Below are 132221 nucleotides of genomic sequence, written 5' to 3'. Positions count from 1 at the left end.
AAAAATATCTTAACTTTGACCGGATTTTCAGTTGAGCATACTGAACTTTGCGGGGGTCCTATTACCCCTTAGACTTTTTAAAGTGGATTTAATTCCCTCCCTCCCCCGAAACTCTATACCCATTTTCGACGCTAGCGCGTGTAATACATGCGCCAAATCTCATTTTTACACGTGTATTGACACGTGTAATACACACACCAACCTCATATTTACACGTGTCCAAGTGGGAAGATATGTGCAATTAAAATATGAAAAAAAAAAAAAGTTTAGGGGGTAATAGGACACCCCCCACCCCCCCACCCCCGCCGCAAAATTCAGTATGATCAACTGAAAATTCGGTCAAAGTTCATAATATAATTGAATTATATAAATAATTGAAATACAAAAATACTAATTTTTAAGGAATCAAATATGTTTGATGAAGATGATGTGGCGGTGTTGAACACGCCATAAGTGTCATGATAGTGTTTTTTGAGGAATTCATTTTCACTTTTTATGGATTAAATATTGATTTTTTTTTCTATGTTTTATAGTGATCTGTTGAAACAAAATTAAGTTAATATTGCTATTTAACTAGTTATATTATTACTCATTAATTGTTTAGTTTGTTTATCAACATCTCTGTTTGGTTTGAATTTGGTGTCAAAAGTTATTTAATTTCATATATTATTAGAATTGTTTTTGTAAATTTGAGACTTGATAAACAAGTACTAACTTCATGTAATATTATATTGTAAATATTTATGAAATTAACATTTTAAAATTTAAATTAAGATTATAAAAATAATATATTTTTAAAAGTAAGCTGACTCGTGGGAGGACCGCAATCCATAAAGTGGATTGAACTTGTTGTTTTTTGACCTATCATCTTGATGGATCTGCCTAGCCTGACCCATCAAACTCCAAATTTCATGTGGACTAGCTCAGATAAGTTAGATCAATCCGTATTGACAGCTCCACTCAAAAATTTGATTAAACACGTTACTTTTTGAAAATAAGCACTTTCAGAAATAAAAAGCTTGATCAAATAGGTAAGTTACAAAGTCGACTATCATTTTTTTCTTTTATGGAATAGGTACTTTTTTAAGATGCAAATCTACACGTGGTTACATATAGCATTAATTATGTTCAACAGTCCTGCATGATAACATGATAGTATTTATGATATCCTATGATGATATTATGGAGTCAGAATACATAAACAACATTTTTAACTTGATATCAAATTATAACTATAATTTTAACTTTGTCAGTGCATAAGTAGGCCTTAAAAAATACTCTAATCCTATCTGGTAAAACGCGTGTATACACTCAAAACCACGCGCGTCAGAGTTAAAATTTGAGCCTCCCAACGGTGTAAAAAAAAAGGCTTAAATAACTATTATGTCCTTAATAAATCTTTTTTATATACATTCCCTTTCTACAAATCAAATTTTCACTTTATTCTCTTTTTTATTCCAACAACTCTTCCCTATTATTTTTCACTATTTTCAGCTCATTGATAGATGAAAAAGACATCGAATTTCTTTTGTCATTTTAGAAAGAACAATATTGAAGATTTCTTGGTCTGTAAACAACCCAGGTTATTGGTTTCTTGGATGTGAAGATGGTCGGGTAAGGCTGCATTTTAGATGAGTTTTTCTTTGTCTAAAAGCTACTACTATTCAAAATTTAATTTTTATGATTTTTTTGTTCTTCTTAAACAAGTTGGATGCAAGTTTTTAGATGATATGAAGTGGATTATCCTAAACATGCTAGAATTACTATTTCAAAGTTACAAAAATGGATAAAAAGCATAATGAAGAAAAGGAGAAAATTAGGAGAAAGTATCAAGTTTTATTGACCATTGTGATACTATCTTAGATTTAGAGAGAGTTGTTTATGTAGTAGCTATTATATAATGGGTTATTTTTTACGACTTTTTTTTATAAATGGGTTCATATTAAATCCGCCAACTTGTGTCAAGAAAGACTTTTGGATATTTGTGCAAATGGGTTCAAATCCATTTTTTGTACATCTTTTGAGTGCAAAAGGTGTTAACAGGGAAGTTCCAATTCATTGGCATGTCCATTTCGATATCTAACTTAAATTAGCACGGCATGAGGAAAACGTAATGTAATGAATAGAAGATCAATAGAAGGGGTTAAGTAAATCAAAGTAGTTGTTAATAACATTCTCATTGAAAAACTAGTGCCACTTAGTTACCTCAAATGCACAATTAGAAAAACAACAGTATCACTTTCTTATATCTTCAAAAATCGATACGTTAAGGGAGATATAAGAGGACGATTGCAAGGTGAAACTGGTGCGTATCACCTTCTCGAGAAATTAATTCTGAAAGAGTGTGTTAAACTGGTTCATGTTGATGAATCTATCGGTTACTTCCAAGAAATCTCCTTACTGGATCTGAAATACTGCAAGAGCATCAGAAAAATGTCAAAAGATATTGGTAAATGTAAAAAATATTAATACACTTGATATATCCTTCTGCTCAACCCTGGATTCGCTACTAGAGGAACTCAACATGATAGATTCTTCGAAAGTTCTAAGAGCTGATGGAATCGGTTTAAACAAAATACTTTATACCACCAATGAGTAAAAATCATTACAAGTACTAATTTCAACTTGAATATCAAAGCTAAGAATCTCTCTTGAAATATCATAGGCCTTTTTACTAAGCTCTTTGGTGAGCTTGAGTCTTGTGAATTACAGGATGTCGATGTATCTTTCTCTGAGAAGTTTAGCAATCTTCTGCTGCTTGAATAACTTATTCTAAGTCAAAACTCAATATGTTGCCTCCGAAAATGGGTCAAGAGTCTCCCTCAGCTCCAAAGCCTTAGTGTCAAGTCTTGTAAAATGCTCAAATCACTTACTAAGATGTGAAATAACATTTCAGAATTTTCCATAGATAGTTGCTCATCCTTGAAGGTGATGACATACCAATCCTTGCAATTGAAATATCCAAACCTGTGCCACGATTACAATTATGTCAGTCTAGTTATGACATAGCTGGTACGAGTTTGTACGAGCTATGACTAGACCCCAGGGCTTGTACGAGCAAGGCATCTACAGTATATTTCTTCCTGGAAACAAGATACCTAGCTGGTTCATAAAGTTAGAGAATGTGAATGCAGTAAGTTTTACGATATCTAAGCGTCTCAACAACATCCAAGGCCTATCCATATTCCATAGCGATTGAGTATACAAGTTCTGAAAGTCAAGAGAATGAGTTTTCAATAGCCTCCTGGTGCAAACAGGAGAATGTTGTGCACAATACAACTAAAGATTTGATGTGGATGCACCACCTAAGAGCTTTCGGTATGCCAGAAGGTAATGAAGAAATAACATGATTAAGTCACTAGAAATTTGGAGAACTTCTACAAGATAGAGATGAAATAAACTTTCTATTTTACTTAAACCCACTGTGTGATATGAGATAAGATACAAAAGACGAAAACATGAGAAAACAAAGAAAATGAGACAATAAAATAAAAGATACCTGCGTTGACATAAAATGATAAAGAGAGGACAATCTAAGGGTATATTAAACCCGAAGATCTTCCTATTGAAATATCATAAGCACCAACCCCCTACGAGGACCTCACGGGGATGGACCCGAGCAACCCACATTTTACACAATCAATAAACTCCTAATAAGTTTTCATTAAAACACTCTCAAGTGTATTCAAAATATCATCATTCATTAACTATCTAAAAAATGAAGGAAAACTAGCAATTTATGGTCATGGGCTATTTATTATACAATGGGCCCAAAAGTGACCCTAAAAGCCATTGGGCCCAAAAGTGACTCAAGAGCCCAAACAATGCAAAGGGTGCCCATATTCTTTCGAGGCCCATGTTATCATCCAAATGTGGTGTTGCTCAACGCTCCTTTGGATGACATCTTCAAGTATACCTTCTCCCGCATTTCAAGCTATTATCCACACGTGATATGATTCTCTTGGGAGCTTAACAAGGGTACTCCAAACATGTCTTAGCTGGTCATGGCTTGAAATACCTTATGTTGGCCTCGAATTATATGCTCAAAGACATTATGCTAATTTGGATTGTATTATCCTCCCCTTCTTAAAGAGGGTTTGACCTCGAAACCAAATCTTTTGATGATGTTCCATCACACTTCTCAAGTTTGGAAACCTTTGATAAGAACTCCTTGTGATCTTCAAGCATATGTTTGCCAGGCACTCTCCTTGTCTTCTTCTTTGAAAGTGATGTTTCATGATCCTACACAAGAGGAGAAATGATACTATGCAAAATGCTAGTATCTTGGTTAGTGAGTAACAAAGGCTCAATATTTGAATTGTCTTTGTCACATTGGATTAGGAGTGGCCTTTAGAGCTCGGGGTAGTTTGACACTTGATTTTAGGGAGCTTAGGGAAGGTTTTGGGGTGTTTATTGGTAGAATTGTAGTGGTCGGGATACATGTGGTGGGCTTGGAGGAGTAGGATTTGAAGAATTATGGTTTCCTTCCCTCACTCACCATTCTTCCGTCTAGATTCATCATTTTCCCTTCCACTTTAGTCAACTTCTCGTCCATACTTGTTATATCTTGCCGCAAACCCATGAGGGCTTCCCAAAGAGTATCAAATTAGGACCATCTTAGGATAGGTTGAACCATGGTAATGGATGACTCAACAAAGAAATAAGAACTTGAATTCAAGAATCAAAATAAGGAAGGAGCAAATCAAAATGACAAAACGAACAAGAAATATAACACAGAAAGACTTGAATTCAAGAGTTAAACTAAGAAAACAAAAGATAAAAGAAGGAAAAGACACAAGAAATTAAGACACAAGAAAGAATGAAGCAAGAATGACGTTTAAGAATGAATAAAATGAAACTAGAATTCAAACCTTAAGCAACAGAGAAATTAAGGTGTTGAGATATGCTTAAGAGCTTTAATTGATGTTGGAGAAGTGTTGATATGTATTTGGGAACTTGAATTGGAGTTATTGGGGCTTCAATTGATTTTTCAAGCGCAAGAAACTTTGAATTTCTTGTGGTCCCCTCCTTTGTACTCTCATTTGTCTTCTTCGTTTGGAATATTTCCTTTTGATGCCTTTTGATTCTTTTCTCTTTGGAAGAATGGAATATTCTTTGGAATAAACAAGTACAACACCTTCTCTCACCTCCTTTTTGGATCAAACACCCACTTTTTAAATGTTCTTCTTCAATAATATATGAATAACATGAAGAACACTAAGAACATTCAAAAATTGACCCTCAAGCAATTGACCTCGGAATTCGATAAAATTCGAAATCCAAGATGACTTCAACTTCCCGAACACAATCCACATGATTTAAGCTCAAAATTCTCGACAACACCAATCAAAATTGAGACTCCACCTCAAAATTTCTTCAAACTCAAGCTCGAATAATGGTAGTTACTCAAATCAACATTGATTAAGCTCAATTTTTGGAGTTCGACTCAAATAATGTTAGATAACAAGAATCTAACACCAAAAACACAAGAAAAACATAAAATCAAAAACTCAAAAATTTGACCTAGGGGTAAAACGGAAATAAAAAAAAATTTTGTGGTTTTTAATTTTTCAAAACAATGAGACCCAAGATTGACTTTGTGGGAACGAAATCAAGCTTGAATCTGATACTAAATGATACGAGATAAGATACGGAAGACGTAAACACAAGAAAACAAAAGAAACGAGACAATAAAGTAAATGATATATGGATTGACACAAAATGATAAAGAGAGGAAAACCTAAGGGTATATTAAACCCAGAGACCTTTCTATCGAAATATCACAAGCACAAACCCTCTACGAGGACCTCACAGGGATGGACCCGAGCAACCACATTTCACATAGTCAATGAAACTCCCAACAAGTTTCCATTAAAACACTCTCAAGTGTATTCAAAATATCATCATTCATTAACTATCTACAAATTAAGAAAAACTGGCTATTTATAGCCTTGGGCTATTTATTACACAATGGGCCAAAAAATGATCCTAACAGCTATTGGGCCCAAAAGTTACCCAAGGGTACAAACAATGCAAAAAGCGTTCATACTCTCTCAAGGCCCATGCTATCATCCAAATGCGGTGTCATTCAATGCTCCTTTGGATGACATCTTAAAGTATAGCTTCTCGCATATTTCAAGCTATCATCCACACATGATATGATTCTTATGGGAGCTTAACAAGGGTACTCCAAACATGTTTTAGCATCCTTGAGATGGTCATGGCTTGATATCCGCTTGTGTTGGCCTCGAATTATATGCTCAAAGGCGTTGATGGCAATTTGGATTATATCACTGTAAAAGCAGAATATCAGCAGAATACCCAGTTTGACACAAGTAACTATTTTGAAATAGCCACTTTAAATAGCCAAAATCATCTTCAATACTAGATCACTTTAATTATCCAAAAGACCAGCCAACCAAAAAACTTGTCTAAAAACAAACAAACATACATCAAAATAACCAACATTTGAATTGTTTGACAAATCTAAATGTCAGTAGTACTGTTGAACTTGAAATTATTATTCACAAACTGTCCAATCTAACACGATGACTTTGGGATTTGATTTTTAACTTTTTATGTTGTTGCATTTGTTGAAGTTAATTTCCAATCATAGCGTCTTTTTCTTTTCATTTCAAATGAGGTGGCTTGAATTCTAAATCAATATTTGTTAGTGATACATTCTTTAGTATCATCCCACTTGAAATAACTTTTTCACTTGATCTTTCAGGCTGTATTATTCAAAAAACATTACACACAATTCATAAATAAAGATGCAAGGAATTTAAATTATAAATTACATACATTAATGACTTGTCTTCCAGATTATGTGTCTATGTAAACACCAAATTCCACATCTATTATTCTTTTTCTTCTAACTGAAGAAGATGTTTCCCTCGTAGTTGAAGAGTTTGCTACCTGCTTTTTACTTTCTTTAACTCTTGAAGTTTCAGGACATAGAAATGAAAAATTTTGAGTGTTAGGCTGACTCATTGGTCTTGATTGTGAAAACTACTGAGAGGGTTGTTTAGAAGGTTATTGAGGAGCCTGTTGAGAGAGCTATACATTAAGAAAAGGTTAGAAAAGTAAGAATAATTAATTTGATAAAGAAACACCAAAGTACTTCACACTAATTTACAGCCTCTTCTGTTGTGTACAACTTGATGACATTTGGAACATGTCATTTTTACTCCATTTTAATGTTTTCCCTCATTTTTTCTTTCTTGGTTCATCTTTATCTTTTTTTCTACATCTAGGAGGTCTTTCCGGCATTAGCTTAACTTCAGGTAGCTCAATTGATGGATTGTTACTTTTAGGCCACATTATCATGTTAGATATAGGTTGTATGACGTATTTGTAAGAATGTAGGAATGTATATTTTCTATACCAATGCTCTACATAATTTTCGGTTCATGCCCAATGTGATACAAGGCACAAACTACATGTTTGCAAGTTATACCCCTCAATTGCCATTACCTACAGATACATGTTTTCTTAACAATATCAATATGTGCCTAAAGTTTCTCTCTTAAATCTCAAATCCAGCGTTATGATTCCGATTCACCTTCAGTTTTCTATCAATCTCTTTATTATCTTCTAAAATTAGTCTTGCCATGAGTAAAATATCGTTGATTCAAGTATTAGTAAACTTGATCATATCTCCATGCCTATCCATTATTTTATGCCTAATATCTTCAAGAAGACTAATCATAGACTTGTGTTTAGGACTAACAATCCAAGAATTAAACGTTTCACACATATTATTTTCTACCACATCACACTTGATTCTTTCACTAAAATAAATCCTAAACCATTATTCTTTATCAAATATGAGTGACTTACATATTTTCTTATTACCAAATTTTCTCAAATACTGAAAGTCTTCTATCAATTTTACCTCTAAACTAGCCTTGACACACCTCCAAAATACTTTTCTCCTTTCTTCACCTTGTCAAATCTTTTATCAATTTGCCCAAATATGTCTTGCACACATTCTCCTTTCAACTTTAGAAAGTAATTCTTTAATAGCCGATTTCAAGCTCAAACAACATAAAAATGACAAACAACTTAAAATGACTGAAATAGAAAAAAAAACTGACTAAAAATGAAGTTGCTACAAATAACATAAAATATTGACAGCTTAAAAATTAGCGTGATGCCAGTCCAGCACAAATTATATTTTCGCTTTTTGTATAAGACAACAGGATACCTTCAATATAATAGTAAGAAAGAAGAGCTAACAACAGAAAGTAACATCCTGAACTAGAATAAGTAAGTATACAACCTAAGAGAGTATACTACATTACAATTCAACAGCTATTGTTCGTAGGAAATACATGACTTTTTTTCTTTTTTGGATAAGTAGGTGCAGTATATAGACTTCAAGGACCAACGTCTTTTTCATTCACTGCTATTTCTTCAAATATCAATATAGGCTTATATGCTGCTAGTTGTGGCTAATACTTAATTTGTTGAGATGCAAAGAGGTGCAAAATGAAGATGATATTTAATGTATTTCTTTAGCCCTATTAATCAATTGTTTCGAGTATTGGTTTGATTAGGTATTGATAGTGAAATGAAGTAGCAAAAGAAAAAGAAGACAAAATATTGACAAAAACAACTTTAAAATTATTGTAAATAACACAAAAAATTGACAACTTAAAAACAGCTTAAAAACTGACCAAAAACAACTTTAAAATTGTTGCAAATAACACAAAATATTAACATCTTAAAAATAGCTTAAAAACTGACAAAAATAGCTTAAAAATGACTGAAACAACTTAAAACTCAACATAAAAACTGATACAAGTAACATAAAAATGATAAATACAACATAAAAATAACTGAAAAAACTTAGACACTTATAAAATCATTTTAAAAATTGCTAAAAAATAGCATATGCAAATAAAATCAAAGTTTTAAAAAATAAAATTAATAGAGCAAGACTAAAAAACATCATACCTTCTGCATGTCCAATATGATTGCTATTCCATCTTCATCACCAAGCTGTAAATCTTAAATGAGATAACTTAAGAATCAACTTCAATAGTGTTTAGTTTCTTGATCAACCACTGTCCAAGATATTGGATACATTTGTTGGTTTCCTTTTTTTCAACTGTCACTAACAATTCTCCTCTACAAGCATCCTTTAGAAAGCATCCATCCAATCTATGATATTCCTATAACCTTTCTAGCCATCCATTCTTTAATAAGACAAAACAAACATAAAAGTATTTGAACAAGTGTTTGATCAGGATAGTTTCATTATCAGTTCCCACCTAATAATAATAAGTCTCTGAATATGTACTCTTAATCATATTTGCATAGTCTAATAGCTTTGAAAACTTAAGCTTTAAGTCACCCATGAACCTGCTAATAACATTAAGTTTTGCCTTATAACATATTGATCTCCCCATATGTAATCTTCATTCTTTTTTAGTATCTCTTGAAGCTTATAGACTCGAATATTGGGATGAGATGTTATTTTGTCCCTTAATTATCTTTTCACATAATTAGCTGAGCACAACTTATTCTTGTTCTTTGTAATATATTTGTGAATAGGATAATACTTTTTTACATAAAAAATTCCCGTTCTTTTATCCAAACTAGCAAAAATTTATCAATCACACTTTCGTACACATCTTACCCTTATTCTTTCAAGTTCATTGGACTTTATCTTTAATTAAACCTTCTCTTCGACAACATAATCAACTATAGCTTTTCTAAACTCCCTTGCAATGTCAAATATCATACCCAATGCAAAAAAGTAATGACAGTAAAATCATCATACCTTAGTTTTCTGCATTTTCTTCCTGAAGGTAAATCGACACCTGATTGTGCTAAAACGTCTAGCACTTCATCACTACCATTGTACCTGGCTATCTTGTTCTTAAAAATATCTTCAAACTCTTTATCTATTCTAGCTTCTCTAAGCATAACCTCTTAAAACTTAAAGATTTTTTATCTCTTCTGGGGCTTTGTAGCTTCACTTTTCTTTTGTTGTCTTAGATTTTTCTTAAAACTTCTTAACTCTTCATCAATTTCACTATCATTTTCATCAGGAATGCAATCCAAGTTTTCGTCTCCAAACTTATTAAAGTCATTATTTTCTTCTAGAGGTACTTGTTCAGAACCAGTTGACTCATTTAAGGTCTCATTTATAAATTTTTTAGATGTGAAGCCCTAGAACAATCCCCCAATTCTTCATTATTTTTTTCACCAACAAATGATCCCAAAACAGTGCTAGCAGTGGACCCCCATCCTTCAATAGTCACATGCTTTAAAACTAACTTAAAAATTGAACCACTTTTTAATTCTTTAACACAGTTATATAGTTGGTTGTCTCTTTTCTATAGGACAAATTTATAGGTCCCAGGGTCTTTAACATAAAATGATTTTGCTTCCTCATACCCAATGTATTTTGCATAAGACTTCAGTTCAGTCAAAGATAAGTGGTCCTTGTTGACACCTAATTTTTGTCTTCCACAATTAAGTTTAATTTTGAATTTTTTTTAAATTTTAAATAAAACTATAGCATTTACTTTATTCGGATAAAGGCTATTAAAAGTTTTATCTAGGTAATTTTCCATTTTAAATAACGATTATATATTTTTGTATTCGCATATACAAAATCATATAATTTTGTTATTTAAATAATTATTTTAAGAAAAATTAAATTTTAAATAAAGGGTTATCTTGAAAATTAATTCAAATGTTTAAAATCTTGATTTAAATATAATTTAGTCCCACAAATAATTTATTTAGAAAATATTTGTTTGATTTTATTGAATCAAGAAACTCAAAATTAAATCGGTTTATAATTCATTTCAAATTTTTTAATTCAATTTAGTCGATTCATTGAATTTAGTCATAATTGAAATTATATAGGACAAAATTGCAATGCAAATTGGTCGATTAATTGTCAATATGATAAAAATCTAAATGAATTGATTAAATTCCTATTTAATTCGGCTATATTTTAAATAACCCAAGAATTGGCCAAAAATAATCTTTTCTTATTCTAAAAATTGGGCCACAATTAGCAGCCCAATAAAGCAACAACAACAATTCCAACCCAACCCTCTCAAATCCCTCATTTCCCTGACCAAATTACAACAGCCCAACAACTATACTGCTAGCAGCCTAACAAAAATAATTAGACCCGGCCCACACCCCTCATTTCCTTCTTATCCACAGGCCACAGCAAACAACCACCAACATAACGCAAAACAACAACATTCAACGGCAAAACTCAACCTCTAAACATATGCGTAACAGCAACAACAACAATCCAGCAATATCACGCGTAATGGCGACAACAACTATCCAGCAATATCACGGGTGAAAAAGCAACAACAGCGACCCGCCGATATCTATTTCTGCAAATCCAACCCGGATTCACGCGTACAATTGACAACACAGCAAAACCATCAAAAGCAAAACTAACCGTTCCCCTCCATTTACCCTTTTACCCCTCCTCGTACAGCCAAAGATGGCTAAAAGCTTCATCTACTTTTGCTGTCAGATGGTGTTCATCCATTTTCGATTAAACACCAATGGATACAAGAAATTCGGATTTGAAATTCAATATTTGGAATTCGAAAACCCTAATTCTTTCCCTCCAATTTCACTTAAAAATAGATAGTGAGGGCTAGAAGAAGAGGGGTCTTTTCTTGGGGAAAAATTGAGGGTTCTGAAGGTGGGCACCTCTAACCCTACGTAACCAAGAAATCCTCGGAGCACTATCAAAACCCCATCCAAATCCTTGGAATTTCAATAGCAAATCAAAACTGTGGTGGGAGTTGGTCCAACGAAATTTCAAAGTCCTAGTTCCTGCACTCTAAAAGGTAAAGCCTTCATCCCGTTGAGATTTTGGTCATGAACATCTAAGTATTTTTTTGAGTTATTTGTTCGTGTTTTCTTATTCATGGTATGACTTTTGAAGGCTGATTAATTTGGTACAGGCGTTGCTATTTCCTAGTGAATTGCTTTCTTTATGTAATGTCTGTTGTTGTATTGAGCATAACACACACTAATTGCTTTTTGTATCATGTTTTGGATTTTTCTTTGAATATAGTTTTTTGGGGATGGAAATTCACTGCTCAATTGCGTATGACCTGTTATCATGTCGAATTCGTATGGTTTTAGGAATTGTATTGGCAATTTAGGATCAAGATCCCATGTTCGATGAACACATTTAATTATTTTAATTCACTTTCAAGGAAAATGAGCATACCATGAATAATGTTGAAGAAGAAAGTAAAAAGAAAGAAAACTTTTGATTAAATTCATAAATTGAAACCATGCACGAGCACTTTACTAACATCACAACAACAACAACATACCCAGTGTATTCCCACAAGAATGGGATTTGGGGAGGGTAAAATGTACGCAGTCCATACCACTACCTCCGAAGAAGTAGAAAGGCTGTTTCCGATACCCCGGCTCAAAGTAGAGAATAGTAAATAAAGGGATGAAAAACATAATAGAAAATCAGGAATAAAAAATAATAAAATAGACATCAGAGAAAATGGAAATACGAGACATGAGGGCGATACGGAATAAGAAAATAGGTACTAAGACATGAGACCTAATGTACCCACCTAGTAATAACCTACACTCTCATAACAAAGACCCTATGAACACGGACCTAGGCTTACTAACCCGGCTACACAAGACTCTCCAGACTGCAAGCTACAACCCACACACCCGCATTAGCCTTCTACCCTTATCCTACTCTCCAGACTGCAAGCTACAACCCACTTTACTAACATCATCACGTTAAATGTCTTAATGGCTACAAACAAACACAATTTATGCTTCAGTTTCAATTTACTACCACATTTAACTGTAGTTAATGACATTTTTCTTTCATACTTTTTATGCTAAAAAGTTCTTTTTTTTTTTGTGTGTGTGTAAGTGGGTATGCGTTTATAGCCTGTCTACGTAGAAGGCTGAAACACTTAATGATGAAGTTGATTTTCCTTAAGTGGCTCTTTAAACTTCAATAGGCAGAGCATTTGTTTTCCTAGTGTTTGGATTCATGATCTACAAAGTTGGCTCAAGCAGGGCATTTGTTTTCCTAGGGTTTGGATTCATGATCTACTAACTTGGCTCAAATAGGCTAGGAAGAAAATTATTTAAGTCTTTCAAAAGGATATTGTTAGTACACTTGGAATTCATGTGCCTGCTATGGATGACCTTGTTGGGTTTCAAATCTAAAAATCATTAGGTTGCCTATGAAGTGGGTATAGTATGTGTCGTTAGATGTATCGATCATTGGCCTTTATTTAACACTTTGATGGGATTCTTGATTTCAATAATAATCTATGTCTATGATGTGCCAACCAGATTTGCTAATTTCTTCTAGAACGAATTTGTGATCATGAAATGTTCTTTAGAGTTATGCATGTGGTGATTTAATACTTATACTAATCTTTATCCTTTTTATATGCATGAACTCCTCTGTTGAGTCCCTCAGACTCTCCTCCCTCGCATTCTGTTGGGATAAACCCAACTTGCATCGAGTCAAGATCCACACCTAAGTCCAAAATGGACTAATGCATGAAGAAATTGGAACAATGCGGTGCTGGTATACACAATATATACGTGAATATACAGCTGCAGAAAAAGAGAAATGAAAAAGAAAGCTATACAGGGGGAGGACTGAATTTGTGTGTGTGAGACTAAAATTCGGTCATATATACACTGTATATACACCAAAATGCAGGAAAAATAGCTGTAATATACATCTGATATACATGTGAAAATGAATTGAAAATCCATGGAATTCTGGCCCAAAGGCTGGGCAGCCCATTAATGGGCCGAAAGGGCCCAATCTTTAGCTCTTCTTTTATTTCCTATTCTTATTTATTTGTATATTTACTTGAACACTCTAACTAATAAATCTAGATAAATCCCTTAAGGCGTTATAATTTTACTTTATCACGGCTTTTAGTTAATTCATAATTTCCTCATCTAATTTATCTCGTTTAGTTGGATTAAAGTGTCTCTTCTTATTTTTCTTTCTAAAACTAGTTTTATAAGAAAATTGTTAAGTATTTCATTTTAAGATGACATTTGTTTCATTCATATGACTAATAGACTACTTGGAGTAAAATAATTTTTCTTCAAATTCAAGAAACTAACTTCTCTCGCAAATTCTAATTTCTCATAATTGATAAAATACCTTTAACATGAATTCCTTTGACATTTTTCAAGGATGTTATTTAGAACAAATTGACCTTTTCTAATAACTCAAAAAAAAAAAAAATAGAAGAAGAAGAAGAATTACGTAATCCCTTTTTCCATAAGAAATTTAAACTTATTTTCTTCTTAAATTCAAGTGTGCCACCTAGTTTAAATAGGTTTTTCCTGAATTCAAGCAGAAATAATATTTCATAACTATTTTCTTGAGAAATAATCATGAAATAAGTGAAATTCTCTCAATTAAAATATCTCTAAGTTTTTTTCCTCAAATTCTAACTTTTTGGTGATTAACTAGGAATTAAGTAGAAAATAATATATATAATCATGAGTTAAATGGAGTATTTCGTAATTTCTCACAAAATTAATATTGACTTAAGTAGAATATATTGTAGTTTTCTCTCCCTAATTCATGTAGACTATTTTTCATTTGAATAAACAAATGTCATTTTTAGATGTGTGGATAAATAATTTTTAATATTTAAAAATTAACCATTTCGTAAAGTTAGTCACCCTTTTTAAGTTAGTCAGAGAAATGATCTTTTGGTCAACCGTTTTAAACGGACACTCCCAAGTGCCTTAAAACCGTTCTTAGGGCGTTAATTGAACTCTTACTCAGTTTCTCTAATTTCGAAGATTTATTATTGTTTTAAATTTTTTGAAATTTCTCTTCAAGTTTTCTTGATATTTTCTATAAAAATCAAGTGGTGACTCTATAAATTTAAAGTTATTTTAAAATTGTCTTGAATTTTTTAAATCATTTAGAAGGGTCAAACCTGTTTTCTTTTAAGTAAAATTCGAAAAGGTATAAAACAGAAATGGCGACTCTGTTGGAAATTTAACTAGGTTCTAACCGAATGTTTGGACTAACTTCTTTGACTAACTATTCGGGTTTGTAATATAAATTTTTTGTTTGCCTTTGTATTTAAATTTCTGTAAAATTTAAACTGTTGCATTTCATGACATACTTCCACATTCAAAATATATAAATTATTTGGGGTTTCGTGGATGTCCCGGCCCCTATTGTTCAATTCCAAATCAAGTATTGAAAATACGATGGTTTATTGGCACATTAGGCATCCGATGGCTGTTCGTATTTTCAAACCCAAGTCGTCCGCTTAGGAACCTAGTCCAAGCCCACTCTAGACACCTAGGATAGAGCGAAACCAAAAACTTTTTTAGGCATGAGCCTAGGATGACCCAATAATTGAAGGGGTATTAGGCCCATTAGAAAATCTGTCCTGCATCTATTGGTCACAATCCAATTACAGACGAATCATGTTTATGTGTTGAAGAAGTATATGTTTGTTTAATCCAATCCATTATCCTTTGGGATAGGAGGAGGTTTATTTTTGTTTGTTTCGCATTGCATGGCTTAATCATACTCCTGCAAAAGATTTAAAATAGTTACCAATCACGTTGAGTGCCTTAAAGTTTGGTGAACCCACATGACTTCGGAAGACAAAGAGATTGTTAGGACACATAGCGAGAACCTAAGATATCACTAGTGTTTTCTTCTTTTATCCCCTGCATGGGACCTTGTTCGTTGTCTCATGTTATTTTTTTTTTCCCCAAAGATTGTATCCTTTTTCATGCAACTTTGTAGGTTTTTATGCCCTTTTTATATATTTGTGAAAATTTGGGGATAATGAATTGGCTTTAAAAAAACATATACCTCCTTCAAATCCTCTAGGCCAACCCTTGGCTCAAAAGGGTCACCTAATTAAGATGCGCTTATTATCTATTATTGTGTAATATAACTGTCTTACATGATATAACTGTTTTAAGTGCTTATGTGCGTTGTTTGAATAAAAGGTAAAATTGAAATATCTAACTTAGACCTAAAAAATAAAATACATATATATATATTAAACACTAAAAATGACGTAAAACATTAGGTTTTGGTCAAAAATTAGGTGTTTACAACTGTAAGAATCAAAATTCACTTGAGAAAATCACATCTCTAAATTTTATTCCAATAGTTAACTTGGTGCTCCATTTTAATGTAGTAAAATGAAGTTTCAAGCTTTGCTCTTTCCGTTTTAGATTTATAAAAAAAATCATAAACCTATTTACAATTGAAACAAGCAGGGGGTGGGTGGGTGTTGTAGAAGACAAATTTGGGGGTGTTGAAGAAGACAATTATAGAGGATGGTGTTGGAGAAGACAATTGGGGGGTGGGGGGTGGGGAGGGGAGGGGGGTTGCCAAATGTCATCGATTTATTGACTTTTTTTTTACTCAAAGTAATTATTTAAAAATTATTTTAGAGAGGAATGACAAATATCCTCATTTAATTTGTCGCTTTACATATTATCACACGAGTGAAAAGTACACATATTATATATTTTTGCTAATTATGAAAAAGATGTTAAAATGATATAACAAAAAATTAGTTTAGGTATTTAAAGTGAATAGCGTCCACCTTAAATGATAAAGAGAAAAGATATCTCCCCCTCCTTCTCCGGAACTTGTCCTCCAAACTCACTTTACCACTTAAACTTAACTTCCGTTTATTTACCCCCCTTAACATCTTTAAAGTGCATTATTTTCACCCCTCAAGACCGAATACCATTCTCACAACAGAGAGTGTGTTACACTCGCCTACACATCAACGCCATGTCAACGCCACGTCATTGCCACGTAAAAAATTTAATTTTTCTAAAAAAAGATTAATCCCCCACACTTTATTTTTATATATATATATATATATATTTTAAAATAAAAAATATATATTTACTATATATATATATATATATTAAATAAAAAAGGCACCCCCCACCCCCATTTTCTTTCTTCTTCACACCCCCCCACCTACCTCGCCCACCCCATCCACTACCTGGCAACGCAACCCCCTCCCCCCTTTCTATCTTCTTCAAACTTAAAGCATATTACCAATTCAAGAAACAACCAATTCAAGAAACACTAATTATTCCTTCATCAAATCACCAATTCAAGAAACTCAAATTTCAGGCACAACATTACAACATCGTCAGAAAACTCTAATAATCAATTTAGACATCAATCATGAATTCAACGAACTCATTTTTTTTTTTTTCAAGCTTTTTCAAGCTTCAATAATGACGAATACAAAATTAAACTAGCAAAATTCATACCAATCAAACTCAAAATTCAAGTACAACTTCACTTCATCATCAGAAAACCCCGATAATCAATTTGAACATCAACCACAAATTCGACAAACTCATTTTTTTTTGTCTTCAAGCTTTTTCAAAGTTCAATAATGGTGGATACAAATGGCAATCTCATAAATCCAACAACAGTTTTCTAGAAAAATCACAACCACTTAATAAAAATTCTTGTAGTTTGAGGCATGATGGACACTGTTCTTAAGAATATTTTACCCATGAATAAATCTCCCAAATTTCAACAAGTTTTTCTAGTTCTAAGCGAGAACTCAGAATCTCGCAAGAATCTCGCAAAAATTAAATAGAGAAGAAAATTCAGCATCATAAAATATGGAGGAAGAAACATTTTTAAACCATCCCTCTTCGGAAAGAATAGAAGTTCACATTCCATCTTCTTGGAATGGTTATAAAACTTCCAACATTAATAATAATAATAATAATTAATAGCAACAATTAAGAGTAATCAATGCCATTAAGGCAATGAATGACAATTGATGAAAATAAGAATTGCAACATTATTGGGCAACAACTTTTGACCACAAATGAATGTTGGACAACAACAATTTACCAAATTTAACTTGTTTAATCTAAATCTTAATATTATCATAAAATATTTTTTTAAAAAAATATCCAATAATCCTCCATATATTATAAAAAGAATAATAAAAAAATACAATAAAATACGACATTTTGTTGGGTTTTCACATGAGTATAATGCGTTGAATCTTGTGTCTCTTAGCCTAGGAATCAGATCTAGATAAAATAAAATAAAATTTGCAGAATAATTGGTGAAGTTGAAAATTTCTATGAACCAAGAATTTTTTTTTGTAAGTATAAGGTGTTATTCTATCATATCATAATCACACAAATCTTTATCGTTGTCACGATTTTACATTAGGAGGCCATGTGTTAAGGTTTTTGCCCTGATTTTCTTACTATATTTAAGTTTTATTTTTTCTTATAAGAAAAATAAAAGTTACCATAATTACTTTTACTTTTCCTGAAAGAAAAAAATATAATTCTTTTCCATATTTGGCTAACCTCTTTTTGGAGGAAAGGTTTTGGACATCTATAAATAGAAGACCCCCTTCTCATACCATAACATAGTAGCATCCACAATGTAGTCATTTAAAGAGTCTCGTTTAGGGGGAGATTTTCTCCCAATAGTTTTTAATATTTTTTTATATTAGTTTTCAATATGTAGGTCACTTGACCAAATTACATCAATAATATATTTTTTAGTATGTTTTTCTTTGTTGTCTGAATTATCACTATGATAGTTTGCAACTAATAGCTTCCGCATGACGCCCTCTCGGTTTCAAACCCAATAAATGGTATCAGAGCTCACGGTTCAATGGTCCAATGGTGTGGTGAGACGAGATTAAACAAGTTCAAAGCAGTTTCAAAATCAAGCTGCAACAATTTTGGGAATAATGAAGATTTTTGTCTAACTACATGTGGAGAACAAGTTTCAACCATATTTTCAACACTCCTACTGCTGCATCTTTAAAAATAAAAATAAAATATTATTTTTAAACTAATTTTTAACCATGATATTTTAAACCTTATTTTTAACCATGACAAACAGTAGTTATGAAGATTATATCAAGAGCAAAGTTCATGCACGTGATATGAAGAGAAGACGGATCAAGTGAAGAAAATCAAGTCAAAAAGGGGAGATTTGTTAGTGTTTTTGTCCTGATTTTCTTACTATATTTAAGTTTTATTTTTTCTTAGAAGGAAAATAAAAGTTACCATAATTACTTTTACTTTTTCTGAAAGAAAAAATATAATTCTTTTCCATATTTGGCTAACCACTTTTTGGAGGAAAGGTTTTGGACATCTATAAATAGAAGACCCCTTCTCATACCATAATATAGTAGCATCCACAGTGTAGTCGTTTAAAGAGTTTCGTTTAGGGGGATATTTTCTCCCAATAATTTTTAATGTTTTTTATGTTAGTTTTCAATATGTAGGTCACTTGACCAAATTACATCAATAATATGTTTTTTAGTATGTTTTTCTTTATCGTCTGAATTATCACTACGATAGTTTGCAGCTAATAGCTTCCGCATGACGCGCTCTCAGTTTCGAACCCAACACCATGCACGTATTCAGATATTAATGAATGCTCTAGAAATTTATCATAATTTCATAGGATTGACACTGCTCCACACTCATATAGGTCCAATTATCAAGTGTATTCTACAGAGCAATATAATACATCATCTATAAAGGATATAAATTGGATTAAGAGTTTTAACTCAACTCTCACTTTACCTTGCAACACTGTACTAAATTCGCACATCATTGGAGGGACATAATTTTATAGTACTTACTTTGATCAACTAATGACTTTTTATTACCCATATAAATCTAATTCATGAGATCTCCAGTCACATATGAATTATCATCATTGTTAATCTTCAGAAATTACAAAAGTCTCACTCCTCTCAATATTTCTTTTAGTCTTTGAATTAATTAGATTCAGCTTAGCCTACGCATAATTTACATATGTAATTTAACATAGCAGTTGCTTTATCACATTCTATCTCAAATGAATATCGCTACTTTTGACAATAAAACATTATTTTTCACCATAAATTGTTGCTTGGCAACAATATATAACCAGAAAAGTAATTTTATTCCAACTGGAATACACACTATTTTTCTTAACCAACCCCATTTCTAGCCAACTCCAAATAACATATTTTGTTTGGCCAATTTTCGTGTCATGACACTCCTAAGGATGACACATAACCACCAAATAAATTTTGAGATCCACTACCAGTGTACGCCTTTAGTACAAAAAATACATAATAAAATTTATTTAGCATCGTATTCTGGTGCCTCTTAAATATAATATTATCCTCTTTAAAAATACACACACTCAAAAACAAAAATAAAAATTTTAAGCTCAAGTAGCATAACATTAGCTAGATACCCCCATAATTTTAAAATATATCAAAATCTTCATCTTTATTTATTTCTCAACAAAGATATATTTATGTATCTAGAGAATTCATTCTAAATATCAATACAAAGTAAAAAATCACTTTTAAAGAATTGTGTTGACATAACTCCAATAAGATATCATAACTCCATATTTTCAAAAATTTTAAACTAAAAGAATAATTCGTGGTCTTTAATGAACTTAAATCCAAATAATGTTTTGACCATTAAGTCCATATAATATAGGTCAAACCCATCGATAACTCCTCAAACTTATTCCTAAAATTCACTTAGACTCCTAAACTAAGGTCTGTACCTATTAAATCCCTAACCCCCCTCCCCCCCAATTTGGTTCCAATTGGACATTTTTTGCCCACATAGCACTGCGCGTGCAGTGCACTGCAGCGTGTAAGGTGTTTTTTTTAATTAAATTAGGAATAGAAATGTGCCAAGTGGCACTGAGAGCCCCAAAAAATATTAATTAAAAAATTTATATTTAAATTATTTTATTAATATAATTTTTAATTACTATAATTTCTTAATTCTTTTTTATAAAAAGCACCCCACCCCCCATGTCATCTTCTTCAGAGAACCCCACCCCCACCTCCACCCCGCGTCTTCGTTGTCACCCCCTCCCCCCACATCTTCACATGAACACATTTTTTTTAATCCACCATAATTATTCCCATTTCTTGAAAATTTTCAACAAGATTCACTTTTTTTCCTCCACTAGTATCACCATTTCTTGAAAAATTACAACAAATTTCAATAAAGATCACTTTTTTCTCCAAGAAAGATCACTTTTATCACCATTTCTTTTTTTTCCTCCACAAGAAAGATCACTTTTTTTTTTTCCATTAATATCCACCATTTTATGAAAAATTTCAATAAAAATGACTTTTTTTTAGACCCCTTTTGAATTCTTGAAGTAGATTAATTTTGTGTGTGTGTATTTTTGAGGTTCATGGAGAAGCAAGATTCACTTTAATGGAGAAGAAGAGGAACATGGGGGGTGGGGGGTGGGGATTAACGCTGGGGAGCGGGGGCTGGGGAAGGTGGGGAGTTTTTTATTTTTATTTTCTAAAAAATTTTAAAATTTCTTTTTAATAATTAGTTTTTAATTTTTATTTGATAAATAAATTTATAATTATTTTTTAATAATTTGAATCCTCAATGCCATTTTTATAATCTAGTTTTAATAATCAGTTTTTTATTTTTATTTTTTAAATAATTTTACAATCTATTTTTAATAATCAGTTTTTTATTTTTATTTTTAAAATAATTTTATAATTATTTTTTAATAATTGAAATCCTCAATGCAATTTTTTATTTTTTTTAAAAATTTTATAATTTCTTTTAAATAATCAGTTTTTTTTATTTTTATTAATCAGTTTTTTAAATAATTTTATAATTATTTTTTAATAATTGGAATCCTTAATGAAATTTTTTCTTTTTATTTTTATTTTTTAAATAATTTTATAATTATTTTTTAATAATTTGGATCCTCAATAATATTTTTTATTTTTATTTTTTTAAAATTTTATAATTTTTTTAATAATTGTTTTTTATTTTTATTTTAAAAATAATTTTATAATTTTTTTTTAATAATTTGGATCTTCAATGAAATTTTTTATTTTTTTTAAAATTTTATAATTTCTTTTTATAATTATTTTTTTACTTTTATATTTTTTTAAAAAATTTATAATTATTTTTAATAATTTTTTTTAATTTTTTAATTTCTTTTTAATAATCAGTTTTTTATTTTTATTTTTTAAATAAATTTATAATTAATTTTTAATAATTATCGGACCCACAATGCCACGTGACAGCTTTCAATTAGCCCTTTTTGCCATATCAGCGCGTGTGCAACACACACTTTGAGCTTTTAGCTGATTGGGCAAAAAATGCCCAATTGAAACCAAATTGGGAGGGTTTAGGGGTTTAATAGGTACAGACCTTAGTTTAGGAGCCTAAGTGAATTTTAGGGACAAGTTTGAGTCCTAGCGATGAGTTTATGTATAGGCAAAGATCCAACAACATGAATAAAATTCCTTAGCATTATGTATATCAGAGTAAAGACATTCAATGTCATTCAAGACTGCCCAATTACAATTGAATTGAATGAACATTAAATTCTTTGTTATATGGTTTCACAAGGTACGGTTAGAACTGGCAAGGAACAATTATCATAGAAACTCACATACAATATTAAAATAGCAAGTAAACTTAAACTTTAATTTTTGAGATAAACATTTTTTCACATAAGAATTTTTCTTTCTGTAAATCGGCATTATTTTTTTTTGAAAAAAAATATAAGATGAACTAAATCATACGAATCAATCAAATAAACATAAGTATTAACATTTTCATCTCAAATATATTAGCAACAGATAAATCATGCTTACAATACTCATCACTCACAATAATGTGTATTTTCTAACATCCTATCAAATTCAAATAGAATTGTAACCAAACTTTTTCAACTGATTTCATAAACATCAAATTGGTTCAAATTTTAAGAACATACACCACCTCAATTTAACAAGAAGAACTTGGGTGTAAGATACAATTAATTGTGTTAGCAAAAATATGCTTAGTAGCACCAACCAAAGTCTAACACCTAATCTTTCACATATTAGCCAAAAGATTCGCTTAAACATATTAGTCAAAAGATAATAATAATAATAATAATAATAATAATAATAATAATAATAATAATAATAAGATAACGATGATAAACAGATAATAGTAACAAAGTAAACTAAACAGGTAATAATAAACAAAGTAAACTAGTGAAATAATAATAGTGGTAGATAATAATACACCGATAATAATATTAATCTGATATAGTCTAATAATACAATATAATAAATGATGATAATAATAATAATAGACAGATAGTAATAACAATAATATGTCTTATTTTCTAATATAGAATAATAATATTATAAGACAGATGTATAATAATAATAAAAACGTATATATAATATATAAACAAAACAAATAATTAACAAGCAGGTTTTAGTAAATGTTATAAGCAAAGTAAATAAACAAGTCATTAAAGCAGGTAAGTAGTTATGAGAAAATAAAGCAGAGTTAATGTGGATATGTTTTTTATATGGTGTAAAATCCTGCTCATTACTCTCTCCTTCGTTGTACTTAGTCCAGTGTAAGCGTCCAAGTCATAAAGATCCAAGTATATTTTCTCCAAAAAATAAAATATTTTTGCATTTTTTAATTTTTTGATTTTTTTTAATTTATACCCTGTTCATCTCTTTCTCTTCAGTTTTAGGTATTCTAGCAATATCTTCTTTAATCACACCCAAAGAGAATAACAACAGTCCTTTTTTAATCTTCTGCGGACTTTTCAAATCCCTAGAAATTTACAGATTAATCCATTGTTATTGCTAAAACACTGAGAGAATAACCATATACTTGGGGTATGTTTATAAGTAATTTACTAATTTTACACGACCAAAAAACTGGTGGTGAACCGCCGGGCGCTCTAGATCTTATGATATTAAAGACACATCTACTAATAATTAAATATGTACTAATAAGTAATGAATTTTACAAGATCGAAAAACCACCAGCTATCCAGATCTTATAATATTAAAAACACAACTGAAATAAAAAATGAACTTGATTAATTCAAACATAGTTTACAAACTTGGGAGAAAAATACAAAGATCTATGTAACAACTACTTACATGTTTTAAGGAAGAAGTGAGGTTTCCCTTTCGAGAGTCCCCTGAAAACTTGATAGCTACCGAAAATGAAGAAATGTCTTAAAGAAGAAGTGAGGTTTCCCTTTCGGGAGTTCCTTGAAAACTTGACAGCTATTGGAAATGAAGAACTAAGAAACTAATATAGACTGTTTACTTTCTCTTTTTTTTTTTTAGAAATTGAACTACCTTACAAACTTTGGAAACTAAGAACTTTATGAAAAAACTAAGAACTTTCTCGCTCTTGATTTTTTCTCTCTAGCTACTTATGTTTAAGTCTTCCAAAGGGGGTATTTATAGGCATTTGTGGACTTCAAATATACTTTATGGATTTCAAATCCTTCTATATTTGATAAGACTTTAGCAAGACTTTTGACAACTTGGGTGGGGCCCACGATCACATGGTTATGTCTTTACTTTATCCGTCTATTTATTTATTTGTTACATCATTGCATACGTCTATAATTTTATCTTTCGTGGATATCGTCATTGCTTACGTATTCAGATTGTGTAATGCTTCTGAATCAAACTCCATTCCTGAATCTTATCGGCGTTTGGGTCTTGTGCAAATTGATCCATTGCTGAGTTGTAGTCTCGTTCATATTCGTCATTGTCTCCGTCTGATAGTTCCAGTCTTGTTCCTGTTCTGGGTGATCTTGTCTCTTCTCTTGGAATTAAGAAAATTCGGGGTCTTGGCACTGGCGGTTCTGGATTCATTACTATTTCTTTGGGCAGTTATTATGCTAACAATTTTTTTTTATAGATTCTACTACTATTTTTTCTATATTTGTTTTTTTATTTTTCTTTTTCTTAAGAAGAGACCTTTCTTAGTCTGAGAAGGACTTCTTTCATCTGTGGTCTGAGTACCTATGGTCTTGAAACTAGCTGGGAGTATTCTCCTTACACTTTTTGGCAAAGTGTTAGCTGTCAACGGATTTGATGAGTCTATACTAGCCACCATTTGAGCTGGACTAGCTGTATCATTACCCGATACAGTAGGTCTTTCTACATTTATTAGGGAATGCACACCCATTAACGAATTTGATAAGTCTTTACTAGACCGTTTGAGCTGGACTAGCTGTATCTTTACCCGATACAGTGGGTTTTTCTATTTTTAAAGAAGATGGAGAATTCTTTAAAATTTTTTGAGTCTCATAAATTGGCTGAGTCTGTTGTGAAAGTTCAGAATAAAGAATCTTTATACGGTCTTATAAAATACTTATATGTTCTAACATTTGTCCTTTTTCATTTATAAGGTTCTCATTATCTTGTCTTAAAACCTCATTGGTGTGATTTAGTCTTTTAAAAGCTTCAGTCATAGAGGAACAATGATCACAAAATATAATTTTATCTGTGTCTTTTTGAATATTATATTGAGGAATTTTTTGCATTTCTAGTCTTAAAGCAGGAGTAATAAAATAATTTAGCCCTAAATTTATACGGACATAATCTAAAGCCTCTGTTAAATCATCAAAACCTTTATTGAAAGGGGTTGTATAGTCTTTTACAGAATTCATTACCTCTGTCCATGTCTGAAATACTCCCTGTGTCTTTCCCCTAAGAACAACATAAAACTTAAATTTGTTAGTGCTATTTTTCTCAATAAAATAATAACTTAAAGCATTCAGGACTGAAAAATTATCTAATGTCATTTGGTGTCTTGTTGTAGGAGATCCATAAATTTTCGATCAGGCAAATCTGTCGTTTGTCCACCCTTACATCTGGTTTCAATTTGAAAGTTAGATTGGATGGCTCATAACTGGCAAGATTATGGGGTCTGAAAATCAGTCTTTCTAATTTTGAATGTCCAACATTGTTAGTGGCCTGTAACGAGTGTTGCTTAGTAATTTGTTGAAGTAGTCTTGAGAGGAGGAGGCTTCCGCTTTTTCTTTGTTTTTGCCTGTATACATACTGAAATAAAAATTGTTAGTTGTCATCTTTTATTAGTCTACTTAGCTGATCTGCTAGGTTATTACCTTTACCTTTAATATGTTCTAGAATAATATTATAAATTAAAGTGGCATCTAGAAAATTTAACCACCTCCTTTTACTACTATTCTTCTCTTTTATTTTCTGATAGAATTTTACTATAGTCTCGCAGTCTGTTCTTACTAATATTTCTGGCTTATTTAATATATAAAGTTTAAAACTATTCAAACCGTAAATTACTGCTAGTGTCTCCGCATCTGTGTTATTTAATTTACCCTTTTCTTTATATTTTCCACTTGAATAAGCACATATTTTTTTATCCTTTTTGTCACTATATTTGTTGGGCTTTGATTTTAATACTGCTCCCCATCCTTGAAGACTTTCGTCTGTCTCAACTATTAAATAATCCGTTTCTAATGGTAACGTTAAGTGTGGGATGTCTTGTATCATGCTTTTAAGTTTTTGGACTAAATTTATGTCTTCAGTATTAAAGGTTTTTTGTCCTGTTGATCTTATTTTAGAATATAACGGCCCTGCTACTTTACCTAAGTCTTTAATAAAAGCTTTAACATAATTTTAAAGTCCTAAAACTTTTGTGAATTTTTAGTCTTATCTAATCTATCTAGCATTTCTAAGACATTTTTAGCTATGTGTGGTTGTAATTTTACTCTACCATCTCCAATAATTACTCCTAAAAAATTAATACTACTTTTACATAATTTCATTTTCTTTCTACTTATTATTATTTCACTATCTACAAATAATTTAAAAACTTGTTGTAAATGTCCTAAATGTTCTCTCATATTATTACTAAAAACTAGAATATCATCTACATAAACCAATACAAAATTTTTATAGTCACTAAAAATACTATCCATTTTTTTTGAAAAATTGGAGGAGCCATTTTTAATCCGAATGGCATGACCAGCCATTCAAAATGTCCTTCTGGACATGTGAAAGCTGTCCATTCTATACTATTTTCATGCATTTTAATCTGCCAATATCCAGATTTATAATAAAATTTACTAAATACTTTTCTTCATTGTATTCTATTTATTAATTCTGTTTTGTCTGGTAACATATACCTATCCATTACAGTATTATCATTTAGTCTTTTGTAATTTATTACCATTCTAGATTTTCCTCTTACTATTTCACTATGGTTTTTTACTATAAAAGTTGTTGACCTATGTCTTGATGTAGATCTTCTAATTATTCCTAATTATAATAGCTCTTTTATTTGTATTTCAAAGTCTTTAATGTCTTCATTTGTAGCCTCTATAGATGCTGTTTTTATAGTATATTCTGAATTAATTATTTCTAATTTGCAGATAATTTGATTGGAGTCCCAATGTTGAAAGGGTTTTTCTCTGATTATCTCTAGCTTATCTAGGATTTGTATTATTTTTTCTAAGTTTTTTTGATCTTTTATTACTCCTATCTGTTGTATACCCTTCTTAAAATTGTATAATTCTGTATCCATTTCTATTAAAGTATAGTCTTTTCCTATTTCTTCTACTACTAATAAATCGTGTAATTCTTCATACATTGTTGCCTTTTATTATCATTACATGTACAATTTTCTCCTTTATCACATTCTAGTGGCATTTCGGGTTTTATTGATCATTTGAGATTTCGATTCTTTCTTCTGTCTTGTCTTTAAGAAAACAATATTTAGTTAGCAGGGGTTGTGTCTACACTGGTAAGTGAGTGATATTACTAGCGAAAAATTTGGTAATATTCGAATTAAAAACGGCTCCTCCAATTTTTCAAAGAAAAATGGATGGTAATTTTGTATTGATTTATGTAGATGATATTCTAGTTTTTAGTAAAATATAAGAGAACATTTAGGACATTTACAACAAGTTTTTAAATTATTTGTAGATAATGGAATAATAATAAGTAGGAAGAAAATGAAATTATGTAAAAATAGTATTAATTTTTTAGGAGTAGTTATTGAAGATGGTAGAATAAAATTATAACCACACATAGCAAAAAAAGCCTTAGAAATGCCAGATAGATTAGACAAGACTAAAGATTTACAAAAATTATTAGGACTTTTAAATTATGCTAGAGATTTTATTAAAGATTTAGGTAAAGTAGCAGGACCGTTATATTCTAAAATAGGATCAACAGGTCAAAAAACCTTTAATACTGAAGACATAAAATTAGTCCAAAAACAAAAAGCATGGTAAAGACATCCCAGACTTAACGTTATCATTAGAAATGGATTATTTAATAGTTGAAAAAGATGAAAGCCTTCAAGGATGGGGAGCAGTATTAAAAGCAAAGCCCAACAAATATAGTGACAAAAAGGATGAAAAAATATGTGCTTATTCAAGTGGAAAATATAAAGAAAAGGATAAATTAAAAAGCATAGTATGGAGACACTAGTAGTAATTTACGGTTTGAATAGTTTTAAACTTCATATATTAAATAAGCAAGAAATATTAGTAAGAACAGACTGTAAGACTATAGTAAAATTCTATCAGAAAATAAAAGAGAAGAATAGTAGTAAAAGGAGGTGATTAAAATTTCCTAGATGCCACTTCAATTTATAATATTATTCTAGAACATATTAAAGGTAAAGATAATAACCTAGAAGATTAGCTAAGTAGACTAATAAAAGAAGACAACTAACAATTTTTGTTTTAGTATGTATACAGGCAAAAACAAAGGAAAAGTGGAAGCCTCCCCCTCTCAGGACTACTTAAACAAATTACTAAGGAGCACTCGTTACAGGCCACTCACAATGTTGGAACATCCAAAATTAGAAAGACTAATCTTCGCACCTCATAATCACGCCAGTTATGAGCCATCAAATCTGACTTTCAAATTGAACCAGATGTAAGGGTAGACAAACGACAAATTTGCCTGATCGATAATTTATGGATCTCCTACAACAAGACACCAAAGGACATTAGATACTTTATTTCAGTCCTGAATGCTTTAAGTTATTATTTTACTGAGAAAAATAGCACTAACAAAATTTAAGTTTTATGTTGTTCTTAGGGAAAAGACACAGGGAGTTTTTTAGACTAGTGAAATAAAAATATTGGTAGGTAATAATACACCGATAATAATAATAATCTGATATAGTTTGATAATACAATATAATAAATTATGATAATAATAATAGACAGATGGTAATAACAATAATATATATTATTTTATAATACAAAATAATAATATTATAAGACAGATGTATCATAATAATAAAGTGTATATATAATATATAAACAAAGCAAATAATAAACAGATAATGATGTTATAATGATGATGAACAGATAATAGTAACAAAGTAAACTAAACAGGTAATAATAAACAAAGTAAACTAGTGAAATAATAATATTGGTAGATAATAATATACCGATAATAATAATAATCTGATATAGTCTAATAATACAATATAATAAAGGATGATAATAATAATAGACAAATAGTAATAACAATAATGTATATTATTTTATAATACAGAATAATAATATTATAAGACAGATGTATAATAATAATAAAGCGTATATATAATATATAAACAAAGCAAATAATTAAATAACAGGTCTTAGTATACGTTATAAGCAAAGTAAATAAATAAGTTATTAAAGCAGGAAAGTAGTTATGATAAAATAAAGCAAAGTTAATGTGGATATGTATTTTATATGGTGTAAAATACTACTCAATACTCCCTCTTTCGTTGTCCTCAGTCCAATGTAAGTGTCCAAGTCATAGAGATCAAAGTATATTTTCTCCCAAAAATAAAATATTTTTGCATTTTTTATTTTTTTTTAAGTGTATACCCTGTGCATCTCTTTCTCTTCAATCTTAGGTATTCTAGCAATATCTTCTTTATTCACACCCCGGGAGAATAATAACTGTCCTTTTTAATCTTCTATGGACTTTTTAAATCCCTAGAAATTTACAGATTAATCCATCATTATTGCTAAAACACTGAGAGAATAACCATATACTGGAGGTATGTTTATAAGTAATTTACTAATTTTATAAGACCAGAAAACTGGCGGTGAACCGTCGTCGATCCAGATCTTATAATATTAAAGACACATCTACTAATAATTAAATATGTACTAATAAGTAATGAATTTTACAAGATCGAAAAACTGGTGGTAAACCGCCGGCGATCCAGATCTAATAATATTAAAAAGACAACTGAAATAAAATATGAACTTGATTAATTCAAACATAATTTACAAACTTGTGAGAAAAATACAAAGATCTATGTAACGACTACTTACATGTCTTAAGGAAGAAGTGAGGTTTCTCTTTCGGGAGTCCCCTGAAAACTTGACAGCTACCAGAAATGAAGAACTAAGAAACTAATATAGACTATTTACTTTCTCTTTTTTTTTTTTTTGAAATTAAACTAACTTACAAACTTTGAAAACTAAAACTTTATAAAAAACTAAGAACTTTCTCACTCTTGATTTTTTCTCTCTAGCTACTTATGTTTAAGTCTTCCAAAGGGGGGTATTTATAGGCATTTGTGGACTTCAAATATACTTTATGGATTTTAAATCCTTTTATATTTGATAAGACTTTAGCAAGACTTTTGACAACTTGGGTGGGGACCATGATCACATGGCTATGTATTTACTTTATCCATCTATTTATTTATCTGTTACATCATTGCATAAGTCTGTAATTTTGTCTTTCGTGGATATCGTCATTACTTATGTATCCAAATTGTGTAGTGCTTCTGAATCAAGCTCTATTTCTGAATCTTCATCGGCGTTTAGGTTTTGTGCAAATTGATCCATGGTTAAGTTGTAGTATCGTTCCTATTCATCACTGTTTCCATCTGATAGTCCCAGTCTTGTTCCTGTTCTGGGTGATCTTGTCTCTTCTCTTGGAATTAAGAAAATTTTGGGTCTTGGCTTTAGCAGTTCTGGATTCATTGCTATTTCTTTGGGCAGTTGTTCTGCTAATATTTTTTTTATAGAGTCTACTACCATTTTTCTATATTTCTTTTTTTATTTTTTTTTCTCAAAAAGAAACCTTTCTTAGTCATAGATGGACTTCTTTCATCTGTGGTCTGAGTACTTGTGGTCTTGAAACTAGCTGGGAATATTCTCCCTACACTTTTTGGTAAAGTATCAGCCGTCAACGGATTTGATAAGTTTTTACCAGCCACCATTTGAGCTGGGACTAGCTGTATCATTACCCGATATAGTAGGTCTTTCTACATTCATTGGGGAGTGCTCACCCATTAATGAATTTGATAAGTCTTTACTAGCTACCGTTTGAGCTAGACTAGCTATATCTTTACCCGATACAGTGGGGTTTTCCATTTTTGAAGAAGATGGAGAATTCTTTAAAATTTTTTGAGTCTCATAAATTGGCTGAGTCTATTGTGAAAGTTCAAAATGAAGAATCCTTATACAGTCTTGTAAAATACTTATATGTTCTAACATTTGTCCTTTTTCATTTACAATGTTCTCATTATCTTGTCTTAAGACCTCATTGGTGTGATTTAGTCTTTTAAAAGCTTCAGTCATAGAGGAACAATGATCACAAAATATAATTTTTTTCTGTGTCCTTTTAAATATTATATTGAGGAATTTTTTACATTTCTAGTCTTAAAGTAGGGGTAATAAAATAATTTAGCCCTAAATTTATACGGGCATAATCTAAAGCCTCTGTTAAATCATCAAAGCCTTTATAAAGAGGGGGTTGTATAGTCTTTTACAGAATTCATTACCTCTGTCCATGTCTGAAATACTCCCTGTGTCTTTCCCCTAAGAACGGCATAAAACTTAAATTTGTTAGTGCTATTTTTCTCAATAAAATAATAACTTAAAGCATTCAGGACTGAAATAAAAGGTAATACCCTGTATTTCTATCAAGCTTGGATTCGTCCCTAGAACATCAAAGTTCTTTATTCATAGATGAATGCCTTTTATTCTCTGTGGTATTTTTAAGATTATGACTATTTATCATATTAAAAATTGAATAAACTTTCCATCGACACCAAATTCGCCCAAATCCAACACTCGGGCAAAGAGTTAGAGCCATTTTAGTAAGAGAGTGTACCAGCTGGTACTTTAGCGTATCGTGGAGTCAGACAAAATGGAAATCGTCAAAATCTAGTGAGCCTCCGCGATTATGGCACGTCACACCAAGGCTCAGTTTCAGAGTTATCAATTTTCAGTGCACCAACATGATTCCACCGCATCGCGGTGCCTTTACAGTTTGAAACCAAGGTGGCAATGCAATTTCCACCATGTCGCACCACCAACCAGTTTCCCAATTGTCCTATTTCCAGTGAGCTGGCGCGATTTCACCGCATCGCGCCAGCATGCAAAATCTAAATTTTCAGATTCTGTTATTTAATTCCAAGGACCAATTGGTTATTTTCTAAAGCCCCTAATCATCCTATATATGAGATTTAAACCCTTAATAGCCAAAATTGCTTATTTATTTTCACTATTCCTCAAGAACAAAATCATTCTCTCTCAAAAATGGAAAACCCTAGCCCCCAAGTTTCAAAAGAAATCTCAAGAATCCCTCCAAGAGTCTTGAAGAACTTCAATAATCTAGATTTCCAGGTATGTTAGATGTTGATTCTTGGGTTCCTTTGTAAAACCCCGTAAAATCCTAAAGCTTAACTTTAGTCCTTTAAGCTTGTCAAGGGGTCCCAGATTTAGAAAATTCTAGCTAGGTTCCCAGACTTAGCCTATTATTAGCCTTTGAAAGTTGGCAATCTCATTTCGCCACCTTAACATCCTTTAATGGTCCATATTTTTATTAGTTCATGATCAGGAAGATCAATAGGTGTTCCCGGATAAGTTTTAAATTTTTTGGAACACGTTTAAATCATGTTCTGTGTCCTAAAATAGTGGACCAACGCGATCATGGTGTGCCGCATCGCCAATCACGTTGGTCAACATTTGTGCAGGTTACCAGAGCCAAAACTTCTGAGGCTCGATGCAATCGTCGAGTATTGCATCATATCCATCAACGCGCCGTATCGCTTGCAGCGTTCAGTACCCAGTTTTTAGTCTTAAATGTCCATATTTTAAGGGCAAAAGGTTCAATTTCCCATCCTTAGATAAACCCAATAACACGTGATTCAGCCATAGTTCTCCTAAAATATAGAGTTTCTCTCATGTTTCTCTCAAGAAAAAGTTAGGATTTTCAATTAAGGATTCAAATTCAAGAATCTCTCCGTCAATCTTTGTGAAATCAGGAACTAAGATATGTCAAGTGTTGATTTATAGATTCCTTTTATCCATGAAGTCCAAGAACCCTCTTTCAAATTATAAAACATGATATTTATGTTGTTGGTTGTTTGTAACCATGTTTATCTTGTTGTATGATTCCCAAGTTGGAATCTGTGTGTGTTTTCATGAAACTACGTTAGCATGCAAGATAAAATCCATGAATTGAGTTATTTATGATGTGTAATTTGATGATTTCACCTATGCCCTAAGTTGTGCATGTAGAGTGTTTGACAAAATGGCTAGGAGGATAGAAATTGGGTATTATAGCTCAATTGTGACTTAAATAATAAATGCATGCTTTACCCTTATGACCAAGACTGACTTCCATGATATTGTGTGCATTATGAGTATTTGATGGAATGTTCATGAGATTAGGTTGATGAAAGTATGCCATGTCTATATGCAATTCCATCCATGTACAACATTATGACAACCATGTGTTTCATGAAATCCCTAACTTATTGTATTATGAATTGTTGATATTGGTTATGTGTTCATGAAGTGTCAAGTCTTGTCATTTTTATGCTATCGAGTCCTGGGCGTACTTGTACCCGACAATTTAGTTGTGTCCCTAGAGCCAGCATCAGTTTTCATGATACTCCCATTCAAGCCATGATCATTAGAATTCAGTCAGTTACATGACTCAGGAAAACTCAGTAATCTCAGTCAGTTATTTGATCTCAGTAGTATTCTATCAGTCAACAAAATTTAGTGAACTCTGTTCAAACTAGCTAAAACATACTATCAGTAATAGTTCAGTTCAGTTTAAATTAGTTCAGTGTCTCTTCAGTTGGGAGTAGAATTCAGCACCGAATGAACCCAAGGATGGGGACTCACTGTTAGTCAGTAGAGGGTGTGATCCTTAGAAGAAATTCTTGCGTTTCAGAACTATGTAGCCAGCGTAGGTTGAGATGTACCCTATGATTTTAGGGATTACACACCTCTTTTGAGTTTTTTCTACTAGAAGGGGTTGACGGAAGAGGTCCCTGTCAAAGAGGGTTTACTCACAGTTTGTCTTTACCCGTGGCATGGTACTGACACCCTTCCAGCTGGGGTTGCAGGTTGGACCCCAATACTTCAGTTTCGAGGCATGTCGGTTAGATGATTACCTCCTACAGTCTCAGTTTTGGATCCAGTCTCAGTAATAGAACTCAATTCAGCTCTACAGTTTTAGGACTGTCAGATATAGTCGCTCAGCTCAGTATGAAACTCAGCTAGTTCCATCAGAATTAGGACTGTCAGACACAGTCACCCAGTTAATAGTATATTAATTATATGAAATTTATGTTACCAGTATTTAAATTTTAGAACTGTCAGATACAGTCAATCAGACCAGTTCTTCATAATCAGAATTGGCAAAAATAGTCTTTTCTTTATCAGTAATATGACATCAGTTCCTCAGTACTTAATAGACTTAGTCTTTCAGTATCCCAGTATTAGTACCCAGATATCAGTAAATCCACGTTATCAGAATTCATGATTCAGTGTTATCACGATCTCAGATACAGTTACATATTCATGTATGTATTCTCACATTCATGTTATTCAGTCAGTTAGTATTGTTTATCCATATGAACCATTGTATTTAGCCTACCTCACTTGCATATCAGTACATTCAATCGTACTGACGCATTTGAGCTATGGTATTTTATACCATAGGTTCAGAAGCACGCGCTCCAGAATATCAGTAGCATTCTAGTTTCAGTAGTCAGAGTCAGCAATGAGTCCTCATCATTTGAGGACGTTATTATTTGATTATTTCATTCTTTTAGTACTTATTTTATTTTAGCAAATGGGGTTAGTTGGGGGATTGTCCCATCAACTATTTATTCAGACAATTCAGTTTTAGAGGTTTTAAGACTACATCATGTTCAGACAATTATTTCAGTTATTTTGGTATTGTTATACCATATTTTCAGTTATGTATCAGTATTGAACCTTATGGCCTTTCAGTTCATGTTTTTGAATTTATAATAATACTATTATTATTTGGGGTTCAATTACAGATATCAGTCATGAGTTAGCTTGTGGTCCTTCGAGATTATGAGCACCGTGTAGCATTTCAGGTACCAGCTTCGGGGCGATACATCCTTCCACCCAAGAAGTCCAAGAATCCTTTTCAAAATTATAAATTTTATGTATTTATGAGATTTCATGATTTATGTATATTGAAGTTCATGATTATGTGTTGTTGAGTTTTAATTCATGATTTAGGCTACAAGTTTTAGGAATTAATTCTAGGATGTGATGAATTGTGTGATGTTTATGATAAACTCCTTTCAAGTTGCATGTTAGTTGATCAAATCATGATACTTAGGTGTAGTATTTATTGTATAACTAAAGGATTCTATCCATATGTTTGATAAAATACTTGTGTGAAGGAAGTAGGGTCATTATAGAATGTTGACAGGAATTTCCCAATTATGTATAAGTTCATGCATGCCAAGTGTTTGTTGAAAAGCCTTAGTAAATGAGTTGTGACATGTTAGCATGAAATCCCCAATTACGTACACTTTAATGTATGTTAAGTGTTTGATGCAAGACCTTGTTAGATGAATTATGAGATATTGGTATACATACCCTATGCAACCACATGTTAATATTTCCAAGTGCTTGAAGAGATGCTTTATTGAGTGTATGGTGAATGATAATCTATTGTTATGTTGTTCAAGAGTGGTCAGGTCTTGTATTATTTATGTTATCGAGTCCTGAGGGTATTTATGCCCAACAAATTAGTTGATTGTCTAGAGTCAGTGTCAGTTTTCAAGATAATCTCAGTCGTGCCATGATCAACAGAACTCAGTACTCTCAGATAGTTACAGAACGTAGGAAATTTTAGTATCATTAGCATTCCAGCTTCTATTCAGTACTAAGCTCAAATCTTAGTAGTATTCAAGTATTCAATTCAGAACTTAGTAATATTCAGTCAGATAAAGAAATCTAGTAGTATTCCGTTAGTCTTTAGAACCAAGTGAACTCAGCTAGACCAGTCAAGTAACATGATTAATAACCGATTCAGCTTAGTCTAGTACATTCTATGAAAAAGAATCAGTCAATATCTTTCAGTTGGGAGTAGGATTCAGCACCGAGCAAACCTAGGGATGGGGGCTTACCTGTTAGGTGTAATATTTGTTGTATAACCAAAGCATACTTCCCATATGTGTTTGATAAAATACTTGTGTGAAGGAAATAGGGTCATTACAGCATGTTGACAAGAATTTCTCAATTATGTATAAGTTCATGCATGCCAAGTGTTTGTTAAAAAGTCTTAGTGAATGCATTGTGACATGTTAGCATGAAATACCCAATTATGTACACTTTAATGCATGTTAAGTGTTTGATGCAAGACCTTGTTGGATGAATTATGATATATTGGTATGCATTCCCTATGCAACCACATGTTAATATTTCCAAGTGCTTGAAGAGATGCTTTATTAAGTGTATGGTGAATGATGGTCTACTGTTATATTGTTTAAGAGTGGTTAGGTCTTGTATTATTTATGTTATCGAGTCCTGGGTGTATTTATACCCCACAAATTAGCTGATTGTATAGAGCCAATGTCAGTTTTCAAAATAATCTCAGTCGTACCATGATCAACAGAACTCAGTACTCTCAGACAGTTACAGAACATAGGAAATCTCAGTAGCATTAGTATTCTAGCTTCTTTTTAGTACTCAACTCAGATCTTAGTAGTATTCAAGTATTCAATTTAGAACTTGGTAGCATTCAGCCAGAAAAAGAAATCCAGTAGTATTCCGTTAGTCTTTGGAACCAAGTGAACTCAGCTAGACTAGTCAAGTAACATGATCAGTAACAAATTTAGCTCATTCTAGTACAGTCTAAGAAAAAGAATTTGTCAGTACCTTTCAATTGGGAGTAGGATTCAGCATCGAGCAAACCTAGGGATGGGGGCTTACCCGTTAGAGAGGACTGGGATCCTTAGAAGCAATCCCTAAGTTCCAGAACTACGTAGCCAGTGTAGGTATGAGATGTCACCCTCTAGATATGACTGACATACTCAGGGGTCAACCGTTAGTATAGGAATGATCTCAGGGCTCACCCATTAGATAGGACTGACTCCACAATAGTAGTGTCTTTACCTGTGATGCGGTACTGACACCCTTCCAACTGGGGTTACAGGTTTGACCCCAAAGTAGCTAGAAGGGGCATGTCGGTTAGATGATTACTTCCCATAGTCTCATCTTTAGAATCAGTCTCAATAAAAGAACTCAGCTCAGTAGTACAGATTCAGGACTGTTAGAAACAGTCACTCAATAGTATTATCAATGGATTTAGAGATCACCTGCTAGATAGGACTAATCTCAGATTTAGTCAAGAAGTATCAGTATTAGTACCAACAGATTCAGAGATCACCCATTCAATAGGACTGATCTAAAATATAGTTAATTAATAACAAGTACCATTAGATTTAAAGATCACCCGCTAGATAGGACTGATCTAAGATTCAATTAATCATCTTTATTATCAGTATATTCAGAGATCACCTACTAGATAGGATCAATCTCAACCTCAGTCAATTAGATATCAGTATCATTATACTCAGTAATCAAAAATCCAGTTATTAGAATTTAGTATTCAGTATTTAGTGTTACTATGATTTCAGTTATAGTTTATGCATTCATGCATATATCCTCATTCAATATACTCGTGTATTCAGTCAGTATTGTTCATGCATACGAACCCTTGCATTTAGCCTTACCTCATCTAGTGTACCAGTATATTCAAAGTACTGATGCATACTTTTCTCTTGTGCTATGGTGTCTTATACCATAGGTTCAGAAGCACGAGCTCCAGAGCATCCTTAGCAGTTTAGACTCATCCAGCAGCAGTAGACTTAGCAGTGAGTCCTCACTATTCGAAGATGTTCATTATTTTAGTATTGTATTAGATTCAGTATTTCAGTAGACGGAGTTAGTGGCGGTTTGTCCCATCAACTCTTTGTTCAGACAGTTTAGAGACTTTTAGACTAAATATTTAGACAATTGTTTTAGTTATGGTATTGATATATTTTATACAGTTGTAATTTAGTTTGAACTTTATGGCAAGTTTTCCACTAGTTTTCCGTATTATTATAGTATATTATTTAGTTATTGCAGCAGGTACCAGAAAAGGGTTCGCTTATGGTCCTTCGGGATTATGAGCACCGTGTAGCATCTGGAGTACCAGACTCAAGGCGTTACAAATTTGGTATCAGATCCTAAGGTTCAATAGTGTCCTAGGAAGTCTGAAAGTCGCATCTAGTAGAGTCTTATGCATGGGTCTGTTGAGCGCTACATTTATGTACAAGAGGCTATAAGATGTTTTAGGAACAGTTTTTCTTCTTCCAGTATTCATGTCATACTAGTGAGCATTAGCTCAAGTTGCTTCTCAGTCTATTCCATCTCTTTCTTTCATTTATCGAATATGCCTCCCCACAAAGCCAATGCCTGTAGGTATAATAACCAGCCACCTCAGCCCGTGGATCTTGAGAATGAGATTGTATCACATTCAGAGTTTTGGGTAGCTTTTCAGGCACTAGTCCAAGATATGACAACTAATGTCAGGGTAACTGTCAAGCTGCATCCTCACCTTAGCAAGATGGGGATTCAGTCGGAACTAGGATCAGAAATTTCTTGAAGATGAACCCGTTAGAGTTCTTTTGGCCAGTAGCAGGTGAGGACCCACAACTTTATCTTAAGGAGCTGAAGAAGATCACCCAGATTATGCATGTGTCTGAGAAAGAGAGTGTAGAATTAGCATCCTATAGGTTGAAGGATATTTCTCATAATTTAGTTGTAGCGTGGGACAAGAGTAGGGGGAGGATGCAACTCCCATGACTTGGTAGGTATTTTAGGATGCTTTTCTAGATAAGTTTTTCCCATTCGAGATGAGAGAAACTAAGGTAGAAGAGTTCATAAACCTAAGGCAAGGCTCCATAACCGTGAAAGAGTATTTTCTTAAGTTCAACCAGTTAGCTAAGTATGCTTCTAATTTGATGGCTAACCCTAGATTTAGCATGAGTAAGTTTGTGACTGGTGTGTTCGGGTTGGTGTTAATGGAGTGTAGGACTGCTATGATCAATAGAGATATGGACCTTGCTAGACTAATGATGCATGCTCAGCAGATTGAGGCAGATAGGACGAAGGATAGGGAAATAGCGAATAAGAAAGCCAAAATAGGTACTTATAGTTTTTCTCAGCCAGGGTCCCAGGGTGGTAACCGTTCTTAGCATAGTAAGAAGTTTTCTATCCCAGTTCCATCCTCATCTAGTGCACCAGGCTCCAAAGCCCAGAGTAGTGTGAGAAGTGAGCGTACTTATTCGCTTTGTGAAGAATGAAGCAGGAATCACCTAGTGTGTGCAGAGCAGGCAGCGAGGTATGTTTTGGATATGGTAAGCCAGGCCACAGGATGCGAGAGTGTAAAGTGCTAGCATAAACGGGTAAAGATTTGCATTAACAGGGCGCCAATAGTGGTCAGCATCAGAATAGATTTTATGCACTCCAGACCCATTATGATCCAGAAAATTTCTCTAATATAGATTCGGGTACGTTATAATTCCTTCATATTCATGATATGAATTGTTAGATCCCTTACTCTCATTTGAGCTTATGTTTTAGCATGAATTAGTTAGTAAACACAGCAAGTCAGTTTAGCAGTCAGACAGTCAGATTTGTATAGTTTGTTCTCTCATCTTTTCATCTAATTATTCTATCCGAAATCTAAGAAAAAAATGCAACTATTCCAAGAATATCCTAGTAGTTGAGAGTTCAGTTAGTTCATAAGCCATGCATTAGTTTTAGACTCCTGAGGTTCAGTTATGATTCAGTCCGTAGATGCCTCGTGCATCGCCTCAGTTTTCCCAGTATCTCAGTAAAGTAAGCATTCTTAGAGGGACATAGAGTCCTATGGAGGAGATACCCCATAAATTCCTCGATGCTTTTTTTTCTTAAACCTATTCAGTCTCATGTACATATGTTCCTTACAAAGTTAGTATCAGTTATCTTTGCATATTCGGTCATGCATTCAAGAGTCAGTTCAGTCAGATATCCATGCATTAGATATGCATGTTCAGTATGAAGTCTCAGTATATCAGTAGTTCCAGTCATATACTCATGTTTCAGATGCTCATGTCCAGTAAGTAAGTTTAGTCTACTAGATTCTCAGTTTTATCAGTTTCATTCGAGGACGAATATTCCCAAGGGGGAAATATTGTAATACCCCGTATTTCTATCTAGATTTGATTCATACGTAGAACACTAAAGATCTTGGTTCATAGATGAATGCCTTTTATTCCCTATGGTATTTTCAAGATTATGACTATTTATCATGTGAAAAATTGAATAAGCTTTCCATTAACACCAAATTAACACAAATCTGACACTCGAACAAAGAGTTAGATCCATTTTAGTAAGACAGTGTACCATCTGGTACTTTAGCGTATCGCGGAGTCAGTGAAAATGGCAATCGTCAAAATCCAATGAGCCTCCGTGATTATGGCATATTATTCTAAGGCTCAATTTCAGAGTTGTCAATTTTCAGTGCACCAATGCTATTCCATCTCGTCGCGATGCCTTTCCAGTTCGCAACCAAGGTGGCAACGTGATTTCCACCGCGTCACGCCACCAACCAGTTTCCCAATTGTCCAGTTTCCAGTGAGCTGGCGCGATTTCACCGCGTTGTGCCAGCATGAATAATTGGGATTTTCAGATTCCATTATTTAATTCCAAGGACCAATTGGTAATTTTCTAAAGCCCCTAATCAGCCTAAATACGAGATTTAAACCCTAAATAGCCAAAATTGCTCATTTATTTTCACTATTCCTCAAGAACAAAAGCATTCTCTCTCAAAAATAGAAAACCCTAGCCCCCAAGTTTCAAAATCAATCTCAAGAATCCCTCCAAGAGTCTTCAAGAACTTCTAGAATTTAGATTTCCAGGTATGTTAGATGTTGATTCTTGGGTTCCTTCCACCCAAGAAGTCCAAGAATCCATTTCAAAATTATAAAGCTTATGTATTTATGAGATTTCATGATTTATGTGTATTGAAGTTCATGATTATGTGTTGTTGAGTTTTAATTCATGATTTAGGCTACAAGTTTTAAGAATTAATTCTAGCATGTGATGAATTGTATGATATTCATGATAAACTCCCTTCAAGTTGCATGTTGGTTGATGAAATCATGATACTTAGGTGTAATATTTGTTGTATAACCAAAGCATGCTCCCCATATGTGTTTGATAAAATGCTTGTGTGAAGGAAATAGGGTCATTACAGCATGTTGACAAGAATTTCTCAATTATGTATAAGTTCATGCATGCCAAGTGTTTGTTAAAAAGTCTTAGTGAATGCATTGTGACATGTTAGCATGAAATACCCAATTATGTACACTTTAATGCATGTTAAGTGTTTGATGCAAGACCTTGTTGGATGAATTATGAGATATTGGTATGCATTCCCTATGCAACCACATGTTAATATTTCCAAGTGCTTGAAGAGATGATTTATTAAGTGTATGGTGAATGATGGTCTACTGTTATATTGTTCAAGAGTGGTTAGGTCTTGTATTATTTATGTTATCGAGTCCTGGGTGTATTTATACCCCACAAATTAGCTGATTGTATAGAGCCAATGTCAGTTTTCAAAATAATCTCAGTCGTACCATGATCAACAGAACTCAGTACTCTCAGACAGTTACAGAACATAGGAAATCTCAGTAGCATTAGTATTCTAGCTTCTTTTTAGTACTCAACTCAGATCTTAGTAGTATTCAAGTATTCAATTTAGAACTTAGTAGCATTCAGCCAGAAAAAGAAATCCAGTAGTATTCCGTTAGTCTTTGGAACCAAGTGAACTCAGCTAGACTAGTCAAGTAACATGATCAGTAACAAATTTAGCTCAGTCTAGTACAGTCTAAGAAAAAGAATTTGTCAGTACCTTTCAATTGGGAGTAGGATTCAACACCGAGTGAACCTAGGGATGGGGGCTTACCCATTAGAGAGGACTGAGATCCCTAGAAACAATCCTTAAGTTCCAAAACTATGTAGCCAACATAGGTATGAAATGTCACCCTCTAGATAGGACTGGCATACTTGAGGGTCACCCGTTAGTATAGGACTGATCCCAGGGGGCACTCATTAGATAGGACTGACTCTACAGCAGTAGTGTCTTTACCCGTGGTGCGGTACTGATACCCTTCCAACTGGGGTTACAGGTTGTAACCCAAAGTAGCTAGAAGGGGCATGTCAGTTAGATTATTACTTTCCACAGTCTCAGCTTTAGAATCAGTCTCAATAAAAGAACTCAGCTCAGTAGCACAAATTTAGAACTGTTAGATACAGTCACTCAATAGTATTATCAATGGATTTAGAGATCACCCGCTAGATAGGACTGATCTCAGATTTAGTCAAGAAGTATCAGTATCAGTACCAACAGATTTAGAGATCACTCATTAGATAGGACTGATCTCAAATACAGTTAATTAGTATCAAGTACCATTAGATTCAGAGATCACCAGCTAGAAGGACTGATCTCAGATTCAGTTAATTATCTTCATTATCCGTATATTCAGAGATCACCTGCTAGATAAGATCGATATCAACCATAGTCAATCTAATATCAGTATCAGTAGACTCAGTAATCAGAATTCCAGTTATTAGAATTCAGTATTCAGTATTCAGTGTTACTATGATTTCAGTTATAGTTTATGCATTCATGCATGTATCCTCATTCAGCATACTTGTGTATTTAGTCAGTATTGTTCATGCATACAAATCCTTGCATTTAGCCTTACCTCATCTAGCATACGAGTACATTCAAATTACTGATGCATACTTTTATCTTATGCTATGATGTCTTATACCATAGGTTCATGAGCTCCAGAGCATCCTTAGCAGTTTAGACTCATCCAACAGCAGTAGACTTAGCAGTGAGTCCTCATCACTCAAGGATGTTCCTTATTTTAGTATTGCAGTAGATTCAGTACTTCAGTAGACGGAGTTAATTGGGGGTTTGTCCCATGAACTCCAAGTTCAGACAGTTTAGAGGCTTTCAGACTAAAAGTTCAGAAAGTTGTTTTAGTTATGGTATTGATATATTTTATACAGTTGTAATTCAGTTTGAACCTTATGGAAATTTTTTCGCTAGTTTTCCGCATTATTGCAGTATATTATTCAGTTATTACAGCAGGTATCAGAAAAGGGTTAACTTATGGTCCTTAGAGATTATGAGCATCGTGTAGCGTCCGGGGTACCAGACTCGGGGTGTTACATAAAGTATCTAATGTCCTTTGGTGTTTTGTTGTAGGAGATCCATAATTTTCCAATCAGGCAAATCTGTCGTTTGTCCACCCTTACATCTGGTTTCAATTTGAAAGTCAGATTGGATGGCTCATAACTGGTGAGATTATGAGATCCGAAGATTAGTCTTTCTAATTTCGGATGTTCCAACATTGTTAGTGGCCTGTAACGAGTGTGGCTTAGTAATTTGTTTAAGTATTATTTAGAGGAGAAGGGTTTCACCTTTCCTTTGTTTTTGTTTGTATACATACTGAAACAAAATTTGTTAGTTGTCTTCTTTTATTAGTCTACTTAACTGATCTACTAGGTTATTATGTTTAACTTTAATATGTTCTAGAATAATATTATAAATTGAAGTGGCATCTAGAAAATTTAACCATCTTCTTTTACTACTATTCTTCTCTTTTATTTTATGAAAGAATTTTACTATAGCCTCGCAATCTGTTCTTACTAATATTTATGGCTTATTTAATATATAAAGTTTAAAACTATTCAAACCATAAATTACTGTTGGTGTCTCTGCATCTATACTATTTAATTGACCATTTTCTTTATATTTTCCACTTGAATAAGCACATATTTTTTCATCCTTTTTGTCACTATATTTGTTGGGCTTTACTTTTAATACTCAACATAAAACTTAAATTTGTTAGTGCTATTTTTCTTATTAAAATAATAACTTAAATCATTCAGGACTGAAATAAAGTATCTAATGTCCTTTGGTGTCTTGTTGTAGAAGATCCATAAATTGTCGATCAGGCTAATCTGTTGTTTGTCCACCCTTACATATGGTTTCAATTTGAAAGTCAGATTAGATGGCTCATAACTGACGAGATTATGAGGTAACCTCACTTCTTCCTTAAGACATGTAAGTAGTCGTTACATAGATCTTTATATTTTTCTCCCAAGTTAGTAAATTATGTTTGAATTAATCAAGTTCATATTTTATTTCAGTTGTGTTTTTAATATTATAAGATCTGGATCGCCAGCGGTTTACCGACGAAATAAAAAAGAGGGCAGACAAAGTAGCAGAAGAAATAGTTTTGAGTAACTATCTAGACTTATTAGCAACTCTAAAAACATCACAATTAGAATTTTTCAATGGATATTTAAGTGAAATAACATGGGATTTACTTGGACTTAGAATCGACATAACATCTTACAATAGAACGATAAGTTATCTAAAGAAACGCTGTGACCTAGTAGATATTCTTTTAGGATAAAATTAAGTAAAAATATATGAAAACGCATCCTTTTGCGAGACAAATACAAGGAGAATATAATCGATTATATAAAGAAATAAGACTAAGAAACGAAATTTTAGAAAAAAAATAAATATTAATAAATCAAACAAAAATATTAGAAGTTATAGAATTATCAGAAGCCATTATAATCCCAGACCTTATAACATTAGTAAACTGTGTATACCGTATAAATTTGCTTAAGTATAAATTAGAAAGTATTAGATACTATATAGACTACAGAAATTATAGAATAAAGACCATTAGAAACAACTGCATTAGGAAAATACCTTTAGGATAAAAAGTACTTGTATAAAAATTGATAATTTAAAGAAACATCTTGTTCTGCTTGAACGTCTGGGTTTGTTCTGAATACTCTATATCTTCTCCCTTTGGAAGACTTAAACATAAGTTGCTAGAGAGAAAAAATCAAGAGTGATATATATATATATATCATCCACTTAATCACTTCAGTGAGACTATCATTCCTCCATATCTTCTTCTCTATTAAGGGGTATATTGGCCAAATTTGTTAAACACACGCCCTTTAAAATTATAAACATATAATATTATCACATACCTTATTAGCCTTTTCAAGACTTGCACATATAAAATTCTCAACCTTTTCTTAATATTCTTCTTCAACACTGGTGCATGCTTACCAAAATATCCTTGAGATAATTTAGAATGGTATCCATTTTCCAAATTTAATTCACTCTATACTCACTTAATTTTTTATTTATTTATTTTCTAAGATTAGGGTTTTGGAAAAGCAAAAAGTGGGGTAGGGTTGTAGGGTCATGGACCTCTTTGATATTTTATAAATTTGGGTATAAAATGCAAGTTCATAAAAATACAACAAGTTCTTTTGTATATTTATTAACACTCTGTTTGGATGGTGGTTTTCCATAGTATAGGATGGTATGGTTACTAAGAGAACCATGTCTATTTTAATTTTTTCTTAAAATATATGGTGTGGTATTATTTAATTTCATGTTTTGACAACCATGAAAACCCTTACTTCATGTAAATATCGATTTGGTGGTATCCCATAGTTTGCTTATAATTATTTTTTTTAAAATTATGCCCTTACTTAATATTATATAATTCTATTTCACCATTTACCTTCCCCTAACCCCCTCATCCCCATTTTTTTTTAAAAATTTCTTTTTTAGAAAATTTCAAACTTTTTTCTTATCCCACCTTGCCCCACCCTCCCCTTCCTCCATCACCTACCAGCCCCCCTTCTCCACTATTTTTTTTTTTTAAAAAGTTACAAAAATTTTTTTTACCCCACCCCCACCCCCACCCCCGCCACCCCCTTCCCTCCATACAAAAAAATAAATATTTTAATTTTTTTCTTACCCCAGCCCCTAACTCTACCCCTCTAATAATCTAAATCTGTCTTTGTCATCGGATACCATGGTTGTGGAGGCCGTTGTCCAACCTCCACAACTAGAGATAGGGCTGACAATGAATATTATTAATAGCAAGAACAACCATCTACTGTCACCTTTGCAAATACCATAAAATCTAGTATCCTAAAACATAAACCTATCCCTCTGAAACAGATATCATACCTTTATAGTGAGCCTAGAATCGTTGGGAAGAGGAAGAAGTAGCATAAATGATCATTAACGAAGATCTTCAATATGCAGTGATGGAAAATTTTTCTATGGTTGGCCGGAGATACAAGATGTGAAAAAACTAATTCCAAAACAATGTGAACTTAAAGGGGAGGTGAACATTGATTTACTAAGTAATAGATATGTCTTGATAAGACCAGTGCATTGGAGGATTATGTTCTATTACTTGAAGCCACAATTTTATATTACGCACAAATATTGATTCTATCCAATGTGTACCCATAAATAGGACCTTATGTTTAATTTGGATGAAGAAACTTCTATAGCTATAGCATGGGTATCTTTTCTATTGCTTCCTCCAAACTTTTTTGGTAAAAAGGCTATTTTCTCACTAGCAGTAGCAGGAAAACCCCTACAAGTTGATATGGCCATATTGAATAAGACAAGACCAAGCTGTGTGAGAGTCAAGGTAGAGGTAGATCTTTTAGGAGAATTTCCTACAAGAATTAATGTGGGAAAGAGGAAGAAAATAGGAGAAATCTAGGAGAAGTGGGTCACCATCAAATACGATTATGTACACAAATATTACAAAACGTGTAAACTGCAAGAACATAATAAAAAGGATTTTTTCATCATTAATCCGAAACTGTACCCTAAGAATGAATAAAAAGCTGAAAAAGAAACAAAATAATGTAGAGAGCGAAGAGCAATAGAAAGGAACAAAGAGCAACAAGACCGAAGAAATTAAAAGAAAGAAAATTAGAGAGGCTTCAACAAATGATAGCAAAGAAAAAGGATAACAAGGTAACAACAATGATTTCAAAGAACAATGAAAAAAAAATGGGTATAGAACACAATATCAAATGGGAGATAGAATGGAACAAGTTTGGAACCCAAGGTACGGTAAGATCAATAAACAAAATACTGACACAAAAAATAAATATCAAGATTTTGAGAATGGCAACAAAGCGGAAATGTCACGGCCCGAACCAAGGCCTGGCCGTGACGGGCATCTCAAGTCCCATGTGGACCAGAGACACCCCTTCGTACCCAACCAAACAACACAATATTCCCAATGTCGGATGAATTCTGAACATATAAAAAGATAAATTCAAAGAAAGTTCAAAATATGTCTATCAACAACGACAGGCGATCGGCCAAAAAACTGACCAACATCACCCAATATCCACAGTAATCTAAGCAAAGGCTTCTAACACAGAACCAAAACTTAATATCCATAAAGTGTAGGGACATGCCCCCGACTATAGCCAAAAATAAGTCTAAATAGTCTAAGACATAAGAGACCACAACATGAAATGTAGACATCTGAAGTATGGAAGATTACCACTTCAATGTCAACTCACGAGTTGATCCCAAATCTTAGTCACTGAGTAGAAAAAGTAGAAGTAGGGCCAATTCCTGCATCACATGGGGATACAACGTCCATAGACGGTTAGGGGGGTGAACACTAGCATGTAACTCAGGAATAAGGATAACATAATGCCATTTTCAACAGCTCAAAATCATTCAAATCCAATGCACATAATCATATGCATATAGATACATACATACATACATACATATACATATATATATATATATATATATATAGATCACATATCGGGATAGGAAAAAAGGCTTAATATACACTTTAGAACTTTAGCCTAAATTGTGTAGCTCAACTGTCATAACATACAAAGGCACCCACGGGCTATACGGGCCCAGCTGTCCCCTAGCTGGTAGGGCCCCAGTGCATATGGCTGCACTAATTTGAGGGTATATATGCACTATAAGGGCTCAAACCTCCCTGCATATCAAGGTGACACAAGCACTAAATCATATGATAAGACGTGGGGGACTCGAACCTCCCAATCATATGATAATAGTAAAAAGGGGGATTCAAACCACTCAATCATATAGACCCCTGCATCAGCAATTGTGGTTTCCAATATGGGTCCCTTGGGACCACCACTTTCACGACTCAGCTACACAACCCTTATTAGAGCCCAATTAAAATATTTATCACTCATTTCCGTTCATTGAACCATATTTCACATCAAGGCATATATTTTTGGTATTGTCATAATAACTACACTTGCAAGGTAACAACAACATTCCAAAACAATTACATCACTTGGGTGAATTCACAACCTCTTTGGTTCAATTATGCAATAGCTAGTGAAAACACAAAACCTATAAGGTTAATTCAAAATCATAATGCATTAGTTCAAGCACAATTCAAATTCTCACATTTCTCATAACTAAAATCAATTTCATAATATGGGGTTGGGGTCGTAGCCACTTCATAAGTCACATATTTTGGAAAATCAGAATTCCCTAGTTCATTTACCAAATCCATGCACCCATAAGTTCAAAACCATAATTAAAGCATGAATAATCATATAAAAACCATGGGAAAACATTGATCAACAATAAGCATTCAAGAACCCTCAACCGTTATTTCAAATCAACATAAATATCTCATGAACAATACTTTAAAACACATACTCTTTACAGATTACAATGAGAGAAGAGTAAGATGCTTGAGATACCCAAGATTACAGAAGGAATTGAGCCCTTGAGCCCTTGGATGACTTACTTTTTAAAAACCTTAAGTATGGTTGATTGAGAGAAATTGAGAGAGAGAAGAGTGTAATTATGTTAAGTTATGGTTGAGAATAAGGTCCCAAATAAGATTATAAGTCGTGGGTTGTTAGTGGTATAAGAGGGAATGCCAAAACTACCCTAGTTAAAAGTTGAAAAAATAACCCGTTAGTCGCCACGGGTGGCCTTACGACTCGTAGAGTCACCTTACGACTCAAACCATCCACTCATAACCAAACCAGACCCCCCCGGGCTCTTCACTATGGACCTTACGATTGGCACCTTATGTCTTGTAATGAGACACTATGACTCATAGGGTCAAGTCATAGTCTTAACAGTTTTAATAGAGTCACTATACTGGACACATTACGAAATACCCTCCTTAGGAGTATATACAACTCGTTAAGTCTAGCCGTTATCAAGTCAGTGACTTAGGCAAATCTTTCTAGGCTCATTACGACTGGGTCCTATAACCCATAAAGACACATTACGACTTGACAAGTGAGTCGTTGTCAGGGCAAAAAGCTTAGAACTCAGAAAATTTTCAAGGACCAAAAACTCGGGTTATTATATACTCCCTCCTTAGGATCATTCATCCTCGAGTGATAGGACACTGCATTTATTAGCACGATTTGAATCCACATACCCCCACTCTTACCTTTAACAAAGATAAGAAACCAAGATGCCAAGAAAATCACCATTTTTTTTAACAAAGTCATAAAATAAAGATGTTAAGGAATACACATACCCCAAGTATAATTACCTAGGACGGGAAACAAGAATGAATACTTGGACTTCATGTCCCCCTAGGCTTCCCAAGTAGCTTCCTCAACCTTTTGGTTCCTCCAAAGAACCTTTATCGAGGCCACGTCCTTAGTCCGCAACCAGCAAACTTACCGATCCAAAATCTCAACCAAGACCTCCTCATAGGACAAGAAATCTAAAATACCACCTCCTACAAAGGAACAACCATCGAAGGATCACCCACATATTTCCTCAATATCAAAACACGAAACACTGGATGAATGGAGCTAAAACTAGAAGGCAACTCAAATTCATATGCAACATTACCAACCTTCTTCAAACCAAGTACGGACTGATATAACGGGGACTGAGCTTTTTTTTTTTGCCAAACCGCATCACTTCCTTCATGGAGGGCACCTTTAAGAACACCCAATCACCAACACTGAAGTCCAACTCCCTTCACCTCACATTCATACCAAATTAAGGCTAAACAACTTATTCTCACCAACCTCAAACCACCTAATAGGAAACATACACCTCCTACCATATAAGGCCTCGAACAAAGCCATACCAATGCTAGAGTGATAACTATTATTGTAGGCGAATTGTATGAGAGGTAAGTGATTAACCCAATTACCACAAAAATCAAATACACAAGCTCAAAGCATATCTTCCAATACCTAAATTTTCCTTTTTGTTTGCCCATCCATTATGGATGGAAAGCGGTACTAAGGGTCACCTTAGTCCCCAAACCTCGCTGGAACGACCTCCAAAAGTGAGATGAGAACTGAGTACCTCGATCAGACATGATGGAGACTGGAGTACTATGCAACTTCATGATATCCTCAAGATTATGATACATTTTTGTCAAACCAGGATGAATAGTATAATACAACTCATAAGCTTCAACCAAAATTCTCCCTCACAACATATCAACATCGGGACACATATAATCTGCCTTAGTACCTCAAGATGCCATCACTACCAATCTCGAAAATCATCACTTAGTGTTTACCTATATCCTTTTTGATTTGTATCAAAACAGGATCCAACATTTGCTTCTCCTTCACTTCAGCACAAGAGATGAACTTGTCACCTCTTAAACAATCACACCATCATTTTCAGAATCTAGGAGACGAATTTCTAGATTTTCCAAATGGTGAATATCCTTCACCAAATCCCACTTCTCCTCATCCATATGAGACAAGATTCCCATGGACAACCTGATAAGAGCACTAGTAACTACGTTAGCTTTATCGAGATGATAGCGAAGACTCATGTCATTGTCATTGAGCAACTCAAGCCATCTTCTTTGATTGAGATTCAATTCTTTATGGGTGAACACATATTACAAACTCTTATGATCAGAATAAATATCAACATGGACCCCATACAAATAATGTAACCAGATCTTTAATGCAACACCACAACTAATATTTCCAAATCATGGGTCAAACTATTCTTTTCATGAACATTCAACTGTCTAGAAGCATAAGCAATCACCTTGTCTTGCTGTATCAACACACAACCCAGTACTACTTGGGATACATCACAATAGACAACAAAACTGTCAGTGCCCTCAGGCATAGTCAAGACCAGAGCCAAAGTCAACTTATCCTTCAGCTTCTCAAAACTACCTTTACAAGTATCAGACCACAAGAATTTCACATTCTTCTGAGTCAACTTAGTCAAAGGGAAACGATAGAAGAGAAACTCTCCACAAACCTTCTATAATAACTGGCTAAACCCAATAAGCTCCGAATATCGATTGGATTCATGGGTCTATGCCACTTCTTAACCATCGTGACCTTTTGTGGACCACCATGATCCTTTTACTAGAAACAACATATCCCAGATAAGTCACAATATTTAGCTAGAACTCACACTTAAAGTCGATAAAACTGACATGACATTAATTACTCCAAACTATAGGGGTTTCAAATACATACATTAGCTTGACTTACAAAATCAAAGTGGGACAAACCTGAAATTCAAGGGGGGTGAATTAAAATTTTTCTATGAGTCGACTACTGACTCCTCACAGTCGACTCGCCTATAGATCAGTGCACTTCACAAAAAAATATAGATTTAAAATAATTAAGCAAATAAACAACAGAGCATAAAGTAACAACACAAAGATTTATCCTAATTCGAAACACCAATGCGGTGCCTACTTCTAGTCTCCTTGGGTTTCAAAGTTTTCTTAGATAGTTCAATGTCGAGCTCGTGTACAATGATAGGAAACAACTCGAGTACAATGATAGGAAACAAGTTCTGAAGAGTTATTTTGCTCTTCAGATCTTGTGACACAGCTTCAGTTTATGTTACAAAGTTGACTCGATCATACTCTTCATATAACAATTGTAAAGTAAAAGTTACAAAGCCTCGTAAGACTAAGATTGAGACAGTTTTATTTTTCTCCTTGAAGTTATGTGACCCGTGTTCATCTTTAGTCTTCCTCTTTTATAGTCTTTTGCCACAATTTTCATAAGAAAACCCAAGATATTTCTTCCCAATCAAGGGTTTGAATTGATTTCTTGAAAGAGGCATGACACCATAATGTATGTCCATATCAGATATGTCCATACGTGGCATAATTTCCACAATTATACATGTCCATATTAGATATATCCATGTAATGATTGTGGCATTCCTTTCTTTATGTCCTGATTGATTTGGTCTACCATGATTCTGAGATTGTGATCCTTCTTCTATTTCCTAGATACTTGATTGATTTTCTTGCCATACTTGTTTGAATATTGTAATCTTTCTTTTCATGATTGAATGTTCTTCCATTTATGGATGTCGTGGTTCCCTTGCTTGCTTCCATGTTGAGATAGTCTTTTTGATCCTTCATATATTTGGATGAGATACCCTTCCATCTTCGATCTTTCAATATCCTTTTTCTTCTTTTACTTGTTCGTGGTGATTTCCATGATTTGTGGGACTGAGATTCCCCTTCATGTATTCTCATTGTGACTGATTTATTTAGATGTCATGGATTGTGAATTGATGTCTTTCCAACATTAGCAGTACTTAATATCCTGCAAAGATACACTTGTTAGTTTGTCATTATTAAAACAGACTTAGAAAGCTAACAAAACCTATCTAGGATTTGTTGTTATTACGTGTGGTTCTCTTGTGTTCGGGTCTCTTGTACAGGGAACACTTGTTCATACTCTTGGTCTTGGAAGTCTCGTCGATGTTCTTAAAATATTTTCTTTTCTTTATTTTGATCTTGTTATCGACAAGGGGTAAAATAATATTCACATCTAACAAATCCTGTTGCACACTCCATTCGGACTCTAGAGGGACAACATTAATTGATTTCGAGTATGCAAGGAGGCACATTTTAACTTTTTACATAATTGAAGAGTTCTCATAGATGCTCAAACCATAATCATCAACGTACTTTAATCATAAAGAGGTTGTTGTGTGAGTGCACGGTATTTCGACCAAGTCATGCTTTCTACAAGAACATGACTTTTTCGATAGGTTCACTTTGGCAGTAGAACTCGGGCCGAACATAGTTAATTAGTTGCTACCCTATTTACATTCTCCACATAGAAGGAGTTGCCCTCGCTCATATTGTCCCTTGTATTTTTTTCAATAGCAGACACCATTTTATTCTCCTTATAGTTTCGGACATATGCATGCCTCTTTCTATGCTTCTCACCAAACCTCATAGTAATCAAATGGAATATAGATGCCACAGTGTACTCTGTGACATCTATTAGTAGAGCATTGGGCGAATTGACAATATTTGTAGTCATAACATCATACCTATTGACGGAGAAATGTTCCCTGTTTCACTTCTCAAAATCAAGTTCATGCTCGAGGACAAAGGCTACCTCAGGACAATAGTTCTTGAAATTCACAAAATGATTGCTAAACTCTTCCAAAGAATATGCTCTTGCCCTATGGTAGAATAAATAAAGATAATCTTCAAATCGGTGATTTATCCAGATATTTTCACCAAAGTGTCTCATGCAAAAAATATGATGAGCATAGTTGTAAACCTTGGTAATGTCGTTGGCAATGCTTTTATGTATATTAGAGATAAAACACAAATCTGGTACACGACCGCTATAGATTTAAGTTTCTCAAAGAAGAACATCCAAGTTGAATTTTTTTCTTTGTCAATAACACAAAAGGCAACTAAAAAAACATGATTCTCTGTATCCTATGAAACCATTGTACTTACTATGTAAGTGAGTGCCATTGAATCCAATAACCTTTCGTATGTGGCAGAATCCCCTAATGCAAGCTCCTATTGCTAAAAAGTAGTACATGAACTTGCAATTATCTATGTTTAACTTGATGGAGTAGGTAGAATCAAAATTAAGAGTGTCGATCAGATAGAAAAAAGTTGGCAAGCAGGAATACCTGCACTCCAGTGTCCCTCAAATCATTTTCTTGGCAATCACACCTGCCATCCAATATTTTCAATAAATTAGACTACTGTGGAAGTCCTTGAAAACAATTCTCTAAATCTCTATAGTGTCTGGACCTTTGCCATTGTGATACAAATTAACACAAAGCGATACAATGACTTTTATCAAGATTTTCTTATGGCTGTGCGTGACATGTTCGATGCCACAAGTGTAATTGCCCCATATTTTTAGATATGAAATCTGCATTCATACTTCCTCACTTACAACATTGACGTACAATAAGGAGATATATATATATTTCACCTTGAAGTATTTACTACAACTCTTCAATGTAGCCTAATCAAAAGACTTCCTCGCTGACGCTTTGTTCAATAACATTTTTAGCTCATTCTTGCTGCTAAATATTTGTTCTATTTGGAAATTAGTTTCATAGGCGAAGGTGTAGTTACATTCTGATCTTGATCCGTACTCCCCTTGCTCTTCTTAAAATAATTCAGGATCTTTTAGTTTCATTGGATGATATTTCATATCCATTGGATAATCTTCCAAATTCATTGAATGATCACCTAAACTCTCATCTTCAATTAAATCATCATTATTGATTGTAGGGTGTGATGGCACAGGAATCAGGGACCTCAGATGATATTTATCCTCAATTTTAGTCTAGATTAATTGTCAACGACATCCAACATGAACAAAGACACCTGCCTATCATTCTTTATGAATGTGAGATGTATTTCCTCCCTCCCACATTAGATAACTAATCACAATGTTGCCTGGCTCGCATTCTAATTCTTCTCTTTTAATTGCGCTTCAAACCATGCTGTCGTATGAACCACTGCGACATAACAGATGTATAATGTCACCTTACTAGATGATTTCTAATTCCAACATTTGGGAGTCTCCTCCCACAACCTTATAATCACGACTGGCAATAATTACTTCAGCTACTACCATTATAGACCAGACTGATCTATCCTTGATTATGGTATCAGTTTATAATTGGTCGATGATTGGTATAAAAACCTCCATATAAAAATGTGAATAAATGAGATTGGGTATAATCGATGCTCTGCTAGCTCTGGTATAGAAAAATGTATTTGTAGGGCTTCTAAACTACTAGAATCTATCTACTAACAAGGTATTGAGTGGATTTTGAAGGCTTTTCAAGCTAGTAAAAATTGTGAAAAAGTATTTTTTTTTATATTTTTTATAAAAATAGAATAACCACGGAGGAAATGAGCAAGAATAGAGATTTTTAGTTGTGAGGAGGAAGAGTTAGCCGAAATAGTCGTTGGAATTGGGAAAAGTAGATGAAAATGGGAAATTTTTTGGTTGCTTCTTGGATAAATTTTTTAAAAATAAAAGTAAAAATTTTAAAAATGATGGAAAATAGTATATGTTCATTGGATGAGGTGGGGGACTAAAGTATAATGTTAAAGACTTGTATCCTAGTTTTGGATTGTTAGGAAGTCAAATGAATGACATCATAAATGATGTCTAAACACTACATTTTTCCAAACCCGTTTCTAAATATTACATTATGTTTTGAAAGTGGATATTGGGACAAATCTTAGCATCAAGATTCTAGACAAAAAATTAGACATCTCAACCAAACATAAGTCCTAGCATTTTTCTTCGATTCTTAATCTTTCTCATACGCCTTAGAGTACAATTTCTAGTACAAAACTCCAAGTTCTACCTAATGCTTTGCAGACACAAACTCTAGTGGGATTTTTTGGTCAATTGACCTCTAATCTACTGAAATTTCATCCATGAACCATGGTTCAATTGCCACTACTGCTGCTAATTACTCGCGAAAAAATATCCTTAAGATTATTGTAACTTACGGAACATACTCTATCACGAACACTTGTTGGGAATTCTCGTAGCTTGAGGCATGGTGCACACTTTCCTTAAGATATTTCACCTGGTCCAGGTGTATCACTTAGGTTACAAAAAATCTCTTTTAATTCTAAACTAGGAACCAAAATTTGACAAAGATTTAATAAAGAAGAAAGCCCATCATAAAATATGGGGGAAGAAACATGTTAAATGGGGAAGAAACATTTTAAACCACACCTCTTTCGAAAGAACAGGAGTTCAAAGTAGAATAGGTGAAAGACTATATCCTTGAAATGGTTATAGAACTTTCAATGTTAATAATAATAATTGATAAGATTAATAGCAAGAATTAAGAGTAATCAATGAAATTAAGGCAATGGATGTCAATTGATGAAAATAAGAATTAAACGTTATTGGGCAACAACTTTTGACCAAAAATAAATGTTGGGCAATAATAATTTACTGAAAAGATTTAACTTGTTTAATATAAATCTTAATATCATCACAAAATGAAAAATTATTCAAGAAATAATGATATTCTTTTTAAAATATCCAATGCTAATAAGTAAGCCGATAATGATATTCTAGGATGAGGACCTTGAACCTTAAGACATTTATATCGTCTGTTAATGAAAAACCAAAAAACTCAAGCCACAAATAAAAGTAACAACATTCAAGAGTATTTCATTTTATTCCAACAATGGTCTCTCAACAATGACTCTCTCTTCCTCTTACTTTGTCGGAAACGCAGTGAAACTCTCACTATCTTCCTCTAAAATCACTGGAAATGGAAAGGTCACTATGTGTTGGAAACCTTATTCATGGCTAAATAGGGCAATATACATCAGTTTTATTTATTCAATGATTCAATAAATATGTTCTAATAATGCTATATTTTCTTCATTAGACCAGAGTGGTTCACCCGTTCCATTCACCTGTTTCACTGAACTCATCTGCTGCAACCTCAAAATTATTCCCTGATGGACTACATAGCTTGGGAATGATTTAATGATGATGATTTCATCCAGATTCAGCATATCATTATACATATTATTTTTTGCACATATTTTTTTATTCCTTTTGTACACCCTAAGGTAAATCTTTTGTTTCCTACCTTATTTAGAAGTCTTTTGTTTCCTACTTTATTTAGAAGATTATTCCTTAGTTTCCTACCTTATTTAGAAGTGTATCCCTTAGTTATTTTGCATCTTATTTTGGAGTCTTTAATTTGATTCTTTACTTGTATATATAGGATATTGTACAAAGTTAAAAAATCAATCAATAAAAGGAGAAAAAATTTCCGCAAATTCTTTCTTTCTTTTCCACAATTTATTTAATTTTTTTTCAATTTTACATGATATCAGAGCAAGGTTGATTCAATCATCTTGTATCAAGTTCTCATCATCTCTAATTCTCATTCTTTCTTATTCAATCCTCTTGTCTCAAATTTTTCATCATGTTCAATATCCAAAATAATGTAATTTGTGCTTACAGTAAGAAATTAAGCCATACAGTGAATAAATGTTATAAAATTTATGGGTTTCTTGCTAATTTCAAATTTACAAAGCAGAGAAAATCTTAAGAAAAAATTCAAGTCAACAACAATTTCGAAACTATTAAGGAATAGGTTGGCAGAAGTGTTCCAAACACCAGGTTCTTGACTCAAAATGTTGTAGAACGACTGTTGGGGCTTCTTCAGCAATTGAATATTATAAAATAAGGTAAAAATACTCAAGTTTATACTAACGTGAAGGTTACAGGTAAAGCTAAGTTTTTCAATTCTTATGCATACCTACTGAACATTGACAATAATTCTTGGATATTAGATAGTGGAGCTGCTCAACATCTGACTCATGATAAATCAATTCTTTCAAAGGCTTTACCTAGTGCATTCATGGTGAATCTTCCTAATTTATACAATGTAAGGGTAAATCATTCAAGAACAGTTTGTGCATTACAAAATCTTGTTTTAGAGAATGTTTTATATATACCTTCTTTCAAGTACAATCTCTTGTCTGCATAAAAATTATGTAGACAACTCAATAATTATGTGCTATTCACTCCTACTTCTTGTTTTATATTTCAGGGCTCTTCTCTGAAGGGCCCATTGGAAATTGATAGAGAAAAAAGAGGACTTTACATACTTAAGTCAACCTAATCAGATAATCTTCCAAATGCTCAATTTAATAAAACCTTAAGCCCTAGTTTAGGTTCTAATTCAGTTTTTCATTCATGTTTTGCCTTGTTTGATTCCAAAATATAGGAAAAATTATGGCATATGCCATTGAATAATATGAAAAATGTTCCTTTTTATTCAATCTTTTCTTGTTAAAATTTTGACACTCCATGTGTGATTTTTTCAATGTCAAGAAAAACCAAACTACCTTTTTCAACAAGCAACATCTCAACAAAAAATATTTTTGAGTTGATATATACTGACACTTGGGGACCATATAAATAACCAACTCATGATGGGTATAAATTATTTCTTACCATTGTTGATGATTTTAGTAAAGAAACATAGACTTTTCTACTAAGCAATAAATCAAATGCTTTCACAGTCCTCAAATCTTCCTTAGCTATGGTTGAAAGACAATTTCAAACCAAGGTCAAAATAGTAAGATCTGACAATGCACTTGAGTTAGGAAGTGACACAACACAGTCAAAATATTTTATTTCTAAAGGGATTTAACATCAAACCTCATGTGTGTCTACTCCACAACAAAACAGTGTGGTTGAAAGAAAACATAAGCATTTGCTAGAAACATCTAGGTCTTTTTTGTATCAATCACATCTACCCATTCAATGATAGGGTGAATATCTTTTGAATGCAACATGTCTAATCAATAGACTTCCTTCCAAAATCCTTAATGGTAAAACTCTTTTTGAAGTCCTTTTCAAGACCATACCTAACTATTCGAATCTCAAATGTTTTGGATGTTTATGTTTTGTTTCTACTCTATCCTCTCAAAGGTCTAAGTTGACACTAAGGACCACTTCTTGTGTTTTTTTAGGATATCCATTTGGAAAGAAAGGTTATAAAATTTGGTTCTTAATACTAAGAAAATCATAGTTTCTAGAGATGTTGTGTTTCATGAAAATATCTTTCCTTTTGCTTCTTCTAAATCTAATGATTCCTACTTTATTGTTCATGAATCAATCCTAACTGTTGATCCTGATAATAATGTAAATGATAATAAAAGAATCCCATCTCCCTCAGTTATCACTTATATTTTACCTCTTGCATCTACCGCTGTGGACCAGGTCTAACCTCCTGTTCCTTCTACTGTCACAAACCAAGTACAATCGCATATTCCTTTGCTGTTATGGACCAGGTACATCCTCCTGCCTCTTCTGCTGCCATGGATCAGGTACATCCTCCTGTTCCTTCCACCAATAATATTTTCTCACTTAGAAGATCAACTCAAGAACACAAAATTCAAAATTAATAATGATCTAGAAGATTGTATTTACAATTCTGTACACCTAGCTAATGTTATCTCTTCTTATTTTTCATCTCCTATTTGTCCAACCTCTCTTTCTGTCATAAATCTATCTTCCAATAATCAACATAGGCTAAATTACTTATCTAACATTCTAGAACCTGTCAATTATAATCAAGATTTATTGCATAAGGGTTGGAAAAAATCTATGGAAAAATAACTTCAAGCTCTTAAGTGGAGCAACACTTAGGATGTGGTCCAACTTCCCCTAGGTAAAATGGCTTTACCTTATAAGTGGGTTTAAAAAGTCAAACAACATAGATAGTGAAGGCAACATTTAAAGGTTAAAAGCTATGTGAGCAGAGGAGACATTCAAAGGGAAGGTATTGATTTTAATGAGACTATTTCTCTTGTTGTCAAAATAACTACTATTTGATGTCTTCTAGCTACAACTTTCAAAAAAGGTTGGGGGATCTATCAATTGTATGTTAATAATGCAATGTTACATGGAGATATCCATGAGAAATTCTATATGAAGTTCCCTGATAGAGCAGTACCACCATCACCATCATATGTTTGCAAGCGTAAGAAGTCCATATAAGGACTTCGTCAGGCCTCTAGGAAATGGTATTCAAAGATCATGGCTGCTCTTAATTTTAAAGAATTCACTCATTCTCTTAATTATTATTCTCTAGTTGTGAAGAAATTTGACTCACCTATTTCAATAGTAGCAGCATATATGGATGACATTCTTTTAACAAGTAATGGCAATGCAGAGTTGCATGCATTGAAATTATTATACATGAGGAGTTTAGAATAAAGGATTTGGGAGATTTATATTTTTTCATAGTTATGAAGGTATTGAGAGAATCTCATGGTCTCATACTTTCACAACGAAAGTTCACAGTTGATCTCCTAAAGGAATTTGATGTCACATATATGTCACCTATTTCATCTCCTATTGATCCAACAGTAAAGCTAAGTTTAAATGATGGATATGCTATTATGAATCCCATTGTATATAAATACCTCCTTAGTAAGTTGAATTATCTTACTCATACAAGACCAAATCATGCCTTCACAGTTCAACACCTTAGCCAATTCATGCACGATCCTTGTCTGCTCATCTCACTGCCGCATTACGTGTTCTTCATTACTTGTCCAAGGATCCAGGTTTAGGACTCTTTCTCAATGCCTTTTCTTCTTTAGAGTTTCTTGACTTTTATGATTCGGATTGGGGAATATGTCCAAATTCAAGAAAATCCATTAGTGGATTTTATATATCACTTGGGGGCTCTCAAATCTCTTAGAATCCAAAGAAGCAAACATCTATTTATCTTAGCTCCGCCGAGGTTGAGTATCATTCTATGAGGCGCGTGGTTGCCGAGCTCACGTGGTTAGTTCTTCTCTTCTAAGATCTCTCTATTCGAATATCATTACACGTGCCTCTTCATTTGGATAGTCAGGCAGCAATACAGTGCTAAGAATATCGTGTTTTATGAAAGAATGAAGCATGTTAAGATTGATTGTCATTTTTTCGGCAAAAGTTTTTAGATGGATTTATTTCACTTTTATTTGTTCCATCTTCCTCTCAATTAGATGATCTATTCACAAAGTCACTCACTGGTCCTCTTCATTACAGTGTTTTGGGCAAGTTGGGTATTCGTTCGTCCCCTCCAACTTGAGGAGGGGGTGTTGGAATAATGCTGTATTTTCTTTATTGGATCGGGTTAGTTCATCTGTTCCATTCACCTATTTCACTGCACTCGTCTGCTGCAGCCTCAACATTATTCAGTGATGGACTATATGGATTGGGAATGATTTAATGATGATGATTTTGTCCGAATTCAGCATATCATTGTACATATTATTTTACGCACCTATTATTTTATTCCTTTTGTACACCCTAGGGTAAATCTTTTGTTTGCTACCTTATTTAGAAGTCTTTTGTTTCCTACTTTATTTAGAATATTATCCACTTAGTTTCCTACTTTATTTAGAAGTGTATCCCTTAGTTATTTTATACTTTATTTAGGAGTCTTTAATTTGATTCTTTACTTGTATATATAGGATATTGTACAAAGTTAAATGATCAATCAAGAAAAGGAGAAGAAATTTTCTGCAAATTCTTTGTCTTTGTTTTCTGCAATTTATTCAATTTCTTTCAATTCTTATATATTAGAATATTGTTGTATCTATTCATTGGACAAGGTTAATTCACCTGTTTAACTCACTATATATTCATCTATTACAGTGCAAAGCTTGATTCACCTATTTCAAAATATTTTGTTTTTAAAGGGATTCAACATCAAACCTCATGTGTGTCTATTCCACAATAAAATAGTGTGGTTGATAAAAAACATAGGCATTTACTGAAAACATCCAGGACTCTTTTGTACCAATCACATCTACCCATTAGTATTGGGGTGAATATCTTTTGACTGCAACGTATCTCATCAAGAGATTTTCTTCAAAAAATCTTAATGGTATCAGAGCAAGGTTTCGATCCTTTTATCATTTTATGTCAATTTTCATGTTTTTCTTAATTTTAAAAATATTTTTCAACTTTTTGATTCACAATATTTGGAACATGTCTACTGACATGATTCATTCATGGCGACTGCACTCGCTAACCCCATCAATTATCAAAATCATCAATCCTTTCTCCTTTCAATTTTTTTAATATGGGGTTTGATTCATTGTGGTTATATTTTCTACTTTTACAATCTCATTTTTTTGGGATTTTCTTTTGTTAGATTGCGTTTTTAATCATTTTATTTTTTTTGGCGTCTGAAGTTTTCTTAAGGATCCTAGTAAAAATCCCTAATCCTATTGATGTTCACTCACCAATTAATCTTCTTAAGGGTCCTGGTAAAAATCCCTGATCCCGTTCATCTTTACTCATCAATTCATAAAAAAAAACATAATCCTTCTTTATTTTTCTATTGTTTCTCAAAATATCTCATTTTTAATTATTGGTGGTATTTTTTTAAAGAATCAAAATCATCAATCACCAAAACCACCAGTATCAAAATCATCAACCAAAATCAAGATTTTTTTTTTAAAAAAAAAAAATCTTATTTTGGTGTCACTCTCAAATTAACTAATTTTATCCTTCATTGGACCTTTCATTCAAATAATACTTTTTACTCTCAATTATGTCAATGACTTAATCCTTTAATTTTCTATACCCGTTGTGACATTTTTTTATTTTTTCAAGATTTTCATCATCAAGAATCACTCCTTTTGACATCATTTTTCAATTATTTATATCAAATCACATCAGTAGACTTACCTAATGATACCATTGGACCAACTGCTTCACTCATTCATATGCATGGTTGATATTAAATTTTTTTTTTTTTGTTTGGCTGTATTCATCACAAAGTTCAACTCTTTTCTTACCGGTCCTTTTTATCATAATATACTATGCAAGTTGGGGGTTCTTTTCTTTCGTACCCTCCAACTTGAGGGGGGATATTGGAATATTGTTGTATCTGTTAATTGGATTAGGTTGGTTCACCTGTTTCATCTAATTGATATTCATCTGCTGTAGTGAATTACTTGTGTCAGCCTCAATATTATCAACCTCAACATATTAATTTCATCCCATATTCAGAAAATCTTTGTACATATTATTTATTTCCTTTTGTATACTTTAGGTAAATCTTTTGTATCCTTATTTAGGAGTGTATCGCTTTATTATTTTGTACCTTGTTTAGGAGTGTATCCTACCTTATTTAGGAGTGTATCACTTCTTTATTTTGTATCTTATTTAGAATTCTACCTTATTTAGATGATTAACTACTTGTATAAGTAGGACATTGTATCTCAATTATATCGATCAATTGAATACATTTATTTCACTCATCCAAATTCAATTGTTCATTCAATTTTCAACATTTTTTACAATCTTCTTAAATTTTTCAACATGGCTATTGAAAAACTTCTTTTAATTATCCTAATATTTATTTAATTCAATTATTCTTTCAATTCTCGTTCACTTTTTCCGCATTCTCTCTTCAAAACTTCTTTTAAATTTTCTATATGGTATCAGAACAAGGTTTCGATCCTTGCATTATTTTGTGTCAATTTTCATGTTTTTTGTTTGAAAAACACTTCTCAACTTTTTGATTTATTATGTTTGGAACATGTCAACTGACATGGTTTTGTTTATGGCGACTGTACTCATCACTCTCTCTCATTATTATCATCATCATCATCTTGGTAGAATTCAAGATGAAACAAATATGCTACCAAATCGTTCATCTTGGTAGTGTTCACAATGTATGGAACAAGTATATTGACTTGGTCCTTTCACTGCACTTATGAATCTCATAAATTACCAAAATAATCATCAATCCCATCTTTTATAATCTGAGATTTTATTCATTGTGGTTATATTTTCTCCTTTTACAATCCCATTTTTAATAATTTTTGAGATTTTCTTTTATTAGATTGTGTTTTAGGCGTCTGAAGTTTTCTTAAGGGTCCTGGTAACCATCCCTGATCCTATTCATCTTCACTCACTAATTCATCTCTTTAAGGGTCCTGGTAAACATCCCTGATCCTATTCATCTTTACTTATCAATTCATCACAAAAATGACACTATCCTTATTTCTCTTTCTATTATTTCCCAAAATATCCATTTTGTTGAATTATTGGTGGTATTTCTTTTAAAGGATCAAAATCGTCAATCACCATCACCATCACTATCTAAATCATCAACCATAATCAATATTATTTTTAGAAAAGATCCTTATTTGGTGTCACTCTTAAATTAATTATTCATTGGAACTCTCATTCAAATGATATTTCCCCCCTATAGATCACGTCAAGATCGTAATCCTTCAATCTTATATACCCGTTATGGTATCATTTATTTTTTCAAAATCTTCATCATCAATAATCACTCTTTTTGATAGCATTCTTCAATCATAAATATATATATATATATATATATATATATATATATATATGTATGTATGTATGTATGTATGTATCAATTCACATGAGTAAATTTAACTGATAATATCATTGGACCAATTGCTTCACTCATACTATAAGCATGATTGATATTAAATTCAATTTATATTTTTTTTGTCTGTTTGGTCATATTCATCACAAAGTTCAATTCTCTGCTCATCGGTCCTCTTCATCACATTATATTTGCAAGTTGGGGGTTCTTTCGTACCTTTCAACTCATGAGGGATATTGGAATATTGATGTATTTATTCATTGGACCGGATAGATTCACCTATTGTATATTTGTCTGTTGCAGTACAAAGCTTGGGTCAGCCTTGATTTCAGCCACCTCAACATATTTATTTCATCCCAAATTCAGAAAATCCTTATATATTATTTTATTCCTTTTGTATGCCTAGGTAAATCTTTAGTATATATCTCCAATATATGGTAAATCTTTAGTATATATCTCTAATATTTTGTACCTTATTTAGAAGTGTGTCCTACCCTATTTAGGAGTGTATCTTTTTATTATTTTGTACCTTAATTAGACTTCTACCTTATTTAGAATATTGAAGTCGGCTTAGTATTACTTCTATTTAGATTAATTTCATTCTTTTATTGTACAAATAGGGCATTGTACATCAGTTGTATTCATTCAATGATTCAATAACATTCAATAATATTTCAGTTATTCAATAAATATTCAATATTCATTCAGTTTTATTATTGAATCAATCAAGGTTCAATATTGTAAGACCCAACAAAAATCTTAGATCATTTCAGTCTTATGCTGTATACTAAAGGGGTTCAAGACGTAGAAAATTTAGCTAAGTGTTAAAGACTTAGCCTTATTTTGGTCACTTAACTTTGATGTATTTTGTTTTGATCTTTCCAACCTTAGATTGTCGATTTTTAAACTGAATCATGATCAAGGATGTCTATAGGTCATCTAAGGTGACTTTTGGAATTTCCAGACATTGTTTGAGACATGTTTGGATGACCAAAATAGTGAGCCAACGCGATTAGGAGGCATCACGTTGGCTATTGCATCGTCACCATCGACGCACCGCATTAGTAATCACATCAGGTTTATCGATGCGGCGCGTCTCCTATCACGTCATTGGGCATATTTTAGTTTATTAAATTAGGGGTTTGTGGGGGGAAAAGGAGTTATTTTCCACCCATATTAACCCACTATAACACAAAATTAAGCCTTCCACAAGGCAAATTCACTCATCCTTTCATACAATTCTCTCAAGAGCAAACCCTAGTTCATCAAGTCTAAGATCAAGTTCTAAGAAATCACCGACAATTCTCACAAATTCAGAAACCAAGGTATGTTAAATGTTCATCCATGGGTCCCTTCCAACCATGGAGTCCAAGAATCAAATTTTAAATTTAAAATTATGATTTTTACAAGTTATTGTGATTTTTAACCATGAATCCCCATGAATCTTGATTCTATACCATTTTTACATGAAATTGTTGTTGTTATTAAGTCCCACAAGTTTGAATAATGTTGTTTACTGATTTAAATCATAATTAGTGCTGTTGATGTTGAAAACATGTCATTAATACAAGACTTAAACTATTCCCATGCTTAGCTTAAACTATGAATATTAAGTGTTTGATGAAATGCCTACAAGAATGAATTTTGAATAAATACTTTCACATTATATCCTCAAAGTCTTAGTACTATTTTGGTATTATTGTTATCGAGTCTTGGGGTTTATGAATGCCTGAAAACATAGTTGTTTACTTAGTCTCAGTATCTTCAGAATAGTTTCAGATATGTTATGAGCATTATCAGTTCAGTCAGTTATCATTATCAATTAAACATAAAACCGTTCAGTATCCTGAGTCAGTTCAGTTAGGAGTAGGATTTAGCACTGAGCGAGTATAGGGATGACAGTTTCCTCATTAGTGAGACAGATCCATTAGTATCAGTCCCTGTACTCCTGAATTACGTATCCAACATAGGATATGAGGATTTACCCATCAGTTCAAGCTTGACTACCACTCAAGGGTCACCCATCAGTTTAGGCTTGACACCCTTAGTCGTTCGAGATATCATTTTATGGATTCACATAGCTAATGTTAGTCCCATGGAATGGTACTGACACCCTTTCTACTGAGGTCACAGGTTGGACCCTAATTTGCTCATTGGGGCATGTTAATTAGATGATAGCTCCCATAGTCTCAGTCCAGTAATCTACTCATTAATTCAGTTTTAGTTTTACTTGACCATAGCATACAGATATAAGTTATTCACTTATCAGTATTCAGTATCTCAGTTTACAGATTATATTCATAACATGTTTTATGCTTGGTCATGCATTCTTTGTCTTTACAGATTTCATGCATTCTATTCAGTACTTTATGCTTTACATTCAGTCAGTTATTACTCATGCACATGAACCCATGTGTATCAGCCTAACCTCACTTAGCATACCAGTACATTCAAAGTACTGATTACATACCCATCTCTGCACTATGATATCTAATATCATAGGTTTGGATGCTCAGTTCCCTTATCACGCATGACATACCAGATTATCAGACACTTAGTTCCCTTATCGCGTATAGATATACCAGATTATCAATTATAGCAGTGGTGAGTCCTCATACTTCGAGGACATGATTTATTTACCTCAACTTACTTTATCAATTTCAGTATTTACTATTCAGTCAGAGTTAGTTGGGGGTTTGTTCCATTATCTCTACAGTAAGTCAGTAGAGGCTTTTCCGACTAGTATAGACAATTAGTTAGACTTCAGATTTTTAGTTGTTATTGTCAGTTGTTTTATCAGTATTTTTAGTATTGTTTTACAGACATTATCAGAACTATGATTTAAAACCTTATGGCATTCCTCAGTTAAATTTCGCATATGATCTTTTGTTATCAGTTTTACTCAGTGCTCACAGTAGGTACTAGCTCATGGGTTAGCTTGTGGTCTCTTAGGACCGTAATCACTGTGTGTCACCCAGGGTGTAATCTCGGGGTGTTACAAACTTGGTATTAAAGCCTAAGGTTCTAAAGAATCCTAGGGAGTCTGAAAGCCGCATCAAGTAGAGTTTTGTGCATGGGTGTGAAGTGTGCCACACTTATGGACAAAAGGGTACAAGACATTTTTAGAAAAAGTTTCCCTTCTTTCTGTGTTTATATTGTGCGAGTAAGCATGAGATCAATCTAAAATTCTTGTATAATTCAACTCTTCCTTCTATTTACAGAAATGCCTCCCAGAAAGAACAACGGAAGGAGAAACGGGAATCAGTCCGTACCTCCGCCTGTTCAGGAAGATCCCCTGAATGAGCATGTCTCTTATGCTGAATTCAGAGCTGCCTCCACTACCTTATCTTATTCATTAGTTTCTCAGAACAATCAGCAGGCTGTTTTCCTATCTAGTCTTATGGATTATACTTAGCAGAGTGAAGGGGGAAGCGTAGAAAGAAAAGGAGAAAGAATAAGAGGGACAAAACAAGTAGTTTTAAACCAAAATCAGAGATTGGTAACCATTCTCAATTCAGTCAAAAGTATTCAGCCCCAATTTCAATTTCAGCTAGTATGCCAGTTCCAGAGTTTAGGAGTAATAGTCGAGATGGGATGCCAGGCTCCAAGACCTAGAGTAGTATGAGCAGTGGTCGTACCCACCCACTTTGTAGAGAATATAGTAAGAATCATAAGGGTGTGTGTAGAGCGGGAAGTGATGTGTGTTTTAGATGTAGCAAGTCAAGCCATAGAGTCAAATAATGTCCTAAGTCTGGTCTGCAGAGTCAGCACAGTCATCTTCTCAGTAGGGCGCCACCTTCAGTGCCACCAGTGGTCAACGTCAGAATAAACTTTATGCACTCTAGTCCTGACATGATTAGGAAAGTTCTCCTGATGCGGTTACAGGTATGTTATAGGCCTTTCTTATTTTGTATATGTTTTACTAGACCACGGAGCTTCACTTTCTCTTGTAACCCCATAGAGCTGTCAACTTCGATGTCAGGCTTGAAATATTAGTATAGCCCTTCTCAGTGTCTACCTTAGTGGGCAAACCCATTATAGCTAGGCGAGTATACAGAAATTGCCCGATTACAGTATCCCAGCAAACTACTTCAATTGATTTCAGAAATAAAGTCGTTCAATTTTAGTATCTCGATAAACCAGTCATTGAATGAAAGGGTTGTACCTCCTCAGTACTTAGGAGTTATATGTTTTTTCAGTTTTTTTCTCAGAATCCTATGACAGAATATGACCTAGAGTTAGAAGCATGAACCCAGGAGTTTAGCAGTAGTAGAGTGGGGGTCGTGTTATCTGAATTCAGTAGATTTGCCATTCATGGGTCTGGTTGTGTGAAAGGTGAATCAGTAGGCTTGAAACAGTGTATGCAAGAATTTAATTTTGGTAATTTGGAATTATATGTATTGTTGATGTTAGTGTAGTGGTAATTCTCATGGTGGGGGGGGGGGGAATAAAAGTTTAGAGATATTGATTAAGTGTTTCACAGACTTAGAATAATGGCCTTAAGCTAAGGAGGAGATGATAGAATAAGCAACCAAGTCAGGCTCTCAGATCTTACTAATGATGCCAGTATGAGTAGAAAAGTGGTAGGAAAGGATGATGCCCAACCCGTTCTTATCTCAGCGAAAGATTTCTCAGTCATCATGATATCTACTCATTCCTTACATATCAGCCCTATAATAACAGCTCATGTTCATGCAATTTATAGAAAATCATGTACGCTTTCAGTCCCTAGTAAGAAGAGTTCTAGTTCACCCAGTAGTCCGAATCATATTCCAAGAATTTATGAACTCCAAACTTAGGTCATATAGCTCATGACTATGTATTCATGCTTTACAGTATGTTCAGTTCCAGTACTCATGCTACACTCCTAATGATCAGCGAAATTCAGAATATGTAACACCCCAAAATATCATCCTGAGACGTCACACAGTGCTTAAGGTTACAAGTAGGCCTAAGCTAACCCTTTGAGCCTGCTACTTCTTCTAACACTTACGTTAAGATAGACTAGCCAAGAATAAATATTCTGTCATATCAAAACTAAAATGAATAAATGATAGATACTGTTTGGAAAACAAATACTAATAGTCTTTAAACAAAGTCGTAGTCCGACAAGCCTCTACTACCAACAAAGAACTAGAGAGACATTGGGACAGACCCCCAACTGACTCGAACTAAACTGATAATGATAGTCCGTATACTAAAAAAAAGCTAAAAATCTGAGGAAGTAGGCCCTCGAATTATGAGGACTCACCACTGTGGGAGCATAGACAAAGATGCTCGGACTACTCATGCTACGGATACTGAGTACCTGAATCTATATTATGGGACAATGTAGCACACAGACGTATATGCGGATCAGTACTTTAAGGATGTACTGAGCATATGGGGGTGCAATACAAGAAGTAAACAATATCATCAACTTTGTAGAAAACATGCATACTAATATAAATGACTCACATAGCTTGAGGAAAAACTGAAATTCGAATCTCATAAATCATGTATAATAAAGCACATAGTACAAATCTCGTGAGTCATTATATTTACTTCTAAAATCCTTATTCTCCATCTTGTTCTCAAAACTTTGTAAGAAAGAGGAATCTTAAAACAATAGCTTTCAAAACTTATACTTTTATCTTATAGAGAATAAGGGACTTCTTTGAAACTTAGAGATTATAGGACTTTGGGACTTAGGGACTTTGGTCTTGGGAGTTTCTTCTAACCAACATAAACCATGCGAGCTGACATGGAGTCCAACGTCTTTCCCACATTGGGGAGAGCTGCTCTATCCCTGCTATCGGAATAGAACCTTTAACTTTAGTGATCACTATCTTAACCCACTTAGGGAAATTTAGAAACCTACGGTGGCTCATAGTTCTGGGGCATGATACCTCGGAATCATACCCTCTTGGTGCTAAATACTACTCCCATACTTATTGCTCAGAACTTTAGGAAATCCACCTCAAAATAGCATAAAGGTTTACAGTTAAAACTAATTATGCTTATCTTCGCCTTAAATTATAACTTGAATGAATAGTGTGGATTCCTATCTTTGCTTGGTTCAAATGATCAACTTTCTTCATCAAAAATGGAAAATAGCTATTCATGGGATACTTAAATCATGATCATTCTTGAAGTTCAACATACATACTAGGGCTTAGTGGCGCATGCTTCAATTTCATATCAAACACCATAAAAATTCATACTTTATAACACAATTATTCATAATTCAACTTAAAATGTGGAAAATTCATCAATAGGCATAGAAATATAAACAAAATCATGTAATTCAAATCTCAATCCATGGGAGATCTTATAATCTTGAAAATAATGATAATGGGTATAAACCCTAACTTGATTTTCATAGAAATCATAGTAAAATTCAGAAATTTATAACTTAAAGAAAGTTTTTTGGATACAAGAACGCAAGGATTGTTCTTCTTCAAACCCCACATACCTTAGATTGATAAACTTGGATGAACAACTTGCGTTCGAGATGTTATTAGAACTCTTGAATGAGGGTTCTTAGAATTCTTGCACTAAGAACTTGGAATCTTGACTCAATTTGGAGAATTGATGGAGAAATCTAGAGTTTCTTGGAGGAGAAGTATGATGAACTAGGGTTTTTTTTTTTGAAGAGAATAAGGATTAGGGCATAAAGTGCTTTGTTATGTAATTGATTTTATGTTTTTGGACGGATTAGGAGTAGGTTAATTGACCAAAATACCCCCCTTTAACTCTTGACAAACTGGATAAACGAAATATTTGGGAACTGAGTGGCCACCACGACCTACCACTATCGCGGTGGCTCACTGGAAATCGACCACTGTGAACTGGGCAGACTCCACGATGCGGAGCCATCACGGTACCCCTTTGGAAATGCCATTTTGGCACCTGGCGCGACGCGCCATTATCTCGCTGAGCTTCTAGAAAGTGACAACTGGGAAATTGGGGTCCTCCGTGATACGCCACCATTGTCGAGTCCCACTAGAATTTAAAAAATGTTAAATAAACCCTCTCCGCGACGCGCTAAACATCAGAATGACGGTGTTTTACAACTAGAACTTAAATTAGCCATAACTTCTTTCTCGGTTATCAGATTTTGGCAAATCTTATATCGTTGGGAAGATAATTCAATTTTTCACACGATAAAAAGTCAAAAATAGGAAAATTCTATATGATTTACACATTACTTACTTTATAATCATCCCTTAATCTTCTAGAGACAAAATCAGGCTTGAAGAAAGTTTGGGGTATCACAATATCTCTCCCTTGGGAACATTCGTCCTCGAATGTGGATGACAAAATTGAAATGCTGAAAAATGAGGCTATAACTAGTGTGTGCTACTAAGAGTATGACTATACTGATTTGCAAGTGCATGAGCTATCGCATAATTGTCTATATAAAGTTTGAAACATGGAATGAAAGAGATGGGTTGAGGTAACTTGTTACCTTAAACTAAATCTGATTCTGCAGCGAAAATTTGAGGGCACTTGGTTTGAATATCAGTTTCCGTCTCCCAAGTAGCGCCCTCAACTGACTGGTTCCTCCAAAAAACTTTGATCAAGGGAACTTCTTCGTTCCTTAGTCTACGTATCTGGTGGTCTAGAATCTCAACTGGAATCTGTTCAAATGAAAGATTAGTCTAAATATCTGAGCTCTCTGAAGGATCCACTACAACGGAATCACCAATATGTCTCTTAAGCATGGAGATATGAAAGGTGGGATGAACAACTGATAGATCTGCGGGCAACTCAATTTCATAAGCCACTTTCCCAAAATGACACAAAATTCTATAAGGGCCAACATAACGGGGACTAAACTTCCCCTTTTTCCCAAACCTTTTTACCCATTTCATGGGTAAAATTTTCAAGTACACCAAATCACCCACCTCAAATTCAAGATCTGTTCTCCTCACATCAGCGTATGACTTCTAATGACTCTAACCTGTCTTCAATCTCTCTCTAATTATCTTGACTTTCTCCATTGCATCAGGTTCAATCAAAGCAGCCTCACCCACTGTAAACCAACCTATGAGTGATCTGTTTCTCCTCTCATACAAAGCCTCAAACAGGGCCATCTGGATGCTAGAGTGATAACTATTGTTATATGCAAACTCAATTAGTGGCAAATTCTCATCCCAACTACCCTTGAAAACAAGAGCACATGCTCTCAACATATCTTTCAAAGTTTGGATGGTCCTCTCAACTTGACCATCTATCTGCGGATGAAAAGCGAAACTCAAATGAACTTGGGTACGAAGATCCTTCTGAATAGCTCTCCAAAACTGAGAAGTAAACTGAGTACCCCTATCTGAGATGATAGACAAGGGAACTCTATGCAATCTGACTAACTCCTGGATATACAATCTAGTATAATCCTCAGCTGAATAAGATATATGCACCGACAAGAAATATACTTAGTCAACCTGTCTACAACAACCCAAATAGAATCATGATGATGACACAAAAGAGGTAAACCAGTCATAAAATCTATATTTACCTCTTCCCACTTCTAAGTGGGTATACCAAACACTTGCATCATACCACCAGGCCTTTGGTGCTCTACCTTAACCTATTGGCAAGTTGCACACTTCACTACAAACTCTGCTATATCCTTCTATATGCCACTCCACCAATAGATTTCCCACAAGTTGCAGTACATCTTGGTAGCGCCGGGATGAATAGAATATCATATACCATGCGCCTTAACCATAATTCTCTGCCTCAGGTTATCAACACAAGGGACACACAATCTATCTTGAAACCTCAACATATCATCTCCCCCTTGGGAGAAAATCTCTACCTTTTGGTATTTAACTGATTCCATTAGTTTGACCAAACTAAGATCCATGTCTTGCTTCTCCTTTACTTCTGAAACTAAAGAGGATTCAGAACTACTCTGAACCCAAACATTACCTTCAGCTGAATCAAGCAACCTAACACACAATCTAGCTAAATGATGCACTTCACAAGCCAAATTCTTTTTATCCATCTCCACACTACACATAGACAACCTACTAAAGACATCTGCTACTACATTGGCCTTGCTCGGATGATATAACACACTCATATCATAATCTTTTAGAAACACTAACCATCTCCTCTATCTAAGATTTAACTCCCTCTGAGTAAACATATATTGCAAGTTTTTATAATCCATAAACACATCAACATGAACACCATACAGATAGTGCCTCCATATTTTCAAGGGAAAAACCACAACAGCTAATTCAAGATCATGGGTTGGGTAATTCTTTTTATACGGCTTCAACTGTCTAGAGGCATAGGCTATAATCTTACCTCTCTGCATTAATATACAACCCAAGCCAACTCTAGAGGCATCACAATACACCATAAAACCATCAGGAAAAGTTAACACTGCGGCTGAAGTGAGTCGAGTCTTCAACTCCTGAAAATTCTTCTCATAGGAATCCGACCAAAGGAACTTAATTTTATTTTGGGTCAATCGGGTCATAGGAGACGCAATAGATGAGAAACCTTTAACAAAATGGCGGTAATAGTAAGCTAGACCCAAGGAACTCCTAATGTCAGATGGAGAGATAGATCTAGGCCAATTTTTTACAGGTTTTGTCTTTTGGGAATTAACTTTAATGCCTTCAGTTGAAATAATATGACCCAGAAATGCTACTGGCCTTAGCCAAAACTCACACTTGCTAAATTTGGTGAATAATTGATGATCTCTAAGAGTCTGCATGGTCATTCTCACTACGGGATTAAACAAGGATATCATTTATGAACACTATGACAAACACATCAAGATACTGCTTGAACACTCGATTCATGAGGTCCATGAAAGCTGCTGGAGCATTGGTTATTCTAAAAGACATAATTAGAAACTCTAAATGACCATAACGAGTTCGGATGACTATCTTTGGGATACCACACTCCTTTACTTTAAGTTGGTAATAGTTGGATCTTAGGTCTATCTTTGTAAAATAACTTACACCTTGCAACTGATGAAATAGGTCATCAATTCTAGGAAGAGGGTACTTATTCTTGACTGTGACCTTATTAAGATGACAATAGTCAATGCACATACACAAAGAACCATCTTTCTTTTGCACGAATAGAACAGGTGCACCCCAAGGAGAGACACTGGGCCTTATGAAACCTTTATCTAGAAGATCTTTGAGTTGTTCTTTCAAATTCTTACGCTCTGCGGGGCCATATGGTATGGAGGAATAGAAATAGGCTATGTATCGGGAAGAAGGTCAATCCTGAACTCTATCTCTCTATCGAGAGGTACCCCTAGGAGATCTTCTGGAAAAATATCCGAAAACTCATTAACTATACTGACTGACTGGATAGTTGGAGCCCCAGACTTAGTGTTCTTAATGCGAAATAGATGATAAATACAACCTTTGGATATTAGATTTCTGACTTTGAGATAGGATATAAAATGACTCTTGGGAGATACTGAACTCCCGGACCACTCGAAGACTGGCTCATCAGGAAACTGAAACTTAACCACACGGGTACGATAGTCTATAGATGCGTAACAAGAGTAAAGCCAATCCATATCCAGAATAAGATCAAAATTGACCATATCCAACTCTATCAAATCAACAATTATGTCTCTATGAAGAACAAGAATCGGGTACTTTTTGTAAACTTTTTTAGCAACAACTGACTCTACTATTGGGGTAGACACCAGAATAGGCTCAGGGACATTTTCAAAGTTTACCTCAAATTCATTGCAACCAACGGTGTCACATAAGAAAAACTATACTTAGGGTCCAACAGTGCATACACATCAAAATAAAAGATACAAAGCATACCAGTAATAACATTTGTGAATCCTCCTACTCCTGGTGGGACGAAAAAGTATAGAATTAATTCTGGCACTGACCGCCAGTATTACTGGATGAAGCACCCTGATGAGGGGCTGGACAAGCTAAAGGAGCTGGTGTAATGGTAGCCTGAGTCTGGGGATGAACATCTCGACTCCCCAATCTAGCATGTGGACACACTCTAAGTCTATGGCCTAACTTGCCACAACCAAAACAACCCCACTATTTGGCCAAACACTCATTGATATGGGTCATACTACACTTAGCACATGAGGGATAATTAGGCTTGTTACTCACACTGTGCTGGGATCTAGACATAGAGGACTTATTCCCCTGCTCTTGCCTATTTCTGGGTACGGGAACACTAGCTGATGAAGGCGCTGACATAGACGAATGACTCTGAAACTGCGGTCGATTCCCTCTATGGGATCTAGTCTAACCATGATCATACTTCTCTGACCTAGCCCTCTTGTTTCCCCTTACTCTATTTATCTCCCTTATTTTATCTACCTCAATCTGCTGAGCATGCATCATCAGTTTGGATAGATCCATATCCTTATTAAGCATAGCAGTCCTACGCTCTTTTAGTACCAAACCAGACACACCGGTCATGAACTTACTCATACTAGATTGGGTGTCAGCTACCAAGTCAGGAGCATACTTAGCTAGCTGGTTGAACTTGAGGCAATACTCCTTAACAGTCATAGAGCCTTGCCTCAGGTTCATGAATTCTTCTATCTTTTCTTCGCTCATCTCAAGTAGGAAAAACTTATCCAAGAATGTATCTTGGAATACCTGCCAAGTCATAGGAGCAGCATTCTCCCCTCTAGTCTTCCTCCATGCCACAACCCAGTCATAAGCAATATCTTTTAGCCTATAAGAGGCCAACTCTACACTCTCTTCTTCAAAAATATGCATGACTTGGGTGATCTTCTTCACCACCTCAAGATACAACTGTAGGTCCTCATCTGTCTTCGACCCATAAAACTTTGGAAAATTCATCCTCATAAAATCTCGAATCCTAGCTACAGCTGAATCACCTCCTTGCTAATACAGAACTACAGACAGGTTATTAGCCCAAACATTAGCGGTGACTGCCTGGGCTAATGCCTAAAAGGCAGCCCAAAACTCAGCGGGAGACACGTTCTCATTCAGGGGATCGCCCGATTGAGGTGGCTAATCAACATTCCTGTGGGCATTAACTCTTTGGGGAGAAATTTTCTGTCATAAGAGAGTATGAATTAATAGCAGAGAGAGACAACTATAAGAACGGCGGATTATGAAAGAAAGAGGTGGCTTTTTCCTAAGACGTCTTGTAGCCTCTTGCTCATAGATGAAGTGCGCTATACACCGATGATCAAGATTCTACATAACATGGCTTGTCAGAATCCCTAGGACTCCTTAAACCTTAGGCTCTAATACCAAGTTTGTAACACCCCGAAATCTTATCCCGAGACATCACACGGTGCTTAAGGTTACAAGTAGCCCCAAGCTAACCCTTTGAGCTTGCTACTTCTTCTAACACTTACGTTAAGATAGTATTGCAAAGAATAAATATTGTTTCATATCAAAACTAAAATGAATAAATGACAGATACTGTCTAGAAAACAAATACTAATAGTCTTTAAACAAACTCGTAGTCCGACAAGCCTCTATTACTAACAAAGAACTAGAGAACCATTAGGAGAAACCCCAACTAAATCAAACTGAACTGAAAATAATAGTCTGTATACCAAAAGAAAACTAAAAATCTGAAGAAGTAAGCCCTTGAATCATGAGGACTCACCATTGTGGGAGCGTAGATAAAGATGCTCGGACTACTCACGTTGTGGATACTAAGAACCTGAACCTATATTATGAGATAATGTAGCACACAGACGTATATGTGGATCAGTACTTTAAGGATGTACTGAGCATATGGCAGTGCAATGCAATAAGTAAACAATATCATCAACTTTATAGAAAACATGCATACTGATATAAATAACTCACATAGCTTGTGGAAAAACTGAAATCTGAATCTCATAAATCATGCCTAATGAAGCATATAGTACAAATATCGTGAGTCATTATATTTACTTCTAAAATACTATTCTCTATATTGTTCTCAAAACTTTGTAAGAAAGAGGAATCTTAAAACAATCGCTTTCAAAACTTATACTTTTATCTTATAGAGAATAAGGGACTTTTGTAAAAGTTAGAGATTATAGGACTTTGGGACTTAGGGACTTTGGGCTTGGGAGTTTTTTCTAACCGACATAAACTATGTGAGCTTACATGTAGTCCAACATCTTGCCTACGTTGAGGAGAGCTGCTCTATCCTTGCCATTGGAATAGAGCTTTTAACTTTAGTGATCACTATCTTAATCCACTTGGAGAAATTTAGAAACCTACGGTGGCTTGTAGTTATAGGGAATGAGACCTCAGAATCATACCCTCTCGATGCTAAATACTATTCCCATACTTATTGCTCAAAACTTTAGGAAATCAGCTCAAAATAGCATAAAGGTTTAGAGTTAAATCATAACTTGAATGAATAGTGTGGATTCCTATCTTAGCTTGGTTCAAATGATCAACTTTCTTCATCAAAAACTGAAATTAGCTATTAATGGGGTGCTTAAATCATGATCATTCTTGAAGTTCAAATACATACTAGGGATTAGTGGCCCATACTTCAATTTCATATCAAAAACCATAAAAATTCATACTTTATAACACAATTATTCATAATTCAACTTAAAATCTGAAAAATTTATCTATAGGAGTATAAATATAAATAAAATCATGTAATTCAACTCTCAACCCATGGGAGATCTTATAATCTTGCAAATAATGGTAATGGGTATAAACCCTAATTTGATTTTCATGGAAATCATAGTAAAATTCAGAAATTTATAACTTAAAGAAAGTTTTTGGACACAAGAACGCAAGGATTGTTCTTGTTCAAACCCCACATACCTTAGATTGATAAACTTGAATCAACAACTTACGTTCGAGATGTTATTGGAACTCTTGAATGAGGGTTCTTGGAATTCTTGCACTAAGAACTTGGAATCTTGACACAATTTGGAGAATTGATGGAGAAATCTTGAGTTTCTTGGAAGAGAAGTATGATGAACTAGGGTTTTTGTTTTGAAGAGAATGAGGATTAGGGCATAAAGTGCTTTGTTATGTAATTGATTTTATATTTTTGTATGGATTAGGGGTAGGGTAATTGACCAAAATACCCTCCGTTAACTCTTAACAAACTGAAAAAACAAAATATTTGCAAACTGAGTGGCCACCGCGATGCGCCACTATCGCGGTGGCTCACTAAAAATTGACTATTGTGAACTGGGCAGACTCCGCGATGTGGAGCCATTGTGGTGCCCCTTAGGAAATGCCATTTTAGCATCTGGCGCGACACGCCGTTATCGCGCTGAGATTCTGGAAAGTGACAAATGGTAAATTGGGGTCCGTCGTGATGATCCACCATCATGGAGTCCTATTGGAATTTAACAAATGTTAAATAAACTCTCTCCATAATGCGCTAAACACCATAATGACGGTATTTTACGACGATAACTTAAATTAGCCATGTTATCGAATTTAGGAGAATCTTATATCGTTGGAAAGATAATTCAATTTCCCACATGATGAAAATTTAAAATTACAAAAATTCTATATGATTTACACATTACTCACTTTGAAAGTCATCCCTTAATCTTCTAGAGATGAAATTAGGCTTGAAGAAAGTTCGGGGTATCATAGATTATGTTGTATATCCTTAGTGTAGGTATCTTGATGAATCTATGATGTTGCTATTCTATTCCTTCGGCCTATTTTAATTGGAAAGTTCTGTATAGTGTTCATTCATGCTTCAGGGCCTCATGTTTTAGCCTTTCAGTGACCTCTCCTTATAAAATGATATAGTGATGAGCAATTGCTTAGATGGGAGAGAGTAAATATTTCATGTTAAAGAAAGATTGTTGCATGCTTGTTTTACTCGAGGCTGTAGTTATGAATATAGGCTTGAATGTCATCTTGGAGTGTAAGTGGATAAATGCATTACGCATTGGTGAATGGCTAGTAAGAAGTTATATTTAGTTGTTGAAGGGGAAATCAGAATCATTCATCAGATGAGAAGTTGTGAAAATGCAGGGTGTATTAAATTCATGATTCAGACTAGTATTACCGTGTTATGTATGCATTTCATAGATACGAGTAGGCTTGTACATATGGGAAAATTCAGTCCAGCTCAGACTTTAGTAGTCAGAGTTATTAGTGCCCATGTGAATATTTTCAGTAGTCTTAGGTGAAGTGCAGTATTAAGGTGGAAAGTATAGTTGAGAGAGTGTTCGAGGAGTATGTCTAAGATTGAAAGTTAGTAGTTGCAGTGCATAAGGTCTAGTAGCTCTATACTAGCTGATATTTCATAGGACTATGTTCCATATTATAGAATTTTAGCCTTGTTATGATTTCTTATTCAAATGTTTTATTCAGACCATGCCCAAGATTCTTTGCTCCCTAACATCGTTAGAACTTCTTAGAAAGAGCATTGAAGAAATGCTCTAGTTGAGTGTGGCTATTTCAAGGGGTAATCTGTTCCCATCTATGTAAACTACGAATTCAGCTTGTTTCATGTTTCAGAATCTAGATATTTGGTCATAGTTCAGTTCATAACCATTTCGTGCATCATCTTAACTTTTCTAGTATTTCAGCCAAGTCATATTATTTGGGGGACGAACTATCCCAAGGGGAGATATAATACCCCCGAGCTTTTCATGTACTAAATCTATCATCTTTTCTTCACGAAACTAGATCTAGAAGGAGGTAATAGTTACTCATAAGTTGACTCCCTCATTTCTATCTTAGCCTTATAACCATTTTCATGTCACTACATGTGTTCAAGAAATCAGTTCAGTTCATGATATCCAGTTCATGTATCATGTTTTAAATTCAGTTATGATCTCATGTTCCCATTCATCCATGTTCAGTAAATGATCTCAGATTCTTTAGTATTATCAACTTAAGGTAATAATTTTTCTTAGAATTTCTCTTTTCCATAATCAATTTTAGCTGTATATCATTTTTATGTCATTCATGCATTCAAGAATCAGTTTGGTTAGTCATCATGTGTCATACTCAGTTATGTAGTCATATTTTAGTCAGGCATGTTCAGCATGTAATCTCAATTCCTATGTACCTCTCAATTCAGTTAGTCTCATTTGAGGACGAATGTTCCCAAGAGGGATATATTGTAAGACTCTACAAGAATCTTAGCTCATTTTAGTCTTATGCTGCATACTAAAGGGTTTCAAGACTTAGAAAATTTAGGTAAGTGTTAAAGACTTAGCCTTATTTAGGTCCCTTAACTTCGATGAATTTTATTTCAATCTTCCCGGCCTTATATTATCGATTTTTAAGTTAATTCATGATCAGGGTTATCTATAGGTCATCTCAGGTGAGTTTCAAAATTTTCGAACATCGTTTGAGATATGCTTGGATGACCAAAATAGTGAGCCAATACGATCAGGACGCATCACTTTAGCTATTGCATTATCACCATCGACGCATCACATTAGTAATCGCATCGAGTTTATCAATGCGGTGTAGTGCCTATCGCATCATTGGGCACATTTTTGTTTATTAAATTATGAGTTTGTGGGGGCAAAGGAGTTATTTTCTACCCATCTTAACATACCATAACAAGAAATTAAGCCTTCTACAAGGCAAATTCACTCATCCTTTCATACAATTCTCTCAAGAGCAAACCCTAGTTCATCAAGTCTAAGATCAAGTTCCAAGAAATCACCAACAATTCTCACAAATTAAGAAACCAGGGTATGTTAAATGTTCATCCATGGGTTCGTTCTAACCATGGAGTCCAAGAATCTAATTTTAAATTTAAAGTTGTGATTTTTACTAGTTATTGTGTTTTTTAACCATGAATCCCCATGAATCTTGATTTATACCATTTTTACATGAAATTGTTGTTGTTATTAAATCTCACACGTTTGGATAATACTGTTCGCTGATTTAAATTATAATTAGTGTTGTTGATGTTGAAAACATGCTATTAATACAAGTTTTAAACTATTTCCATGCTTAGCTTAAACTACGAATATCAAGTGTTTGATGAAATGCCTACAAGAATGAATTTTGAATAAATGCTTTCACATTATGTCCTCAAAGTTTTAGTACTATTTTTCTATTATTGTTATCGAGTCCTAGGGGTTATGAATACCCAAAAACATAGTTGTTTACTTAGTCTCAATATCTTCAGAATAGTTTCAAATATGTTGTGAGCATTATCAGTTCAGTCAGTTATCATAATCAGTTTAACATAGAACAGTTCAGTATCCTGAGTCAGTTCAGTTAGGAGTAGGATTTAGCACCGAGCAAGTGCAGGGATGGCAGCTTCCTCATCAGTTAGGTAGAGTCATTAGTAGCAGTCCCTATACTCCAGAACTATGTAGCCAGCATAGAATATAAGGAGTCACCCGTCAGTTCAGGTTTGAATACCTCTCAGAGGTCACCCGTCAGTTTAGGCTTGACACCCTTAGTCGTTTGGGATAATATATTAGTGGATCCATACAGCCAGTGTTAGTACCCATGGCATGGTACTGACACCCTTCCAACTGGGGTAACAAGTTGGACCCCAATTTGCTCATTGGGGCATGTCGGTTAGATGATAGCTCCCACAGTCTCAGTCTAGTAATCAGCTCAGTAATTTAGTTTTAGTTTTGCTTGACCATAGCATACAGATATAAGTTATTCACTTATCAGTATTTAGTATCTTAGTTTACAAATTATATTCAAAACATGTTTTATGCTTGGTCATGCATTCTCAGTCTTTATAGATTTCATGCATTCTATTAGAACTTCATGCTATACATTCAGTTAGTTATTACTCATCCACATGAACCCATGCATATCATCCTAACCTTATTTAGCATACCAGTACATTCAAAATACTGATCACATACTCGTTTCTTGCGCTATGATGTCTAATATCATAGGTTCGGAAGCTCAGTTCCTTTATCGCTATAGATATATCAGATTATCAACTGTAGCAGTGGTGAGTCCTCATACTTCAAGGACATGGTTTATTTACCTCAGGTTACTTTATCTATTTCAGTATTTACTATTTATTCGGAGTTAGTTGGTGGTGTATCTCATCAACTCCATAGTAAGTCAGTAGAGGCTTTTCAGACTAGTACAGATTGTTAGTCAGTCGTCAGTCTTTTGATTGTTATTTTCAGCCATTTTATCAGTATTTTCAGTATTGTTTTACAGACATTAACAGAACTATGATTTAAAACCTTATGACATTCCTCAGTTAAATTCCTCATATGATCTTTTGTTATTAGTTTTTGTAAGACCCCACAAAATTCTCTCATAGTCTGAGCCTTAAAGCGTGTCAAGTAAGCGTAAATCCAGCCCTAAAAGATTGAGAAGTGACTTCCCAAGTGAGAAATATTTTAAATCGTGTAGAATTTCCCTAATATCAATATTTTGTCATGTAGATAATTGAATAAGTATAACAATTTGGTCAAAATCTGACATCGAATGAGGAAGTTATGGTCGTTTTACTAAGAGCTGTCGAAACTGCCCCAGTGCGACAGACAGGTTGATGGACTGTCGAGCTTGTGACGGACCGTCGCCCAAACCGTTATAACCAAGATAGTAACTCTCTCTTCTGGCCTAAATGCGACGGCCAAGACGACGGACCGTCAAGCTAGCGACGGACCATTTCTAAGACCATCGCAACTGAGGCAGTGTGGCCTTTCTCTGACCAACGTACGATGGACCATCCGAAACGCCATCAAACTAGCGACGGACCGTCACTTTGACCGTCGCAAATCCTATTCAGTATTTTTAAGTTATTTTTTTAAAAGGGCTTTTTGGTCTTTTTCCACCCTTTTACACTTATATATATATCTTGAACCAAGCTGAGGGCTTTGGATTTCTTTCAATATCAAAAACCCTAGAACAAGATCAAAACCCTTCTTCAATAAAATCAAGAAAAATCAAGAATCTCTCCAAGAGCCTTCAAGAAAGAGTTTCCTAAGGTATGCAGATATTGATTCTTGGGTCCCTTTCATCCAAGAAGCTCAAGAATTCTTTTCTAAATTTCAAAGATCTTATGTTTATGAGTTTTCATGATTTATGTGAATTGAAATTGATGTTCAAGTTAGTATTGAGTTTTAATTCATGATTTGTTTACAAGGTTTCAAGCTTTGCCCCTAGTATGTGATATTCATGATAAACCCTCTTCAAGTTGCTTGTTAAGTAATGTGTTTATGTCAATTGAGTGTAGAAATTGTTGAATAAGCAAAACATGCTCCCCATATGTTTGATAAAATGCTATGTAAAGGAATTAGAGCCATTATAGCATGTTGACTAGAAATCCCCAATTGTGTGCAAGCTCATGCATGCCAAGTGTTTGTTGAAAAGCCTTAGTGAATGAATTATACATGATAGCATGAAATTCCCCAATTATGTGTTCTTTAATGCATGCTAAGTGTTTGATGCAAGACCTTCTTGAATGGAGTATGAGCCAATAACATGTCTCCTTATATTATCACATGTTTATGATTTCTAAATGCTTGAAGAGATGTTTTACTGATTATGATAGTGAATGAATGTCCATGGTCATGATTATTCATGAATGGTTATGTTTTAATTTTATATTATCGAGTCCTGAGGGTATTTATACCCAACAAATTAGATGCAATCTAGAGCCCATGTCAACTTTCACGATAATCTTAGTCAAGCCACGATTCTCAGAACTCAGTGAGTTATAGAAATCAGTAATCTCAGACAGTTACAAAACTTAAGTAACCTCAGTATCTTTAGTACTCTAGCCTTAGTTCAGTACTCATCTCAGATCTAGTAGTGTTCAAGTATTTGGTTCATACCTCAGTAGCATTCAAGTAATCTATTCATAGCCCAGTATCATTCAGTCAGATAACGAGATTTAGTAGTATTCCATCACATAACGGAACCAAGTGAACTCAGCTTAACTCAGTTAGATCATTTGAGAAATATGATCAGTAGCAGATTCAGCATTGTTTAAATTCAGTTAAGAATCAGTTCAGAGTCTTTCAGTTGGGAGTAGGAGCTAGCACCAAGCCAGTGCAGGGATGACGACTTTCCTATTAGAGAGGTAGAGTCGTTAGCAACAATCCCTGAACTCTAGAACTGCGTAGCCAGCATAGAACCAGGAGTCACCTGTTAGATAAAGGCTTAAATATCTACGGACTTAGGCTTGACTTCCTGTTCAGGGTCACCCGTTAAAGAGGCTTGACCAGAGTAGAGGTCTTTGCCCGTGGCTTAGTATTAATACCCTTCTAGCTGGGGTTACAAGTTGGACCCCACCAGTTTAGATTTAGGGCATGTCGGTTAAGTGAGAACTCCCACAATTGCAGTTTCAGTATCAGTTTTTAAAGTTGAACTCAAAAATCAGGACTATCTGATACACTCACCTATCTCAGTACGAAACTCAGATAGTTCCATAGATTCATGGACCACCCGCTAGATAGGCTTAGTCTCTTATAAAGTTAATCAGTATCAGTACTAATTGATACGGAGATCACTCGTTAAATAGGCCTAATCTCAGTCTCAGATTCAATTGAGTATTCCCATTATCAGATCCAGAGATCACTCGTTAGATAGGCCTGATCTCAGTCTCAGATTCAGTTGAGTATTCTTATTATCAGATTTCGAGATCACCCATTAGATAGGCTTGATCTCAGTCTCATATTCAGTTGAGTATTCTCATTATCAGATCCAGAGATCACCCGTTAGATGGGCCTGATCTCAGTCTTAGATTCTGTTAATTATTCTCATTATCAGATTCAGAGATCTTTTGCTAGATAGGTCTGATCTCAAACATAATCATTTCTTATCATTGATAGTAAATTCAGGGATCATCCGTTAGAGAGGTTTGATCTCAGATTTAGTCAGTCAATTGTAGTAAGCTCAGAACTCAGTTATTGATATGAGTAGATTCAATTAATCAACTTTAGTATCATCAGTTTTTGAGATCACTCGCTAGATAGGACTGATCTCAACTTCAGTACTCAGTTATCAATCTCAGAAGTTTCAGTTGTTCAGTATCTCAGTATTAGTAGTGAGTTCAAACGTCATAAATCAGTACCCGAGTTTCAGTATTCAGAGTCACGATGATTTCAGTTATGGTTTATGCATTCATGCATATGTCCTCATTCAGTACTCTCATGATTATTCAGTTAAGTAATTGTTCATGTATAAGACCTTGCATTTAGCCTTACCTCATCTTGCATACTCAGTACATTCCCACGTACTGACGTATTTACGCTATGGTGTTTTACTTTACACCATAGGTTTAGAGGCACGAGATCCAGAGTACCCTTAGCAGCTTAGTCCCAGTCAACAACAGTAGACGTAGTAGTGAGTCCTCTTCATTCGAGGATGATCCTTATTTTACTATCGCATCAGATTTAGTTTATTTTCAGTAGACAGAGTTAGTTGGGGACATGCCCATTAAATCCACAGTTCAGATAGTCTAGAGGTTTTTCGGACAGATGTATCAGTATTCAGTTTTTAGTTTTGAGTATTTTAGATGTTTTGAACCTTATGGCAAGTTTTTCACCATTTTTCTACATTTATTATATTATATTATATTATACAGAGCTCAGGTACAGATATCAGTAGAAGGTTAGCTTGTGGTCCTTCGGGATCATGAGTACCGTGTAACGAGTAGGGGTAGTCTCGGATCGTTACAATTTTACTCAGTCCTCACAGTAGGTACCAACTCATGGGTTAGCTTGTGGTCTCTTGGGGCCATAAGCACCGTGTGGTGTACTCTCGGGGTATTACAAATATTCATTCAATTCAATTATTCTTTCTATTCTTGTTCAATTTTTTGCATTCACCGACAAACTTTATTTCAATTTTGAACAATATTCCAATACTATGAGGAAGGTTGTTACAAAACCTGCATCTTATAACAGCCCATGGTATGGTCCTGATCGTGTCAAGTACTTAGGCCCATTCTCTAGTGAATACCCAAGCTACTTGACTGGTAAGTTTCCTGGTGATTATGGATGGGGCACTATTGGACTTTCAGCAGATCCTTAAATATTTGCTAAGAAGAGCGAGTTGAAGGTGATCTACTGTAGATTGGGATCATAACTGTGTCAAGTCCGGTAAGGTTGTATGGTTTAAAGTTGGATCCCAAATTTTTAGCGAGTGAGGACTTGACTACTTAGGAAACCCAAGTTTGGTAAATGCATAAAGCATCTTAGGCCCATTTGAGCATGCCAAGTTGTGCTGATGGGAGCTGTTGAAAGCTACCGTATTGCTGGTGGACCTCTTGGTGAGGTTGTTTGCCCACTTTATATTTGGTAGCTTCAGCTCCTTGTGCTTGCTGATGACCCAAAAGCTTTTGCCGAACTCAAAGTAAAGGAAATAAAAAATGTAGACTTGTTATGTTCTCCATGTTTGGATTTTTCGTCCAAGCTATTGTCACTAGGAAAGTACTATTGGAAAATCTTGCAGACCACCTTGCTGACCCAGTTAACAACAACGCATGGTCGTATGCTACAAACTGCATTCTTGAAAAGTGAAGTCCTTAAAAATGTCTCTTTTGGCATCACATTTTGTGATGGCCTTGTAAAGCTATTATATATTAGTGTAGATTGAAGATTAATATGCTACTAAACTTTGTCAAAATATTCAGATATATCCTCCATAAAAGTTTAGCTCACCGATACCCTTGCCGTCAAGTTTTGGTTTATATATATCCCTGTTGTTAAGTTTTGAGTCATATATATCCCTGTTGTCATGTTTTGGGCCATATATCCCTGTCGCCATTAATTGCTTTGCTGAGATTTTCCAACCCACTTTTTTTTTTTTCTTAAGAAATTATATTTGCCACATCACTTTTTTATTACAACATCACATATGATTAAATCCACTCCTTCTTCTACACATTAAAACATCCATCAAAGGCTCTAGTCTACCTCACAATCTCTTTGGATTTTCTCTAATTTGTTGAAACCCCTTTATTGTATTTTCATATTCTTGCGTAACCGCTCCTCTCATACATACATACCTAAGTATAAAAGATATCTTTTTAATTGACAACTTTTTTTGTTATCTCTATATGGACTACCTCTTTTACACTTCTACATCTCAAATTCTCACTTGGGTTTTCCTTATTCTTCTTATTCTTGATGTTGGAATTGACGATGGTGCGAAAGATAAAGTCGGTTCATATTATACTAAAATAATTTGTAGTTGGTAAGTACTTTAGTTCTTGATTTTTATCACAATTGTGCATTGATTTTTTAGGGGGTGTTCTTGACTTTTTTTATTTTTCACTTGATGATTCTTGGGGTTATGCAAGAATCGAAAAATACGACAAAGGAATTTAGACAAATTAGAGAAAATTCAAAGAGATTGTGAGGTAGATGAGAGCATTTGATGGATGGTTAATGTGTAGAAGAAGGGATGAGTTTAATTATATGCAATGTGACAACTAAAAAGTGATGTGGAAAATATGATTTCTTAAAAAAAAAAAAGAAAAGAAAAAAGAGGTTGAAATTTTTTAACAATAGAGGCAAATATGATCCAAAATTTGACAACAGGAGTATATATGACCCAAGACTTGGACGGTAAGGACATTGGTGAGCTAAACTTTTAACAGAAGGTATATCTAAATATTTCGCAAAATTTAGGAGCATATTTAACCCTTTTTCCTTTATAAATTTTGTTTATTTGTGCAGTTCTCCATTACATTTGACCCTATTCTCGTTTTAATTTGTTTCCAAAAGAATGACATAGTATTGGTTGTACAGAGTTGGAGTTGAAATTTTTTATGTGGTTTCTCAAGTTATTTGTGAATCTATACTACCTTAAAAACACCAACTCAAAAAAAACTTAAAGTGAAATTACTAATTTACCCCTAAATAAAAAAAGAAACTTTCAACCAATGCTTCAACTTGAATTTCACCAACAGCCGTGTCCTCCACCTCTCTAAACTTTAATAACAGACACCATACTTTGGACCCTTCCAAACAACGCTTCAACTTGAACTTCACCAACAGTCGTGTCTTCCACCTCTCTCTGCTTTAACAGACACCACACTTTGCTCTGTTTTCTACATATGTACTTACAGAAACACCGCTTTCCAGTTGAAGCTATTCACCTTCTCACTTTGCGCTGTTTATACAAACAGAAACGCTTTTCACTGCTTTCCAACATCAACTTCTCTTGAATAAGGTATATTGTAAGTTTCAGCTTTCTACATATAAAAATTTGTAAGTTTCAGTCAATTGTATTAATGAAAGAGTTGGATTGGCAACAAAGTTTGGAAAAATAGAAGTAATTGGAGAACTCTACTGCGTTAAACCTTCATGTGAGGCCAACTTAAGGAGATTTGATGTTAACTATTGATTGACTTGCTTGGTACAATGACTTTTAGTGGTTTCATTTGGTACACACATAATGGTCCACGTTTTTTGTGTTAATTGGTCGTGTTGTGAAGAGCTATGTTACTTGAAACCTCCTAAAATGCTATTGTAATCGTATCAAGTTCTTCATAAATTGTATCGTATTCGTTTCAAATCCTTAAAAAATATATAGCTTTTAAAAGATATGACAAACATCAAATGACATTTTTAAAAGTCCCAAGGAACATAGGTGAAAAGAGGATTAGAATGTTGTAAAAATGAAGTTCTGTTTCATTCTCTATCTTTAATTCATCAAGACGAACTTCTACTCATCTGATGATAACTATCTTATTGTGTAGTATTCAACCATCAAATATAATTCAACCATCAAATATATACCCTGAACACCAAGGAAAAGCAAACTTTTGTTCAAGTTGAATAGCCTGAGGAACATGAGGCATATTTATCTCTTTATTTAACTTGATCGTTAAGAACAAATATTTACAGTTTCAATATCTTGTGTTATGAAAATTTTTTTTTTTACTCCAAAGGTACATAGTAATAGCATTTGATACAATATTCATTGCTAGATTAACTAGTTGAATTCTGCTTAAAATATCCTGTTTTTCCCTACCCTGCTATAATGGTTTTCAAGTTTTCATCAATTTTGTCTTTTATCTTTGTCCATCAGGCTTGCTGTTCGAATTTTATAATCCTTTTATGATTTGTTTGTCATTTTTAAGATGGAACAACTTAAGAAGCTGGCTGAAGAGGGCAAAATAAAAGAATATATAGGTCTTTTCGGGGCTTTAACATAGGCAATCAGGAAAGCACACAAAGTTTATCCAATAGCAGTCATTCAATTAGAATCGACGAGAGATGGAAAGAAAGAATTAACCCCAACATGCAGGCAGGGGCGGGGCCAGGTGGAAGCAAGGGTTCACCCATTTCCGCAGAAAATTACACGACTATTTAGTATATAAGGTTACTATTTTTCCTTCTTTATATACAATAGATGTTAAATTCCTTTGACTTCTTACTGTGTTTAGTACTTCTTCATATTTTAAACTCCCTTATTAAAAATTCTCGCATCATCATTGCTAGTAGGTTTTACATGTGTCCTGTTAAATTTTCTTTGAAAGTTTAAAAGCACAGCTTTTAAGTACTTAATGCAATATTCATCATCACTAGAACTTTCTGTAGGGAGCTTGGAATTGGAATTGCAGCATACAGTCATTTGCGAAAAGGTTTTTTTTTATCATCTGTCAAATGAAGTGTTCCGTTAGCTAGTTTGCATTATTTGTTTAACTAGTGAATGTATCCACACTTCGCACGGCTATAGAAAACGATAAATATCAATAATTTTATTAAATCTAACATAGATAAAAGAGATATTCTATTATTCTCTCTCTATACATATATGAGATTCACTAAAAAAAAAGCATTTGATTAGTAGTTAGGAGATGTTCAACAAAGTGATAAGTTATTATATTTAACTAAAGAAATTAAAAACTTACGACAAAATTCATATCTAATACAATATATGAGATTCAATTTAAAAAAGAGTTTGATTAGCAGTTAGGAGATTTTCAATAAAGTGATAAGTTACTATATTTAACTAAAGAAATTAAAAACTTACGACAAAAGTCATATATAATACAAATAAAGAGAAATAATAGAGAGAACATAACGAAAAATATATAAAGCAAGATCATTCTCTCATGTTAAGAAAGTAAAGGGAGAAAAAAATATGTCCAACAAAGTCTTAAGTTACTATTTTGAATCAAAATAATTATAAACTTACGAAATAAAAAATTTATATAAAAATAAAAAATAAAGAGAAATCATAGAGAACATAATGAAAAGAATAAATAATGTAAAATTATTCTTACAATTTTAATCATTAATAAAATAAAATAAAACGTACGAGATTAATGCATAATTTTTTAAGTTTTGGTCGATAACTACTCCTACAAGCCGATAACCCTTGAATAGCCTTCGTCTCATTCGTTGAGTCAAACCAAAGCATGAATACAATAAGCACCAGAAATGTAACAACGTCAAAAGCTAATGTGATTATTTTCACAAAGCTGTCTTATAATGTCGCTATTTATAGGACTACATTATGAAATACGTACAATAATATTAAATAAAATATTTTTTATCGTATTACGTACAATAAATTTTTGTAATTTGATCCTTTGTCGGATCCTCTCCATAGCTACCATTTTTAAAAACCATAAGAACAAACACTATTAAAAGAATAATATCTTTTGACAATAATAAAAATGATAGTGATCCACAATACCCACAATTTGTTGTTATTCAAGAATATATCATAATCATTGTCACTCTTCAAAGACTAATTCATTTCCATCTCTCATTTCAAATGTAAAAAGTTGAAAATAATATTATAAAATAAAAAATTATCATGTCCGGTGTATAATCTCAAGAATATTAAACAAATTTGTAGAACAAAAATTGAGAAACTTACCATTTTATTATAGTAGATTCACTTTCAAACACTCAAAATCTTCTTAAACTGTATTTATATATTGTGGACATTAACAATATCCATAGAAATTTATCCTATATTTAATTTCATGGTTATATAAAAGAAGACATAATATTTTCATGTCTATTGTATAACTTATATGTATCTCAAAAGATTAAAATTGAAGAGGTTTTTGGACTTGCTAATTAAAAGAAGCAATTATTTCTTATTATACACAATTTAAAATAAATAAATCCCCCCAATTTGATAATGGGGAAAAGCACGATGGAATAAATTGAAAGCTAATAGGCTTTTCAACTCTTCTTTAACTTAACTACAATAATTATTAATGATACTCAATAGAGTAAAATATTGCAATAAGAAAACAATAGAAAAAATCTCAAATATTTTGTACTCAAATGTTTCATCAAAATAAACACTGATTTGCTATGTTATTATTAGTATCTAATATCTATTGTTCTTTCACAGTTCCATCATTACTAAATACACTCTAAAATTAATATGCTCCCGATTTCAATTTGTCTGTCACTTTTCTTTTTAGGTTGTTTTAAAAAGAATGTCACTTTCCTTTTTCCACATGGAATGTTTAAGACCACAAGATTCAAAAGTCTTCTTTACTTTCTTAAACTCTGCCAAGTCAAAATTAAACAAACAAATCGAAACAAAGGAAGTAATGATTTAACATTTCCATTAAGAGTTTCCAACATGTCCTAACATTGTGTCCTTTTGTGCATTGGAAAACCGGTGAATTATATTTTAGGTGATAATCCCTTGAAGATGAGCTACATAGTGGATATGGAAACAAATTCCCAAGACATGTTCATCATAGAGTTGCATCAATACCCACTGGTAAAACAAAGTACTCATGCGCTGGAGGTTGGAGATGGAGAGACACCAAAAATGCCAATCCTCATAACATAACAGGAGCCATGGCAGGAGGACCTGATAAATTTGATAAGATCAAAGATTCGCGCGTGAACTTCAGCTATACAGAGCTAACACTTGCAGGAAATGCAAGACTTGTTGCTGCACTGGTTTATTTAACTGTTAGTGGTGGTTATGGTGTTGACAAAAATACAATTTTCTAAGGTGTTTCACCTTTATATCCAATGAGTCCACCACCACCTCCACCATGAAAACCATAAATGCGCGAAAATTCTTTATAATTCCAGCTGAAATTTTGCCTGGTAAAACGGTTGTCTTATGTACAAAATTTTGAGATTACAGACTTGTTTAACTCTATTTATCTTGTGACATACTACATAATAAAATTCTTGCATTGATTTTAAAGTGCATGCATGAATCGATTTGCTTTTCGATTCATCCTTGACCTCATTTAAGAATAAACAGAAAAGGCTAATCCCTTATGATTGGCAGTATAATGTGTATCTTCTCTTGTTCTGATCATGGAATAGACAAGATAAGTAATAAAAAAGGATTTTTGTTCAAGAATGAAATCTTATTGATGTTGTCCATATCCGTTTCATCCTTTAGAGCCATATCACATCCTGAATCTAATGAAATAGGATGAAGTCAAGAGATGGTATTTTGTATTTTCTATCAAACGCTTTCATAACCATAACGAAATACCTCTTTCGAGATTATAATAGTCAAGGTTTCTGTTGAAGTGTTCAAGACTCTTGCACTGCTTTGACTAATCTTGTAGCTTACAATCAGATTGAAACCATGTTTACATTTATTTACTTTTCCTATACTTCTTCCAATCTGAAAAGGCCTAGGTTCATGTGCAGTTAGTGTTATCAAAAGCAAAAGGCGCAAAAGAACTCTAAGATACGTTAGGGTTAGATACGCGAAGTGCAAGTTAAGAGTGGACTTTAAAGAAAAAAGGTGCAAAGAGAGAAGGAATACATGCAAATATATGTGTTTAGTACAAGACTAATAATTATAAGCATGAATGACAAACACATGAATAAAGAATATTTTAAAAAAAATTATGAGTGTGGAAGAGACTCGTCGGCAAGTAAAGAATGTCTTGGAGCCTTGATGACAGACTACAACACACATTAAGCGAGACGAAGCACTCAACACATTTTGAGACTCACTTCAGGGCTTAAACACATCTTTGACAACATTGTGTACAGTTTCATAATTTGCCTTGACGAAAACACGTAGTAAGGTTTATTGTGAGACAACAATTGACTGCCAATGAACTTATAATAAGACTGATATAACTTCTATATATATTCATTTGAAAGAATTGCATCAGAGTTTTGCCTTACAATGTATATCAACTACTTCTGATGCATAACCACCTCCTAATACTCAGAAGCACCATTAATATGAATTTTAATTTATTCTACGGGGATTGATTAAAGAATGAGTCGAAAAAAAACTTGGTTCTTTAGGTAACTATTGCTCATAGCAAGAACCTGGTTCTTCTGGGGCAGCTCGCCCACCTCCGGTTAATGGACTAGAACCCACTCCTCTTTGATTCAATAAGCACCTGAAATACGCCAGCCTGCGAGTAGCTTGATTTGGATTCTTGGCAATGTTGTCACAAGCAGTCCATAGCCTCTCTTTAGTGCAGAAAGTACACCAGCAATAACAAAGAAACGATGTTACGAAGAGAAAGACTATTGGATTTAACATGTTCAAAGGGCATCCTATTCTGGAACCATATATGGAGACATGTCATAACTTATAGTAGAAGTAGCAAGGAACAGGAGTAGACAAAGAAGTCATCTGCGATCAGCACGAAATAATCTAGCTTATGTGCTACTTAACAATGTTTGAAAAAACGATTCAAGTAAAATGCATGTCCAAACACAACTTCTCGTTCCAAAATTTTCAGCTTCGAAAACTCAAATTTTCTAGTTTCAACTTCAAAATCTATGGCCTAACGGGAGCTAGATTTCAGGAAGATAATTCAATAAGAGAGTCAGAGAAGGATTACCTGTAGCTGCTGCTGCACGAGGCCATATGGTTGTTTCGATGTTTGATCCATCAATATGCTCACCCCACATACATACTTCACCACCAATAAATTTGTAATATTAGTTAGTGGCTCATTTGAATAGAAATCATGCCATGGCTTATCTGTATGGTCCAAATACTACTTGTCCTGGTTGCTAACGATGAGCCTGCCAGATATAATACAAACACAAGGTTAGTCCATCAAATGTTTTTACAAAAAGTTTTCCAACCAATTTGGTAACACCTAATTTCTCACTTTTTGAATCACCTTAATGCCAATGTCTGTTAAGTTACAAGATACTAAGAATAAAGGAAATGAAAAAATACAACAGATGTACGAACTAATATGGAGCTTCCAGCTTATACCAAGAGCTAAAAGGATGTACCAGTTGTGAACTATAGTTTTTCGGCTTAACTTGTCGGCTTGAAAAAAAGGGTTAACGGTGGTTGAAGAGGAAAGAAGGAAAAACCGAAGGGTTTTTTTGAAACGACAAGAGTTAACTATTTCTGGCGCTATGTGTGAGTGGTAGCAATAAATGGAAATTAATGGGTTTATTAATTAAGAAAAACAAATGAAAAAAATTAAAAGAAAAGAATTAAAATGGAGAAAAATTTCAAAAAAATCAGAAATTAGATAAATAGGAATGCTGGATTTTGAGGAATGCCACATCAGCATGCCTCTAGTCCTCCTTTATATATATATATATATATATATATATATATATAGATTGTGTGACAATTTATCAAAAAATTAAATTATTAGCGAAAATGCCCTTTAAGGCTTGATTCTTTTTCATGCGCTAAGCACTTGAAAATTCTTTTTATTAGTCAATGAGGGTGGTGATATTATAACTCGAACCTCTTGCCCACTCTAAAATCATGTTTGTAACGACTCATTTTGTTGTTACTAAATTATCCATGATAAATTTATGAAAATTCTTAATTTTTCATTTCTCAATATTAGCTTGAGTCCAAAATAGCCATCATTTTGTTCATTTTGTCAACTCAAGATTTTCAAAAAAGATTTTAGCCTTTCGATGTGCCTAGATAGACTCAATCCTGATTAATTTAACTATCCATGAGTACTAATATCAATTCTTTAGTTTAAGTTCTTTAGGTAGGAATTAAGGTCGTCTAATATCCCTAGCACAAAGTTAAGTTGAAAACATTCTTACCGATAGAGTTCAATATGAGTTTCTATTAGGACCAACTTCAAACGATCATAACTCTTAAAATATAAGGAGTTAGGGGGCTCAATACCCACAAAATTGAAGAACTCTGAACCTTCTTTCCAACTCAATAAACTTTTCATTAATTTGAGTTTGAAATAAAATGTTATAACCATTTTACTGAAAATTGTGCAAATTGAAATGAAAATTTTGTTGTAGCAATAATTTTGATTGTAGTTTAATTAGTTTTAGCTATTTTCAGGTCCAAAAGCCAAAAACTTCATTCCTCAACCCTAGAGAGGTGATTTTTCAAGGTTTAGGGTAAAAGTTCTTCGTTGAGGTAAGTTTTTCCATCATCTTCTTCGTCTTTTCATCCATTAATATCTTAGAATTCTTAGAAAGACCTTTAGTGGTGGATTTCTGGGAAAAACTTATTGGTGTTCTTAATATCACATAAACCTAATTCTACATTATAGATTAATGACTCCTAACATGAATTTGGAAAAATATATTATGAATTTTGATGGTTAGGAACCTTGAATTCCATAAAGATGAGACTTTTAACATAAAACTTCATTAATGGAGATAGGTTAAGATTGAAAGAACTTGCTAATAGTATATTGACCTTGCATAATAATATAGACTCTGGATTAAGGATAAAATAGTGGGTTTGAATTTTCAAGATATTTGTTTGAAGAGTAATTGTTTAATTACTCTTATTATTGCTTGATTTTTAGATGATTGATTATTCCAAGGCATAAAGAAAAGGAAAGAGCATCCTTGTCATGACTTATTTCTTTCAAAAGCTTGGCATCCAGATAGACTAGGTTTAATAAGTAGAAGAGTGTGTTACTTCATATTTTCATAACATATAGTTAATGGGAGAAAATATGTCAAGGTCAGCGGGCATGGAGTTGAGCTGGATAAATATATATAAATTTACTTTAATCTCAAAAATTATGTTATTTGATCGGTTATGTGATATTTTATGATATTATTATGTGTTATTTTCCTGAAAGGGGATTGTTGTGAATATAATATGTGGACATTATTTCTTAGTTTTTCTAGTGATAAACCTAGTTGAATTATAAAGGTAATAATTTGTACATTGTGTCAAGATGATAGTGAGGTCTACGAGGTAGATGATTCGAATCATTGTGAGCATTATTTTATGTGAAGAGAGGTAGAGAATATTGATAGACTTAAATGTGCTAGTTATGGTTGGTGATATTAGAATTCAAGTTGTGATATTTGAAGAGGTAGGGGTAATTGAATAATTAATGAGTAACGAAGGCTCCAATAGTTACTTGTATTCTTAAGTGTTGCATTGTGATTTATTTTATGACATTCTTGATTTGGTATTGATAAACATACTTTATCTAACGAATGTCCATGAGAGGCTAAAATGATGATAATGATGATTTATTCAATTGTGTCTATGAAAGGCTTATTTTATAATTGTAACTCTTTGAATTGATGCCATGAATGAATTATTGATAATCATAATTAATTGTTAAAATAATGCTTGCGAGAGGCCCAAAATGTTGATAAATGAAAATTCTTGATCCATAATGATATTGTGATTGAAAAGAATAACTTGAGTAAAGAAGGATTATGATATACGTTCATATAGGTTGAAAAGTAAAAGATGAAGATTTGTCAAGAACTGAAAAATGAAAAGATTGTTAGTAGCAATATGATCTGTGTTAAATTCTGATATTGTTATCTTATTGATTTTTCAAGCAATGTGACTGATGTTAAATTCTGATATTGCTACTTTATTTATTTCTCAATCAATGTAGCTGATGTTAAATTTCGGTATTGCTACCTTATTAATTTCTCAAGAAATTGGTCGGATAATAAATTTCGGTATTGCTGTAAGACATAATTGTATCGGATGCCATGAGCTGGCATAGTGATGATAATAATAAAAAAATTGATAATGAAGTTATCTAAAATGATGAATCTAATGAACAGTTTTGAATAAACGATCTCGAAGTTTTAATAATTGAATTAATCTTTCTCCAAGAATAGATATAAGGTGTGCTAATGAAACTTGAGTTCTCATGTGTGTTTTACTAAGATATCAGTTGACTTGTATTCCCAATTTGATTGTATCCTTGAGATTGATTATGTGACATGTACTTGAAAAAGTGAAACTCTGTGCGCATTTGTTATATTTTGATCAACTTGCTTAATTTATACTTGTTATAATCATGGCTTATCTGATTGGCTAGTTATTATTCTATAATGTTAGATGAGAGTGGTTGATTGTTAGTCTGAGAGTTTAGTGTGAGTTTTCTATGATTATTGGATTGTTCCTATAAATTTGAGTAATGAAAGAGATAAAATAAATGAAGAGGGATAATGATGTATTAATATTAGATTGTGGTTAAGGTTGTGAATTATGAGGCTAGAGTTTGTTAGTCATGAATATAATATTGATAGAGTTAGAAGAGTTGTTGGGATGGTGTTATTTATATAGGTAAAGTATGATAATGTTATTGCAACCTGAGTTGGATTACATTTCTATTAAGATATCATGCTTTCTTTTATTTAATTCTATTTTATGATTATATGGACGAACACTAGTCGATCGATGATGCCTACCAGTTCATGTGTTTGTAATAACTTTACTCTTGCACATCTCTTTTTGGGGTGTAGACTGGATGCAGGTTAGTTTTGAGTTACTAGACGGATAACGATATTTAATACCAACTTCCGCACCTCATTCCTAGCAGAAGTAGAGTCTCTTTGGCAATTATTTGACTGCTAATTTATTCAGTAGTAGGTAGCTATTCTACATGTTTGACCAGTTTTTGGAGTAGTGAAAGACAGTTGTAATTGGTATTCAATTTACTTTGTTATATTTGAGCCAGTATTCTCTTAAAAATAGAAGTCTTTCGCATATTTTTGATTAGGTAATAAGGGTTCTCCTAGCTACTTAGGATAGCATAGGTGCTCACACAGTCCATTAGTTTGAATTGTCACAGATGGTATTAGATAATTAGGTTCACCGGTTCCACAAGTACAAGAGCAATGTTAAGTAGATTTTTACAATTGGCGTGTAGGGCCCCACACCTAATAGGTTACAAGGTATGCAGAAGGAGTTTTCCTTTCTTTCTCTCCATCGCGCCATCTTAATCTTTGACTATTGGGTTGGATCCAATAGATATCTAGATGATTCTAATTGGTATCTAAACAAAGCTCAATTAGGATGCAGTTGATTTCAATTGATATCTTAGAAAGTTTGAATTTTAATGTAGGAGATTCCAATTGGTATTTGTTAATAAGGGTTAAAGGTTATTATTAATAGATAAGGACTTATGAAAGTAGTAAACTTATTTGGTTGCTTGTGATTTATATTTGGTAGAACTTGGGTTGTTTGATTATTGTCATTATTGTGAATTGTTTTTCTTTAAATTCTAGTGTTGAAAATTGACCAAGTTGTTTTTGTTGATAATTATAATAGGGCTATGTGATTTCTTGTTGTTGTGAAACTAATAATTCTATGGTACCTACTTGTTCCAGTACTATTACACTGATGAAATTGATGATATAATAATTGAGAGAATAATATGAGAACATGATGTCTAGGAAAGATAATGAAAAAGCCAGGAATAAAACACTGAGATAATATGTGTTTTCCTTAATGAGTCTCTTGTTAATGATATTATGGATAAATCCTTATGTTGTTTGGTTATTTGATATTATATGTGGATCCTTGCGTTTTTCGATTATTGAGACTTCATTTGGATTCTTTTACAATCTTATCATTCAAAATTTTAATTAGTTGCTTATGAGAATTGGTTAAGTGATATTATCTTTGAGTTCCTTATATGAACTGACTTTTAAGGTTTAACAAATTAATAAGTTTTAAATAAACATGCTAAAAGATTATGGAGGTTGTTGATGCCTATGAAATTTAATTGGTAACTTATATGGAATATGATATTGGTAATGAACTGTCAATGACTTGTAATCCATAATGTTGTTTGACCTTGCTCATATGCTTATTCTATAGGGATGAATCTTGAAGTGATTAAGAGTTATTAAAGACTATACCTAAATGTTGTAAGGTAGAAATAAGAATGACTGTGTGTACCTTAGCTTGGTGTTGGTGATGAAAGTGTAATTTGGCTTGAGAATGAAGGTTTATCGTATGATAAATATTGAAGTTAATGATTGCCAACGCATAAGTTGTAGTTATGGATTGGTGCATTAAGGGAGAACTTGAGAAGATAAGTTTATTATTGACTTGACCTTACGTTGAATTGTGTGATTAACATACTTTAGAATTGACTGATAGATAATAATTTCAAAGGGTAGTAATCCCTATATGGTGTTAATGCAGAAGTGAATAGCGTAGTTACACTCATAGAATAATTAATAATGGTCCTGAATGGGAGAATATAAGTGAATTATTAGATGACATGATTGATATACTTGATGGATATTGCTTGTTGAGTGATTAAGGTATGATGATTAATTGAGTATTCACAATATTGTGGACGAGGATGTGTTGTAGGTTCTGATTCCGTATGATCTCTCTATGGATAATAGTTATAAGTCTATGCAATGAGTAAGAGGTTGTTTTGTCACCTATGTATAGTTGTAAATACTAAGCTTGAACCACAGGTGATCTTGAGGTGTAAAAGATAGTGATTGTGAGATGTTGAAGCTAGCTTTATAGAATAAATCTAGTAGTCTTGATTGCGTGCATGCGAGTATCTAAGTTATGTGACTTATAAATGGTGTGGTGTCTTACATATGGTCAAGATGTAGATTCTTCATAGGATAGTCTTGGATAGAAACCGAGTCAGGTGTCTCAGAGAGAACTTGTATGGTAGGTGAATTAGACGCGACTTGTCTAGTATTAAAATTTGAGTAGTAGAAAACACTTTTCAGAATTGATTTCGGGGATCTAGAACTCTAGTAATGGTAATTAATGTGATAGACACTTGTAATTTAATGTCGACTTGATTTCTGTGTTGTACCTAGGAGATGGGTAGAGCTTACTATTTTGGGAATCAAATTTTTACCGCAATTGTCAAATGCTCCATTATAATGGAAACTTTTCCTGCTGTAGAGGTGTCGCCACAGCAGTAAATACATCGCCACAATGATAAATACACAGTTTTTAATGTCTAATTTGATTTTTGAAATTAATTCCCCATCCTTCAGTTGTGAGAAGAGAGAACAAAACTAGGGTGGAAAAAAAAGATGATTTTGGGTTTTTCTTCTTCAAGGTGAATCTTTCAACCCATTGTATCTTGATTTGACTCAAAAAACTCAAGTTTGAGACCTAAACCATTATAAGGGGAATAAATAATTCATGCATAAATGTTTGTCTCTATGTCTCTGTGTTCTAAAAAACCTTGATAGAATGATTTAATATAGAATATAGGTTAGTTATTGATGATATAAAATTATTGATATAGGGTGAAATATAAGTAACTTTATTGGTAATGTATCTCTATTTCAATCCTCGTGCTTCACTCCATCGAATGCCCATTCGGGAATGAACTGATGGTAAATTGGTATCTGATTGTAATGACCTATTTCGTCGTTTCTAAATTATCCGTGGAAAATTCATGAGAATTCTTAATTTTCATTCCTCAATATTAACTTAAGTCCAAAATAGCCATTATTTTGTTTGTTGTGTTAGCTCAAGCTTTCAAGCGAAGACTTTAGCCTTTCGATGTGCCTAAATAGACTTAAGCCCAATTAATTTAATTATTTATGAGTACTAATGTCATTATTTTGTTTGAAAGTTCTTTAGGTAGGAATTAAGGTCATAAGATAGCCCTAGTGTTGCATCCTAGCACACACAAAAGTGTACATGGTCACCTAAGTACTAAAGTGGCCTTTAAAAACCAAGTATCGATCCCACAAGGACTTGTGCTCGACAACAATCTATTTCTTGCATTACTAACAAGGTTAAACAAGTGTGAATGTAACTAACAGTGTTAAAAAGTTGAGAATTAAAAGTAACCATAAACAATTCAGAATTATAAAGTGTTGGAGACAATAATGGGGACGAATATACGGTAAAGGAACTACGAACAATCCTACTTAGCCATACAATCTCATTAGTTTACTTAATTGCCTTGGTTGTTAGTTCATAGGGTTGATAACTTGATTATGTTCTTTCGAGCCTCTAATCGTCTATCTAACTCAGCCCCACAACTACATCATTGAGCGGAGATGCGAAAACTACGTTAAATGCATTTATATTTTATCCCGTATATGATCCAAATAGGGTGAATTAGGTATATTCCTATCCTAAACGCAACCTAACTTCAATTCCTTGAATGTATACGATCCTATTCCATATATCTCGTGATCTAGTTAATTGTATCTTCTTCTGGACTCACAATAGAAATATAGGTTTATCCTATGGGCCATGAATCAATAGAATAGTAATAACAAGGATATATGAACAACCAATAATGATAATAAACCAACTCAATTAAAACCAAAAGTAATCATGTTCTTGGCCTCAACCCTAGAAGAGGGTGTTTAACCACTCATGGATTTACAATGAATCACAAGATTGAAATTCATATATAAAAACCAAAGGTAAACTAAATAAAAAATAAAGAACCCTAATTGAAGACTCCTCAAGTGTGTTTTAATCCCTAAAAGTCTTCCATGGTGTTTATAACAATTCTCAAGTGTCCTATTTACAATATTAGAAAAGCTAGCCTTTTTGGTGCCTTGGGCATGACGCCCCTATGTTTCTCCGCATTTAAGGGTGTCAAACGCCCTTATCACAGATTAACGCTGTTTTGGACACATTTATTTTGTTTCTTGGGGCATGGCATGCCCTTATTTCAGAGGTCCAAGTGCATGACACCCCATGACACCAAATTTTTCAGATTACGTCATCTTGAACTCCTTCCTTTTGTCTTTGCATTCCTCACTTCTCGGATGTCTTTCCACTTCAAATTCAGATTTTTTAGCTTCCCAACATTGATTTAATCATCATCCATGTTATCCTATAATATCAAACAAGATGAATTAGCGCACATAATATGATAGAATTCAATGATATACTGTAGAACAACACATAACTCAATCTAGTAACGCTAGTTTTCTCATCTAAACTCTATGTGACCCAATTGATTCCAATTTTTTCCGAACGCATCTTAAACATTATAAAAATGTAGTTTAACACATATATGATCAATTATTTCAATAACAACTCATTATGCGTACGTGAAGTCCTCAAATCTAGGCTAAATAAACTAGATAATGACTCTTAGGTGCATAAATCCACCTAAGATCACCACCCTTCACTCAAAGCCTTGTTCGTCCTCGAATAACTCCTTAGATTAAGCACCATCTAAGGAAGACCCCAATATTGCTACTATAATAAAGACACTCAAGATAGCACTAAAATGACTACACGAAGAACAAGTTCCACATTAAGCATGTCATATACAATTGAAACTCATGAATACTAATTCAACATACTCTAGCCTCAAGAAATTTAGCCTCAAGAAATTGACTTTGCCCAGTTGGAAAACTCATGCATATTTCTTAGTCAAAGAGATCATATAAGTCACTTAATTATCATCAAACATGCGCCTTCACCATAAGAGAGTTACACATATTCACTCAAAGATATACAATTCATCATAAGAATAAGTATGAGAATCAAATTACGCTCACTCTCACAAAGAATTCACATACCACATAAGATGAACCATAAGCTTTCCCTTAGTGTAGTACTCAACTAATATCAGAATGCAAGTATCAAATAGAACTTTGAGGGTTGTATTGTAGGTTAAGGGCTGGGTAGGAACTATTTTGATCAATAATTGTGACTATCTTCCTAAGTGCTTTAATACATCACATTATGCATTTCAATTCTTCCCTAACAACCAATTCCTCACCATTTCCATCTCCCCAGGTTTCTTGCTTTGCCCCAATGCATTTAAGCTAATTCACATTTGGCAAGGAGGGAGTTGTCTCTATCACCATGACTCAATTTTTGATCAATTTTTTTCTTTACATTACATTACTCCTAACCCCACACATAAACTTTTTAATACCAATAGCTAATATTTTCTTGGGACTTCACTTCACCTTTTCCTTCTTTAATTTTTACACTCCTTAACCAAATAATTTTTTCAAATAAGCGGTTAGGAGCTTTAGATCAAATGACGGTCAATTAAAGTAGGAGAATAGGCAACATATCAGGCTACCAAAGATTAGGCTAAAGGCTCAACAGAGCTAACTTTGACTATGCACAAGGGTAGATAAAAAAGTAGTATGAAATATGGCTATTAAAGAAATTCCTATATCATCTCCTAGACTCAACATTATTTTGATTCTCTTTCCATACACACCAGAGAAGTTCTAGAGATCAATATGCAACAAAGAATATACAACAAAAAAACTTGCCTTCCACATGGCACATGCTCAAATCAAGTACGATCATTATATACTCTAAACCAAGCAATAGCACTAATTCAAAATTAAGCCAACATCACACAAGATTCATACAAAATGAGCCTAGGGATCTTAAAAGTAGTTATTCAACACAACCAACATGCTTTTAACATTCAAAACCAACTTGAATTATGTAATCACACATAGCAACTAGAAAGAATATCTCACTTATTTCTAAAACAAAATTTTTAAAATTTACTCCTAAAAATAAAAAAGGGATACGCGGTTCAAAGGGCATCTACTCAGAAAGAATCAAAAAAACACCAAGGGATGGGGTGGGTGAAGTGTACCCCTACTATACTAACACCACAAAAACTAAAAACAAACAAAGATAAAATCTTTTGGTATTCTTTTTTTGAAATTTAGTCAAAAACTAGAAAACAAATGATAGCAAATCCTATAGTAGGACTGCACCCTAAGCAGTCGAGAGATTTTTTGCCCCACACTTAAATCACACTTTGTCTCTAAAGTATAAATTAAAAGCGAGGATTGAAATACTCCCCAAGTCCCCCATGCCTAGATAGTAGCATCTTAAGTATCAATGAGGCCTGGTAGACCCCACACCTAGTCTTTGCTATGCTCTTTTGCTTGAGTCTTCGGTACTTAGACTTCCCATTAACCCGTGACTCAAAAAAAAACAAAAAAAGTGATTAAAAAAATACAAAAATCAAATACCTACCTTAACTTGGATTGCCTCCGAGCATCGCTTGATTTAGTGTCCTGGTACACCCCTCATCACTATGTTCATCCATATTCTTTCAACCTCTTTCTCCTACTCAGAGGCCATTTTCTCACTCTTTTTAGACCTTTTGAGTGCCACTGTCAAGGTCTACAACTTTATCCAAACTAGCCTTGTTTGTCTTCTTCTCAAGTTTTTCAACTTCGGGCTTAATTGGTGGCTTGAGTAGCTCTATAAGATAGTCTGAAGAGGTCATTTGTGGTTTGAAATAATCCACCACACACTCATCCACTTCCATAACTATGATCATGTATAAATCCTTACAGTGGGAAAGTGGTGACACGACTCAAATCAGGGCCTAGTCTTGTCGAGTGCCTCAAGTCCAACCGGGACCAGAGACCACCCCTAATACCCAACCATAATTGCCCTATATCCTATGTCGGATGAATACAAGATAAAATAATTAATACTTAAAGACAATAATATAATCGATAAACATAACCAACCAATAACATAATTAAATATGCAGTCGGTGTCAGCCCTAATACCAATACCAATGCCAAGGCTAACACCAATACCGACACTGCCCATGCCTATAGTAGTCACACAAAACCTCTAGCCAAAAACAAAGAATATCCAGTCGGGACAAACCCCCAACCATAGATAAAACAAAAGTCCAAGAAAAAAGAGAAAGTATGAAAGATATCCATAACATGAAATGGAGTCTTCTAGAGTATGGCCGCTCAGAACTTCAATCTGACTCCAAGCTATCCCCGAATCTAAGTCACTGAGCAGGAGAAGTAGTATGGCCGGTTCCTACATCGTGTGGGGATACAGTTCCTAAAGATGTGTTAGTGGGTGAATGGTAGCATGTACTTAGGAATAAGGATAAAATAATGCCAAAATTTAAAATTAGGTAAATAACTAAGTGCATTCACATTCACACACATACACACACACACACACACATATATATATATATTTTATGTCGGGGAAGGGAACCAGGTTTAGCATGCATTTAAAACCTTAACCTGGGCTGTGTAGCTTGACCGTCCTAAAACTATCCACGGGCTATATGGGTCTAGTGTTACCCCTGAACAGGGCCACAATACGTGTTGCCGCACAAATCAAAGATATCATAGGGGTCGGGGCTTCTCGTGTACCCATTGCGCTCCATGATACATATATATATAAGTATAAAATTATGGGATTTTTGTGTACCCCACAAGTATATGGTCACCATGACCAACCCTTATGTGGCATACATGAGTTTCCATTGTTCGTCCATTGGACTCACACCATCACAGTTAGCTATCACAACCCGCCATTATTGCCCAATTAAAACCTTTAGCACATAACTAAATCACCAATTCTAGAGTTAATTACCAAGGCATTATGAAGTAGTATCATCATACCGACTATACCTTGCAAGCAATGTCATTAGCCAACACTTAGGGGATTTTCATGTACCCTATTGGATTTAAAAAATCAATCAAAGCCATGGCCACCATGGCCTTTCCAAAGCATTTAATTCAATCAAACCTTTTAGGATTCCATTACCATACTATGCAATGCAAGGTTTTCAATAAAAGTCAAACTATGTGACAAAAATATTCTCATTGGAATTTTAACAAACATGTTAAGGGAATATAGTTTCCAAAACTAAAAACAAAAACTAATTAACCATTCCCATGCAACCACATGTTCAAACCACATTATAACATGAAAAACCATAAATAGAATATTGGAAATATTATCCAACTATTAATAACCAAAATCCCCAACATATATTTCAAAAACACACAAACCCATAATAATGCCATGAAAATAATTAAGTAAAACATGCTTTTATTTTGAACTAACAATGAGGGAGGAGTAACATGCCTTAGATAATAAGAAAGAAAGAGAGAAACTACCCTTGAGAGCCTTAATTGACCATATGCAAGGAAACCCTAGCCTCTTTTTGATCCAAGAGCTTGAGAGAGATTTAAGACTGATTTGAGAGTGTTTGATTTGGGAATAGTAGGTTAATGAAGTCCCAAGAGTGTTTTAAGTCGTGGGTCAAAACAAGTTAAGTGGGGAAACGTCTAGAATACCCCCAACTTAAATTGCAAAAATTTTTGCTGGTGGGTACGGTTTGGACCCCTCACTTTTACCCATTTAATACGAGTGGTACCTTCTAGTCGTACCTTGATCAGAATGTTGGACATCACATTCTGTCCAACAAACGACTCCTTAGACTAAATCATACCCTACTATACGACTAGTACCCTTGAATTCGTACCATAAGCAGAATGTCAAGGCTAGATAATGAACAAGATACGGTTCGACACTATACTTCTCGCATCATGTGCATACAACTCGTATGGAGTCTTTTTGTACCAAGAACCAAACATGGTCAATATCACACTTACCAACATACAACTAGGGTCCCTTGACCCGTACCCATACCATACTTGTATGGTAAGCCATATGATCAACAGAAGGCTCAAACTCAGGAAATTTTGCAAGGACCAAAACCTAGGGTGTTTCAATTCTCCCCCAGTTGAATTATTCATTCTCGAATGACGGAACAAAGAATGAATAGAATGATTCAAACCCCAAACGTCTCTACCCTTACTTTTAACTAAGTTAGAAACAAAGACACCAAGGAAGTCAATCTTTCCTTCAACAAAGTTTGAAAACAAAGATGTTATAAAGAACACATACCTTCTGCACGAATTTATGGAGCAGAAAACAAGAACGGATTCTTGGACTTCATTTCCTCTTAAGCTTCCCATGTAGCCCCTTTCACCTTGTGGTTCCTCTATAGAATCTTTACTCAGGCCACATCCTTAGCTGCAACCGACGAACCTGAAGATCTAAGATCTCAATAGGGATATCTTCCTAAGATAGAAAATCCGAAATACCAATATCCTAGATAGGCACAATTTGTGATGGATCAACAATACACTTTTTCAACATACAAACATGGAATACTAGGAGAATGAAGCTCAAACTAGAAGGCAATTCCAACTCATAGGCAATATTACCAACCCTTCTTAAAATTACATAAGGCCCTACATATCGGGGACAGAGCTTCCCCTTCTTCACAAACTTCATCACTCTCTTCATGGGAGATATCTTTAGGAATATCCTATCTCCAACCTCAAACTCTAAGTCCTTTTACCTCACATCCATATTGGACTTTTGGCGACTTTAGGTAGCCTTAAGCCTATCTTGTATCACTGTCACCTTCTCCATAGCTTGGTGCCTCACCAAGCTCGAACCACCCAATAGGAAACCTACACCTCCTACCATACGATGCTTCAAATAAAGCCATCTCGATGCTAGAGTGGTAGCTATTATTGTAAGCAAACTCTACAAGAGGCAAGTGCTCAATCCAACCATAGTCAATCACGCAATATCGAAATATATCCTCTAATGTCTGAATAGTTTTTTCTAATTACCCATCTAACTGTGGGTGAAAAACAGTACTCAGACTTACCTTAGTCTCCAACCCTTTCTGAAATGATCGCTAAAAGTGAAATAAAAATGCATACCATGATCGGAGATGATAGAAACCGTTACCTCATGCAACTTTACAATCTCTTAAGGTACAACCTTGCACAATCCTCAGTCGAGAAATTATTCCTCACTGGCAAAAAGTGAGCCGACTTTGTCATCCTATCCACCATGACCCAAGCCAAATCAAATTAATTTTGAGATCGAGGGAGACCGGTAAAAAAATCCATGTTGATTACTTCCCACTTCTATTCTGGCAACTCAATTTCTTGATATAATCCTCCGGCTTCATGTGCTCAACTTTCATTTGTTGTCACACCATGCACTTGGCCACAAAATTAACCATATCCCTCTTTATATTATTCCACCAATACATCTCCTTGAGGTCATGATACATTTTTATCAAATCGGGATGAACAACACAGTGCAACTCATAAGCCTCAGCCAAGATCCTTTCTTGCAAACCATCTATATCAGGAACATATAACCTCCCTTAGTACCATAAAGTACAATCACCACTAATCTCAAAGTTCATCACTTTCTTCCCACCTACATCACCCGTGTTCCTCATCAAGACAAGATCTAACATCTGCTTCTCCTTAATTTCAACACTAAGAGATAACCGTACCACTTCTTGTACCAACACACCACCATCCTCTGAGTCCAAGAGGCAAACTCCAAGGTTATCTAAATAGTGAATGTCCTTCATCAACTCCCAGTTCTCTTTATCCACATGAGCTAGAATCCCCATGAATAACTTCCTAAGAGCATCAACAACTACGTTAGCTTTACTTGGGTGGTAGTGAAGACTCATCTCATAATCCTTAAGAAGCTCAAGCTATCTTCTTTGAATGAGGTTAAGCTCTTTATGAGTAAACATATACTGCAGGCTTTTATGATCAGAAAAGATATCCATATGTACTCCATACAAATAGGGATAAGAAATTTAAATGCAAACACCTAAACTAATAGTTCCAAGTCATCAGGTAGATAATTCCTCTCGTGCACCTTCAACTGTCTAGAGGCATAAGCTATCACCTTTCCATGCTGCATTAGAATACAACCCAGTCCCATAGGGAATGCATCACAGTAGAACACAAGCCCATTAGTGCCTTCAGATAAAGTTAAAACTAGAGTCGAAGTGAGATTATCCTTCAGCTTCTCAAAATTACCCTTACAAGCATCCAACCACAAGAAATTTACCTTATTCTAAGTAAATTTAGTCAATGGGGTTAGCTATAGTAGAAAAATCTCCACAAACCTTCTATAGTAACCAACTAAACCCAAGAAGCTCTGAATATCGGTTGGAGTCATGGTCTAGGCTACTTTTTCACCACTGCAACATTTTGTGGATCCACCATGATCCCTTTACTAGAAATGATATGACCCATAAAAGTGACAATGTTTAACCAGAATTAATATTTCAAAAATTTAGCATACAACTACTATTTTTTCAACGCCTACAATACAATGTAGAGGTAATTCACATGATCCATCTTTCTTAGAGTATACCAAAATGTTATCTATAAAAACAATGACAAGAAAATCCAAAAACTGATGGAAGACTCTTTTCATCAAATCCATGAATGCCATATGGGCATTGGTCAAACCAAACGACATCACCAAGAACTCAAAGTGCCCATACCGAGTATGAAAATCTATCTTAGGGATATCTACCTTCCTAATCTTTAACAGATGATATCCATATTGAAGATCAATCTCAGAGAAAAACTTAGCACCCTATAACTGATCAAACAAATCATTTATCCTTGGAAGAGAATACTTATTCTTTATTGTCACCTTATTCAAATGTCAGTAATCAATACATATCCAAAGGGAACCATCCTTCTTATGCTAGAATAAAACTAGTGCACCCCACGGGGACACACTAGGAAAGATGAAACCCTTATCTCAAAGATACTTGAGTTGCTTCTTACGATCCTTCAAATTAGCTCGAGCCATTGTATACGAGGGAATAGAAATAAGATGAGTGTCTGGAACAAGATCAATCCCAAACTCAATCTCTCTATTGGGAGGAACACAAGGAAGGTCATCAGGGAAGACCTCAGGAAATTCATTCACCATTGGGACAAAATGCAAAAAAGGACTATCGAAGTTAGAATCTTTAACCCAGACTAGATGATAGAGACACCTCTTGGAGATTAATCTCTGAGCTCTATGATATGATATGAACCTCTCTTTAGGAGCTAGGAAACCACCTTCCCACTTAATAACTGGCTCATTAGGGAATTTAAGACAAACTTACATGTTTGACAGTCTAGAGAAACACAGTATGACTGCAACCAATTCATCCCTAATATGACATCAAAATCTACCATATTTAATTCAAATAGATTTACCAAAGTTTCTTTACTACCAACATATACCACACCCCCCATAGACTCTTCTATCAATAATAGAGTCACCTACCAGGGTAGAAATAGAAAAAGGGTTTGAAACATACTCCGGACTAAAACTAAAATGCATAACCACAAATGGGATCACATACGAGAGAGTGGACCCCAAATCAAGTCAACAGTACACATCATAGAAAAAGTGTTTCAACATACCAGTCACGACATCAGGTGATGCCTCAGACTCCTGCCGAGTAGTGAGAGCATAGAGACAGTTCTGACCAGTGCCAGAACTAAATATTGCACCCTTTGGTGCTATAGTTGATGATAAAGCAAATGGAACCTTGTTCTCCCCCGAAGCAACCTAAACCAATAGGACAGTTTCAAGCATATGGCCTGGCTGACCATAGTTGAAGCACCTATCCCTCTTCTCATCATAGAAACCTTGATACAATCTGCTATAAAACATACAAAGATGATATGATGAAGCTGATTAGGCCCTACTAGCCTGAGATTAAGCATCTTATGCCCTAAAGTTGTTACCACCATGGGAACTCCTATCACCCAATGGCTTTGGGTAGGGGGCACTAGCCATCAAGTAAGACCCAAAATTTCTCCACTTTTTCTTAGGCCACTTCCCACCATCCCTGCCACTCTGTTGCTAGTCACCACCCTGCTCAGAGAACCTAAAATTCTTGCCCTACCTCTCCCTTATTTTAGCCTACTTCTTCTTCTCTTTCCCTACCTGTTGCGTGTATGCAACCAACCTAGAGATATCTATGTCCTTGATATTCTCCAATATCAAATCTCTAGATAACCTAAAAGCAAACTTCCTCATTCTAGCCCTCATACTAGAAACCATCTCCGGAGCATATCGAGACAACTAGTGAAACTTTAAAGCATACTTCTTGACAAACATCTTACATTACTTTAAATTAACTAACTCTTTTGGTTTTGCTCCCCTCAACTCCTGAGGAAAAAATGGTCCAAAAAACCATTAGAATTTTTTTCCCATAGAGATGACTCAACATTGTCACCCCTTGCCTGATCCCATTTCTCATACTATTGGTACACCACATCTTTCAGCTGGTAGGTGGCAAACTCCGTGCCCTCTACATTCATGACATGCATAGCATGAAAGATCTTTTTTATCTCATCCAGAAAACCTTGAGGATCCTCCTCAACCTTAACACCAACAAAGGTTAGAGGGTTCAACCTCATGAACTGCCAACCCCCTTTGGACTCAAAAGATAGAGTAACATGAACACCATGATTAGACTGAAAAGCTACCAACTATGAAAACATATGAATACAATGATAAAACTTTAGCATTTCTTACTTTAGCTTGAGGAGCTTGAGAAGGACTAGTGGGAACTAATGGAACTCTAGGAGGACAGTCAGGAGCTGGACCCCTAAATTAGGTCTTGACCCTACAAATGGAGCGTGTCCCATCTACATTGTCCTCAGCTGGGACAGAGGAGTTTTTGTGAGCTTCAGATTGTAGAGGAGGCATGATCTGAAAAGAAAACAAATAAGAATTTAAGGAGAATTTAGGACCTTAGACTCTACAGCTTGAAAATAGAACATAAGAAAGAGAAACATTCCTAAATGCCTTGTAGCCTTTCCTTTATGAGTGTGGCGTGCTACATATCTTTAAAATAAACTCTACTCAACACGATTTTGTGGACTCCCAAGTGACCAAGAACCTAGGGCTCTAATACCAATTAGACATGACCTAAACCAGGGCCTAGTCATATCGGCTGCCTCAAGTCCAATCGGGACCAAAAACCACCCCTAATACCTGACCATAAATGATCTGTACGTTATGTCGGATAAATTCCAAACATATAACAAAATAAAAATATTAATACTTAAAGACAATAATAGAATCCATAAACGTAACCAACAAATAACATAATCAAATATCCAATCGATGTCAGCCGTAATACCAATACCAATGCCAAGGTTGAAATCAATACCGACATCGCCCATGCCCATAGTAGTCATACAAAGCCTCTAAACGAAAATAAAAAAAATCTGGTTGGGACATGCCCCGACCATAACTAAAACCAAAGTCTAAGAAATAACCAAAAGTATGAAAAGATACCTAAAACATGAAATGGAGTCTTCCAGAGTATGGAAGCTCACCATTTCTATTTTACTCTAAGATATCCCCAAATCCAAGTCACTGAGCAGGAGGAGTGTATGGCTGGTTCCTGTATTGCGTGGGGATACAACGCCCGAAGATGGTTTAGTGGGTGAATGCTAGCGTGTACTCAGGATAAAGGATAAAATAATACCAATATTTAAAATTAGGTAAATAACCAAGTGCATTCACATTCATACACATACATACACACACGCATATATATATTCAATGTCAAAAAAAGGAACTAGGTTTAACATGCATTTAAAACTTTATCCTAGGCTATGTAGCTTGATTGTCCTAAAATCGCCCACTGGCTGTATAGGTCTAATGTTACCCCCTAAACGGGCCCCAGTGCATATAGCTGCATGAATTAGAGATATCATAGGGGCTGGGGATTCCTGTGTACCCTTTGCCCACAATGATACATATATACAAGTATAAATATAGGGGTATCTCGTTTACCCCATAAGTATATGCTCACCATGACCAACCCTCATATCTGCAAATATGAGTTTCCATTGTCCATCCATTAGACTCACACCTTCACGATTAGCTATCATAACCTACCATTATTGTCCAATTAAAACCTTTAGCAAATAATAAAACCACCTATTCCAGAGTTAATTACCAAGGAATTATGAATTAGTATCGTCATACTGACTATAGCTTGCAAGCAAAGTCATTACGCAACACTTAGGAAATTACCATATACCCCATAAAATTCCAACCAATAAAACCATGGCCAGCAAGGCCTTTCCAAATCATTTAATTCAATCAAACCATTTATGATTCCATTACCATATTATGCAATGCAAGATTTTCAATAAAAATCAAACTATGTGACAAAAACATTCTCATTGACTTTTAACAAACATGTTGAGGGCATATAGTTTCCAAAACCAAAACCAAGAACCAATAAACCATTCCTATTCAACCATATGTTCAAACCAACATTATGACATGAAAAACCATAAATAGTACATGGGAAAACATCATTAAACCATTAATAGCCAAAACCCCAACATATATTTTAAAACTACACAAACCCATAATAATGCCATGAAAATTGTTAAGTAAAACATGATTTTAGTTTGAACTATCAATGAGGGATGAGTAACATGCCTTAGAAAACATGGAAGACAGAGAAAAACTTCCCTTGAGAGACTTAATTAACCACCTTGAGAAAACCCTAGCCTCTTTTTAAACCAAGAGCTTAAGAGAGATTTAATAGTGATTTGAGAGTGTTTGATTTGGGAATAGTAGGTTAATAAAGTCCTAAGGGTATTTTAGGTAGTGGGGTCCAAATTAGTTTAGAGGAAAAATATCCAGAATACCCCTAACTTAAACTGTAAAAATTTCTACAGGTGGGTACGGTTTAGACCCCTCTCTCATACCCACATCATATGAGTGGTACCTTTCACTCGTACCTTGATCAAAATGTTGGACATCATATTTATCCAAAATATGACTTCTTAACCTAAATCGTACCCTACTATATGACTAGTACCTTTTAAGTCGTACCATATGCAGAATATCAAGGCTAGACACTAAACAACATATAGTTTGGCACTATACTTCTTGTATCATGTGCCTATGATTCATATGGAGTCCTTTTGTGCTAAGAACAGAACATATATGACTAGGTTCCCTAGACCCGTTCCTACACCATACTACTAGTATAGTGAGCCGTATGATCAACAGAAGGCTCAAACTTAAGAAATTTTGCTAGGACCAGAACCTAGGGTGTTTTAAGTGGATTGAATGGTTTATATACTGTCAAGACCACCTCTTCATCTTCCATTTAGAGTGACCTCTCTAACATCAATCAATGTGACCTCTCTAACATCAATCAATCTCTTCCAATTGTTAAGAACAAATATCCTAATATAATTAGTACCCTATCATCTGTATCATATTCAAGAATAATAATATCAGTAGGATTAATGAACTTACCAACCTTAATAAGTACGTCTTCAATGATTTTTTTTTGGTTGTACTCTGGTTCTACATCTATCTAGAGCACCACAGAGCGTGGCCTTGGCTTCCCTAAACAAAAAGTATTAAAAATAGACATGGTCATTAAATTTATGCTTCCCCAAGTCACTTAAACCATGGACCACATCAGTATCACTAGTTTGTATGGGAAAGGTGATGCTCCCTGGTTCTTTAGTTTTTTTGGCATCTTACTTATCATAATTGAACTGTATTTCTCTGTCACTACCACCATCTCAATGTTGCTCAACTTTATCTTACTATACACCACACTCTTCAAGTACTTAGCATACATAGATATATCCTATAAAACATCTAACAATGGGCGGTTAACGTGAAGTTATCTGAATTTGTCAAAGAACTTATTAAAATATGTATCCTCCTTATTCTTTTTGATCTTTTGAGGGAATAGTAGTGGTGGTCTATATTGTACAAGATTAGCTACTCCTCTGCCTTTTTTGGGACTAACTCTGCCTGTACCTCCTATTTTTCTTAGGAGGTATGTCAATGAAATCTCTACCACTTCTCATGGTAATTTCCATTACCTGCTTTGGATTCTCTATATCACTTGGAAAACCACCTTGAGTCTGGTACTCTGCGCCTGAGCTATATGCCCTAACAACATCTCTAAGTTCTTTTGAGCAAGTTTCCAATTCTTTATCTATGCAACTATCTATTCTTGATTTGCCAGGATATTTTTAAAGATCGCTTTAATATTACTGGCCTACATGTTCTGCTGCTACTAAAACTAAGCCTGATTATTAACCCATGAGTACTTGGGATGACTCTACCATTTATGATTATAAGCATTGACATAATTTCCCTTATGTGTATTGCCCACGAAGTTCATCGACTCTATGCTCCACATGAGTCTGCAGAGTGACCACTAGTCCCATAAATCTTACACCAAGACGGGGTCTGCTAGACTACGTTGCCCTAGTTCTGAGGTTGGTTCATACCTAACTTACTAAGCTACATCATCATTTAATTTTGCAAAGCTGAAAATTAAGTGGCCAAAGCTGTGACGCTATCCACCTCAGTTATACCTACAAACTTTTTCACTACGCTTTTAAAAATATCACCATGCCAATAAGGATTACCTTATACAATTTAATTTAGGAGATTATAAAGCTCATCATAAGTTTTCCCTAAAGCTTGACCACCTTGAGCTGAATCTATCAAAATTTTTGTGTTATGGTCAAGAGCTTCAACAAAAGTATGAGATAATACCTCATTGGTCTATTAGTGATATAGGCATCCTCTGAGAAGCGATTCAACCCTCTTCTAAGCATGATATAAGTTCTCATCTGGATTCTTCTTAAAAATCAAAATCTCACTATGTAATTTTGTAGTATTACTAGATGAGAACAATAAGATAATGAACATTTTGGCCAGATCATCCCATGTAGTGATGGATTTTGAAGGTTCTGCCTTCAACCATTTTGTTGCGTCTCCTAAAAGTGAGAAGGAGAAAAGAGTATACCTCAGGTAGTCAGTCGAGACTCTAGTGTCACTGATCTCTAAGAAGTTCTATAAATGAACTTAAGGATCCTCATGTGATAGGCCGAAGAATTAACCACTGATGTGCAAAAATAACACCATATTCTTTTTGAGCTCGAATCCACCTTTAGGTTTTGACCTACGAATGATGGAGGTAACATTGGTCGTGAATGGGATTACTACTTCTTTTAATGTCCTATGGGCTGGTTTATCTTCAACCATTGGTGTAGGAATTGCTTCTTCTTATTGAATTTAAGGTATCCAATAGAGAAGTACTGCTTCTCTTCTTAGCTGATGTAAGTATCGAATATCGAATTTGCAGGCACAGATTACCACTTCTTATTGAATATGGTTCAACGAAATTCCTTTCCCTTGCTAACTTACTTAAGTTTCAGACTGTGCCTGCAAATTCTGTATGACAGTTGGATAAAACAAAATAACAGAATTAAAACTAAGACAGTTGCCAATTTTCAAGTTCCCTGGCAACAACACCAAAAAACTTATTGTGTCCTAGCTCACATACAAGTGTACGTGGTTACCCAAGTAGTAAAGTGGTCCTTAAAAATCAAGTATCAATCCCACAGGGACTTATGCTCAATAACAATATAATTATAGAATTACTAACAAGGTTAAACATGTTGAAATGTAACCAATAACATTCAAATGTTGATAATTAAAAGTAACCACAAACAATTTGAAATAATAAAGTATTGGAGATAATAATGGGAAAAAATCTAGGGTCAAGTCACTACAACAATCCTACTTAGCCATACAATGTCATTAGTTTAGATAATTACCTTGGTTGTTGATTTGCGGGATAGATAATATGATTATGTTTTTTTGAGCCTCTAATCGTCTATCAAACATAGCCCCACAACTATATCATTGAGTAGAGATGTGATAAATAAGTTAAAGGCATTCATATTTATCCCATATATTAACTAAATGGGTGAATTTATAGCACCCCAGGATTTGAAATCTGAAAATTTTAGAGTGTTCTAGGACTACGACTCAGGCGATGAGTCATCAACACTCGTCACGAGTCATTAGGTAGGAATCATGGTATCACTAGTAAGATTTCTTGAGGTTTCTACCTTGATCACGAGTCAGGTCACGAGTCATAATGAGTGGCTCATAACCAAAATAGTAAAGGGCTAGGATTTGGGCCTTAGAGAACAAGTCAAGGTAACAAATCATGGTCAGATGTCACGAGTCATTACTTGAGTCGTAGTGATTGACCCCAGTTTTTCTACACATTTTAAGTGGGGTTATTTTGGTCTTTTCCTCCTATCAAACTATTATCCTACAACTTAAAACACCTAACATGGTCTCTTTTCCATTAGCTAACAAAACTAAATACACTTCTCTCCTCTTAAACTCTCCAAAGAAAGAGAAAGCTAGGGTTTTCAAGGGATTAAACATCTAGGCTCTAATTTTTGATTTCTCTCTAAATTTTTTTAGTGTTTCAGGCATGTCTCTATTCCCTAAACTTTAACTTTATATAATAAAATATGTTAATCATTGTTCATGCAGTATTAGTGGTTGGGTTTTAAATTGGGTTGAGGATTCTTGATGATTATTATTTGAATTATGTTTCTCATGGTTTAGATATTTTGGTTATGCTTTAACTAATGATTTTTGGGGATGAATGGGTTCTTGGTTAATATGGTTGGAATGAGGGACATGGTTTTTCCTAAATCTATAGATTTTTTGTTTGGAATTTGCATTAACCTCATCCAACTTTCTATTTAGTTTTGGAACATGGATATTTGCATGGTTTAACTTTCTTTTGGAATATTGCATCACAGATAAAGGCTAAATGGATAAAAATGGATTTAAAAAGGCTTGATGTACATGGTTTTGGATTTTTAAAATGGAACTTAGGAGTCATATTGGATAATTGGATTAGCTTGCAAGCATAATTGGTGTGACGATACCCAATGGTACATGCCTTAATAAATGACTCTTGGGTTAACGGTTGGAATTATGTGTAAATATTTTAATTTGGGCTTAAAGGGAGTTATGTAGCTCTCCATGAAGGTTGAGGCTCCTACTGAGAAAAATAATGGAAACCACATTTTCCAGTGTAAGAGTCTTTATGACCGTCATAGTTCACACATTATATATTTTGGGATGGTTGAAGACTTGGTGTCTCTGTACCTCCTTTGAATTTCCTCAGTGCGTGTGGCTGACATATGCTGGGGCCCTTTCAGCAGGGGGAGCTGAAACCGTATAACCCATGGATTCCCTTAGGACAGATAGAGCTGTACAGTCTAAGTTAATAATTTTAAAATCTCATGTTCATGACTCTGTACCCTATCCCGACATCCTATATATGTATATATGAATATGTACATATGGTTTTGGATTGAATTTGGACATGGCATTATTATCACTTTTTTAGTAACATGCCAATGCTTATCCCACTCACCATCCTAGGACACTGCATCGTTTCATAATATAGGGTCCTAGGATTTTTTTGTTACTCCTGTACAATGTTAGGTGGTGTAGATATTAGTTGAGTTGTTGTAAAGTGGTGATCCTCCATTATCTAAAAAGCTTTACCATTTCATTAGTTTTTTTTTTTTTTTAGATTTTGAGAATTGTGAACTCTCTATATCAGGGTTAGGGGCATGTCCCAACCAAGTTTGGTACTTTGTTATTTAGAGGCTTTTGTGGATAAATATGGGTTGGATGTTTGTTGTTGACTCCTATTCTTTATTTGGTTTATCTATTCATCTTATTATCATATCTGTTTGTCTTTTGCTATTTATCTTTATTGTGTTCTGGGTGTTAGGCTAAGGGGGTGGTCTCCGGCTCATAGTGAGCTTGAGATACCCATCATGACTAGGCCCTGGTTCGGGTTGTGACAAGATTATTATTCGAGCACGGTTTAGGGTCTTTGGGTGTCCACAAAGCCATTTTGAGTAGAGTCCCTTTTGGGTTATGTAGTGTGCCACACTTAAACGCGGGATGGTACAAGGCATTTAGGAATATTTCCCTTTATTGCCTTCTATTTTGGTATATAAAAGTCTGGGGTCATGAATTCTCCTAAATCCTCATTTACTCTCATTTCAGATCATGCCTCCTCCAAGATATGATGTTTGTAAAACTCTTTTAGACTCTTTATCCTACTCGAGAACAATGTGGAGCAAACTTGCCCTACTTATGAAGTGCAGACCCTGTCTAGGGTCTATACTCCTGATTGTACTACTCCATGTGGATTTCTACAAGTCCCTAATACTCCTCCTCAGGCTGGTGATACTTATGCCCAAACGCAATAGAGGGATATCTCTAATGAATAGTTTCTTCATTCTATTCACCTACTTACTCAATTGGTGGTAACTCAATCTCTCTGGTTTGATCATATTGGTTCTATCACTCCTTCTTCTAAGGTCACTTAGGTTTCCCAGTTTATGAGGTTGAATCCCCCAACCTTTACAAGATCTAAGGTTAAGGAGGATCCTCAAGGGTTTGTTGATAAGATGGAGAAGATTTTTATAATAATGCTTGCTATTGTTTTGGAGGGTGTAAAATTTGTTGTGTATAAGTTGAAAGATGTAGCTTATCAAAAATATGAGAAGTTTGAATAGCTGGGAGGTGATGATGCTGAGCCTACAGTGTAGGATGAGTTTTCAGGTGCCTTCCTTGATTATTTCTTTCCCTAGGAGCTGAGGGAAGTAAGGCAGAGGAATTTATGAATCTGAAGCAAGGCAAGATGAGTATGAAAGAACATGCATTGAAATTTCAGCAGTTGTCTCATTATGCTCCAGAGTTGGTATCTGCTATGAGATCCAAGATGAGTAAGTTTTCTTCTGGTTAGTCGGTTTACTTGGTATTGGAGTGTAAGACTGCATTGTTGAATAATGATATGGACATCTCTAGACTTGTAGTTTACATATATAAGATAGAGAATAAAAAAATAGGTAGGTAGAGATAGGAGAGAGGCAGTATAAGAAGTTCATGTATTCAGTATAGGGTGCGAATCAACAGAATAATGAGAGGGATGGTAGGCAGTGGACCAAGAAAAAGACTTGGGGAAATTCTAGTTCATATTTGTCAGCAAGTGGTCCTTATCCTAAGCTATCTAGTGATCGTCGTTTTCAGACTAGAAGTGGTGCTAAGGCATAGGGTGTCCAGTCTTAGGATAGTGGAGCTCAGTTGTCCCCACCTTTTCCTCCTTGTAGATTTTGTGGATAACTTTACCATGGTTATTGTGATAAGGGGAGGAACTTATGCTTCAACTATGGTCAGCTCGGACATATGCATAGGAACTGTCCTGCAACAAAAGGTTCCACCGGAGCTAATAAGTTCCTGGTCTCTATTTCTTTGGCTCCTGCACCAAAGGGTGCCACTGCTAGTACTGACACTAGGTGGAATCATCTGTATTCACTTACTACTCATTAGGAGTCTAAGGCATCTCCTGATGTTGTTACTAGAATATTACAACCCTTTCCTTTAATGTTTACTATTTGCTTGATTCGGGTTCTACCCTATCCTATGTAACTGCTTATGTGGATGTGCATTTTGGTTTTGGTCCATAAAATATTTCTGACCCCTTCTATATTTCTACTTCAGTGGGTGATTCTATAGTTGCTAGTAAAATCTATAAAGGTTATGTGGTGCCAATCTTTCATAGGGAGACATTGAGGGATTGGATAGAGCTTTATATGGTAGATTTTGATATGATATTGGGATGGATAGGCTTAATTTGTTCTATGTGTTTTTGGATCATAGGACCTGAATGCCAGCACTGATCGGAATTAGATGTAAACTGGGTTGAATTTTAGGATTACATACTGTTGTGACTACTATTACTTGTAACGACTTGTAAGGTCTGATTATGGGTCATCGCGTGAGTTGTAACCACTGTAGTTGATTGATACTTGGAGGAAAAATTGCATAACTTCTTTCCACGACATCAGATCGAGGTAAAACTTGTAGTATTTAAAAGCTAACTTCATGGGCTATATTTTGAGAGGTTTAGAACATGAAAACTCTCAATATCTCTCCCTTGGGATCATTCATTCCCAAATGATACTGACTTGGATGAAATACTAAGAAAATATTGAGATAATGCACTGAACACTTAAGAGTTGAATGATAACTTAATATTTGAATCTGAAATAGATGCATGATACATGTGCTGAGCTGAATTCATGAATGCATTTTGCAACAGCTTGAAAATCTGAAACCCACTAGTACTATTTGGCCAAATTCTGAAGTTAAATGACTAACACGATATTGATTTCTGAATCTAGATATCCTCTATGGTTAAGATTGATTTAAACTAGAAGTAAGGACTCAACTGAATTCGCAATTTGCAGGAATGTGAATAAATTACCTCATGGAATAGGCATATTCATGAAACTTTGGATAGTAAGACTAGATGAAAATATGAAATATCATAGGAGCTTATCTATCTTCTTATTAAACTGAATTGTTGGTTATATGGACTAACTCATACTGAAAGTTGATAGTTCAACTGAAGTATTCTTGGCACAAACAGATGTTTAGAGCTGTAAAGTGATGTCTGATGATATGAAATTTGTAAGAGTCACTTGAAAAAGAATATTTGCTACTTTCAACATTCTTTGTCAGAGGTTCTAATAACACTAGGGTGAAAGGAATTTTTGAGCATGATCTGAGTAAGATATATGAATAAGGAATCGCAACATCGCTACAACTCTAAAACATAGAAAATAGGCATATAAAACATAAGCTAGGATAGTACCTTAGGCAATGCAACTGCTATCTTTCAAGCTTAGCCATACTTCTCAAATACTTCTTTAACTACACTTCATGTGACACCACTTGTAATCTTCACATGGGTACTGATAATTCCTTCTACCAAACTCTAAGCTGAACTAAATTCTCTCACCTTGTTCAAGCTTAACTCAAAGTCACAAGGTGCCACTCATAATACCATAATATTAGTCTAAACAATAGATACAATATCCTATGTATTTTCAGAGCTCTCATATCAAAAATAATATTCCTTACCGCTTCAACAACTAATTTCAACCTCTTGCTAGAATTCACTAGCGTACAATGCATTTATTCACTTACATACCAATATGACATTTATTCCTATCATTATAACCACATACAAACTTCTAGGAAACCAACCCACCCAGGAATTTTTCCACATTCTCTAATATCTCTATCAATTACAACCGTAATGCACTATCCCCAAGATAACACACCTAGATTTCTCAATCAACTATGACATATATCAAAATCCTTGCCTCAAACTTCTATCACACTTATAGCCTTAGATAAAACAAGCATTCAACAATCCTTCTCTAATAAGGAACGTTTACTCTCTCTCATCTAAACCATTGTTCATCACCATTATTATTTCATAAGGAGAGGTCACTGAAAGGTTAGAACATGAGGACCTAAACTATAAAAGGTTATACATAGTCTTGAAACTTAACTGAGGCATGAGGAATAGAGTATCAAAGGCATGGTTTTATTAAAGAGATATAAACTGAGAACATACATGACATAATATGAATTTTTACTAGTCATTAAAGGTGCACCATGAGTTACGGAAACTGAGCATTTTGTACAATATGAATACATAAGTCGTGAGCTGCATGACCTTGGTTTGGAGTTCATAACTTCATGGAATGTGAGTCATAATTATGAGTGAACTTGAACTTCTCACACTAGGAACTGGGAGTGTACATGATTCTCTATGAAGTACATGAACATGAGCTCTGATCATGGAGCTGACGTGTAAGGCTTGAGCATATGTTGTGATGACAGAAGTACAAAATTTTTTGCACTAATTTAAGATGGGTCGGGCATCTTCCTCCCCTAGTATTATTCTACAACACACTGGAATCACTATTAGAATCTGAAAACTTCACTTGGTTTCTTATTCTATCATCTCATCCTTGATTTAAGTTATCATTTTAAGTCTGTGGGCCTCTACACTAAACTCTGAACTGAACTCTGATCATACTACCATCAAGCTCAGGACATAATCAGTGCACATAAATACTAAACTTCTCTTGAAATACTATACCTAAAAGTGTAAAACCCACTACTAATCTTTCTTCTGAAATAGAACTCTTAACTTTCTATAGCCTAGTAGTCACCATATAATAACTTAAATGCTTACTAACTTAGAATCTTAGGGAGTTCACACCATCTAGAGTTTCAAACTCTTCTTTCAATTAGATTAATCATCCACAGTTCAAAATTAGATTCTAGCACTTAACATGGATATCCATCCAACTTCTCATTCACTATTACCCACCTACTACTAGATATGAATCATTAAACATTAACCCATACAAAATTTTATGAACATACTCAACTGTAACATGATCTTCTGTCATTATGATCACTTCCTAATCTCTGTTGACTAAAGCATTAACATACTCTAATTCTTCCTTAACATGAGAAATATATCTTAAAGTGCTATTAAACAAAGTACACAACACCTTTCTGACTCCATGAATACATAATCTACTAAAATAAGATAAACACTATCCCCACTTTATTACTGTTAAAATTTTTGCTTCATTCTTCTAAATCAAAGTCATACGCTGTCATTAGATTCTGAGAAGGGATCTAAGGTCATATTTGACTTTGGCTCAATGTACGATTTTCATAAATAAGAACGAACACTTTCAAAGTCTTGAAGTTTTAGGGCATTGATGGGATCTTTTTAAGCCCACATACAATCTCATAGCTGTCTGCAGAGATTGTCTGAGAAAACTCTATCTATAGGAATTTAAGATTGACTGTTTCCACTACCTCAAGAATAAGGCAGAGTTAACATGAATAGAGCAAGACGAGAATCTATATAAGTTTCTTAGAGAACATTTCTATCGTATTATCTGAGATATGAAAGAAGGAAAACATTTATTAAATACCTTATAGCCTCTTGAAGAAAAGTATAGACATCTTCATACCATTATACAAGACTCTACTAGATATGGCTTCATAGACACCCTAGGACACTTGAACCTTGTTCTCTAATACCAAGTTTGCCATGACTCGAGACTGCCCCTAGTTGTAACATCATGCTTAGAACCTCAAGTGATCCCAAGCTAACCCATATACTAGCATACTGATTGAGCAATTGATTATATTATATATACAAGCTAAAGTTACTGAGCGGAAGCATAATCATGAGAAAATCTGAATGTATGAATCACTAATCAAGTTTAGAACCCGTTAAAACTAAGAAAGAACTTGAAATTTCATGAATAACTCTAACTGACTGTCTATAAAGCCTCTACTATACTAACTATAGGTAGCTGGGATATGCCTCCATCTTCCACTAATCAATACATATGGATAATCAAATACAACACATGAATTGTAATGGACTGGAATCCCAGAAATAAGAGAACTTATCACCTGCTAGCTGAATGTTGAGAACTATCTAACCCTGGTGTGTGGATTACATCTAGTACCTACATTATGAAGGAATGTACTGAGTATATAAGGACAAGCACTAAATCATGGAAATAATTAAAACAAGCTTTAAAACTGAGGATATAAGTTATTTACTTAAACATACATTTAAAACATGGCTATACGTGAAAACTGTAAGTCATAGTGAGATTTATAAATCATGAGCCAAAAATTATTCTGTAAGCTGGAAAGCGGTAAAAACATGAAACACTGTATGTAAACCTCATGTAAAGCTTAACATACTATAAAACTAAATAGAGGATCATGTATGGATGCTGAGCATGAAAACATGAACATGTAAAATTGAGAATGCAAGACCAAGTATAGTATGTACTGACATGATTTTAATAACTGAATAATTGATATATGAATAACTTAAATACTATGTAAACTGACTTAATAAATACTGAAATCTGGCCACTTCATAAAGCAAACATGAATTGAGATAGATGGAGGACTGACTAAAACTATGGAGCTATCATGTAACTGACATAAACCATGTGAGCTATCATGGAGTCCAACGTCTGACCCATATTGAGAAGGGTTATTCTATCCTTGCCATCGGAGCAGGACCTGAGCTGGAGGTATCACAAAACTGAGCTTATATTGGGTAGGGGAGGGAGGACACTCTCTGTTAAGGCCCTTAAACCTATGATGGCATGTAGTTTCTACGAAGTAGGATGTGTTGAACCCACACTTCCCTCTCGGTGCTAAATCCTATTCCCAACTGAAAGACACTAAAACGCTAATTGGTACACGCACTGATCACTGATAAGATTAGGTCATGATATTTTGAAAATAATAGTTCATGCAGAGTATGAAGTACTCATAAACATGTAAACTGATAGTGTTCATCATGGTTATAACAAGCTGATTATAACTATAAAATCATGAGTTAACTGAATTCTTACTTGAAAGGTCTAAAACGTAAGTAAACACATAGGTATCGGGTGTTCATAACCCACAAACACAAAAAGATTATAAAATTTGATAAAACTACCTAAAATAGTGACATAAAGCCCGATTCAAAGACCCAAAACATAACATGTGTCTCCAAATTGATAAAGTCCATGAATTTGAATATATGAATGTATTGAACTTGGGAGGATAACAATTTCGCATAGTTTAATTCATAATTTGATAATTTGACATGGAAGCAATTGAATATGACATGAGTAGTTGAAATTCAAAGCATGAAGTAATCTAATTTTCACGGGGAAGACATGTTAACATGGAATGAATTCAAATTTCTAAGATGACATGGATTAAATTTATGATTTACATGGATAATTTGGTAAAAGAAGATTAAAAATTCATACTTGAACAAAAAGGTAATTTTTAGGAATCAATGGTAGAAGGGACCCATTGATGAATACCCCACATACCTGGACTTATTGATTTCTTGAAGGAACATCTTAGTTGGGAACCCTTGAAAATAAATTGTTAAGAGAAACCCTTGTTTTGGTGTTCTTGAGAGCTTGTGAGGAAGAGGGAACTGCTTGTTCATGGAGAAATTTTGGTGTTGTGTTGAGAATGAGGGATTTAGGGTTGTTTTGGATTTTTATTCAGCCTTAACATGGCTTAGACGATGTAGTTTTGGGGTTAAAAGAGAGGGGAAAGACCAAAAAACCCCTTAGGAACCTTCTGGAAATCATTTGGAAGCTTTCCTGGCGACTTAGGTCACGACTCGTAAGTTCTGGCTATGTCTCGTGAATTAAGTCTTCATCAGATGCCCTATTTCAGCCTCTACTGCCCAATTTACGGCTCCTTCCCAAGGACCCATAAAGATACCTTATGAGTCGTAATCTAGGAAGCTTTGATAGTGCTTAAGTATTTTTTCCATAACTTTTCACCCCGATTTCGGATTAAGGAGAAATTTATATCGTTGGAAAGATAATTCAATTATATATCTATTTGTGGGTCTTGAAATAAAAAATTCTTAATATAACAAAAGTTATGCTCATTTTGAGATGACCTAGTTATATACATCCCAAGAATTTAATCACTAAGGAATGTTTTGGCTAGTCTATAAGTTAGGAGCTATTTGAGGCATTCACATATATTTAAGTCATTAATAAAACCACCATAACATGAGGCTTGATTCTTGGATACATTACTGGTTAGGCTACGAGTCTTCATAATGACTCGTAATGTCTAAATACGAGTTGTATGCTGGACTTATTACCACTGGGTTGAATTATAGGATTGCATACTATTGTGACTACGATTACTCATAACGACTTGTACGGTCTGATTACGGGTCATCACATGAGTCATAATCATTGCAGCTGATTGATACTTAAAGGAAAAATTGCATAACTTCTTGACACGACGTCAGATCAAAGCGAGACTTGTGGCATTAAAAAACTAACTTCATGGGCTATCTTTAGAGAGGTTTAGAACATAAAAACTCGGGGTATTCCAATAAAGGTGTAGTTAAAGAATCTTATTGATAAGAGTTTCATTCATCTTAGTATTTCTCTATGGGTTGATCCTATGCTTTTCATGAGGAAGAAAGATGGGTCCCTTTGGATGTGCATAAACTATCGTCAGTTGAATAAGGTGACGATGAAAAATAAGTATTCTCTTTCTAAAATTGATGGTCATCTCGACCAAATTCAGGGTGATAGGTGTTTCTCTAAGATTAATCTACTCTTGGGCTGTCCTCAACAAAAAATTAGAGAGTTTGACATTCCCAAGACTGCTTTCCACACCTGATATGGCCATTGTGAGTTCCTAGTTATGTCATTTCGATGGACTACTTCTCTGGATATATTTATGGATCTTATGAATTGGGTTTTTAGGTAGTTTCAAGATCTATTTGTCATCGTCTTCATTGATTATGTCTTGGTGTATTCCAAGAGTGAGGAGGATCATGAAAATTACCTCCGAATGGTGTTGCAGACTCTTAAGGATCACAAATTATATGCGAAAATTTTCAAGTGTGAGGTTTTGTCATAACCCAAACCAGGGCCTACCCATGAAAGGTATCTTAAGTCCTACAGGGACTGGAGATCATCCCCTTCACCTGACCTAATCAACATATCAACCACAAGTGTCAGATGAATTTCAAACATATAGCAAGATAGCGGAAATTAAGTCTAATAATAACTCAAAAAGTATCAAAGTCAATTCACAAAACAACATACTAAACCATCACACTCAAGTCCATAGTAATCCATAAAGCCTCTACAAAATCGGCGTCAATAATATGTCGCCGACAATTGCCAAAAATAATGCCTAAACCAAGTCTAAGACAAAGAGAAACCATGAAACGAATGCCTTCCGAAGTATGAAAGCTCACCACCTCAATGACAACTTATGAAGCGCTCGAACACCTGGTCTCTGCGCAGGAAAAGAAGAAGTTTCGGTCCCTGTATCGTAGGGGGATAAACATCCGGGGATGGTTAGCGTTTGGAGCGCTAGCAGGTAACTCAGGGATAGGTGAATAAAATAATGCCATCATTAAATCCAAGTCAAATCAACATTTGCAATCACATTTATAAATATATATATGTGTGTGTGTATATATATATGTATATATATATGTATATATCATGCCGGGATAGGGAACAAGATTTAACATGCATTTTTAAAATCTTAGCCTGGGTTGTGTAGTTTAGCTATCATATTAATAACACCCAAATTCTATATGGGCTCTATCTCTCACCCCCAGATCGGGCCCAAGTCCATGTAGCCATACAAACTGAGGATAATCTGCATATACAATTGGGAGACTCAAACTTCCCACTCATATACTAAGGTGACGTAAACACCCGATCATGTAGTAAGATATGGGGGACTTAAACCTCCCACATCATATAATACTAAGATTCAAACTTTCGCAATTATATTAAGTAAGAGGACTCGAACCTTAGACCATTTTGACCAATCAAACCTCTTGGTCATATTAAGCAAAAGGAATCGAACCTCAGGCTATTTGACCTCCACTCTGGCAAACGCAGTTTCCAATTTTGATCCCTCAGGATCACCACTTTCACAGCTCGGCCACAAGACCTTCTTTAAAGCCTAATTAAAATATTCATCCCATATACACAAGTATTTATCCAGTTGCTTACCAAAGGCATCTCGTTGGTATCGTCATACTAGCCCCACCTGCAAGTGTAAAACATGCCATAATCGTTGTCATTCAACGTTTAGGATTCGAACCCATAGTCTATACAAAGAAGTCAATTTAATTCAATATTTAGGGACTCGAACCCATTTAGCCAATTAAACCACCAAGGTTACAATTCCAATCAATTTATAGCGAACAAGGCCTCTACAAAACCAATTACCAATGATTCACAATCTTTAGGCTAATGCTCTAGTTCAAAACAAAATTCAACATGTGACTAGTTTGTTCTCTTAGACATTTTAACAAACACATTGAGGGCATACTCTTACCAAGACCGAAACCAAAGTAAAAACCATCAAGTTTAGGGTTAACCATGACCCAACTGTTAAACCATAGTTACCAAGAACCCACATGTGCAAAACCATCATTAAAACATGTATATTTACAATTTAAACCAAGAGTAAACAACAGTCAACAATATGCAACAAAACCCTCAACATTGGTTTTCAAAACCACCCTTAATGATTCATAAACAAATCATTAAACAAATGATTTTCATGAATTAACAATGAGGAAAAAGTCACATGCCTTATTCATGAAAATTCATGGAGAGAACTTGACTCTTCAGCCTCTAAATGAACACCTTGTAGAAATCCTAGCCCAATCTTCAAGAGCGAGTTTAGAGAGGATTTGAGAGTGTTTTGGTCCTTCAAAAGTCTTTAATTAGAGGATACAATGTGTTATAAGACATGGGATCTTAAGGGTTTTAGGGTGGTAAATGTTCGAAATACCCTTAGCTTCATATCTAAAAAATATGCGCAGGAGGGTATGGTTTGGCCCTTCCACTCGTACCCACACCATACGAGTAGTACCCTTCACTTGTATGTTGATAAGAATATTGGACACCATAATTTTTCCAGCATACAACTCCTTAGCATAAATAGTACCCTACCATATGACTAGTATGATTCCTTCTCATACCAAGAACAGAACTTGGCCAATGTGACACTGACCAATATATGACCAAGGATTTCAAACCATATCCACTCCATACGAGTTGTATGATGTAGTTATATGATGCATAAAATGTTCAAGGCTCTGAAAGTTTTGTAAGGGCCATGTTTTTGGGTGTTTCATTCTCTCCCTTAGGATCATTCATCCTCGAATGATGGGACGAGGCACTACAAACATGATTAAACCCCAAACATCTCTTCTACCACCTCTAAGTCAGAAAAAAACACCAAGAAATTCACAATCTATCATTTACAAGGATATAAAACAAGGGCGTTAAGAACAACACACGCCTCAAGCACGATTGTTTAGATTCATGAATAGAAATAGATACTTGGAATTTATGTCTTCATCGGCTTCCTAAATAGATCCTTCTAACTTATGCTTCTCTCAAGGGACCTCTACTAAGATTCCACCTTTATTCCTCACCCTATGAAATCATCAATGAATACCGCGCCTCACCAAATTTGATCCTATAATATCCTACAGACATATCACTACGAGAGCCTAAGTCTATCTCTATATATATATTGCTCCCATGTTTAGGACTATTCAAAGCTAAAAGAGGTTAACTTAGCCCATGGGGCTCTATTCCTTACATCCATCCAAAATGCTACTCGGCCCACCCAAAAAATCAACCATCCTATCCCATTAGGATTCCTAACTACCTATCACAATGTTCAAGCCTACCTTTATTATATCCGTTGTACGATCTACCCCACCAAAGATCCAGTAACAACTAAAATCATATCCTAGCAACTACTAATTAGGGATTTAGACATCTATGCTTCTAAACACTCCTCGCCCTTCTTTTTTTACTCCTTAGAATACTAGCATTACTCCTCAAATATCATGTCTCCATATCTCGACAAATTCTAAATCTATACTAAGAGTTCACATAGTCTATACACTCTTTCCCTTGTTTAGCTCCATATAACCCCATATAACAACTCCTTAGACTTCTCTATGCTCAGAAACTTTAGGAATAAAAGCTAGGCATACAGGGCACCCCTAACTTAAAATTGAGTATACTTTACTCTTGTAACCCAAAACTCTTATCCATCTAATGATTAGCCGCCACTTCTACTTCAACACAGAGGCCCCATACCTATACCATCATTACAAATTGTAACAACTCAAAACCTGGTCCCGAGATGTCACACGGTGCTCAAGACTATGAGTAACCTTAAGCTAACTCTGTTTGCCTTCTACTAAAGCTGAATCTCATAATAATCGAATATAGATGTATAATTATACTAAAATGCAGAAAACTATTCGAGATAGCTGAGAATAATCAAAATGTAATGTCTGAAAACTCAATACTGAAAATTTGAATCAAATCTAGCAGTCTGACAAGCCTCTACTACTATTATCTAGAGAGTCATTAGGACAACCCCCAGCTAACTTAAACTGGAAAAAAACACTGAATTATATAAACTAATAAACTGTAAAATTTGAATGACTAAGTCCCCAAACTATGAGGACTTACCAACTATCAGATGTAGATGGAGATGCTCGAACTACTCACGGTGCTGATACTGAGCACCTGAACCTAAATTATGAGATAATGTAGCACATAGACGTAGATGTGGATTAGTACATTGAGGATATACTGATTATATGGGGGTGAATGCATAAGTAAAACATCATCCCATCCTCAAAATTTGTAAAACAATGCAAGCTAAATGTAAATGACCCACATAAGCTGGAATATCTAAAATACTGAAATCTGTAATCATGAATAACAAATCATAATTAATAAATCTAGTAAGTCATAACATTTAGTTTTGAAATTTGTACTTGTAATCTCTCTTTAAATCATACTGTCTAAGTGTAGAAAGGACTCACTCTTAAATCTAAAATCTGAAAGCTGAAATCTCTAACTATTATCTTTCTATAAAGCATAATCTGAATAAATTGTGAGCCATTACACTTAGTTTTCTAAAAGATTTTTTGTTAATCTTTTTTCTTTAACTAGTAGAGAGGTTCTCTTAACCGACATAAACCATGTGATCTAACATAAAGTCCAACGTCTCGTTCCCCTATGAGAAAAACCTCATGATGGGGAGAGGTGTCATACTCTTTCCAGGGAGTATAACCTGAGCTAAGTGATCACATCTGTAGCTGTCACCCATATTGGAATAGGAAATAATCTGAGTTTGTACCTACGTTAGCTACATAGTTCTGTGGAAGATAGGGCACGCTAATCCCACACTTTCCGCTCGGTGCTAAATACTACTCCCTTTAATCTGCTACACTCATTTGTGGGAAATCCACTTTAAAACTAGCATAAGGGTTATTACGAAACCAATTATACATTTATCTGAGTTATTCTGTAAATAAAGTTGATCTGAATTTTGTAATCTATAATAAATCTGTAGTGTGGATTTCAAAACTTATATGAAGATCAAAATATCAAGGCTTTATTGAAAAACTAAAAATAATCTTCTCATAAGATGCTTAAAGCATTATCTTTCTTAAAATATCAACATATAATCTTAGGTTTAATAATCCATGCGTCAAGTTCATGTCAAAACATCATAATAATCATGCTTGAAAATGAAATCAATCATAATTCATCTCTAAATCTAGAATTTACTGCAATAGGCATGACAATATGAAAAATAGACATGCAATTCATGTTCCAAAATCTCTCAAAAACTCATAATCTTGCAAATAGCAATAATAGGTATGAACCCTAATTTAAAATTCATGTATAAACATTTAAAATAATATGAATTTGTAATTAAAAATTAGTTTTGGGCGCAAGGATGAAAGAAGATCCTTGTGCATAAACCCCACATACCTTGATTGATGATTAGACCATCAACGCGACGTGGTACAATCGCGTTGGCCTACTGGAATGTAACAATTGGG

At 34.2% G+C, this 132221-nt stretch overlaps 1 long non-coding RNA gene and 1 pseudogene across 1 annotated transcript; both read left to right on the top strand.

Annotated features, from left to right (window-relative positions):
- Window positions 1–11160: 11160 nt before the first annotated feature.
- Window positions 11161–13944, top strand: LOC124896977. The gene is made up of 2 exons (XR_007053360.1): window positions 11161–11846; window positions 13481–13944. It is a non-coding gene; the product is annotated as an uncharacterized LOC124896977 (long non-coding RNA).
- A 24677-nt stretch (window positions 13945–38621) lies between these two features.
- LOC107861421 lies at window positions 38622–86733 on the top strand (annotated as a pseudogene).
- Window positions 86734–132221: the final 45488 nt, after the last annotated feature.

This window comes from Capsicum annuum, chromosome 1 (genome assembly GCF_002878395.1).
Source record: "Capsicum annuum cultivar UCD-10X-F1 chromosome 1, UCD10Xv1.1, whole genome shotgun sequence".
Taxonomy (NCBI): domain Eukaryota; kingdom Viridiplantae; phylum Streptophyta; class Magnoliopsida; order Solanales; family Solanaceae; genus Capsicum; species Capsicum annuum.
This window is presented reverse-complemented; position numbering and strand designations above follow the sequence as displayed.